Here is a 142128-nt window from a genome sequence, read left to right as displayed (position 1 = left end):
AATAATTTACAATCAGTTAAAAAGCCTATAGTTAAGCTTTGTGCTTAGTTCTATCACCATTCAACTGTATCCTCTTATTGTCCACTGAGATATAATTTTGCAATATTCTGAAATTTTTATTCGAATTAATATTTCACATTTTGAAAGTAAAATAGAAATATTCAAATGGGTTTTATAATTTAAAAATGAGTTAAGGGCTTTTTATGTCAAAAAATGGATGGTTTTATTTTTTTGGATACATGGACATAATTTGATGACTTTATTGTCCAAAAAAATTCAAAAGTTACTTTAGGAGAACTTTCCTACAAGTTCAATGACCATTTGTGGAATTGACTCTCTTTTAATGAACTAACTATTTTTTTCAAAGAAATAATCTCCATAACACTTGTCAATACATAGACATGCATGCATATTTAGATCTATTGAGATATTCATACAAATTTATTTCTATGTTTAGAGCCCGTTTGGATTGGCTTATAAGTTGTTTTCAGTTTTTTTGAGTGTGTGACTAGTCAACTTAAAGCTATTTTGTGCATAAAATAAGCCCAAAAAAATAATTTGTCCTGTTTGGCTTAGCTTATCTAAAGCAGCTTATAAGCCAAAAAAAAAAAAAAGTTAGCCTAGCCCCAATTTTTTTTTTTTGCTTATAAGCTGGAAACAGCTTATAAGCACCAGCTTATTTTAAGCCCATCCAAACAGACTCTTAGTGACGATAGTCCGGACTTTGTCCAGGCCCAACATAAATAAAGTTATATTATTTTATTAAATATTATATATAAATCTGTAAATGTTGTTTCAAACTTTTTTTTTCCCGCTAAAAACTGTATGTTATCATATAGCCATATTTTTTAGAATCTTATTTCTCATGTTCCACCATTTGTTGGATTATACTGGGTATGTTGTTTTTTGTTATTGTTATTATTTGATATTTAAATATGTTAATTATATATAATAATCATGCTATTAAATGCATATAAATTAATTATAAAGATGTGATTATATCTAAAGTGAACATTTTTACACCTGTATATATCTAATGATATGTGATGAAACCATATCTTATATTAAACACTCAGGAGATGAAACCATAAAATTAACTATAAAAAGAGCATATTTCTAGTACATGAAGCATCCTTAACGTTTATTTCCAAAAGAAGATTGAAGGAAAAGGAGGATTATATTAACTTGGTGATGAAATTGTTTCAATCATTCAATATTATCACATATTAATTAAAAAAAAAAAAGTTACATGGACTTAGTAATAGAAAACTAAAGGAAAAAATGTTTCCGTTGAGAGGTTCCAGCTTGTTATGAAAATTCCAATTTAAACCATTTTTGAATAATTTTTCTCAGTATATCGTACTATTTTATTTTAATTATATTTCTTGATTATAAAATATGCAACAAGTTGTTTTTAAGTGAAATCAAATCCTTACCAATAGTAAGTAGGCGTTTGGCCATCAATTTTGAAACCATGGTTTCAAACCAGCGTTTGACCATCAATTTTAAGTCATGGTTTGAAACCTGATTTGAAATCATGATTTGAACCCAAATCATCCAAAAAAGCATGGTTTTAACTTTTTTAAATACAAAATTTAACCCATAAGTTAATATTTTGTAAAAAAAACCCATATGTTGATAAATATTTTTAATAATTACCCCCATCAATCATTTACCAATCTTATTAACTTCCACTAACGTTTATTTATGTCTACCAATCTTTAATTTATGCGGGAAGATTATATTAAATAGTAGTTACATTACTATTCATGTTAAATTTTCGATTTTATTGAAGTAAAATTTAATTAATTGATGTTGCATTTTTTAGAAAAGCCTTCTAGTGTACTAATTTTGTTATAAACTATGATTTGCTCATTTGGTAAGATTGTATAAGAATTGAGAATGTTTTGATAGTTTTCACAATTTGTGGGATTTTTATGTTTATAAGAGAAAATACAACTTAAAATATTCAAATTGTATGTCCAAACATGATTTGAAACCATAGTTTCATGATTTCAAACCATGTCCAAACGGGGCCTAAGTATCCAGTATAAAAAATTGAGATATTATACACAGGTTACAAAATAGTTCAAAAAGCTATGCAGAGTGTGGCATATATAGGACTTGAGGCGGGACCCACATTTTGACAGAGCATAATAGTAACTAATACTTAAAATATTTGGGTGTGAACTTTTTAAAAAAAAAAGAGAGAGAGAAAGAAATGTTTAGAAATTAGTGTTTGGCCATGAAAATTCCAAGTTGTAATTGAAATTTGATTTCAAGTTCTTCACTTTTTCACAATCAAAACAAGTACATTTTAACAAAAAAAATACAATTTCAAAATTATGACCAAACACAACTCCAACTCCAACCCCAACTCCAAAATTCCCAAAAAAAAAATGAATTTGGGTTTCTATGACCAAACGCCTGCTAATATGCCTAGGAAGCTTGCTGCCTCCCCCTTCTCCTCCCAACAGAATGAGAGGAGAGATTTCACTGACGAGAACAAAATGTATTACTTTAAGATTTAAGGTTGAGCTTACATGTAATGTCCAAACATAATTTGAAACCAAGTTAGTAAGTGTGTTATATACTAGACTGTGATGCTTTGAACAAAGAGTGAATTCATCCTGAAGACAATGTTGCCATCTATCTATCCTGAAAGGTCCAAGTATCCTGATCTGTTTCAGCATTGTTTTACCTGGAAATGAGATATAAATGTTTCCCGTACTCATCAACACTTTACTTGCTCAGTTTGTAGATGCAATGGGCCTAAACCATGTCAACAGTTTTATACTAAAATGACCATAAAGCAAGATAGAAGAAGGAAGTGAAAATTTGTTAAGAAAGATGAACTGCAAAATGTCAAAATTAAGAAACTTAACGTAAATATCATCTGCACTTTAACTTATTCGAGACAAAGATAATACACCTCTACATGACAGTGGAAGGAAAAGGATACATAAACGCAGTACAAATGTACGTAACAATATTATGAAAATAAACTACTCACTGTTCAGCCACTACTTCGTCTTTTGCCTTCGGCTCTGCAACTTTGGGACTCTCAACCACTGCTGAGTTCTTATCCTCTGTTTCTTTTATTGTCTTCAGGATGTCCGCTTTTTTCTGCTGAAGAGCTTCCAGTTTGGCATTGATCTTCTCCAACTTGGATTTCAACTTACCAAGATCGTTGCTTTTATACTTGTCCTCGAGTTTTTTCTTCTTCTCAGCTTTATCCTTTTTTGAATCCTTTTGTTTCTCATCTTTACCTTCCTTTCCCTTCTCCTTCTTTTTACTTTTATCTTCTGCTTCACCATCGGATGCTTTCTTGGCTTCCTCAATTTTTATCTCTCTTGTGGTGACTACAGCCTCATCATTCACCTTGTCTTGCTTATCTTCATCATCTGATTCTTCTTTGCTCTTAACTTTCTTTTCTTTATCCTTCTTGTTTTTCTTCTCTTTATCCTTCTTCTTCCCTTCTTTAAAATCTTTCTCTTCCTTATCTTCTTCCTTTGGCACCTCTTTGCTCTTGTTTTTCTTTTCTTTATCCTTTTTCTTCCCTTTTCCATCATCCTTCTTTTCCTCTGTTTCTTCATCCGACTTCTCTTTGTCTTGTTTATCCTTTTTCTCTTTCTTTTCCTTCTTGGGTTTCTTCTCTTTACCCTTCTTCTCTTCTTTTTTATCATCTTTCTCTTCCTCCCTGTCTTCCTTATCTTCTTCCTCCGATTCCTCTTTGCTCTTCTCTTTCTTTCCTTTATCCTTTTGCCCTTTCTTTTCCTTCTTGTTTTTCTCCTCTTTATCCTTCTTCACACCTTTTTCATCATTCTCTTCTTCCTCTGCTTGGCTCTCGTTTTCTTCATCCGACACCTCTTCTTTCTTGTCTTTCTTCTCTTTATCCTTTTTCTTATTTTTATCCTTCTTGTGTTTCTTCCCTTCCTCAGTTTCTTCTTCCGACTCCTCTTTGCTCTTGTTTTTCTCTTTCTTTTCCTTCTTGTCTTTCTTCTCTTTCTTCTCCCCTTTCACATCATCCTTTTCTTCCTCTGATTCCTCTTGGATTTTCTCTTTTTCCTTTTTCACTTTCTTAACCTTCTTGAGTTTCTTCTCCCCTTCTTCTTCCTCTATTTCTTCCTCCGACTCCTCTTTGATCTTCTCTTTCTTACCCTTCTTGAGTTTCTTCTCTTTATCCTTCTTCTCCCCTTTTTCGTCATCCTTCTCTTCCTTTATTTCTCTGTTGTCTTCTTCTTCCGACTCCTGCTTGCTCTTGTCTTTCTTATCTTTATCCTTCTTCCCATTTTCATCATCCTTTTCTTTCTCCGATTCCTCTTTGCTCTTGTGTTTCTTTTCTTTATCTTTTTTTACCTTCTCGTGTTTCTTCTCTTTATCCTCCTCCGCTTTTACATTTTTTGTTTCACCTTCTTTCTCATCCTCTGACACCTCCTTGCTCTCCTTATGTTTTTCTTTATCCTTTTTGTCTTTCTTTTCTTTCTCCTTCAAATCATCGGACTTTTCTATCTCTTTCTCGACTTTGGATTGAAGTTCTTCCTTTTCCATCTTTTTTTCTTCTCCCCTAGCAACAACACCTGTTTCCCCTTCCTATCCAAAATTGTCCGCACAACGTGCCTTCAATTTCTCCGAGATATCTGAGAAGGAGATGCAAAATTAAGAAAACAATAAGGCTACAATTATCATGTTTCAATAAAAGCATTAGGTAGAAAGAAAAACGAACAGAATCACAAAAGACTATGGCAAGCACTGAAGATTTTCTCAAAACCATGAAGGACAAACAATGTTTTCAAAGGTTGCGGTGAACAAGGTATCGGGGGAAGTTGGATGACATAGCCAAATAAATCCTTAATGGTAACTTACACACGTCTACAGAAGAAAAGAACTATGGTGGAGGATAAGGTCTCTGTCTTTACATTCTGTTAGCCTAACTTGACTCAGAAGAAGATCTCGTCGGAACATATCCTCTATTCTTTTCCTGCACTTCTATATCCCATGCCACTTTATACTTTCAGCTTCTAACTAACTGCAGAGGTGGAGCCAGGATTTGAAGCTTATGGGTTATAAATCCTAATTTTTTTAAGTTACTGGGTTCTCAATTATTAATCCATTTATATTCAATGGATTTTTAAGACAAAATCTTATTTACTAGAGTCGGTTGCTACTAGTCAGGGTTACCTCAGAGTTACAGGGTGTAAATCAAAGCGAATGGGTTCAGCCGAACCTGTAGCCGACATTCTGGCTCCGCCAGTATCCATAAGCCCCATTCAACTGTAGTTTTTCTTCTTTTTTTTGTTCTTCCCATATCATACTAGATATAATCAATGAGCTTCATTACGTATAAAAAGACTATGATTTGATTCACTACATAAGACAGATTTTCGCCCAACTGAAATTAAGATGCAGTTTAAACCTAATGAACCACCAAATTGTCTCTCACAAGGATGTTCACCCTATTGAATGGCAATTTGGTCTAGTATAACCTATGAGTTTACAATCACATGGAAGGCAACTGAACTATTAACATTCGTCAAATCATATTAGAGCAAAAGCCAAATATCAACGGGATATCGACCAAAATGGGGGAAAAAAAAAGTAAATAGGCAGCAGTGCTTCATTAGCTGGAACTTACACATACTTATAAAAGAAAGAATAGTGGAGGGGAACACAAAAATATTACTTCAGCAAGTCATTTCCTCTATCCTTTTCCTGCACATCTATATTCCGTGCCACTTTACGTTTTCAGCTTCTATTTCATTCTCAGCATTTCTTGTGCCCCATCTAGCTATAGTTTTTCCACTATTATCATTCTTTCCATGTCATACTAGAGATAATCAGTGAACTTTACATGTAAAAAGACTATGATTTGATTCACTACATAATGCAGATTTTCCCCTAACTCCAAATTCAGATGCCGAAAAGTCATAATTCCAACTGTAACATTCTAAGTAATACTGTTAATAGATACATGGTAGCCATAACTTAGATTACTTCCAACTATAATCCACAGACCACAACAACAACAACAACAACGAAAACAAACTAGGCCAGTGCGAGCTTGCTAACATTGTCAGTTCCAAGCCCGTATAATGGAAAAGAGTTGTTGTAAGTTGACAGTCAACGTAAAACTAGTCAAACTTGGATCCATACAATACGTAATACGACCACAATTACCCCTTTTTTTCCCAATGCAGAAAAGAGAAAAGATGTGGGCTTTTCTTATTTTCCAATTTCTTTTTTCCTTTTTTTGGGGTGGGGGTACTTTGTTTATGATTGAGGGGCAGTTCTTGTTGTTGTTTATCAAATACATAATGCAAATAAATATCACAAGTGAATCATAAGCAATATTGATATAGAACATAGAGCATACAGATATTTACTGGATGATCACAAACAATCAAAATGGTACTAATTTTTACATAGAAAGAGGAAATTGACACTGAAATAACAAACATAAACAATAAAAAGATCTCACCTTTAATTGCAAGGGCACTAAAAATTATTAAGCCCAAATTAACATCACATAAACTATAAAACTAATCCTCAAAATTGATTGATAAATCCCCCATATACATTTGCATACAGCAATTTCAATCCATAACTATCAATAAATGAGAAAATAAGCAAGAAAACTGACAAAAAAAAGAAGATATAAATGGATCAAAAGGAATCAACTTTTACACAATATAAACAAAACCCAAGTGAGATGATTAAATATAAAACTTACACTTTTCAGTAAGAAGCAGAAAACTCCAAGAAAATCTGTGCCCAATATGAAGTATGAAGAAATAGATATGTTGTGGATATTAGAACAAATCAAGAAATAGAGAATCTATTTATAGAAAGGATAGAGTTTTATATAAACGCGTATTGAACGTAACACGGAGGCAATTGAATGTGGACTTTATAAGTCGGTAGATATGAAAAATGAATTGATTTTTAAAGCTGGCTTTTAATTTGGTTAAAAAAAGAGTAGTTTTTGGTTAAAGGAAACAAAAGGAAGAAAGAGGGAGGAAGAAGAAGCTGACAGAAGTGTCATCAAAGTGGAAGTGTACACGTGGCGCACTTGTATTAATTTGATGGAGGAATTTACGAGTCACCGCTAAAGTGGAGCTCCTTGCATTTTGCACTGAAAATTGAATAATAGGGTTGGTTTTAGGGATGTGAAAATCGGTTTAATCGATAAACCGAACCAATAAAAACGCTATTGATTTATTAATATTGGGTTATTGGGTTAACTGTTTGTAATTTTTTATTAGGTTATCAGTTTGGTTTTCGATTTTAAGAATTTAGTTAATGGTTAAATTGATAATTCAATAAGTCTAGATTAAAATTACATTTTTATCGCTAATTATATATTAGTGGTTGTAAATTATAATTTTTAAATACAAACCTTATTTCTAAATTGCTTATCGCAGGCACGTTTATTCTAATTATATTCTCTCAATTCTCGTACGAACTAGGGTTTGTGATGCCTCTCTACATCTCTCCCTCACTTCTCAATCGATACCAGGGCTTGTGATACCTTTTTGCAAGTTCTTTCAGTTTTAGATCTTTGAAGTTGTTGTCCTGGGTGCTATTGATGCTTATTGCTTTCTTTTGTATTTTATAATTTGTCTTGTTGCTGATGTCTTTTCTTAAAAACTTCACCTTGTTTATGAACAAATGAACCAAGATTTTTTGAAAAATTGTTACAGTGCATTTTATAGTTTTTTGTCTTATAACTTGTGTAGGCTTTATGCATAAAGGCAATGTATATAATTATATATGAACAAATGAAAACAAGAGAAAGCAAAAAAAAAATTAGCGAAGTATTTTCTTATTGGTTAAATCGAAACCGAACAGTTAAGAACCAAACACCGATATACCGAAAATCGATAACGAATATCTTATCCGTTAGTTTTGATTTAGAGTATTTACAAACCGAAAATCGATAAACCGACCAATAATTCACAAAAGCGAACCGACTGATAAGCACTCCGATTTTTAACTTGCAACTTGTAAGCAATTTATAACGAAACTAATATGTTACAGTAATTAATACGGAAGATATTTTAGTGATCGTTCTGTTTCAAATAAATGAGATTTCAAGGGATTGATAATTTCAAAGATTATAATCATGAAATTATTATCCCACGCCCAATATGAATAACTAATACTAGAATTATAGTATAAAATTTACACCTTTGAGAAAGTGTAAATGAACGATTCTGCATATTCAACCTTTGAGAATTGTCATTTGCCACTCTGTATCAGGTTTGCTACATCAGAATATACATATTGTGCACTTACAAAAACGAATGAGGTAGATTCAATATCAAGATAATTAAAATGTTTATCAAATCGTTAGATTAACTTTAAGGGGTCGTTTGGTTGCCCATTATGAAGTGAATTATTCATGCATTAAAACCAACATAACTAGTAGTACCATATTTAGTAACACTTCAATTGCTATGTATAAAATTAAGTACTTGAAGTACGGTGTTTGGTTACCAGCTTACAATTTCACATTAACTAATACAAGTACTTATAAGTTATGGGAAATCTACATACATTACTTTATGCAAGGTAAAGGATAAAATAACTAAATACAGTGCATAACTAATGTTTATATTACTAATATTTGCATAACTCTAACCAGCAAACCAAATGAACCCTATAAGCTAGCATTTGGCCATAGATTCCCAATTTTTTTTTGAAAAATTTGATTTGGGTGAAGTTTTCAAGTTTTGAAATGTAATTGGCCATAGTTTTTCAAAACATATTTCACTTTTTGTTTTGGAAAACATGAAGCATTACTTATGCTCATAAATTCTAAAAACTATCAAGACTACCCAGCCATACAAAACATACATTCTTGCTAATCCCAAATTATGCAAAACATGATAATTTAATAACAATTGCTAATAACACACTTACTAGCTACTACAATTCAAATTGCAATACAAGGATCCATCCGTTCAAGAAAAAAACAATAGTAACAAGTTTAGCTCGTTCACTTTATAGAAGAGATTGCTTTAATTTAAAAGTTTTGAAAAGGTCAAAACATAGATCTTGACTCAAAAACAGTTTTGAGCCAGAATTTGGGATTTGTTTTAAAAAACTCTCAAAATGTTATGGCCAAACAAAACTTTAAAAATAGATTTTCAAAATATGATCCCAGAACAGGGGCGGATGCAGTAAGAGGCCAGGGTGTTCACCCGAACACCCTGGACAAAAAATTACAGTGTATATTTAGGGTAAATTTTTTGTGTTCATGTACATATATTAACTTTTGAACACCCTGAACATATATTACAATGTATATTTAGGTCCAGTTATTTTTCCGAACACCCTGAATGAAAATCCTGGATCCGCCACTGTCACAGAATCCAAACGGAGCTCTAGCCATGTATCTGGCCTACATATTAAGACTTAAGAGCATTTTGAATGGAACATCAAACTTAAGGGGCTATTGTGAGAGATTTTCGTTTTCCCAAGTTCAACAAAGTGAGAATAGAAGTCTTTGATTGAAGTAAAGAAAGATAGGAATTTATTACTACAAAAAAATAGTAGTAACAGAAGAAGGTTTGAATAGATGAAAAGAAACCTCCCTTCACGCTCTTTCACTGAATATTCTCTCTCTCAAACAGCAAAGCGCACATTCTTTCAAATTGCTGTCTCTTTCTCTCTCTCCCTCTTTGCCTTTCTCTCTCTCTAAAAAAAAAAATCCTCAAAAGGGTCGAAGCAAAAACTTATAGAGAAAGAAAAACGAAGGAGAGAAGAGAGAGAGAGAGAGAGAGAGCCAAGAATTAAGAAGAAGATCTCTCATTCTTCTCCACAATGAATGACCTTTTAAATGTAAGTTTGGAATATTTCCTTAACACCCCTTTTTTCTGTTTTTTGGGTATCTACATTTTCTTGATCTGTCTGGTAGCTGAAAATACAAAGAATTTGGCAAAAAGGATAAAACTTGATGACCCCTTTTGGGTTTTTCCATGTTTCATTGCTCAAAGGGTCAAACTTTAGTTGTAATTGTGGCCATTTTACAATTTTCTTGATCTGTGTGGCAGCTGAAATATTTAAAGAAATAGGGAAAAGAATAAAACTTGCCCACCCCTTTTGGATTTTCCCATGTTTCATTGCCCAAAGGGTCAAATTTTAGTTGTAATTATAGCCATTTTACCTTTTTTTTATCTGGATGGCAGCTGAGAAATATAAAGAAATGGGAAAAAGAACAAAATTTGTCGACCCTTTTTGGATTTTTCCATGTTCATTGCTCAAAGGGTTAAATTTTAGTTGTTATGATGGCCACTTTAGCATTTTTGTATCTGGATGGCGGCTGAGATATTTAAGGAAATGGAAAAAAGAATAAAACTTGATGACCCCTTTTGGATTTTTCCATGTTTCACTGCTTTCATTGTTCAAAGGGTCAAATTTTAGTCGTAATGATGGCCACTTTAGCATTTTTTGATGTGTATGGTAGCTGAGAAATACAAAGAAATGGGAAAAAGAACAAAACTTGTTGGGCCATTTTTGGATTCCCATATTTCACTGCTTTCATATCTCAAAGGGTCAATTTTGTTTGTTATTTTACCCGATTTACCATTTGTTTTAATTTGTATGACAGCTGAGAATTACAAAGAAATGGAAAAAAAGACAAAAACTTGTTGACCCTTTTAGTGTTTTCCCTAGTTTCACTGCTGTCATAGCTCAAATCGTCAAGTATGCGTATGTCGTTGCCCAATTTACCATGTTTATCTTCTTGACTTGATCAAGGGAAAAAAGGTTTCTGTAGTAAATTAATTGTATATAATTGAGTACTTTTGACAAATTCTAGACTCTAGCTGATGGATAACTTAGGAATGAAAAAAGACAGCAGACAATGACATATGGATCATGACAATTGTTAGAAAAGTTGCATTCTTGGCCTAACTTTGCTACTATAATGAAGTTGATTTTAAACTTAAATACGTAAGTTGGCAGAAGAACTGAAGGAATACAAGTTCCTGGAATTTCCATGCTTATAAGGATTTTCAATGCATTTTTTTTTTTGTATAAATGTTGCTCCTTTATTACTTACCATTACAAAACAATACAGCAAGGAGGAGAAATGATTCTTTAGGGTTCACTATCAACATAGTGTCTGAGGGGGGATAAAGATTCAAAATTTTAGCAGGATCTTCTCCTTCAGGAATCACTACTCTAAATTGCTTCTTTGTTATGGAGGGAGGTGGGGGTGGGGGGGTGGGGGGGGGTTGGGGGGAGTGTCCATATTTTCTCCCTGCACATCTTTTAATACATTTTCTTGGAATGATTAACTATTAGGAGGCAAAGTTGCCTGATCCTCTGTGGAGTCCTCTCCATGGGATATTTTCCACCCAAGAGTTGTCACACTATAAGCTGTTTTTACACCTTTTAGCAAAACATTTAGCTTGGCATTTTTTCTCTTAAAAATTGATGCTTAGTCAAACATCTCGCTAGAGTAAACAAGAGCAAAACGCTAACATGGTATCATTATAACTATCTCAAGCTCCATCATAATAGATGAAAGAGTGCTGCGGGATCTTGTGCCGAATTGCTAAAATTTGTTGCAAGCACTACATAGATCCTCCTTTGTGCTGGAAATTTGAACCAAAGAGCTGATGTGGTTATGTGATTTATAGTTGAAATCATCACTTCAGAAATGGCATATTCTTCACAACTTTTTGGTCTGGCAACATGAAAATCCTTATCCTTCTCAATGTAGTATGTAAAACTCTATAGCTACACATATTGCTTGTCATGGGCCAACTGTCTTTGGACCTGTCTTTTCTTCGTGTAATATAAGATGTATGTAGAATTAATTGGCCTTTGTCTTGCCATTTATCTACTTGAAAAATGATTATCCTGGGAGTACTCCTTTTTGTTTCTTTACTAATGATTTTCAGAAGATATTCAATGTCTGTGTCGCTTGACTTCTCCAAGAGTTTAGCGTATCTTAGTGCTATTTTTAGTGTTACTAGGTTTTTAATTTCTTTGACTTATGTCTGTGCTGGTAAAATCCTTTAAACATGTTGTTGCACGTGTTGAAAAGTGTAAAATTTCATTTTTCATTTAATAACTACTTGGTTTATCTTGTAGGATGATTTTGATTCTTTCGACGCCCCAAGGCATCAAAATGATAGAAATGGAGATGTTGAAATGGGAACACAAAAACCAATGAATTCCGGGGAGCTAGGCCTCGACGATTTTTTTAAAAAGGTTTATGAATAATATTGTTACTTTTGTTAAAAGAATAATACCATGATTCTCCTTTCCCTCTCCTTCCCCTTCTTCAAATTACTTTCCCTGCACAATTTGAAGTTGATCTCATGAAGCTCTTTCACTTACTCCATATCTTGCTTTCTTTGTTTGCTAGGTTCAACAAATTGAGAAACAATATGAAAAACTGAACGAACTACTCCAGAAGCTTCAGGTATAAATATCTATCTCTTTTTCTTCTGGACAACCTTTTCTTAAGAAGGTTCAATAGCCTTTTGAAACCTGCAATGAAGTCATCTAATTTCCTTGAAAGTGTATTTGAGTACTTTAGATTGTCCTTGTCTTATTTTCCCGATCTTTACCTAGGTGATGGATATACAAGGACAAATAGAAAAAGTTTGTTCGCCCAGACTATTTTCCTTTCTTTTGCCAATGCTTGGGATGGGGGTCCCAAAATATGGGGAAATTTTCTTATTATGATGTTGGTATTTAGTCCAAGGCTCTAAATGGGAACTGTGTGAGGTTGATTCTTCTTTTTCTTTAGTGTCTAGAGATATGTTTCTATCTCTTACAACTTGCCCATTCTTTGAGCAGCACATGCCCCAATCTCTTTTATCATTTTGGTTTCTTGTTGTGTTTTATGAAATGTGTTCGAGATCTATGAATTCTAATGTAATTTATTTAATTGTCACTTGATTTACAAGCCTCTTGGTTTAACTGCACGCCTTTCTGCTCCAAGGTCCAACTTTCACATGCGGAGATTTTGTTTTAAAAATTCGCAGTCCTCGATGTGATGACCAAGCGCACAAAGGTGTCACATTCTAAAATTATTGTACTTTCCTTTTCAGTTTAGGGCTATCTTTATCAAAATCAGTGAAGTTCTAATTTGTTTAATTTGTAAACAACTAATTTAGGGGTTCATGTGGTAACTTTAAGAACTATAGCTCAATTTGTAGGCTACGTAGTGTCTTAGCACAATATACATAAGCCAAATGAGTTTAGACGATCTGCATAACGATTTGTTTCTTAAAGAACTTGTAATGTGTAAATACTTAAGATCTTTCCACATGCTTTTCACAGGATGCTCATGAGGAATCAAAGGCTGTTACAAAAGCTGCTGCTATGAAAGGTAATCCATCTTCTTGCAGTTATAATGCTTTAGCAAGTGATGTAGCCATTTGATTTGCATGATTATGGTATTCTGGACTCGTAGATACTCACTAACCATGTCATGGAACCTAGTTTTACTTAATTGGAGTAAGAAACTCCTAATGTGTTACCACAGCTGAATTAGAAATTTCCTTCATTGGGGTAGTTGAAATATCAAAAATAGTTTACTTTCGAGAAAGAGGCATCGTAGGAAAGTTCAAATTATGTAAGGGTATCCTGCAGGTAGACTTCCAGAATTTTGTAGAAATAGGTCAATTATTCTTAGTATATCAAATAATAGAAAGTAGGATGAATTAAGGCATAAGATAATTAGATAGTCTCCTCCAATTTATGTCTTATTTCCTTTAAGGGTGTATCCCAATTTATGTGACAGATAGGCCGTAGTGTAAAGTCTTCTGATACACTTCTACAAATAAAAGCATTTTTTACATTCCTCTCATCTTTAAATAATTAAAATGTATTAAGTTATTGAAATTTCAATCAAGATATGATGTTCTCTTTATCAAAATTATTTTCTTAAATGCTACATTATGTATCTTCTTTCACCCTTACCAATAGAATAACAAAGTAAAATTAACTTATTAAGCGACGTATCACTCAAACTATGTCATATGGCACAGGATAGGAGGAGTATCAGATGGGGTTCACTTTTTTCTTAGGGAAAGGGTAATAAGAAGTTCCTTTAATTATGCAGTGCTGTTAAAATTTTGTGTGTGCTTTATTTGAATATATTCCATTTACCGACTATCAGTATGTATTTCCCAAAAGTTGTTTAATCTTATTGATAGGAAATTGTCCAACTTAAAATATGAAATAACTTTATAACAGAAAACTGATTTTAAGCTTTACCATTTGTTCGGAGACAATCTGATTTGGCTTTAATAGAGAAGGAACAATTACCTCCTTTCATTAATTTTAGGGGAAAGCCGCCTATATATAGTCAAGTATGCTGAAAGGCAGAAGTTACTGATGTATTTCTCATCTTAAATTGGTGGCCACCTTTTCCTTTTTGTTCTTTTTTCTGGTTATGATATCACTTATATAAAAAGAACTTCTGGAACATATATAAGAAAATTAAACAAAGTCTACCTGTTGCACCTATAAATGCAACTTTGTCTTTTCTATTCTTAGCAAAACAGAAAGTAACTTGTATTCTCCGAATATTTGCCAATTAGTCTAAACAATACACTATTTAAACTCTTATCAAGAGTTCAAAATACCACGTGGACCTTCAACATGCAGTGGACAGATTATGAATAATCTGATAAGAGCATGTCCCAAAGTAAACTGAGAATGGATTAGTGCTCTATCCTTAAATTTAGAATATTGAAAGATGAAGCATGTAGAACGTTGACTTAGATTAATATCAAATACATTATTGTTGGTTTCTATTTGATTTTGCAAATGTAGCAAATAAAAGATAACTAGTGGAAAAGGAGCATGTTGCACTGAATAAGATTTTCTTTCCTTGGAAAAGTCCTTTTCCTTTGTTTCTTCTATACATTTTAATGTGTTTGTTAATGATAAAATTGTAACCTGCAGCAATTAAGCAGCGAATGGAAAAAGATGTCGATGAAGTCGGGAAAATAGCTCGATTAATCAAATCAAAAATTGAGGAACTTGATAAAGAAGTGAGTAATGCTTATGTCTCTTACTTTTGGTCTTCTGTTATAGAACTGTTTTTCATCTGTTGTTTGTTCTCTTGCAGAATCTAGCCAATAGAAACAAACCAGGATGTGGTAAAGGATCCGCTGTTGACAGATCAAGAACAGCAACAACAGTGTAATTTTGACTAATTTTTCTCTTCTGTTTGTTTGATAGTTATTTCTTTGCAACTTTGTCACACAGTTGTTATTTTGACGTTAAATTAAAAGCGTACCAACTTTTACTTCATAATTTTTATATGCCAATATGTGGAAAACTTAAGTTAGTAGCACGTCTGATTTGTCAATGCTTAATGTATCATAGAAGTTGATAAATTGAAGCGCTTATTGTTCTCTCCTAGGCTTCCCCTCTTGCATCCTTGCGCATTCTTAATACTTATCTTGATATACCTATGGTCCTCACTTGATTTGTTGTCTATGCTTGCAGTTCCTTGAAAAAGAAGTTCAAAGACAAGATGGCCGAGTTTCAGGTAAATCAGTTGTGCTAAGAATGACTTTTTCTCTAGGTTTTATTTGCTCTTAGGTTCAGTTGATTGAAATGTTTGCAGACTTTAAGGCAAAACATCCACCATGAATATCGCGAGGTTGTTGAAAGGCGAGTATTCACAGGTGCCAAAGCTTCTGAGTTTGAAATTTCTGCACGGAGTGTAAATGTTATAAAGCAGATTCTAATTGCTATTCCTTTTTTCTGGTATCTTTCTCTTTATGTTGTCGACAGTGACGGGTAATCGAGCTGATGAAGAGGTAAAGCTTGTGGTTCTTGTGAATTATTGGGAACTTAAGATTCTTTTCTCATATCTTCTTACTGTTCCTCCGGTTTTCTTGTTTCCCTCCATTTTCACCTTCAGACAATTGATAGGTTGATAGAGACTGGGGATAGTGAACAAATATTCCAGAAAGCTATTCAGCAACAAGGGCGAGGACAGGTATGGTCCTGCTGAACGATTTTCTAATCTCTTCCTTTACCTTATGTCCTAGTATTAGATTGTAACTTTTTCATATGGCTCCTAGGATCAAGATCTGAATACTTGAGTTATTTTCCCTAGGATTTAAAAATCCATGCCTGTAGACAGTTTAAGTTTCTGTTGGGAATTTGGCATTTCCCCTGGCTGTGTTAACATGAATTTGGGCCGCCATTGGCCATCCTATGCTGTTAACTACAATACGGAAGTAATAGCTATTGCATGACCTACTGATGTAAGTGAAATTTAGAATGAAAGTTATTTCCCATCACCTGATTTTTGTTTTTCTTTCACTCTTCATTTTCAGTTAAATCATATTACATGCAAACTTTTGTCCTTTTGTGTGATAATGCAACTAAGTTACGTTTATAATATTGACACTTGAAATATTAGTGATCGGTGATATGATATGCTGCTAGTTCTCAATGTTTGTGTCTTGCAGATAATGGGCACTCTAGCTGAAATCCAAGAGCGCCATGATGCAGTCAGAGAGTTAGAGAGGAAGCTTCTTGAGTTGCAACAGGTACTATACTTCTCTGACGCGAAGAGGAAGTAGCAACTTGAATTTCTTCGAAAAACCTTAATTTATATAAAGTGGAGCGAAGGGATTAAAAAATCAAAGACAGAGCAAAATAAAGAGTTCGTCCCTTATCTTATCTTATCTTATCTTCTAGACTAGACTTTGAGTTCTGAGTACTAAACATAATTTAGACTATTCTAGGTATGTTGATGAGTTTTGGCTTACTCACATCTAACTTGATGCCAACTGAAAATATGACAAACAAAGGGTCTCTCTCTATCTCTCTCTCTGTCTATATATGTGTGTGTATGTGTATTTGCATGCTCATGTGTGTGCACACAATGGCAGAGTCAGGATTTTTATTAAGGGAATCAAATATAAAAAAGTAAAACACACGAAAAAATAAAGGAGGTTCAACATCCTATCTACAGAGTGTAATCTGAAAAGGCGTCAATTGACAACCCTCTGAGGAAGGTGGCCCCGCCACTACATGCATATAATGTTCTTCTTTTTTGTGTGTGTGTGTGTGGGGGGGGGGGGGGGGGAGGTGGAATATGCATAAGTAATGATGCCATGATTGAATGAGTTCCCGACAGAAAAGAGGAAAAATGGACAGATTATGTGGTTAAATTTTTTGTTTCATTTTGCAATGCAGGTATTCTTGGACATAGCAGTGTTGGTTGATGCTCAAGGGGACATGCTTGATAATATAGAATCACAGGTACTGTTATTCTTAAGAAAGGAAACTGACATTTGGGTATATGATTATGCTTATGTTTCCTTATCGCCAACAACCCGAATTTTCAGGTTTCGACTGCTGTAGACCATGTGCAGTCAGGGACTACTGCTTTACAAAAGGCAAAGAAACTACAAAAGAATTCAAGAAAATGGATGTGCTTTGCCATCATCATCCTTCTCATAATTGTTGTGATCATCGTCGTCGGGGTGCTTAAGCCATGGCAGAGTAACAAGGGTGCTTAACTTATTAATCCCACATTAAGCAATATAGAGATACATATTGTATACTATGCATATGCTATTTATTATATTACATTTCTTGGTTTTGTACATGTGCACCTTGGGGCTTGCTTCTATAATATAGTTTGAAGTGATTGAAATATGTAATCTATTCTTTAAATCCTGATTTTTACCTGGTTAGAATTGGGAGAACACTACTCTGGACTGGGAAAATACTTTTGATTCAAATTTTATTAAATTTCTATGTCTTTGCTTGAATGAGTTTTGTGTAGGAAGAGTTTATTAACAAGTTGAATGGTTAGCCACAGATTATTGCAGCTAAACAAAAGAATGAGAATCAGTTAGCTAGAATTCAGCTCTTCTAATCTAGGAAGTCATTTTTTCGGTGTTTGGTTACCAGAACATAGTTTATAAAAAACATTTTACTTCATTGCTGGAAAATGACATCTCTCACTTTTAACTTCGTATTACTTGCTCCAACTAATACTTAGATATTATTATAAATCTTTCGCGCCGAAAATTTTTATAAGACACTTTTCAACCTTTACTGCTGGTCCAAAAATGAATTCTCCTCCTGATTTTCAAGGCATTCAACAAAATTTAAAACTTGCTTTCTCCGGATTAAAAAAAGTGTCCACTTATTAAATAAAAAAATAATTCACCTTATTCTTCCAAAATTGCTCTTATTTACATATTCCTAAAAGTCTTTTATTACTCCAATTTTCTACGATATCATTAGATAAGTTCAACATGTGGTTGTTCCAAGTTTGACTACTATTCAAATTTTTCCATTCGACGTTTTTTCACAGATTCCAAGTTTGGCTCACTTATGTTTTGGTCTAGGCATTTAAAATTTATTCAAGGCATGTGATGATCAAGAGTTTTATAATTTCATTTTTTATGCGGAAATCAAACTTTCTTTTATTTATAGGACAAATTTTGGTGGTAAATATTGAAAATTTGCTCCATTTGACGTTTTGAAATTTTACTAAAAATTTGCAATTTTATTTTGGATACTAACCATGTTAGATGACCATTTTGAGAAGAGAAGTTTAAAGGTTTATTCCTTCTTACTGCTTCGGTATGTGCTGTAAGTTGGAGCACTTTTAACTACCCCATTATACGACTTAAAGAAGAAATAATGGAGTGTTCTATTAATCATTGCAATATGTTCATACTAGTTAATGTTAAGTATTGAGTGATCAAGTCTCAATGTTTCAAGTTAATACTCATGGAAATCTTAATTAGAGGTAGTTTAGTCAATTTACATATTTTTTTTTTGGAGTGAATAGTTTAGGGGGTGTGCAAATAACTGAATGGACTCTTTTTTTTATCCGGAGGGAGTAATATGTTCCCCTAATTGGGTATTCAGAAAGGTTGATGCCCCTCGTGATTCTTAAGGCTTTAAACAAATTAAATTTAATAAATTACCTTTTTCGATTTTTCAATATAACACTTCTTAAGTCAAATTAAATCATTTAATTCGAGAAAAAGGAGTATGTATATGGGTAAAACCGAGGAAACGGATATCCTCGGTTTCCCGATGTGAAAGCTATGCTCGGTCGGTATGAGACCGATCCTATCAGGACCCGGTATCCAAGCTCGACTTAGAATGAGGCGTTAAAGCGAGATGAAAGGGTGGTTAGGCACCGTGACAAAAAGACTGAAATATCCGCCATCAGCCAGATATTTCGGCACCGATTGCGTTAACAGCTATCAGCAGATTCTGTTCCTTTTTTAGAATTGTACTAGGGTTAGAACTCCTCTACTATATAAAGAGGAGGCCCCCATTTATTTTCAGTCAGTTTTTTCCTAACACAGATATATACGGTGTACTAAGCAGGCAATATAATCATCAAAATTCATTCATCTTTTCTAAATTTCTCATTATTACTCATTCTTCAGTATCCGGTCATAGGGGATTGACCTCGGCTCTCAGTACCCGAGGCCGATCAGCACTCATCACGATCAGATCTATATATTTCATTCTACTTCTTTGTTTGTCGTATAATCTAATGTCGTGTTAAATTAAACCACATATCCTTAGCACCGCGTACAAATTCAATTGTTATCCATTTTAAGGGTAAATAGAGTAGTAGATAAATTTCCAATTGGCTCTGGACTAAGATTCATATAAATTGGCTCTGTTTCCAAATGGCTCTGGACTTTCTTCAAAACCTATTTTTTTCCGGTCAGATCTGTAGCAAAACGGAGAAGACAGAGAAGACGGAGAAGACGACTGACGTCGGTCAGATCTAGATGGAGAAGACGACAAATACTCAGAGAAGACGGCTGGGGTAGTGGCAGTGGTGTGGTTTGGCGATGGTGTGGAGTTATATAGTTCGCCGGAGAAGATGGCTGCTCCGGTTCACCAGAGCTGGAAGCTCCTCGCCGGAGCAGTGGGGGAAGAGGGGAGAGAGATGGGAGGGTTGGGTTGGAAGTGAATAATGTGATGATGGGTATTCTACCTTAAATATATATGTAGCAATTAATTGTATTTAACAAATTACTTTTAGTTATAGGATGTAATTAATCTAAACAATAGTTACTAAATCTAAATATGTACTAGAATTAGTTATGCCATGTAGTTATCCAAAAAGAATTGACACAAAAAGAGCAAAGGAGCAAAGTATCTTCAAATTTCAAGGAGGTTTAAGGGATTGTTTGTTTTGAAAACAAGTTATGCTAGGATTACTTATATTGGAGTGGTTATACTAGGATTAGTCGTCCTAGTATGATTTCTTATTGACTGCTTGGTCTGTTGTGTTAAAAATAACATGCATTGCATAATTATTTATTTATAAAATTGCCCTCCACCTTATATTTAGTAGAAAAAGTATTTAAGAGACCTCATGGTATTTTTGTTATTTTCATTGTTTTATTCAGGGATAACTAATCATGGTACTATTATTTCACCATTTGACATAAATAACTAATTCCAGTACTATTTTTTATCCTATTATAACTTATCCCAGGATTAGTAACCAAACAAGAGATAAAACAATACTAAATTTTTATCCCAGGATTATTTATGCTTGTACAACATACCAAACGATAAGAGGTCGTTTGGTTAGGATACAAGTTATGTTGAGATTTGTTATACTGAGATTAGTTATGTTGGGATTAGTATTCTAGTATTATTTCTTACTGATTGTTTGGTTTGTTATATTAAAAGTAACACACATCACATAATTTCTAAGAAAAAATTATTTGTTTAGCAAAATACCCTCTACCTTATTTAATAGAAAAGGGTTTGAGGGACCTCAGAGTTATTTTTGTCATTTTTATTATTTTATTATGGGATAACTAATCCTGATACTATTATTTCACCATTAGCAGGGATAACTTATCCCAGTACTATTTCTAATCCTAGTACTCACTCCGTTCCATATTATTTGGCCACATTACTAAAAATATATGTCCTAAATTACTTGTTCATTTACAAAATCAAGATAAAATTAATTAAATCTTTCCATCTTACCCTCAGTATTAAATATTCTTGAAAAATAATCAATATTGATTAGAATGTATTTATTCGAGAGAGATAGGAATAAGATAGTAAAATACATTTTTTATTTATGATTTCTTTAGGAAAGTGCAAAAGGGAAAGTGACCAACTAATATAGGACGGAGGGAGTATAACTTATCTCATAATTAGTAACCAAACAAGGGATAAAACAGTACTAAATTATTATCCAGGACTATTTATGCTTGTCCAGCACACCAAACGACGCCTTAGTATATACTAACCATTCTTTGAGGGGTTATATGTAATTTTCCTTTTCTTCTTAATTTCGAAACTGTAAGGAAGCTAGGGTTTATCAAAAATGGAGACAGCCAAAGACACCGTACAAAACGACGTCGTTTTGCGCTCCGACGACGATACTCCGACGCTAAGTTCTTACGCTTTAGAAGCACTAAAAGCGTTCCTCGCGGAACAGAACGGAGCACTAGTTGAAGATGACGTGGCGGAGCAGGCGGCGGAGGATGACGTGGCACTGGTGTCGGAGGATTGGCGGCTAAGCCAGTTCTGGTATGACAGAGAAACAGCTGAAACTGTTGCTAATGAAGTGCTGGAGCTTTGCCGGTCGATTGATTCGCCGGCCGTTGCTTGCATTGCTTGCCCCACGCTTTACGCTTATCTCAAGGTACTACTGTACGGTTATTTTAAAGCTAATTGTATTACTTATTGAAATATGGAAGGACTAAACTGTAAGAGTAGAAAAGTAATAACTAACTGGACCCCGCGTGTAACTAACTCATCTCTTCCTTGTATGTACAACCCTGCAAGCTAACCCACTGATTGGATGGTTGTTTCCCGTGGTTCATTAATGTACAGTATGATGTTGTATTGTATTATACTGTATTTATTAACACAATGTTTGGATAGACTGTATCGTTTGTTGTTGTGGTTTAATAACATTTGTATTGTTCGGTTTGACTGTATTATAGTGTATAATAACTTGTAAGTTCACTAAAATGCTCTTTAACTCTTAAATTAGAAATTAGTTTATATATCAATAATACTCAGGTAAAGGATAAAATAGGAACTTTTAAAAATAAGTTGGTGGTGGGTGTGGGTGAGTGGTTGTGGGGTGGGTTTGGGTGGTGATGAAGGATAGTGGGTGGGGGTGGTGGAGGGGTGGGTGGTGTGATGTGGGATGAGGGTGGGGATAGTGATTGGTAGGGTGGGGGTGAGTGGTTGTGGGGTGGGGTTGGGTGGTGATGAGGGGTAGTGGGTGGTGGTTGGGGGTGGTAGGGTGGGTGGGGTAGTTGGCGTGGTGAGTGGTAGGGTGGGGTGGGGTAGGGTAGGGTTAGTGGTTGGGCAGGGGTGGGGTGGGGTGGGGTGGGGTGGGGTAGGGTTAGTGGTGGGGTGGGGGTATAATGGAGAAATGAAATACGTAGCCATGCAAAAATCACCAAATCCGTGGTTACAAAATTGAACTTTTTCATGGCTATATAACCACGGAATTATAATGGATTTACAACACCATACCACATAATTTTAAGAACAATGGATACAAACATGGTTTCGTAGAAAACCATACATTAATGAACCACGGGAAACCACCATCCAAACAGGGTGTAAGAGTACCCAGAACACATCATGAAACCGATAAAAAGCACCGTGAATAACCTCAGGGTTATTGTTAATTTCATTTTGTATGGGATGAATATAATTCAGCCTGGTGAAAATTTACTAAAATGAGAACAGTAATTCTTGGCCTCGTGAGATTTGATTCAATGGCATGGTAGTACAGAGTAATGTGTGGTAGGGAGCAAGTCACAACTTCAAATCATACCGTGGCAAAGAGAAAGCACCGAGTGATTTCTTCCTATTTGCCCAAGTTTGGTGGACAGGGTTACCCTGGCTCGTACACTCGTGCTGGTGAATCAAGCTTGTTATTTAGCTGGAAACAACTGATTTCTCTGAAATAAGAAACAATAGTTCTTGAAATTCTAATTGAAGGACATTGTTCATTTTGATTTTGCGGTATGTGTACTAAGGTGATACTGAGTGTATTTTAGTTGTCAAACTTGTATACTTAGGCCGCTTTCGTCCTTTAAAGTCTAGACATAAAAAACAAATCACGTTAAGTCTAGACACTATAATTCTGTGTACACTATATTTCTAGCTCCATGTTATATCTGTATCGTATATCGTGTGTAAATTATTTGCATGCCCAATTTCAGATTATGTAAGAAATTTATAATTTATGTCATATTGTTTCAAGAGTGTTTGTACACAGTGCTTATGAAGCAATCCTGACGTTTTTCTTACATTTCCTTTTTCCCATCATAGTGTTGTGGTGTTCCTTATTTTCTTTTGTGTTCCTCTCTTCAATGGCTACTTTTAGTAACTTAAAATTGGAGATTTAGCTAGACTAAAGCATCGTAAAATGTCTACTTTGGCTGGAAAAAGTATAATTTATGATTAATGTGATATCTCCTTTCACACCCTCTCTCTCTCTCCCTCTCTCACTCGGTCTCTCACTGTGAGGGCATCAAAGAACAAGTCTTTTAATGAGGGGTTCAGTTTCAATGGAGTATTAGTGGTGCACAAGTTTCCAGAAGATCACACCTATAATCATATTCTTCCAAAAGTCTTCATGCTCTTCGGTTTCTTTTCCTTCATCTTGTTGATGAATGAGAGGGCCAATTTTCTCATATTATTCCGCATCTTGGGTCCATTTTCTTCATTTCTTGTAACTCTTCTCTTTTCCTCTAGATGAGTTTTCATATAAATCAACTTTACCAGTTTCAAAACAAAAGTTTTCTTATAAATGTTGAAAAAGGATATTAACCTTTGTTGAGTGAAGAACAAAGCAATGGCAAGCAAAGAATAGCACTTTCAAAGAAAAAAGTGTTTGAAGGTGATCCATCAGTTTGCAACCAATTATACTATAGCACTCGCAGACAATTTTGACCTGTATAATTTTAAAAGATAACTTGCTTTATGGAGTCATACGCATTGATGAGTCTTCATTCTTCCACGTACTCATATGCTGTGAACGTCTTTTTGGTCATGGAACTATGTGCAATATAATCTTATGATTCCTCATTCCTCGGCATAATTCGTTGCTTTTCTTTGATGTGAAGATTGCAGGATGTTTTCCCCTAAAGTAGCAAAAAGAGCTGCTCTTTTATTAGATTGTTTTGCTATTTTCCTGCCTCTCATTTTTATGCTGTTCTCCTACTTCAGTGTGAGCTAGTAGGTCTAGAGCTCATTGCCATGATGTTTTCCATAGCACAATTCATCATTTTTCTTTAATGTACCCCTCTCTCCAATTTTATGTTATTCTCCTTTCTCAAAGTTAGTCAGTAGGTCCGAAGCTCATTGCCAGGTTATCTCATTAGTTTGGACCTTGAGGGTACTCAATTGTTATCTGATCTTTTAGTTCTTCATGGTGAACTGCTATATGTTCCAACTTCTAATGCTTTGTTTTATGCACTTGGTCTCAGAAAATTGACCCTAATGTACCAGCACAACTTCTTGAGTATGACAAACGGTTTGAACAGTATGGAAGTGAGTTCACATTCTACGACTACAAACAACCAGAAGACCTTCCTTCATCATTGAAACATTCATATCCAATAATTGTTGCAGATCCTCCTTACCTGGTGAGAGCTTATATATGCTGTATACCGAAGCGGTTCTATGATTATTAAAAAATGTCTTATTTTCTACTTATTTCGTTTTTACTTGTGTCTGATTTGATTCTGAAGGTCCCTCTATACTTGAGAGATATCTCTAAATAAATTATCCTCCTTATATTCAGAATTTTACCTTTAGTTGAAGATCATTCATTGCTTAATTATGGGCTTCCTTCTCACCTTTGGTTGGGATGATATATGAAAAGAGTGCATAGTTTGCATGTAAGTATCCCAACCTTGACTGTTTCATAGTCTGGCATGCAAGTTTCTAAGTAAACCTTATTCTTGCCCATTTCTTTTCTTCTCTAAATTTGGTCATCTTAATTTCAAATGTTACTTTCTCTTCTAAGTTCTATCAGAAAATTCATGCTTCTTTCATTTTCTACTGGTCTCCACTAATTAGAGATTTTATGCTGCCTTGATTGTTCATTTTTCTGATTTGTTATTCTTCGATCAACGGGCATATCTTAGTATCTAGTTGACAATGCTCATAAACATAATTTTTATCTTTACCTCTGCTTCTTCTTTTTTATTTTTTTATTTTTTTTAATCTATATATTTATATAAAGCAGGGCACTAGACCCGCCACGTGGCATGCCTCTTTGGCCTCAAATGTTATTTATCTTTTGTCATTTTTTTGCCTTTTTCTTTCAAATTTTATATTAAAAAAATATTCTTTTCCGTTAAATGCAACACAAGCCGTTGCAATTGTTCCCAACAAAAACTAAACATTGCATCCCTTAAACAAATGGAAAACAAAACAGTGCATCCCTTGAACAAATGAAACGTATGGTTACAGCTGATTTAATTTAAACTTTTTAGTTAAAATTCCGCACTTAATTTCTCATTTTCTATGACGTTCTTACATAATATATATTAGTTACAAAATTATTCAATGCCCAACACATCTTTGTTTTTCCCTGTCCTCTCAGCTTTCTATATTACTCTTTGTTTTCCATCTCAGTCCACAATCCTGTCTCTTATGTCAAATTAATGTAATAATTACTCATATTACACACACAAAAAAAAAAAAAAAAAACGAAGACAAATTTAGGAAATTCAAAGTTTAAAAACTTTTTCAACAATTCATTTTTTTTATTTGACTGCTTTAATTTTATAGTTTTGAAGATTTTTGATATATGATGATTGAACTTATTTTTAGGAATGTGACTTCATTATGGAGAAATATAAGAATTTGATTGTTTGTTAGTAATTTTTTAGAAATTTGTTTTGATTTTGGAGCAAGGTGTTCTCATCCGTGTTATATTTTATCCACGACGGTTGCCAATCAGTATTGAATTTAAATTTACCAATATATATCTCATCGGTGTTGTAGTTTGTCCCTAACTTTTTGTCCAGTTATTATTGAACTTTTGAACATTCACCCATACATTATTCAACTGATACTCTTCAAGTTTATGCCTTGCTGCTTTTTACGAGAATGCCAAGTAACTTCCTCAAAACTACTTCATGGATTTAGGTATGAAGATTTCTATATTTTTCTTGATTTCTTATCTTTTGGCGTTTAGAAATATATCTTAACAACCTTTTGTTTAATTTTGTTTGTAATTGGACTATTTTGAGCGGAAAAGACATTAACTGCATTGGGCATTTTTGCTTTTATTTTTTTGTTGTGTCATCGTGACCTCTTCTTTTTATTTCGCTTAAAGTTATGTTTTGATTTAGAAATCTAAGTTTCTCAAAGTACTTATCTGTTGTGTTATGAATTTGTGTGCATCGTCAGAAAAAAAAAAAAGATATTCTATTTTTTACAAAAATATATTTTATGGTTAGTTTAAGATTAGAGTATTAGAAAAATATCATTTCATAAATTAAGTTTGTAAAATTCTTAAATTGGTGTCACCATGTTGTTATTTCTGATACTTTTTTGTTTTCCAATTAAAACTTGTGTAACATGACAAGCATTTTTGACAACAACAACAATTTTCTTTTTACTCGGACAATAGTTGAGGTAAAGGATTAACGATGTAGGAATTGCAAATATAGTGCTTGGTTCCAGCATCACTTTTGTAAAAATTAATAGACAAAGATGATTTTTTCAGCTAAGAACCTTTTGTAGTTTTTCTTTTTAATAAAGCAATTAACTATTATAGTTTCAATAGGGAAATAACACTTCTTCTTCTTCTTCTTCTTCTTCTTCTTCTTCTTCTTCTTCTTCTTCTTCTTCTTCTTTTTTTTTTTTTTTTTTGTATTGTCCGTGCCATCTTTTGTAAGATTTTTGAAAAAGTTACTTTTCCTTGGACAGTTTTATTTTTGTACATACTTGAGAAAATGCGCGCTATGTTGCCTTCTTGAGATATTCTGTATGTTAATAATTACTATGTGATTAATTCTGGTGAACACTTCATTGTGATATCAAAAGATTTTGGGTTTTACCTCTTAGGTTTCTGCTTTTTTCCTTTACGAAGTGAAAATAAAAAAGAAACTTGTGTTTAAATATACACTTTTAATTTGAAACTGTGTATTAGTTTTACTAATTGTCCGTCAATGCATTAATAATATCATTATCTTCTAAAGATATTAAGTAAAGAGAGTTTTACTGCTTTGTTTGCATAATCTAATTACTATACGATTGTTATTAACATTTCTGAATAGCATTTAAATAGGAATAAAGGGGCAGAAGACTGTAATTACATAATTTTTCCCTCTACGCAATAAGTTCCCTTCACAATAGGAAATTTTATTTATTTGATTTTTTTTATATTTGATTTTTTCATATATATTTTTTTTTTCCTTAAACACTTGATTTTTTATTTTATTTGTGTTTGTCTTAGATTAAAGTTTACTTTTTTATTAATTAAATTTACAAAATAACGTATCTAACTGTGCGAAGCGCGGGTCAATTAACTAGTTTTTATAATAAATCTGCTTTGTCTTTTACCTTTTATTAATCTGGATCCCAAGCATAATTACCTCTACCCTCAAGGTTTGTCTCTCTATAAATATGCAAGGATCCTGCTTAAAAATGAACCTGAAGAAAGGCTTGCTTAAATTAACCTGTAGCGCATCTTCAGCTATATTAGAAAGCTGTTCATAACCTAGAAAATGATAGATATTTCTAATCACTTAACCTCTTTTATCTCTGTTAGGAAACTAACTCTTTATGAACTGTCGTGACTGTGAAGATAATTAATCCCATTATTGACATTACTTGTCTAGTGCAAGTTTGACATTTATACGATGATTCATTCAATACTTTTTTTCTTTTCATTTTTTAGAGTCGGGAATGCTGTGAAAGTGAATTGATCACATTATTGTCAGTACTTGTCTTGTGCAATTTTGACATATATGCAATGATTTATTCAAATACCTTTTTTTCGTAAATTTTCAGAGTCAGGAATGCTTGGAGAAAACTGCTCAAACAATTTCTTTTCTCATGAGACCAGGACAACCTTACTTGCTTTTACTCACAGGTACGTACTGAATTTTATGCAATGTTTTACGACCTGGTCTCCCGTTGTTCATTGTGTTAATGGGTCATTGAATCTAGTTATTTTTTCCCAAGGATCATTAAACATTAAATCCTGTTATCTCTGCCTGTCTTCATTCTTTATGGTTGTCATGAAACTGCTTACTAATTTTATTATAGCAAATATTATGACCTTATCAAAAAAAAAAAAAAACTAGTAGAAAATATATAAAAAAGTCGAAACTATTGCTCCCTCCGTCCATTTTTACTTGTCCTGTATTGACTTGTCACTCCCCTTAAAGAGTCATAAATAGAATGACAATTTTACTATATCATCCCTATTATTACTAATGATTGAAATCAATCAAACATACTCGATCACCCCTATTATTACTAATGATTGAAATCGATCAAACATACTTTAAAAACAATCAAACATACTTTAAAATTTGTGTAAAAATGGACGGAGGGAGTAAATGATTTAGAGACAAGATTTATCGACTTTCAGTTGCCTCCAAAGCAAAAAAAAAAAAAAGAGGAGGAACAAAATTACAAGAACAGAGAGTGAGAATTCTACTGAAGAAAAGAGAAAAGATAAAATGACAGGAGAAAGTGAAGAAGGATATCCCATCTTGAAAATAACCAGAGTGAATATCTTGAATGTTATTTCACTTCTCTTTCTTTTTTGGTCACGTAGGTGAAGTGCAAAGGGATAGGGCTTCAGAGCTCTTGGGTTTACGTCCATGCGCTTTTAGGCCACATCACTCCAGCAAACTAGGCAATGAGTTTCGACTGTTTACAAACTATGACCCAGGGACAAGGCTAGGTGGCTGGGAACAGACGTAGCAAACACTTCTCCAATTGGAAATCTTTAGGTTGACATTGGTTTGTTGTGATAGAAGCTTTTTCGAACATACTTCAAGTTTCGCATCTTTTCATGAAATATTATCTCTAAACCTTCTTCAGTTACCTAAACATACCTAAAAGAGCAAAAATATCAGAATGATATAGTTGTATTCTGGTTTCTCGTTCAGTTTTTTGTTTCCTTATATGGGGGCCATTTTGAGGTGCCGGAAAACCTATTGTCTGTGCAACTTGTGAAATTTTGTCAGTTTTTACCTCTGTTCTGCCTTCCATCTTACCTAGTGTTCATTTATAAGTTTTCCATATATTTTACCTTGTTATCTTCATGTTGTACCTAATAAGAAAGATAGATTATGTACCTCCAATCTTTTTCCTCCTCCTCCTATAAATTACTCATGTATTTGCAGTGCCCATGCTCAATTTGTTGCACAGTATAGTTACATTCGAGTTGGTTTCTTAGTAGGCGTTTGGCCCTAGATTCCAAATATTTTTCACCTTATTTGGAATTTATGGAGTTGGAGCTGAAGGTGGAATTGTGTTTGGTTGTACTTTTTGCAAAGAATATTCGGGATAATGTTTTTGCTCGAATGTATTTAAATACAACTTCAAAAGTGAAAAGTGAGTTGGAAAACATGTTACGTATAAGTTGTTTTCCAAATTTGAAATTTCATGGCCAACATTGGTTTTCAAATAAAGTGAAAAATTGTTCCAAAAAAACTGAATATTTATATGGCCAAACGTGTCCTAATCTGAACCCTAACATAATTATCTAAGACAATAATGTTCAATATGGATCCCAAGTTCTACTGAACTACTCTGCAATCAGGCTCTTCCTTTCTCGAGTCAAATCTTGCGTGTTCAAGCTTTGTTAGCTCACTATTACCACTGAGTACTGACACGAGGACGTATATATGCAATCGTTTCCAGTTTTCAACTTACTTAAACTCACGTCACGTGTTAATTTTCCTTCTAAATAGTTAGAATATGTTATTAAGGGCATCTCTTATATAGTCAACCTATTTTAAGCAAGTGGGGTAAAAAATTGGGTCGGGTTTAGGATGGATTGGATCCTAAATAAATTTAGTTGTCATGTCATTAAGTAGGTATCGGATTATGGAAGCTAACTAAGTTAAGTTGGATGACTTTTGAAAAACAAAACAAAATTAAGTGATTTTGATGGCCAATTCCTATAAATTGAGTGATCATTCAAACATTCAACTTTCAAAACAAACATTAATATGTAATAAAGTGAAAAAGGAGGTCTTCAGGTCAACAACATTTCAGTTATGGTACACAAAATAGAGAAAAAATTAAAATAACATATGAGGGGAAACTTTATCTCTTTCAAAATATAATATAATTTTGACTAAATAAGAAAAATAACTATTATCAGCCAAAATCCCGAAGGTCCGTAAAATTATACTCCTACTAATAATTTTCAAACACACGCTGCTAATAGTTCTTTAAGTAATGCCACTTGGTAAACAGTTTGAGAATACAGCAAAAAACAAAAAGAAAAGAAAGAAAATTGTTCTGTTACTTCCACGAAAGAATATCAAAACCTGGTGGAGGAAACCCTAATGGAGTCTCATGCAAAACGATGCAAACCAAGATGCCACGGTCAATTTTCGATGCAAAATTCAGGCTTTAAAATTCCTATTCTGCCGGTAGAACTCATCATTGCCAAGACCCATCTTACGATTCAGGTGTGTTTCAAGACCATGGCGTTGTTTAATCTCTAGCCGTAAATTTGCCAAGACCCATCTAAACATATCTGTTAATAACAAGGACTGCACCCACCATAGACTCATCATGAGATTTGTTCAAACTCACCACAATCTTATGGACTGCTCCGTTAGCTCTTTGCTTTATGACTCGGTTGCTAGGACATTTCGCTTGGATTATCCTATGAAAAATCCCCGTAAACCTGTTTTGATTTTGGGTTCTGTTAATGGGTTGATTTGTTTTTCCATTCATAAAGACTTCATTATCTGGAATCCATCAATTAAGAAGTTCAAGAAATTTCGTGATCCTAAATCTGGTTACCATTTCTTGTATGGTTTTGGATATGATCAGCTTTATGATGATTATAAGGTTGTGCGTATTTGCATCACTCCTCATCATGATGAGGTCAGAATGTATAGTTCTAATACCGATTCATGGAGAACTATAGTAGATGATCGTCAATATCAGGGGCTATTTAGAAAGTCGGAGGGTATCTTTTGTGAATGGAAAGCTTCATTGGGCTAATTCTCCTTCTAAGAATTATCATTCATATAATGGTTGGGACATCACTTCTGCTGATGTGACTGATGGAAAACGGGGAAAAGTGGAGAAACCCTCTTATGGAGAAGGAGATTGTGATTTAACGCCATGCGTGGGAGTGTTGGGAAGCGATCTTTCTGTTTTGTGTAATAATTAGAGCATTCAAACAAATGTGTGGATTATGAAGGAGTATGGAGTTAAAAGATCTTGGACAAAGATGTATACCATCAATCGTCTTCGTGATCATCAACCTAAGGGATATCAGCTTTTTCCACTCTTTTGCATGTCAAATAAAGGTGAAATCTTGTTTGAGGGTAATCAATCAACTTTCATGATTTACAATCCAAAAAATGACTCCATCAGATGTCAAAAGGTTACCAACAATTATTTCTTTTGGGACGCAAACATCTATATTGAAAGCCTAGTTTGGCCCACCTGCTAGAAGGAAAGGATGCAAACACAAGGTGCAACAAATATGAAGGCTAAAATAGCAACTAAGGATGCAACAACTACAAAGGTTGAAAAAGCTCAGATGAAATCGGCCTAAAGCTAAATTATAATAATATATCTTAAATCTGTTTAATATAACTAGTCACTATATTGCACTCATCATAAGATAAAACTTAAATATAAGACAAGTTATAAATTAGAAATTGAGCATGCAAAAAGTTAGTGTCGCCTTTCATGTTTTCGTAATTGTAATTTATGACTATATTATTCTTATGACATAAAATCTCTAGCTTCACAACGAACATTTGTTTTAATAATATTTATTTATATTATGAAGGGCTTTGAAGAACAAGCTAAATTACCTTATTTTGATGATATTGGTATATTCACTCGACATGTGAGAATCTAACACATTATATTGTATAAACAAGGTGTTGGGTTTTGAGCATTTTAAGTGCTACCATTAAAAGCGTCTAATGGGGCTTCATTTCCCACGTTCTTTGGCTGAATGTAGCCATAAGTTTCTTTGTACTCTTCTCACCTTTATCTCATTATTCTCCCACATTCTTATAAATCTAATACCCCACTAATTCATTCTTTCATCCAATAGTCATCCTTGCTTTGTGGTGTGTAGAGAATTATAGAGTGCATGAAAAAGTGAGTTAAAACAGAGTTTTATTTAGTTGAAGGAAGGTATTCTTATGGTGAAGCTTTAGATTCTTCAACTAGTGTGGAGTTGTTTGAGTCGTACGACGTTGACGGGCTGTTGTATCTTGGAGGGGATAAGTCAGAGTTATAAAACCTGGACCAGTGAAGATTATGTCGCAGTAGGCTTGTGTCTCTTTAAATAGAGCGGATATCCGCGCCTCAGCCGGAAGAATATTTATTTATTTATTCATTTTTGTTCATTTTATTTTTCAACTGTAATATATTGTTATTTGTGGTATATTCACCGACAAAATGGTACTCTTTTATATATATATATATATATATATATATATATATATATATTATTTTCTTTTGGGCTAAAACCAAGCTTTATTGGTCCTAAGTAACGTTTATATATATATATATATATATATATATATATATATATATATATATATATATATATATATATATATATATATATATATATATATATATATATTATTTTCTTTTGGGCTAAAACCAAGCTTTATTGGTCATAAGTAACGTTACATAGTAGAAGTTGAACACAAGTGTGCAGCTCCCATAGTAGTACAAGACAACATAGGGAAAGTAAAAGACGGAGGGTTAGTAGGTAGTAGTAAGGCGAAATCATCATTAAAGCCAGAGATTTTCTATGTTTTGCCAGTGCATCGGCCACTCCATTGCCGTCCCTTGGGATGTGGCTGAAGCTTGCAATTTGTAGATCATCCATGAGCAACCTGTCAGGAGGAAAGCATTTGTGAGTATTTTGTAGTGGGATTCTTAAGAAGATGGAGAAGTACTTGTGAGTCTGTTTCGATTAGTATCGAAGTCAATTTGTTTTCAGTAGCAATTTGTAACCCAAGCGGCAAAGCTTGGAGTTCAGCATAGATTACAGTGGTATGATACAGGGGTTTCATATAGCCAACAATCCAATGTCCGTTGTGGTCTCAAATGACACCGGTCGCGCCCACTTTATTTGGATTTTTGTCAAGAGCGCCATCCGTATTGAGCTTGTAAGAACCAGGTGGCGGAGGGTGCCATGTTGTTGGGGGTCGTGGAGAAGGTGGCGATTGAGGAGTGGAATCAATAAGGTAGTAGAATTCTAAAACTTCAAAGATAAGGGTAGAAATGGGCCTCGTTTCAGCGGGTTTATGGTGGAGGATTTTATTACAGTCGCGCCATAAATGCCAAAAGGCAAAGGGAAGAAGATGCAATTCGGTGCTGAGATGGTAGAAGTTAGGTGAGTCTTTGTTGGAGAATTGCAGGTGACATGGAACCATTTCATATAGTGGTTTAGTGGAGGAGAAATAGAGAAGTGATGCCAAAATTAAGATAGAGCAACAAAATTCCGCAAGTTATTGGCAAAGAATTGATTAAGCTTAAGGGTTGGTTCATGTCGTAACAGGGATCCTGCAATAAGCTGTCGCAACAAAAGAGCCGGATAAATCCAATTATCTGTCCAAAGAATGATAGATTCACCTGTGGCTATGTGCCATGCTATTCCTTGTTGACAAATGGGGTTGGCACGAATAATGGATTTTCATATGTAGGAATGATGGGAATTTTTATGAAGAGGTTGAGAATTAGCAGAGTTGGAGCAGTATTTAACATGGAAGAGTTGCGATCAAGGAGTAGTTGGATTGTGCTTGAAAAGCCACGTGAGGCTGGCTAGTAAGGAGAGGTTTTTGTGGTACATTTTAGGAATGCCAAGACCACCCTCTTTTTTTTTTTTTTTTTCGGGAGGAGACAGTGTCCCAACGAACAAGGTGTAGTTTACGGTGGTGAGAAGTAGAGCCCCACAGAAAGTTACGTTGCAATTGTTCATGGCTGTGAATTATTTTTGAAGGAAGAAGATTGAGTTGCATTGCATAGGCAAGGATTACGTTGAGACTTGAGAGTAGAGCGCACAAGAGTAGTACGTCCAGCAAGGTTAAGAATCTTGGTTTTCCATCCCTGCAGACGAGTGTTGACACGACCTAGTAAGTATTGATAGTCAGCCGTGTTGGGTTGAAGATTAGTCATGGGAAAACCAAGGTATTTCTCAAAATGAGTTGCTGTCGTCATATTGAGGATGAAGCTTATTTGATCACGTTGATGTAGGCAAGTGTTATATAATTAGTATTTCATGTTGAATCTTATTCCAGCAACTTAATTAAAAAAATTATCCTTTTCTTCCATACATTTGTCTAAATCAAATTGAAATCATTGCTAAAAGAAAATTTGAGGGAAAAGGCTAAATGTCGCTGAAGTATGGAAGTGTTGAGTGAACTTGCGAACAACATAGGCAATAATTGCCATCAAGTAACACCGTTGAACAATTTAACATCAAAGGCAGAATGAAATGACACCAAAAATACGAGTGAATAATTGAAAACACACATGGTCACCTATCTGGTAAAACTTGTGAAGTGAACAATTTAATTTAATAAGATAGGTGGACTAATAAAATTTTGCCCGACAAAACTTGAGGACAATTGAACAACACAAGTATGATTTTTTCATTTGACAAAATTTATGAACAATTTAACTGTATCAAGTTTTGACTGTTTGACAAAATTGGTGAACAGTTGAACAAACATGATTTTTCAGCTTTTCCGATTGTGTAACACCAAGTCTATGTTTTCAAAACTTCCTTAAACGAGGACAAGATATAAACAATTGCCTCAAATCATATTTGTGCAAGTCTCCCCGTATGTATATAAATTTATTCCCAAAATTTAAGTAAAATTGGAGTTCGACAATAGAAAAGTAAAATGGAAGATGATTTACTTTATTTTCTCAAGACAAAACATAGTTAAGAAATTAGTACATAATAGAGTACAACATATACGAGTTTTCATATCCAAATTTTTGCAAAAATTAATGGAACAAGCTTCAGTAGATGAAAGTCATATTTGACTTTATTAAATATTACTGTAAACATAATATTTACTATTATATATAAGAGCAAATGTGGGGACTTTTGTAGTCCTCATAATAATTTCCCAATTTTTTAAAAACATTTTAATTAATTACTTTTAGGTCCTAATTTTATTTATTTAAGTCAATTTTTTTTATTTTTTGTTTTTAGGGTCTACTTTTCAAAAGCTATCGAACCTAGGGACTTTTGTAGTCCTCACAATAATTTCCAAATTTTTTTAAAACTTTTTAATTAATTACTTTTAGGTCCTAATCTTATTTATTTAAGTCAATTTTTTTGTTTTTTATTTTTAAGGTCTACTTTTGAAAAGCTATCGAACTTCCTACCTCATTTTTCATGTTCTTTGGTTTTCTGGTTGGTGCTCGATATCCGCATTTGAGCCCAATTAATCCAGATAATTCGCACTGTATCGCGCCTATTCGAGGGGGGGAGCGCTTCCTCCAAAGATTTTTTCCATATCCATGTTCGAACCCCTAATCCCTAATTAAGAGAGGAGCAGCTCCATCCGCTGCACAAGTTAAATTATGTATTTGTCTTAAAAGTTCATTAACTATGTATAGATTATTTATTTAGAACTAAATAACTTCAGAAAATTAGGATACATAAGTTATAAATGTCAAATTCTGCCTCCAAATTTGATTTGAAGTAAATAATTTCATCAAAATGGAAGTTAAAATATTAAAGGAGTGGAATGAAAATTTTGCTTTCATATAACTACCACTTGTGGGACTACAATGGGTATATGGTTGTTGTTGTTGTTGTACACTTGTACTAACACAAATTATATTTCTTTAGTTAAAATATCTACTTTTATATCTTGAGTTTGGGTCCGGGCTTAGCACGGACCTCACATAACTAGTTCAATATAGATAGATAATGAACAACTAATACACTATTCCAGCCTCCTCGCAAAAAGATGCAGTAGCAAACAGGTCATAATTTAATTGACTTAATTTATAAAATAATTTTCAGCAAATAAGTCATTTCTTATGTCTGATTATCAAAAAATATTTTTCACCAAGGAGGGAAACAGGTTCCTTTATTTTTGGCATAATTCATATCATTGTTCCAACCAACGCTTTAACATCATCATTATCCTATACTAATAATTTTTTTTAGTCTGTCACAAAACGTGAATTTTTATTTAGAATATATATTTTTTAAATAAATTATTTTTCAAAAAATATTTTCTGCACGCACATGGTTAGTGGCTAATAAATGGATTCGGGTCGGAAATATATGAAAGACCCGACCCGAAACCAGGAGTATATATAAATGTTAGTATTGAGTTCTACACTCTACCTGAAAAAAAAAAAAAGAAACGTTCGAATTGGAAATCTCCAAAGAAGGAAAAAAGGCAGTGAAAATGAGACCAAACATTGTTTCTGAGGTACTTTTTTAAATCACTGTTACCAAAAATTAGATCTACAAGTTGTATCGAAATGCAAATGTTAGGGTTCTGATTGAACTTTTAAAAAGTAGTGGAGGGTTTTAAAGAACAAAGAAATTGCTTGAATTTTGATATTTGAATATCTGATCATGTCATTTATGGAGAAATAGAGTAAATTGAGGTTATTTTTTAGTATTATTTGACAATTATGTTAGTTTGTTTTGGTCATGTAAATTGCAATTTATTGAGGTAGTTTTTTTTTGTTTTGGTCATGTAATTTATTGAGGAGCTATTTTTAGGAAATGGGGTATTCTGTTGACTGTAAAAATGCTTGATTTTTGAATCTCTGATCATGACATTTATGGAGAAATAGAGTAACTTGGGGTTATTTTTTTAGCTTTATTTGAAAATTATATGGGATTTTCGTGATGGGAAAGTTCGTTTTTTTTTTTTTTTTTTTGGTTATGTCATTTATTAAGGGACTATTTTTGGGAAATAGGGTATTCTGTTGACTGTAAAAATGCTTGATTTTTGAATTTTGAATCGCTGATCATGTCATTTATGGAGAAATAGAGTAATTGAGGTTATTTTTTTAGCTTTACTTTAGAATTATATGGAATTTTCATGATGGGGTGTTTTTTTTTTTTGTTTTTTTTTTGGGTTATGTTATTATGAGGGGCTGTTTTTGCGAAATGGTGTATTCTGTTGACTGTATGTAACTATGGCACGTGCTATATAGTTTGATGATACAGTTGGAAGTTATTGTGATTTATGAATGAGTATGTATTGATTTCCAGTAGAGAAGATCTGTAATGATGGTGGCAAGTGATGTCTGCAATTGCATAGAGTTCTCTCCTTTCATTGCATGAATCTTTTGACTTTATGCTTCAGCTAGTACGGTCGATTTCAGATGTTCTTACAAAAGTTCTCCTGGAAACTTTATTCAATAACTGTGTTCTTTATATTAATAACTGTGTTCTTTATATTAATAACTGTGTTCTTTATATTCTTGTAGTCATACTGTAAGGCTGTTGTGAGAACAATAAGCTTTATATCGCTTTTGGAGAATGATTATTCCTCTTGTATTAGTTAACATTTATTCCTTAAGTGATGCATTATAGTAATTGATTTTCCAGTGATATTTCTTGTTCAATCTGTTCTTTTTATTACGACTCTTATATCTAGCTTTTCCTTTGTTCAAAAAAATTCTATTAGCTCTCTATTTTTAAGTTTAATTCTGAAGCAAAAAGTGATATTAAGATCTAGGACTACTCGAGTTATCAGAGCCACTATTTTACTTTTATATTCTATTGATAAGAACAGTATGTGGGATAGGGCGGCCGGCTGCATTAGAGAAGCGGCTGGAGAGGTGTTGGGGGCCTTGCGAGGTAGCCGGGGTGGGCATCGAGGGGACTGGTGGTGGAATGGAGAAGTCCAAGGGAAGGTGGAAGCTAAGACAGTGGCACATGCGAAGTTGGTAGAAAGCAAGGATGGGGAGAGGCGGACAAATAGGGAAAGATATAAGATTGCGAGGAAGAAGGCAAAGCTTGCAGTTACGGCGGCAAAATGGCAGCTTTTGAACAGTTGTATGCAGAACTAGAGGACAAAGGCGGGGACAAAAAGTTGTACAGGCTAGCCAAGGCAAGGGAGAGGAGGGCACGTGACCTGGATCAAGTGAAGTGCATCAAGGACGAAGACGGCAAAGTACTGGTGGAGGATGATCTCATTAGACGGAGATGGCAGTCATACTTCCATAAACTCTTGAATGAAGAAGGGGACAGAGACATTGTGTTGGGAGATTTGGAACACTCCGAGAGGTCTTGCAATTTTGGGTATTGTAGGAGTATAAGGTCGATGAGGTGAAGGGGGCTATTAGCAGGATGCGCAGGGGACAAGCAACTGGGCCTGATGAGATCCCGATTGAATTTATTGGAAGTACGCAGGCAGGGTTGGTTTGGGTGGCTGATTGGGTTGTTTAATGTGCAGGGCTGGTTTGGAGTGGCTGACTGGGTTGTTTAATGTCATTTTTAAGACGGCGAAAATGCCCGAGGAATGGAGGGGGAGTACAATGATTTCTTTGTACAAGAATAAGGGTGACATTCAGAGCTATAACAAATATAGGGGTATCAAACTGCTAAGCCACACCACGAAGGTTTGGGAGAGAGTGGTGGAGATAAGGGTGAGGAGATGCGTGTCTATCTCCGAGAACCAGTTCGTTTTCATGTCGGGGCATTCGACTACAGAAGCCATTCATCTGGTTAGGAGATTGGTGGATCAGTATAGGGAGAGAATAAGGGACCTGCATATGGTATTCATCGATCTTGAGAAGGCATACGACAAAGTTCCAAGGGAGGTTCTTTGGAGATGCTTGGAGGCTAGAGGGGTACCACTGGCATACACCCGGGCGATCAAGGACATGTATGAGGGAGTCAAGACCGGGATAAGGATAGTGGGAGGAGACTCGGAGCATTTCCCAGTGGTGATGGGGTTGCACCAGGGATCAGCATAGCCCATTTTTATTTGCCTTGGTGATGGATGGACTGACGCGACAAATCCAAGGTGAGGTGCCATGGTGTATGTTATTTGCGTATGACATAGTTCTGGTTGACGAGACTAGGGTTCGGACATGTGCAGAGGAGAAGTACGGATGACCCAGTGCGGAGGTGTGAGAGGTTGGCTAGGGTTGGTTTTAGTAGAGGCAGAGGTATGTCGAAGAAATATTGGAGAGAGGTGATTAGACAGGATATGGCATAAGTCTAGCTTACCGAGGACATGGCCTTAGATAGGAGGTTATGGAGGTCACAGATTAGGGTAGAAGGCTAGCAAGTAGTTTAGCGTTGTCCTACTTAGTCTTAGTATTATTCTTGTATTTTTTATTTTTTTTATTTTTTTGGCCTTCGATTTCTACTACTTATCTGTTGTTTCTTGTACTTCAATTATCGTACTACTATATGGTAGTTACTGCTTCTTTGTCTTTTTTCCGGACGGCTTCTTCATGCTTTTTACAGTATTTTTTTCATGTCTTTTATATACTGCTTTGAACTGCTTGTCCTTGTGCCGAGGGTCTACCGGAAACAATCTTTCTACCTCCCAAGGTAGAGGTAAGGTCTTTGTACATTCTACCCTCCCCCGACCCCACTATGTGGGATTTCACTAGGTATGTTGTTGTTGTTGTTGTTGTATTCTATTGATAAGAAGCAATTAGAGAGAATACCTCCTTAGCTTAGCCATTTGAAGGGTCTTTCCATCAATGAAGGGAAGAAAAAGAGAACTTGTACTCCACATATTCCTACATCAAACAATTAAAATGGCTCATATTTCTTATACTGCATAATGTCTAGCTTGGACATTGAAAGCAAGATGAGTATCGGTGGAAAAATAGCTTTCATCTGGACTCTCACCTGTTTCAATTTGTTTGTAGGCGGGATTGCAAACAAGGATGGGACAGTGGTGGGAAGGAATTCCTATACTTACATCTGCAGTGGTTGCTGTTTGTGGGGTAATTTACTTGGTTTGCCTTTTGGTTGGGTATGACTCATTTGCTGAAGTATGCTTCTGGCCGTCTGCTGTAATTTCTCGATTTCAAGGTACACAGTTATCTATAGTGCTACTCATACATCAATTTTGCTTGTTAAGAAGAAAAATTTGATGAGTCTTTTTTTTTTTTTTTGGGGGGGGGGGGGGGGGGGGGGGGCTCTCATGATCAATTATTTTAGTCGTTCGCTTTCTGTAAGATTTTGGCACCTTACTCTTTCATGTAATTATACTCATCTCTTCTCGTGCATTTGCCACACGGATACTTAAATTTCAGAAAGACACTATTAAACCTTTGCAAACTACTTTTGAGGCAAAAACTGATTGAGGAGTTAGAGAATTAAGGCTAATTGCACCTATTTTTAACTGGCATCCTTCTAGGTTACCGTAACTCGTAAATTTGCTGGGTGCTATATATGCTAGTTTATGACTAAGACAAAGGTAAAGACCTAGTATGTTCCCTAGGATGAGGCACAAAAATGGCAATCAAATATTTACTATGGATATAGCAGAGGAACTTGGGTTTCATATGAGGATTTGGAATGTATCTATTTATGCTCGTCACTAAAGTTAAATAGGAGCTAAAGTTTGTTTCTAGTTCTAACGCTTAGGTCTCCTCAGTTATGTTTGAGAACACTGATGTTCTCGAAGTCCATTAAACCATGATGTTTGAAATTATTTAGCAGTCTAGGCACAAATTATATACTACTACTACATAAACCACAAAAAAGGACAGCCCGGTGCACTAAGCTCCCGCTATGCGCGGGATCCGGGGAAGGGCCGGACCACAAGGGTCTTTTGTACTACATAAACCATGTATAGTAATTTAAGAAACATTATTAAGTTTGTAAAGAACAGCTATATTTGAACAACTGATGAGAAGGGATTATGATGTGAGGTTTGCTTACTTTATTCGTTTGGGATGAACAGTAATAATCTTTGACTTACTATACATAGTTTAAGACTCACTTATAGCATCTCAATGATATGTTTCAATACACATAGCTTGCATTGCCTTGATATGATTAGCATCCGACGGAAAAGCTTGGCTTATGGAATGAGTTAAATTTTTTTCTTACTTAGTTTCCAATTCAGATACATAATCATTGTAATAACTCTCGTATTTGTCAACCATTATTGATGAATCACGTAATTCAACTTTGATTTGCTTGCTCTGTAGTGCATGAAAGTCTTTTTTGTGGAGCTATAATTTTGATATCCTGTCTTTCCTTATCATTTTTAGCATAACTTTGTATCTTAGTTGTGTTGATACTGATTTTGTTTTTGTGTTTCTGTTGCAGTTTACAGGATTTTCACCTCAATTTTGTTTCATGGTTCTCTACTGCATGTTCTGTTTAATATGTTAGCTTTGGTCCCTTTGGGTTCTGAGCTGGAGAGGATTATGGGATCTGTGCGCCTGTTATATATAATTGTTCTGTTGGCTGTTAGCAATGCCTTAGCCCATCTTCTTATTGCATTGTTGGTTGCGCATAATCCCTTTCGTCCTTATCCATACTTTATGGACGAGTGTGCTATAGGTTTCTCAGGGATCTTATTTTCAATGATTGTGATGGAGACAAGTCTAAGTGGGGCCCAAACTAGAAGGTTTGTTTGCTTTCCTGAATTTGCATCCCGTTTCCTCTTTTTAAATCATTAAATTATGATTTTTCTTCGCTTCCTTCCCTCTGTACAAGTTTGGAATTTCTTGTATAAATCAAATGATCTTGTATATGTACGTCATATATGAGCACAGATAATTTGCAAAAAACTGTTTGACATTAGATGTGTTGTCTGGTCACATTAGATCAATAATGAGTTGTTGAAATCATGTGTTTATTAATGTGAGTTTTCCTTTCTTTTGCAGTGTGTTTGGGCTCTTTAATGTACCTGCTAAATGGTAACTATTTACTTTCTGATAATTGTACGTTTGTTTTATGTTTTGTATTATGCGCATCTTATGCTATAATGTTTTGTTATTTTTTCACTAGGTATGCATTGATCTTACTGGTGGTGTTTCAGCTTGTTATGACTAATGTCTCCTTGCTTGGACATCTTTGTGGTATTTTGTCTGGATTTGCATGTAAGTGACTTCCACCCTGCTGGACCCTCTTCAAGTTCTCTAAATTCTATCCCGTGTCATTTCTGGTATCATGAATATTATGTGCACAATCTTTACATATTAAATTTTGTTTACCTATCATATAATTTTTTTTTCTTTTTTCCTTCTGTTTTCTTGATGGTACCAGATACATATGGATTGTTCAATGTTTTAATACCTGGGACTTCTTTCTTCTCGGCTATTGAATCTTCCACTTGGCTAGTAAGTTCTCCAAAGAAATGATAGTAAGATATTCTGATATTTCTCATTTTTTTGGACCACTTGTGTGCTCAACTTTGAGGTGCAAAGATATGTGAGTGCCACCCTTCTGATTGACCTGGCTTGCTTGTTTGCTACTTTACGTTGATGCTTCACTTCCCACATTGGTTTGTGGGCATCTTGTAGACAATTAATTCTTAAAGAGGACAAAGAATAAGTTAAGCCTATGATCAGGGTATTTGCATGGTAAATGGTCACAAACAGAGACATCACTAATAGCATGACAGGGAATGGATGATTTAATCCAAACTGGTCCTGTGGTGTTAACCAAGCACCGGGTGTAGTGTTTGCACCTACAAGAAATCATAGCCTCTCTTTTCTGCTGCTCCCTCGGGTAGTCCGTCCTAGGCGACGACAATGTCGTTAAGTATATTCTGCTTCCTTAAGTCCTTGTGCTGATGCTATGTGTCCTCTTCTCTGAAATCCAAAACTAAGTGTTTAGTAGGCCGTATTATTTCTTTGGTTCATTTTTTTCTCAATTGGTAAATGTAAAATTTTACTGGAATAGCACTCAAGAGAGTGTACAAGAAGCCGAAGAGTTGATAATAGAAGACCCAAAAGATAACCAACTCCTCGAGAGATAAATTTATAGATGTCGAAAAGAATCCAAATTTTTAGGCATTCTCATGTGCCCATGTACAAGTAAGGTAAGTGATGTATCTTTTCTCCCTCTTGGTTGTCAAACCGGTTACGTTCCTTTGGGATATGTGCATTCAACTTGAACAAGAGAGAAATTGTGCTGTTCATTATATCATTATATTGGAAGTTCGGATCATTGTAAACCATTTTTAGTGGTTGAGCCATGCTTTTATAAGGCACAAAAAAACCCTCGGCCACCTCTCAATTTCATTTATTTGATCTGATGCACTTCAATAACAAAGTGAATTTTGCCAAAATACTTATATATCTATCTTTTGGGCAGTCAACTTGTGTGAGGAGACCAAAGTTTATAATGTGCACTGGTGGTAATGGTGCAGGATACCTACCCACACATTCAAATCAAAATGTGACCTCCAGGTGGATCCTGTTCTTAGCTTAGTAGAATATTACTGATTTAATCTGAGCATGTGCAATAATAGTGATGTTTCTTCCTTTCAGAAGTGGAGTGCTTTCTGGAAATATTTGGGAGAACCTTTCTTCGTGGATGCCACAGAGAGAGAGCTCTGCTCAGGTATCTCAGATTATCAGACTTACTTATCTGACTAGAAGATAAACATATAGGTGTTGGATTAATCTGTCCTTCCTACTCTTTGGAAATATAGTACATGCATGAAACTGTGTTTGGAGATTTTTGGGGAAGAAATATATGAATGGCAGTGAGAAAGATGGTAGATAAACGACAGAAAATACACAAATAAAATTTGACAGAATGGAACACTATACTTGTTTGATTTCAATGCTGGTGATGAGAAGCTTAATGGGGAAGAATAATCTGTCTAGTTATCTTTGTGACTGTTACCTTTGTACTCCATATTGCAACCCTGTAACTTATGAGAATAATTGCACAACCTGCTCAAAGTTTCATGTTATCACATTTATAGGTAATTACCGGAGTAGTGATTGAAATTAACAAAGGTGGGGTTGGGGTGTAGCTCAGGTGGTGTGAGCCCCTCATCCTTCACCATGTGGTGATAGATCGAATCCCATGGATGTATTATTCCACCTATGGGCTGTGAACGAGGGGAATTTAATGCCATTTTCTATCTTATGTATTGATGAGTTCCAGTTATGTATTTAACTAACCCTTCTCTTGCAAATCTCTACTACATAACTGCTTAATAATCACTACGTACTTAGCTCTCTTGTCTGTGTGCCCTAATATATAAATAAGAAAAAAAGTCTATTGAAGTCTGTCAAGATATTAACTTGTTCAAGATGCAGCCGGCGGCGGATGATAGCAGGTTTCCTGGGAGAGGAAGAACTCTTAGTTCTCAGACCACCGCTGGAAATCATGATTCAACGTTACAGGCGAGGCTTCTGAGTGGTAGCAACAGCCCTGAGCGTGTTTCACCTACAGCGACAGTAGGTGGAGAGCGGAGCTTAGCTGGAAGGTGCTAGACAGACTCTTGTTACATGCTAAATTGTTAATAATCATATCGATTTTGTATTTGTCTAAGTCGTCTGGTGGTGCACCAATGTATTTAATTGCATTTTCACGTGCTGCTGCCTTACATATACTGCTCTCGGATTGAATGATTAGCTTGGACTACAAGGTGTTTAAATTGGCCGATCCAGTAACCAAGTCTAAGTTAAATCGCTACTGATAGGAAAAGCTGGAGTTTCTTCAATGCGTTCAGAAAACTACAATTCTCTTACACTGTATAGTTTCTTCTGGATTTTCTGATTTCTATCTAGATCAAAGTAGAGCCTCCAATTACCATAGTTTCCTGGCATTCTTATTGCGGGTCGAGTTTGATAGCTCAACTTTTATTGTTAAAACCTAAGAGCTTGGTGTCTGTGATTTGCTCTAAACACAGTTATACTTTGATTCTTTGTGACATCTCAGACAATCAGCAGTAGATACTACCGCCGCAGCTACCAGACCGCTAGTACAGCAGGTATATGACCTTGACTTGGACACTTGCTAACTGTTTATCCTTACCATCATTAATGCTAAAAATTATCTTTATCTTTGACTATAGGACTCCATTCCCTCAGATGAAGCGATTCAGAAACTTGTTGCAATGGGTTTCGAGAAGGTACAGTTAGTTCGAATGCATCATTTCCTTATCATTCAGGGAACAAAATTCTTATCACAGCTTTCTGGGATTAAATTAACTTCTGGCTCATGAATGCGCTAACAATCTTGATTTCTCAGACACAAGTGGAAGTTGCACTAGCAGCAGCTGAAGGGGACTTGAATGTTGCTGTGGAAATTCTGAGCCAACAGGTACTTCTATTCGGGTATTATTATCCCAGGCATAAAGGGGCTAATTCTTAACGATTCTTTCTAACGTCTCATATGCAGGGTTAATATAAAATGAAATCTTCGGATAAACATCAACATTTGACTCACAAAGCCGGGGCTCCGCAAAAACTAGTGATCTGATTGCTTGAGCCCTGGCCATTTTCCTCTTTGTTGTATATATTTGACAGAAGTTACACAATTTTTACAGAGATGGCCTTATGTGTGACTCTCACCTGACCCACTAAAACAGAGATTAATTGTATACCTTTGTGATTTTAGATGCTGTAATATCAATGAATCATTTATCTCTTTTCTTATCCCTCCATCCAATGTGGGATGGATTTTTTTATTTTATTTTATTTGCATTTCTGTCTAAATGTCCTTCTTTTCCTCCGAGTCATAGGTTCCTGCTAGTTGTACTGTACATTACAGGAGCAATTTTATCTTGTCAGTAAGAATAATGTGCTTTAATGTTGTCACTGACTACGAGTCTAGTAGACTAAAAGGTAAATACTTACCCATATCGGGATGTCTACACCAAACCAGTAAATACATGACATGTCTTCATAAACATGGTTATAACAAAATCATACTATACCTTTTCACCTTAAATTGCTATTTAATCATGGTAAATTAGTATGGTTTCATATAAACATTCGTGCGGATAAGTTTTACCAAGCGAAACTGTTAAATAAGCCCCAGGGTTTTCGTTCCATGCGGAAAAAGATAGTGCAGATGGCAGTGTATGATCAAATCACACATCATGAGTTTGAATCTCCACAGTGAACCAAGCTTGCTATTTAAGTAGAAAAAGTTAGAAACAGGTATACTATTCACTGAGTTTTGAATATGACAGATTCATTAATAAGTGAATAACTACATAATGAAATGATTTTTTCCACGTGAAGATATTTGGCATCTCAATCATTAATGGATGATGTAGCCTTTATATTAATCCTTGTAGCAATAGATTGTTAGTTTTAACATTACTTCATGAAGTCTCTTGGCGTGAAAACTTTCCAGTATGGGTGTTCATGGTTCGGTTTGGGTCAGTTATTGATTAAAATCATAACCAAATCAATTTAATCGGTTTTTAAATGTCTAAAATCATAATTAAACCAAATAAAATAATAACCACCGGTTTGGTTATTGTCGGTTTGGTTCGATTTTAGGTTTATGTCTTTTTTTTTTATTCAAACGATAACTTTTATTTATAGTTTAAGGTGGAACATACATCATAGAAACATTCACTAATAGTGATAGTGTAGTACTCAAGTTACCCAAAGTTACTAAACTATTACATATAGAGCTAAAAACTAACTTAGTAGTGGCTGCACCATTTTTGTCATCTTAATACACATACCTGGAAATAAAGTAGAGCATAGGAGTTTTTAGTTGTTGTTACAAACATACATATTAATTAAACATAAAGACTACCTAAAATTAAAATTAAAATATATGAAATAAAAAAACTTTGTGTAATGATCCCAAACTTTGGGGCAGTACTTGCATTTTGCCCTCAATTCTCCCATTTTATTAAAAAAACTGTGTAATGATCCCAAACTTCATATGTTTTTCTATCGTTATTCCCAAGGCTAGGGTCTCGACTACAAGGAGTTGTTCTTTTCTCCTTAAACAATCATGTGAAATAAGTAGGCCAAAAATTAAATTAATGATTAAAAGGTATAAAATATTTATAATTATTTATGAAAAACTAATATTATACATATAAATAATTATAAAATTTATCGGTTTGGTTCGGTTATTTATTCGGTTATTTTTTAATAGAACCATAACCAAACCAAATATTATCGGTTTTTAAAATGTAAAACCAAATCAAATGAAATGTCGGTTTTTTTATTCAATTTGGTTTTGGTTTTAACCAAAACTGTGAACAACCCTACTTTCCCGTTTGGATTGTCAATGAGGCTTCCTACTGCTTTGTACAATTGATAGTGTTTGATTTATGCAGTATCGGTTTTGTTGGGGAGAAAAAAACAATATTCAAACTAAACGCAACCTTAAAAGATTTTTCCTTTAAAAATAAAAAAGGAAGCAACTCCCAAATCAGTTGGCCAAATATTTTGTTGCTCCTAATATGTAAGGTTCAACGTTGACTTATCAACTGGTCCACATGATGACGTGAATGGGCCATAAGTTAAGGCCCAGGAAAGTCCCCGGGCCATAATCCGCAGAGATGCGGGCTCAGTAATGGGTTATGCTTCATGGGCCTTGGAGTCCAATCTTATATTTGAGGTTGGGCTGAGACGAGGTGGAGCCTTATGACTCCGGCCCAGAAAGCCCACTTGGCCATTATATAGTTATTCACGTGGTCTAGTGTAATTACCTACCTAGACTAACTGAACGGGGCTTACGATCATGTGGTCATCTCTTTTTGTTTTTTAACATTTCAATTTATTGAATAATTATTGGGTAATTGGCATTTATGTCCCTATTTAACCTTTTTTGCAGGACTTATATTTTCGCTTCACAATATCCCAGAAGTTATGCCCCTCGCCCTTAAAGAACTTATGTCCCCACTAGACATAAGTCATTAAGGACAAAAATTAAAGACCAACCAATTTGAAGGACAAACCGTGCAATTTCTTCATTATTATTGCTTATTGATAATTATTTTGATAAACTATATATCGTAAATATATTAATTAGTTGTTATATAAGATACTCATGTTTAACATATTTGGAGAAAAAACATAATTATGAGATTTGAAATTTCTAATAGGGATCTTTTTCTTCATTAATCTTTAGGTTGTTTTTCCTATTCTATTTCTTCTTTTCCCTTTTTGTAATTTTGATGTTTTTTAAATATATGAATTACTATAAGCTGAAGTTTTAAGAAAACCATGCTGTTTGGCATGTACATCGTGTCAAAATGCCGACGCTCATTTTCACATGTTAGCAATTTGGCTTTTAGGTGAGTAGCATTTTTTGAGAAATTAAACATATAGTTCAGTGATTTAGTAACACTGATTAGCTTTGTGACTTTGCTGATACAACGTGTAAAGTTTAGTGTGTTTAATAAGGATGTATTATAAAATGAAATTTAGAAACAAGGTTTAGAGAGAGAAGTTCGGTTAAATAGGATATCGACACCAAACTATGTTTAGAAAACAGAACAAGAACAGAATATGCAAAATCTCATGAGAAATGAAATGTCAACCAGATCTGCTATTTGCAATGGCTCGGCTATGTAACAGGTTGCTAGTCTATCTATCAGTCTATGCTGGTGTAAGGTTTTTACTCCCCATCGAAGACGGGCTTAATCTAACGGTACTAGCTAAGAATGTTATTACATGAATCCTAGTCATGACTCCAAAGACCTAAAAACAGAACTACTTTAGGCAGGTCCTTTTTTTTTTTGGTCCTTGGGTTTAAGCATCACATGTTGGGAACCAGCTGGCCCCACAAATCCAATTCACATCGCGTGGGGCCCATTTAAGACTAAAGGCTCTTACTTTAGAGTTTAGATAGGTCGCCAAACCACAACCAAGTGTTTCCTCTTATGAAGCACTAGTCGCGTAAGATAGACCAAGCCAGATAGCATACCTGTGACCTCTAGCTGAGGGTGGAAGAAGATATCGTGCATCTCACCACATCCCTTGATGATCTTTAAGCAGGTCCCCTACTCCACCTATGTAGGCCCACTAGCTCTGACAACTCTAATTTGCACCACTTAGGAAGCACGACCACTACTTCAATCAAAAGACTAACAATCTCTACTGAAGTTAGGTTGTCAAATTACGACCGAGAGTTACGCCTCTTGAAGCGCCAGTCGCGTAAGTCAACGAAGCCACTCGCAACTTTCAGTTAAGGATGAAAAGACCTTGCATTTCACCACATCCCTTGCTGATCTTTAGGCAGATCCTCCTAATCTCCTTCTGGCTTCCCGATCCAAACTAATGAGTGCATGTCATGGAGTGACCCCCTATGCAGACCAATACCTGGGAGCTATTATGTATGGTGCCAAGATATGTAGCACCTTCGAAATCCTTAGGCATACTGAAGAATGGATCTGTTGGGTGTGGAATTGGCCAAACAAGTCAATTCTTTTGTTCACATAGTCGTGATGTAAGCGCTTACCTCATGATAGTCGTGATGTAAGCGCCTACCTCATCATAGGAAATTCATTCCTATAAATAGGTAGCTTATGGTTCATTTGTAAAATACACCAAATTGAAGAAGACAACACATCCCAAAGAGAGAGAAAAATCTAAGAGAAATACTCTTAGTGAAAGGCCTAAGTAAGAGAAGGTCTTTGAGAGAATTTTCTGTGATAAAATTCTTGAGTGTAATTGGGATTGGGGTTGTGAGGTTGAGTGTTGTAAACACTTGTAATATTTCTTCTTTAATAAGATCTGCAGCAGCAACGTGGACGTAGCTCTCACATTGAGGGTGAACCACTATAAATCTGTGTGTGTTATTTATTCTTCGCTTACATCACGGCGTAAGTAGGTTCTGTCTAAGGAGGTTGGTATTTAAGTGGTCCAGCTGTGACCCTCCAATCTTTCCTGGGAACCTGCTTACAAAGGTCGGATTTGGGATTCAAATCCTAACAGGATCATCATCTAAGTTCTTTGTAGAGGTTACTGTGGCCATCCAAGATTGACCCAAGAAACAAGTGCGGCAATATTTACTAATTAACACACTCACATTTTCGAAAAAATTTCAAGAAAAAAGCACTATACCTTGATAGGCTAATATATGCATAGAATAAAATATGCATCATTCATAAATAGCTTAGGAAAAGATAATATTCCCTTCGGATGTTTTCACTTGACTATTGTTCTTCCAACTCTGGGCTTTCATTAACAAAAGAAACGAAAAGTAGCCAATAAATAAATTATTCACATGCTCAACTGCGTGTAGGTTTGTCATTTCGGCCAAAGTAAACCTACAGTAAAAACAACAAAGACAGAAATGAAGGAGTAACATATACCAATACTATAAAGAAATTTTACAGATCCATCGCCCACTCGTATGACATTTAAATACAACCCAAAGAGGAATGGGAAAATGGAAAAGAAGTAACAGAGAGTATAAGTCCAGAATGCACCCGACGACTATATCAACTATACATTCCCTTCAACCAAAATCTTATATGCAGAATAAATCATGCAGAAGACAATGTCAAAAAGACCAGACCCTCAGCAGAGTAATAGCTGAAGGCGAGGGCAGAAACTACAGCGCGCATCCTAACTAAACTAAAGGGATAAAACCTTCCCTTCCCAAACCACACCGAAGGGAAAACTTATAGCCTGCAAAACCTAACCAAATCACCAGGAGGAAACAAAGGTGGTAAAATCCCCTATATGAAAACAATAATCATGCTAATCTCCTCTCCGTCTTCTACTTATCATCATGCCATACTACAAACTCTTTTACATGTCTCCCTTCTAGCTCATGAGGGGTGAACGCTACAACCAAAGCCCAGCTGGAATATCACAAACCTCTTTCAGTTGTATATCTTGACTGGCTTTTCAAATGCGTGGCGGTTCTGCAATTTTGAGTGTAAACTATTAAAGCATAATAAAGGTTCTTTCAACACAAAATGACAACATTATCAGGCAATAGGGTAAGGTCCAGCGCACAAATGTAGTAGTTGTATACATGTAACTAGCACACCCCCAGAAGAGAAGGTCCAGAGAAATTAAACCATATCCTCAACTATTAACGGATTTTTTTTAAAAATTTTAGTAAGCAATCTACTAACTGAATACCTTGTCACATAGCAAGATCTAGTTCACAATCTAGACACTAGAACAAGTAAAGACAAAGCAAATTTTAACTTGACCATAAAAGCTCCTGAAGTAATAAAAAGCATGCAGCGACAGAAGTGAAAGTAATACACACCAGGTTTTGTAGATTATAAGAGCATAATACAAGTCCCGGACAGATCGAATATTATAAAAACTAACAGCCTTTAAGAGGAGCCAAATTAATATACTGCGATTGAACCACTTTGTTTAAACTGATATATAAAAAGGTGACTTCTTGTATATTGAGGTCAGGCAGAAACCATAAAATCTGGAGAATCTACCTGATTAACATATGGCCTCTTAGTTGTATTATCTGCATGCTCCAATCCAAGGTACTGCTCCCAAGCACCATAAACATCTCTCCTCTGCAACAGGATACAAGCATCTTCAGCTTGGGCAGAATTTAGAAACAAGAAGACGCAACTAAAGCTGACCCACAAACTTAAAAGGAAGTTCACGATGAACTTCAAGGAGAGGAAGAAAGTACAAGATAACATCAATGCACTACCTGAAAACGGCTGGATACAATGTCCGAGTCCTGAAGGTATTCTGGGCGCCCCAATGATAAAAATGCAAATTTCCACTAGCCATCAAAAAAGTAGAGAGTCAAACCCCAATCCAATCATAGGGCTTTAATTAAACCATAATGCTAAAAGCATGCGAGCACATTCCATTTGCTGCAAAAGCTTTCTGCTCAAGCACTATACCTTAGAAAACTCCTCATCTGGAACCTGCAATTTCTTTTGAATGCGCACTTTAATTTCCGCTAAAGTTTCACCTTCACGAATGACCAGAAAGAAAGGTTCTCCAAAATTCTGCACTTGCTGTTGAAAAAAGATCCAATTACTAACTTTAATAATTAAAGAGACGCGGCAGTATATCAGTAACAACCAATCAAGCCTATTTGTAATACCATTTGATTTTGTGGAGTCTCTTTTGTGAAATGGTAAACATGAATTAGACGATCATGGGGACCAAGGTTTTTCTCCTCCTCCGGTATCTACAAAAATTAAAATAAAATAAACATAGTAGTAAGCAAGTAGGCAAGACTAACACATACCACAGAATATCATCATTAATTTTCCAGAATCAAATGTCTAAAGCAGAGAGGTCAGTGAAACAGAAGACACCTATCTCTGCTTAAACTTTCAAAACCTCGGCAAATATTTTTAGAGGAGAAGAAGAAATCAGCCATACAACACCTAGAGAACTTAAGAAGAAATCAGCCATACAACACCTAGAGAACTTAAGAAGAAATCAGCCATACAACACCTAGAGAACTTACTTCCTCTGCCCGCAATGTCCAATATTGGTCATTTATATTCTCAATCTTTTCATTGAGCGGAAAGATCTGCAGATTAGCAATGGCAACGAAAAGATGAATTAGATACAGGCAGACAAAAAGAACACATAAGCTAGCAGAACAAGTCTTGAAAGGTCATTTAGCTGTCACACTACAATGTCAGCATAAATATAATAAAGGACAAAAGTATTTTTTGAGGAAGGTAATAATTGTATGAATCAAGAGCATAAAGGCTGTGCTAGAAGCTATATTTACATATTCCCATAAAGGACAAAAGTATCAGACTTATATTAGGGCTGCTCACCTTATAAATCTTGTGATAGAAGACCTCGAGTAATCTAAGCTCTGCATTTGGATGGGACAACTCTACCTGTTGCAGCACACCAAATGCCACTAGTTATATTCTCATACCATAAATGGAAGCCACCATTGAGCAGAAAACATTAGAGAAATAACATTGGTGCACAATATACATGACAGGTCTAAAACTCATATTTCCATACCAACTCCGCGTCCTTTTTTTCCTTTTTCTTTTGTAGATAGGAAGCAGGGTTCAGAAGATGGGGAGGCAAATAACCTTAAAAACGCATGTAGAATGATTTTCTTCATAACATATACACCACAGAGAAACATATATTACGGTAAATTAGGGTGCAGATTCATCATCCTTTGTTAATGGTTCTAAATAAGATAATCTGATAGGAAAGAGAGTACTCCCCTCGCCAAAAAAATGGAAGATTGCCATTTCCTTAGTCAAAAAAGTTCACAAAAAGGTTGTCAACTCCCGATGTCAACAAGTGATTTTTATATATTCAAGTATGTTCAGAAAAATTGAAAAGCAAAATTTGCTAACTTGAACTTCTCATGTCACTTCCAAATCTCTAAATTTTATTTTCTCAAGACAATTTTGCACTGGAAAAATGGCCAATTTGACACTTGAGAAGCAAAATATGAATATCTGATTGGGGGTTAAAAAAATAAAAAAAGTATTATCTGAAGTAGCACAAAAGCACACACTGCAACATTGTAGGCAACGAATGCAAATACCAACTCTTCAATTATTAAGGTACATAATACAAGTTAAACAAGATTGTACCCTTCCCCTATATGTTATCCACAGAACCTGAATCCATCTAATGACATTTACAGTAATGAGGCATAAATCAACTAAAGAACATATAATCATTCTAGACATCAGGAATCTACCACATGAGGAAGCTGCTTATCTTATTCTGATGGGTGTGGAAATTGCTTTCATCCTTTCAGAGACTCAAAACTGCAATTAAAGTTGATAAACACCTATGCATACCTTTGATTTAATTTCTTTAAGAACATCCCCCACGGTACTCTGCTTAGGCAATCTTACATTCAGAATTTCAATCTGAAAGCGATGGAAAAAAATGTAATGAGGAAAGGTAATAATTTGACGGGATAAAAAAAAAATCAATTTTAGACAAACCTCATCCTTCGTAGAATGATGGAAGGCAACTTTGAGCGTCTTCAGACATTGTAACTCTGGCAGAGGTATGTCCAAAACTTCATAATACAGAATATCGGAGATCTACCAGCACCAAAAAAATAAAGAAAAAAATGAGATGTCGCTAGTCTAGACACATCACATCCTACCAAAATACTATGCTACTGTTATGATGAGTAAAGCATTAGAAGTACCATGTACTTCCAAGATAAAGTCAATTCATGTTAACAAACCTGATTGTAATGGATAAGCATGTCTACCAAATGATCAACAGACCGATATTTGATGGGGTTGGGCTTGGGTTGCTGCGAGTAGCAGTTGTGAGGAGTAAGCCTAATTTTGGAGGGATCATCCACACCAAGCCGCTGAGCCACTCTCTCCACTACTTCATCATATGTATCACTTTTTGCTCTGTAATATTACCAACAAAAGATGGTCATAGCTGTACCAGGAGCAAATGCTCTGCACCAAAGTGAAGGATAAAGGTACCAAATAAACTCACAACTCCAAACAGAAATCATCGTCCTTCGGTTTCTCCAGCGCTCTGAAATGTACAATCTGTATATAATAAACTCAGATATGAGGAATCCTAAATGGAGAAAATAAAAAATAAAACGCCAGTTGTATGGTGTGCACACGCATAACGCATATATTAAAGGAGAGGAGGTGAAAAAGATGTTGCAGATACAGTAACGACAATGATGCAACTCCTCAAGGCAAAGACCAAAGGAAGTTTCGAAAGTTATTTCCCTTGCACCACCATAGAGGACCATAAGCCCGAAAAATAAAGGATAAGAGAACATCAAATAAATAGCATCAACAGCCTTGCAAAAACTGGAGCTCTATCGGGATTCACCTGGCGATTTTTTACATACTCCAGATATGAAGGAACGTCTGGAAATCGGACTTGTTCTTCAACTTCAGGAGAAGCTTTCTTCTGAAAGCATATTATATCCCCATCTTCAATCTGTAAGAAATAAGTCAGCAAAGCAAATCTAAATATGAGAAGATAAAAGCTTTCAGCCACCGAGCAGGGAAAACAGAAAGGACAAAAACCTGGCTAAATCGAAATGAAGCCTTTTTGTCTAGTCTTTCACACATGACAGAAGGTTCAAATTTTATTTCCTGTAAAGAAAAAAGACCAAATTCCCATGTCATCTCGATCAACAACATCAATAAGAACAATAAGTGCATCGATAACAGAGAGAAGGCGACAATAACACACCTCAAAAAGTTCAATTTCTTGGTCAGGAGCAAATCCAGCCAACTCGTTAAGTTTTGGAAGTATTTCAACAGGCTTGCTAGTATTCTTCACGAAAAGCCTACCAACATAACTGGAAATACAAAAGGGAATAAATTTTGTTGTTAGACCTTGCCACAGAAATATATCTGCCATGTGGGCTCCATTAAGAGCAAACAACTTACCGGAGCTCTTCTTTCTCAGGATCATAAAGCTTAAAGAAAAGGAGTATATCATCTTTACTTTTGTCAGGTGGAGGACCAGGAATGAGATCCTGAAATATTAAACGAGTTAAAGTATAGTAGAATATAAGGCAAAAAAGCACCTGTCAAAAAAGGAAAGTAATCCATGACAATTTATGATCTATAAGATAGTTAAGGAAGGTACCAGGCCAAAGTCCACTTCCAAAAATAATTTTAACTCGGCATTGTTGGTCTTGGTAGAAACTTCCCTTAACTGACCAACCTGCACTTGCAGATGGTTGCCTTAGACAACAGTATACATCGTTCAAGAAAAGTTAAAAGGGAGGAATCAATTACTGTAAAGAATCATAGGGGCAAATAAAGCACAAGTGTTTTTGTTGGACGGCAGAAGAGAATGTATGAACTAGAACATCATGCGTTCTACAAATCATCAATTTAAAACATTAAAGATATCAAAAGGTGATATACCAGGATAAAGTGAAATGTTTCAAGCACCAGAACTGAAAATCAAATTCACATACTCAAGCAGTATCCAAGATGACCAAAATATGAATGAAGCATCACTTTAATTGTTTAACACAGTGTACGCCCAGGAGCTATGCGGTCAATCTATTGGATAAGTATACCTACATTAAGACTATAGTGATACTTATTAATCCACGGGCCTCATATTTCTAATTTTTAACATGAATTAATACAACAAAAACAGCAAATAATACTACCCTCAATCAAAACTAGTTTGGTTTGCTAATAAGAAGCTGTTTCGCTCGATTTACACCCACTTGATTCCAACACATTTCTACTTATTTTTTTGAGATGGTAAACAAGCTTGTATTTTTATTTATTTTTAACCGTGGTGTCCGGGCCAGCTTGCGCGCACCTCGACGACTAATTCCACGGGAAACCTGCCACCTCCAACAGCAACAAGTACCAAGTAACGCTGTCCACAAGGCTAGGATAGAAGAAGAAATCACCTAGTGCTTTGGTCTCACCTAGGAAAAAAGTACCGCGGTAACAAGCTTGTATTAAATAACAAAAAAGTTGTTAGGCCAAATTTACAGGGAGTATGTAGCATAAAATCTAGACTATACTATATCTACTGATCTATAGAGACTCTAGGACTTGTAGTAGACTCAGTATCTTCTATGTCCTCTCGTTCACACCAAAAATGAAAAAGAAAAATACAAATAACAAAGTTGCTTTTGCCTTCAAAGCGTCTTGAGTTCCTTTCTCTCCAGATAATCCACCATACTGGATTAAACTCCATCTTCTCTTTTGTAGGAACCTGGGCTATATTCTTTTCAACAGACAAATTTTCCAGGAAGTTTGAAGGTTCAAAATCAAGATAAACGCTGCATCACCTAAGAAGTGATATTAGATTATCCTCAAATTAATTCTAATTACCAATCTTTTCCAAAGAACATAACACAAGACCTCAACAAATTATCTCCTCCTTGTGGCGCACACTGATTCTACAAAAGAAAAAGAAAAACCTGCTAGCTAGATGAAGTAAATTTACAAAAAAAATCCCTATGCCTTCAACAGCAGAGAATAAATCCAACAGACTCAGAAATTAAGCAGTCATTATTAATGCAAAAATGTGATGGAACTATGACAAGTATTATTTCCCAAAACAGGCAAACGGCCAATTTGGCCATGTTTATGAACGAAAACACATTTAATTGATCGAAAAAAAGTATTACTGCGTATATCCCAAAACTGGGAAACACCGTCATAACAAATACCAAAAAGACTCAGAATGGAATGAGAAAGATACAAGGACTCACAGTTTGCAGTTCCTCCTGCGGAGTTAATGGGCGATTGGGCCGATAAGTGTGATTTTGCCGCTTTGCCCAAATCCAAAAACGCTGGAACTGAACTGGGATACCCAATTCTTTTGCAACCTCCTCCTGCAGCAACGGATATTTTGGTCAAACACAAGGCGAGACTATCCAAGAAATTAGAAGACCACTTAAACATACCAAAGATATGTACAGACACCGCATATAGAAATTAGTAACTCATTGATTGTATATACCAGAAGGAAGGTCATCCTTAGAAAATATAACTCCGCTTCCTGATTAAATTCCACAGATCACATTTACATCTTGTTTTTTTGAAGAAAGGTTATTAACAAGGAATTAAATGATAGAAACAACGGATCCACATGGTGATTAAATTTGTTGGGAAGTGGTATATAATGTTAAAAAAAAAAAAGGAAGAGAAAAAAAAGAGAAAAGGGAAGAGGAATTGTCATCGAAATGAGACTCTTAAAGCAGTCAAAAAGAACCAAAATCAAGCATGTGAGAGATCTAAAATACTGGACGACATGCACCTGAGGCCCCTAATCTCTTGCATTTTGGCAATCATCCCGTGCTCAGCTTTTTTTTTTTTTTTTTTTTTTGAGAAGGTAACAGTATATTATTAAAGTTTCCAGCACAAAGGCTGTGCTGAAGCCATAATTACAAAGAGGTACAGCCAAAAAACAAAAACAAAAAAAATATGTGGTGTATGACTGTGCATATCCACCATCCACTAGGATTTTAGCCCAGGTGTGATTGATTAACTTCATTCAACGTGGCTACTCCCTTTGCTACTCTCTCTCACATTCTCATCTCTCCTTTGACTCCCTCCTCCAAATGAATCTACACAAGTCTTTTATTAATGCTAAAAGTGAGAAGATCATTTACTTATCTACACATTTAAATCAGGAATGACAACAACAACATACCCAGTAAAATCCCACAATGTGGGGTCTTGGGAGGGTAAAGTGTACGCAGACCTTGCCCCTACCTTGGAAGGTAGGGAGGCTGTTACCGAAAGACCCTCGGCTCTAAATCAGGAATGACATAAGGGTTAAATTCAATTCAATCACTGGATGTGCTACTTGAGTCCAAACTAAGCAACAAAAATTATAGAAAGTAAATAGTACCTTGAAAAGTTTAAAGGGCATCTGTTTCTGGATCCGAAAGCTACGAACTTTGTCATGATCAACAAGATCAAAATATATCTCCTTACCAATCTGTTCTCTAAGATCCTCATCACGTGCAACCTACATACACAAGTAGATTAACACAGCATATTCAAGGAGAGAAACCTATTATCGGACACTGAACCGTTTGAAAATGACCTTGATGATTGTATAAAGGTGGGCTTGTGCTTTGTATCTTCTCTTGTCCTCCTTCTCTTCTTGTTCTTTCTTCAACCTTATCTAAAATGAAAGAAAAAGGCTTTATCACGGCGAACTGAATAACAGGTGCAGAAAATCTTATTCTTGCGTGCAAAATCTTTGAGAACATACCCTTAGGTGTTCCGCAATGTCCTTCTCACCGACATCACAGACTATTTTATCCTTGTCACTCTCACGTATATAAACAAGCATGTAAGCATTGGAGTATTTTGTAAACTTAAAGGGAGTGTTATTGAAGCCAGGATTTGTCTGTGGCAACTGTAAAAAGCAAAAGTTAGTCAGAATCAAAGCATGACACGGCAAGACACAAGATATGCTGTTAGAGACATATACCTCCTCCTCTCCACCATATTGTTCCTCTAGAGCCCTCTTAATGTCTTCTTTTGTCACCCGTTCATCATCAAACTTATACCTAACATAGAACCAAATAATCACATTCAACCAGAGCTCAAATTACATCGTCACATCAATTAACTTATCTGTATGACAATACGATAGGATGCAGAATTTTTCCCTACTGCTCTGTGATCCTGCAGGAAATGTTTAGAAGAAAGGGACAGAGACGAAGAAAATGTCCTATAGAGTGCATACCATTGATCTGACAGTGTTGGCCTGATGAAAGCATAATAATGTCCACCATGCACACCACCACTATGAACCAACACACTGCCATTAAGAAGAGCAAGGTGATACTCTTAGTATAAAGATAAAAGACAATGCCACACATCTAGTTTAGCCAATGCTTGAAACTATCATACCACTAACAAACAAAAGGAAAACAGGACATGATGTGAAATCATGAGATGAAATCATGTTTGGACATACAATTTAGATTTCTTAAGTTGTATTTTTTCTTATAGACATAAAAAACCCACAAGTTGTGAAAACCATTAAAACTTTTCCAATTCTTATACAATCTTACCAAATGAGCAAGTCATAGTTCATAACAAAATTAATACGCTACTAGAAGGCCTTTCTAAAAAAATACAACATCAATTGATCAAATTTTAGTTCAACTACTCTTTAATATAATCCTCCAACATGGTTGGTAAGAGTAGCTTTGTTATAAATATACTACCAACTTGTAGATCTTTTGATTTTTTATATTAATTGTTGGTAAACATGATTGGTAAATATATCTACCAACTTATGGATCTTTTTTTTTACAAAATACAAACTTATGGGTCAACTTTTACATTTAGAAATTTTGAAATTGTGACTTAAATCCCAAATCATGCCTTCTTGGATGATTTGGTTCATCTCATGAGATGAAATCGCATGTCCAAACGCCTACTAGGAATCTCATAACCGTATATCCCAACATATCAGAACATGAACAATGCCCTAAAAGGCCAATCTTATCAGATTCAATGACAGTTTGTCGTTTCATTGTTTCAATCTATCCAATATAATTTTGAAATAAAAACTGCTGAGCTCTACACAATCTAACCAACAGCAGTCAGAGAATGAAAGCAAGTAACTTCATTGAGGGGAAAAAAAAAGAGAGAGAGAGAGAGAGAGAGAGAGAATATAAGATATAAAACTAAAAGATGAAAAAGAAATGAATCTTAGCAACTACAAACAGGTTTGGTGGTACATTGGCTTATAAAAAGCAACAAAACACAAAATAGATGTTTGTGTTTTTTTTTTTTTTTTGGAACAGTTAACATAAAAAAAAAATAGATGTTTGTGTTTGAAGCATAGTTGAGTTACGCCAAAGGCTTCGCACCATAGTCCTACCTAACTACTCCTAGCCAACTAGCTAATGGGACAACCATAGCGAAGGCATAGTTGGGATTTTGAGGACTGGGAATTACCATTTGTAAGTCGGCTGGGTCCACGTCAAATAAGTATTTTGGGCCAGAATACAGAGTAGGGGAAACCACAGCAGCTTCATAGTAACGATTTCTACACCTTGCTTATGTCAAGTCATGGGATTGAGGAACGCAATAAATGCTTTAAGAATGAAAAATGTAAAAACTTGGTGAATGACTTTGTGTATTGAGAGGTAGAAAAAGAGGTGTGAAATGTATTTCTTGTTCTTTTTGGAATAGAATGATTAAGACCGAGATCAATAGTAAATGTTTATCTCCATTAAGAGGATGAAAATTCGTAAAGAGGGAAGTTTTGGGATACAGCTCACCTATGCATTATATGGCATATATAAGCAGAAAGAAATAGTACACTTCGGCGCCCCAGGGATTTCTCTAGTGGCAAGAGGAGTGGTATTTAAGTGGAGAAAGGGAGAGGGCAAGCGCGTCATCCACCAAGTTTCGAACCATACACAACTTGTCAGAGATTTCTTGGTATCAAAAAAGAGGAGATATTTTGAGGGAGGTAAGAACAGTGTATAGCTTAAAGCACAGATGTTCGACAAACAACTATTTTCACTTAATTATTAAAAGGACGCAGATTAATCAGAAGATGCAACAATTTGTCCTGTGTCTCAGAGATGTGATTGAAAAGCTTACATAGCACCAACTTAGCTTTTGACTTGATGTGAATATTATAACTTTGGTTATCAAAGACGCGAGACAACTTATTTCATACAAAAATGAGTAGACAAAGAAGTCCAAACAAAAAGAGCCTTTGAGATTGCATGCTAGTGTGCTTATCCGCACATACACATAGAAAAGATCTAAATTTACCTGTGAAGTGTATAGAGATTCCGAACACTCCTATCTGCATCAGGAGACAAATATTTTCCGTTCTCCCTATCAAGGTCAAGCTCTAGAGGAAATTCATAGCGGTCATTTATCTGCAACATTGGAGCAAAGATTGTCACATTTGAGAACTTGGACATTACAATATGGGATTGAATACTATCATTAATACATTTGAAGACCATTTAAACTACATTTCAAGGGAAAATTTCATGGTAGAGAATGCTTTAACAATTAAAACTACAGTTAATCATTTTCTGATGTCCAAGATTTAGATAGACTGACATTGGCAGCAGCTGATAGTAGCAGGACAGGAGATTTGGGGTCATGGTGGTTGTTGATCGGTAACAAAGTTAATAGTCAATAACAAGACAATTTGACGTGAATTTTATCAAATAGATGCAGAGCAGTCGCAGAGAAGAATAAATCATGTCCCGTGGTTTCCTTTCATTGATGGAAAAGCTTTTATTAAAAAGGACTAAAACTGTGCCCACACTTCGACAAATAAAAAGTTGGAAAAACTTCCACTGAAAATATTCCAACTACCAAATAGCGCCTTCTTAAAGGAAATACTATATGGTTCTACACTTCTAGAATATCATGACCACAATTTTCCCACCTTGGTTTTTTCCTTTATATCTAGTTCTTTTTAACAGGTTTCACTTTCACGTTTCTTTTCTTTGCTCCATCATTTCAGACAAGGTAGTAGAATATCGAAGTAGTATACTTCTCTAGTTGAACATAAATGTTTGGACCAGCAAACAGGGAACAACACTCACTCTAGTAAGGCCACGAAACAACCCAAAAGCGAAGTGAACCAGCAGTGCCAAAAGGTATACTCTAGTTCGTTCGCCAAAGGTAAATGCTTGAACAAAATATAGGAAATAATGCCATTTTAGAAAGGGAATTTGCAACAACACAAAATCTAATACTGCGAATCAATCATATGGCAAGCTGAGAAAGAAGAAACTGGTACTAACCTTAACCATAGTATCTCGCATGAAATCATATTCAAACCTTTTTAACTGAAGCTGGAGAACTGGAGGGAAGTCGATAAATAGTACACCCTTTTTGGCATCCTGAAATCAACACGGCAATCCAAATTAATTTTTTTAAGATGAATTCTCCTTATTTTTTAGATGGTCAGCAATCCAATTTCATAACAAAAGAAAGAAGGCGACAAATAAGAGGCAGTTGCTGGCTTAAGGATGTACTTCGTGACATCTCTACTTTTTAGCTTTATGAGTTCAAGTATCTTAAAATTCAACATGCTGGAAGGGCATCTTCTTGCTTCCTTCATAATGGCTTAGCACCAACCTAGTCCCGCCCCCCACAAAACAATTACAGATAAGATGTTTGATGCTCCCATTAATAATACTTCATTATTCCTCAAACAAGATGTCTCCCTTAGTTTTAAACACACTAACCCTCATCCATTAGGAATCTTTAATCTAGATTAGGGGAACTACCAACACACTCTGCCCCCAAAAAGATGGGAAACAAAAAACAGAAGGAAGAGTTAGGCTCCAAATTATATGTCTATTCAGTCAAGATGGTTAATATTCTTGTTGCATTTTCACAAGAATATAGATGGTTTAATGTTTTATAGAGCTGCTAGTGAATAACAATCTCAGAATCTGATCTATTTGGATTCACACTAAGATTCTACTTTCCATTGTTTTGTGGGACCATTACAAATTATCATCGTAAGTAGATCCTTCTCAATTTCTATAAGGACCATAAAAAATAATTGATTTTTTTTAAACTGTTAACTTTAAAAAAAAAAAATACACACACACACTTTTGATTTTTTTTATTCGTACTGTTATAAATGAGGACATGCAACCGCAACAAAGGCCCGCCCGTCAATTTATTGTTAATTGATAGAATACTGAACCTGCAAACCATGTTCTTCGGCATGGTACTTATTATCGCCTTCTAGACGTTCGACTTCAACATATTTGTCAAAAGAGGCATAAACATCGAGGCAGCCTTTAACATCGAGCTGAAGATCTGCAGAATTTTATACAAAATATAAGTCCATGAGCAGGCATTAAGGATCCAAGGGGAAAACCTGAGGATAACTAGATACCATAAAACGACTCTTTTCTCGTTGATTTGAAGTCCACATTAATACACTCTATGTAGTTCATATGGTGCCCCTCAAATAACTTCTGAATTGTCCCTTCCACAACCGTACCCTGGACAAAAGCAATCATTAGAAGATCCAATAAGATCTTCAGAATTTGCAATTAGTCATTTCATAAACATACCTTCATCTTGTCTTCAAGCTTTTCACACAACACTCTGTTTAGTTCTTGCACATCATGCTGCATGAATGAATCATAAGTATCCCATCCAAAAGATTTTGTCAATTCTTTTGTCGCCACACTGGTATCACTATATTGGAGCTTATAAAATAAACTTTGCAGAGCCAATGGAATGCTCCCCGATGGCATGTCATTCTCTGTGGTTGGCATATGATACACAGCCTGTGGGAGACCGAAACCAAAATTGAGGATATCATGTTCTAGAACCAATACTAAAGATATACTTACTAAAAACTTGCATCATAAAAACTTAGAACGTACGCTAACCTTTCGAAAGTAGGGGATATGGTACAAGGTTTGTAGGAGAGAGTTCATGTAACAAGTAGCTCCCTGATTCTTAAGCCCAACATATCCCGTCTCTTTCTTTGAGTCATACGTCCAGTAATCAATGACCTTCCGTACAGCAACATCAGCTTCAATAACAACTTTATCATTTACAAGATATCCCTTATTGGGGTCATAAAGATCACTTAGAAGCATGAATGATGTGAAGCCCCAATCACTTTCTCTTTGGTTAAACTGGTGCTGCGTCTCTGCAAAAAGAAAAAAATATTAAAATCTATGCCAGGATGAAAAAAACCAAGCTCCCTGGCCATTCAGTTACCCAATCTCGCATTCAAGACAATTTTCTAGCAAATTTGTAGATCACTAATCCAATATAAGTTTCACAGGCCAAAGCAATTACTTAGATATTGTTAAAAGCTTAAAAACCTTTCATTTGCAATTTTCTTGCCATTTTTAGTTGAAGGAGCCTCATTCTTTCTTTCTTTTTTATGATTTTTTTTGGGGGGTTAAGTCTCCCAGACTATTAACAGCAAGCTTAAAATAGTCTAGGAAGCCTCATTCAGGAATTTGGAGCAGCCTGGAGTAACAAAGTTGCAAATTTGTCTAATTCAATAGGTCCAAATATATTTTCCACGTGTTTATTGCAAGAAATAGGTAAAGATTCACCATATGTTTGTCCCGGGCTGGACAGTGAAACATGTAATTGATGTCTCTTTCATCTTATCTCGATGTCTGATTCTTGTGCTAGGCTGCTTGACCAGTCTTTTTTTGAATAAATTAAACTTCATTTATTAGGTATTAAACCAAGATGGTGTCAAATATACAAAAACCTTTTGCAATTATAGTTAAGCGTTTATCAAATGAAGATGATGCATGTCAACTCTATAGACAGAAACATATGGTTGTACTCTTATCCTTGTGTTGCAGGAAAAGGTTCTAATAAACTGCCATTTCTTTTTACTTGTTGCATACTTTATTAATCTGAAGTTTTTTCACCGTTTCAATTATTACAGGTAGGGCATTCATCCACTCTACACAAAGGAGCAAGGTAACAGAAGAAGAAAACCAACATTCACGAAAGGGAGGGCTTCACATTATGGTCCAAATGGTTTTCTTTGTGAACTGCTTTTGACAAGAAAATAAACCAAACTCATTTTCAAAAAGAAAATAAACCAAACTCCAAAAGATAAGATAGTCTGGTTAGATTTAATGATTTGATTACCAATTCTACAAAACATCATAATTTAGTTGTGCAGCTTTTGGATGAGATAATTCGCGTGACTGATTGGCTGTTTCTGATTTTGCTGATTTTTGTCTCGTAGGTTAATAGATTAAAACAAAGGTAGATACACCCTTGGTATGACAATAAATAACGTCTCTAACTTCACTTATTCAATCAAACTCCGCTCAATTCCAAGTTAGTTGTGGTCAGCGATATGAATTATCTATATCCATTCAGCAGTAACATTGAGCCAAGGTGCAACCACAGTATATGCATTCTTAAAATAGCACACTTCTAGAAGAAATAGTTAGTACCGTATTGTAGAATTAAAATGTGAAAGCTGTTCTCTAAGAAATACAAGAGGGCAAAATAAATAATCACATAAATGACTGGAATGAAATCCTTAACAAACAGAAAAGCTGGTGAAGCGCTGTTATGCACCATAAATCTGCAAGTTCTTGAGCAAAAAGTCTAAAATAAAAAAGATGTTGGTTTTTATGACAATTAGAAAGGGAAGATAATTCAAAAGAGGCATACAACTTACAAACATAAAGAAACTTAGAGAATGAGTCAAGTTCAGGAAAGGTAAGACACTGGTTTTTCTTTTCTTTTTTGCCTAACCAGAGTTCCAATAAGTGTACTTCAACCGAGGGAGAAATGGAGAATATTCCTAGACACGGCAATGAAGGAAAAAACAAAAACTGACATCCCAATAATCATACAGATGAAATTTAGAATCAAGCTTAAGCTGCACCGATACAGGACAGGAAAATTACCTTTTTTCACTGAATATTTGGGGTTTATTTGATTTACAACCGTTAAGCTGAACTGGGCATATCTGTTCCACCCATATGGCAATGTAGCTGAATCTGCCACATCTAAATACATTGACAAACACTCCACGTTGTTTCCTTTCGGAAATATAAGCACTCGCCTACAAAACAATGCCAGCCATAGGCCAATTACAATCCGATCTTTAAAAAAATTATTAAATTTAACCACCAATGTAAGTGATAAATGCCAGTTACCATTTATAACTACCAACAACAAAAGGCTCAGAATATAGCTTCTTCACAGATAACCGAGAGAAATCGTCAATTGTCCAAGTAAACCGGGAAGCCTGTGGTTCGTCCACGGCTTGGTTCTCCCCCGTAGTAGAATTCTCAGCAGGTGTCACTATAAATCAAAATTCACCATACGATCACATCAAAACGTTACAACAATATCCAAGAAAGGCATAAGACTTATCAATTGCCAACCTAAACTCCTCTTAAACAGAAAAGAGACAGAAATAGTAAACAATTAAAAGAGGAACAACCTTCCATTGGCTGAGGACCTTCAACTAACGGCTGAGGACCTTCAACTAAGTCAGAATGTGGCACAAGCATCTCCTCTTCTTCCTGCTGCTGAATTGTAGCAAAATAAAAATAAAAAACAAGGGATTTCAGAGATTTCTAAAATAAAGGCACTTGCACAAGTGCGAACTCATTCATCCCAACCTTGCCGGACAGGTTTACCCGACACATATGCTTGTAGGCTCTATCAGGTTGCTAGTTTATTATCCAAAATCCAGAAAAACTTGCCTCAACACCAATGTTGTCAAATAAACTAAATAAAAGACAAATACCCAATCTGAGCTCATCTGCCCCAATCTAAGTCGGCAGGTTTACCAGGGACCTATACTTGTGGGCTATAGCAGGTTGCCAAGTGATTAGTTGAGGGGCACGCAAGCGTCACTGGGCACCATTAAAAAAAAAAAAAAAAAAAAAAAAAAGAAGTCCGATGCACTAAGCTCCCGCTATGCGCGGGATCCGAGATAGGGCTGGACCACAAGGGTCTTTTGTCTGCAACCTTACCCTGCATTTCTGCAAGAGGCTGTTTCTACGGCTCGAACCCGTGACCTCCCGGTCACATGGGAGCAACTTTACCCGTTACGCCAAGGCTCCCCTTCAAGGACACCATCATTGACAAAAAACAGAAGAGTTAATGGTCAAAACGCACCTAAACTATCACCCTTTCGCGAGTTCCATATCTCAACTATCCATTGTTCTCTTTACCTACCTCAACTATCACTCTTTTTCTATTTAAAACACACCTCGATGCTGATTTGGCCTTCAAGCGCCTGTTGTCGATTGATTTTAAATATTTGGCCAACTCAGCTTCGAGGTGTGTTTTAATACAAAGAGAGTGCTAGTTTAGGTAGATAAAGAGAACAATGGATAATTGAGGTATGAAACTCGCGAAAAAGTGATAGTTTAGGTGTGCTTTTGACCATTAACTCGAAACAAAATAAAGGAGACATGCACCAGTGTGAGCCTATCTGTATCCCATATTACTTGTCCACTTTCCCCTTTACACGGTCCTTAAGAAATCATAAATAGGAGGTGTATTTTTACTAACTTACCCTTATCACTCTGATCAATATTGATTACATTCAAGAACACTTAATATTAAGGGTAAATGGTCAAGATTTAATTAATTCTATCTTGGTTTCGTAAATTGACAAGTAATTCGGGAAGGATATTTTTAGTAATGTTGACAAGTAACGTGGGACGGAGGGAGTAGCAATTAGTCAATGTCCCTGGACAATACATGCATCATCATACAACAACAACATACCCAGTGTAATCCACAAGTGGGGTCTGGGAAGGGTAAAATGTACGCAGACCTTACCTCTACCTTTATGGAATAGAGAGGTTGTTTCCGATAGACCCTCGGCTCAAAAGAAATACATGCATCATCATAAATTGCAAACATATATACTCCACATAGAAGCAAAGCAAGTCAGAAACATGATCTAGTGACTAGTTAAACCCTAACCCTATCCCATCAATCAATCAAAAAACCCTAACTTTTTCACATCCACAATATAAAACAACTCAATTTACCAAACAATCAGCACAATTTAGTCCCAAAACCCTAACTTAACTCTCCACAAATACAAACCCTATCCGATCACAATTCACAAACCTAATAAATGCAAGCATCAATTTCAACATACAAGCGATTAACAAATTTCACAAAAAAACTAAACCTAAAATTACACATATACCGAATAGTAAAAAAAGTGAAATTCAGCGAAACTTACATCCAACGGTTGAGGATTCAGCATGGTCATACTTTAGATTAAACAGTGACCGTCCGATCAACTAGATAAGGGCGATAGGTGAGTAGGGGGTGCGTGGGTGGGTATATGAAGAACTGAGTTTAGAGAGAAAAGATGGGTTTTCGGAAGTTTTAAGTGTTGTTTGGTTGGGTTTTCGATGATGGAAAAGGATACGTTTGGAAATAATGGAAAAGATAAGGGTAAATTAGGGGAAGGGGAAATACTTACTCCCTCCTTGTTCACGTAATACCCACTTAATAATAAAAACACTAACCCCCAAAAAACAATAAATATTTTGATTAAGTTATCATTAATTAAATACTATCTAATAATTATTCTATCTGTCCCAAAGTAAACAGTATTATTTGACTAGACACAAAATTTATAAATTAAAAAAAACCTTTTGAGTCATATGATCTAAAATAAGCCAAATAAATTCTTGTAACTAAAAATTATTTCGTTAAAAGTAAAATGAGAATTTTATAAATAAGTTATTGCTAATATAAAAATATGTCATTTTTTCTTAACGGATTAAAAAGAAAAAAGTGTCTGTATAACTTGAAACGGAGATAATATTAATTAATAATGTAAATGAAAAAGGATGAAATAGGGGAAGGGGGAATAGTTATTATTATGCTGTTTATATATAGGAATTTTTGCTAATGTTACTTGTCTGTGAAAGAAGTAGCATATAAGATGACATGAAAAGCTGACACGTTATAGGTTAGGCATGACCGACAATTCATTATTTTTGTTGATTTTCGTGAAAAATAAGGTGGCGTTTTGAATAAATTAATAGAAGTGTGTGGATAATTCTTTATGCTTTAGTTTCCAAAAGTTTCTCTTTTTTTTTTTTTTTAAAGATAAATAATAACAAGAAACTAGCTCGAAACTAGGTGAGGGAATGAGAACCCAACTACATCTCCTGCAGCACGCGAAGAAATGCTAGAAGGCACGTGTGAATATCATTCAAAGCGAGACTCGTGACTAACAATAGGCAACCTAGACCATCCAGTTCCTAGCCAAGAGATGACGAATGTGGTTAACAATATCACCATTCCGATGAGGCACAGTTCTTCCAGCCTGCAGCACTTGAACTACACTAGCATTATCAATTTGCAAGACAACTCGGCGCCAACTCCTGTCCCAGACTTCTTGAAGGCCAGTGAGGCCTCCCCATAGCTCTGCTCTAATTGATGTACAAACTCCAATTTTGATTGAAAATCCTCCAAGCCATCTGCTATCAGATAAAGTGTCTCGATTGTGTTGCTGAGAAAATAGGAAATTTTTAAAAATATACAATTTTTGAAATATTTACACCGCATAACTCGATATATAGTATTATACGACATTATACTTGGGGAAAAGCATTATACATAATGTATCAATCTTGTATAAAGTGTTTATACACAAATATGAGCTGAATCAGGTGCTTATACACAAAGTATGAGTTACACGGCGTAAATATTTTCAAAAATAGACATAGAGCATAATTTTCTCAATAAAAAACTTCTAAAAATAGTTGTTCATGGATTAAAACAGTTTGCTAAATGTTTGAATTTAGTTTAGTTAGATTATTATAAGAGGTTTTTGTGATGCAGACTCTTAATGAAGTATTTAAGTGACTATTTATCAAAAACTGAATAGTCTCATTTCCTTTATAATGTAGTCATCACATCACGGGTTTGAAATGTAAGGATTTTGCGACTAATAAAATAAAGGTCGAAAGCTTAAATATGTCATCAAACTATCAGAAATGACTTACTCACACCATTCGTTAATAGTTGGGCATAAAAATGCCCCAGTCGTGATGCTTTGGCATGTTGGTGTCATTAACCAATGACGGTCCACACATCCGATATTATAAGTCAATTTTTTAGTTTTTAAATACCAGATTTGTCATGTGTCATCAAATCTCCCGCATCATTTAACTCATTCCCTCTATTTGAACTCATTTTTTATTTTTCCATATTATAACCCGATCTAAAGCCCACATCAGATCTCTCTTTAAGGATTTGTTCAAAAGAGCCTTGATTAAAACAAGAATTCCAATCACACTCACCTCAATACTTCACTTAAACAACACAAAACCTCAATTTTTTCAGGCGAACATCTTAACTAGTGATCAATAAAGTTACCTTCACCATTTAATACCCAAACTTCAACAACAAATTTTACATAAAGTGTTCATTAATTACCTAAACACACTTAAATTACATCAGTAAAGCACTAAAGAATGAAAAATCTCACAGGAGTCTTAACGACGATTCCAATTAGGGGTTCTTGAGAAGAATAATGAAGTGAATCGGTGAAAATCGGTTACAATCACCAAAAATAGGTTTAATCGACGTGAACTGAAGCTAGCACTTCAAAGATTGTTGTTGATGTTGGGATTGTATAATATGATAAATCTTCTTTCTTGAACAACCCCAGTTGAGAAAAAAATTCAAAAACTCGATCTTTTTAAATTCTACGGCGGAACAAGAGAAAAAATCGATGGAATTAAAAAATTCTCTTCGGTTCTTGAGGTTTTTGGGATATGAATGTTGAGAAAAGAGAAAATTGAAGGAAAATGAACTGGAAAAAAGAAAATTGAAGGGAAAAGATAAACAAGATGTGATCTGAAATTGGGAAAAGGAAAAAAACGTTAGAGAGAGAAAAGGAAGAAGATTAGGAGTTGGGTTAAAATCTGATTTGGGTCGTACTATAACATGAAAAAGGTTAAAAATAAGAATTTGGTTAAAATGGAGGGAATGAGTTAAATGATGTGGGGATTTAGTTTGATGACAAGTGATAAACTTGATATTGAAAAACTAAAAAATGACTTATTAAATCGGATGTGTAGGCCATTAGTCGTTAATGGCGCAAATGTGCCACGGTGTAGGGAGGTGGGGGTATGAGATAAAAAGACTAGTGAAAGACTTCAAGGTTCGTGACAACCTCTAAGTAAAAACACTCTACATGAAAAAGTGCAAATTAGAGAAAAATAAAATTTTAAAGCTATAACTTAATTCCGGGGATTTGACAGTTAACAACAATTTACTTTTGTCTTTGATGTCATTTTATTCCTGTATTAGTTTAACTTTTAGAGAAAACAAAAGAAAAAATAGTATTTAAGTGACAACAATTATCTCCTTTGACTTTCTTCTTTAGCTTCTCTTTTTCTACTTCTTTATATGATGAAAAATTCTATAAGCTAAGTTTGTAACATTTCTCTAAGTTTGTTCTTAACTATTAAAATGTTGTTGATTTGTATATGAAATAAAAAATATGGTCTGAACATTTTCATAATAAAGTTTTTTTTTTTTCTAAATATAACTAGGGGAGAATGGGCAGTGCCAACATTGTCAAAGTAGGATCGACTATTTATAGTTACATTTGTAGAAGATGAAATACATGACAATTTTTTGTTCATACACCAAATACGTAAAGCCAGATTAGTCAACATTTATTTCTTTCGATGCAATAACAAGATCTTATTTGTAACAAGCGGTTTTCTTGGTTGGTTAAATAGTAGTTATTATTCCTCAATTTCACATGTTTGAGCGGAAGCTTTTTATTTAACTATCTGCTTTATAGTTAGATGTTATTTTATTTGTTAGCGTCTATCAAATTTATGCTACAATTTAACTTTTTACTAATTCTGTAAACGAAAGAGGCGGAAGAAGTAACGTAAGTTAATTGTCGCATTGACAGATGTTAAACGTTTATTTTGTAACATCTATCTCTTTTATGTTATAATTAATTTTACACTTATTTGTAATCGAGAGAGGCGGATAGTGTAATAATTAGTTGTGGCAAGTAAGGTAACCGAAAGAGACTTACTATAAAGAGCAAGTTTCAGTTCAAGCATATATTTATGGTTCTTCAATATTACTGTTTTGATAATTAATTTGTATAACCGAGAGGAGTGCAATTAATTGTTCAACTTAAGTAATAATATATAAATGTAATCCCGAGAGGCATTTATACATTATTGAGAAATAGAAATTGGAGAATAAATAAATCTACTATATAATAGACATATTAAGTGAAGTCTAAATCCCAACACTTTTTATTATATTTGTGAAAAATTAAAATACTTCTCCATTGCTTTATTTACACATTTTTAGTTAATTAACTCACCAATCAACTCTCTTCTGACATTCTCAAGTAGTAATTAAAATAAGAAACGTCTGTAGAATAGACAATTCAATCTCTGTGGTTTCGACATCTTTCTATACTATAATTTGACAAAGTACGAGTTAAAATTTCATATAAGCTAGACATTCGTCAAATTTTAAACCTACAATATACAACTTGTACAAGTAGCTCCACAACTTTGTACAACTAAGATATACAACTAAGATACAACTTTCTACAACTAACATACAACTTGCAAGTTGTATTTATCACTTAATGTGTAAGTGGTATAATTTACATTTAATAATACATCCAAATATCAACTTGTAAAATAATTCATAACAATATTCCAATTTTATGTTCTAGTTTGAACTTTCTTCTTGCGGGCACACAAGTCATTTTTTATAATCTTTTTCTCCTCATTTTTATATTTGTATTAGATCTTATTTTTCCCATGAGAGAGCTTTGTCATCGTTTATTTTCTTCATAATTTCCTACACGATATATATAAATGCTCCAGTAATTTCCATACAGCTCAAGATTCAAGATTAGACACATGTTCTTTAAAATGCTATATGACATGTGTCTTGAATCTAGAGCTGCATTGGAAATTATCAGAGCATTTATAGCTGGAGGGGTTCCAAACCCAAATTTGTAATACCTCATCAATGGGAAACAAAATAAAAATTAGCATCCATACCTTTCTGCAGACTACATAATCCAAATTTCAGACTTTTTCTTTTTTTACATAAATTTCAGTCTAATCAGTCAAACATTATTAATGATTCAGCCAAACTTTTTTCGAACATTAACGATATTTATATATATTATATAACACCCCTATAGGGGTTACAAAAGGTTACAACATTGTTCAGTGTCATGTAAGACACTTTGGTTGCCAAGACTAGCTAAGGTATTATAGTTAGCTTCCATAACTGTCCTAGTAGCAAAAGTATTACCACATACATCTATGTCTAACTGCATCATAATAAAAGTAGGTGGGGTAACATAGTTAATCCTAAAAGTAGTACTAGACTTAGTTATAGCTTCCTTTGCTAAAAGATGAGCAGCCACGTTGCATTCTTTGAAGCTATGCCTAACCAGAACTTTCTGCAGCTTGTGCATCAACCATCTGCAAGAAGAAAGAAGGATTTTATCATGAAAAAAGTCTTTTAATAAAGCCTGAATTGCTTCGGTACTGTCCATCTCAATTTCAAGTGGTTCCAACTGCAGCTTAATTAGTGGCAATGTGCAGTCCATTTAATAAAGCCAACAGTTCTGTATGTAGTGGAGAAAGGGCATAACATGAAGCTGAAAAACCAGTGACCCAGTCACCCCTATGATCCCGCGGGATTAGTCCCCCTACCCCACTAATACTAGAAAGACTTTTAAAAGCCCCATCTATATTCAATTTAAACCAATTCTTAGCTAGTCTTTGCCAATGAACCCTGATGGTTTTTTGTGGAGGACTTGTGATGATATTGTTCGCAAGGAAATGGTACTCGAGTGTGTATGACTTAGAATTCTCTTTGCCCATATCCTGTTCGTAGTATTATTCTGATTATTATGGTTTCGATTAACCCATATATTCCACACAATAAATGGAAAGAGATCATACCAGGATTCAATATAATTAGGAAGAGGGGGGGGGGGGGGGGGGGGTCACACATACGAATATAATCTAACCAATAGGTGGGAGGATTAGGTGGAGGAGTTATCTTGAATTCTTGCCAGATGTTCTTTGTAATAGGGCACCCTATAAAAATATGGGATATGGTTTCTTCCTCTATTCTGCAGACAGAATAGTCTTTGTTAATATTGATCCCTATATGACTAAGATAAGCTCTAGTAGGCTATTTCTGGTGATAACACAGCCAGAGAAAAAACTTCATCTTATTGGGACAATGTAGCTTCCAAATCCAATTAAAATTCCGATCATTTTGGAAAGCTTCTTGAAGGTATTCATAACAACTGCGAGTCGAGAACTTTGAAACATTGCCTTTGGGTGTCCAAAAGGGAAGTCTACATTATTTATTGGGATAAGTGAAGGTATCTTATGTAGCATATCGATGATACTTTGTAGTAAGGTAAAGGATATTTTAGAAAGGTCCCATACTCCATTGGATAGAATATTACCTATTGTTAATTTATCACTTGTTTTTTGAAAAAGAGCCTTCTATACAAGTCCTGAAGGGTCGATTAATTGGGGTCCACTTACTATGCCATAAATTTATAGGCGAGTTCTGACCAGGAATCCATGTAATATTTGGAGCACATATGTCCCATGCTCTAAGAATAGCTTTCCAGATAGGAGAGGTAGTGATACCACTATTTGTACCAGCATATTTTGTAATAAGAGTAGAAGCCCATAAAGATGTAGGATTATGGTACAGTCTCCATGCAAGGTTACAAATGGATGCTATATTCTTATGTTTTGCTTTCTTAAGGCCAAGACCTCCCTCATGTTTACCTTTGGTCACTGTATTCTAACTAATGAGATGCAGCTTCTTCATATTATCAGGAACTTCTTGCTCACTTTAGGAAAATGAAAGGCAAAGCAGCTGGCATGATCTTAAAACTAGATTTAGAAAAAGCCTTTGACCGCTTAGAATGGTCATTTGTTTTCCGTGCTCTTCGCTATTTTAAATTTCCTCCAAATATTATCAAGCTTATTATGAGCTGCCTTACAACTAGTAGTATAGAAATTATTGTTAATGGTACCACTACTAATTATTTTAGTCCTAGTAGAGGAATTAGGCAAGGCGATCCTCTTTCACCATATATTTTCATTCTATGCCTTGAATTTTTTTCTAAATTAATACATTACCAGGGAGATATTAGGAATGGATCCCATAAAAATTCATCCTAGAGGACCTTCTATTTCTCATTTATTTTTTGCAGATGACCTTACTCTGATCTTCAAAGTGAATGATAAGAGTTGTTCTACTATACTTAGTTGTCTAAATTATTTTTGTGAACTCTCTGGGCAAAAGGTTAATTTAGCTAAATCAAAAATCCGTTTCTAAAAAAATTTGCCGTCTCATACAGCAAAAAATTCTGCTCAATCCTTTGGAATTAAGATCAGCCAAGCCTTTGGTAGATACTTAGGCTTTCCTATGCCTACTCAGAACCCTCGGGCAGCAGATCACCATTTCATTCTAGACAACATAAGATCTAGGCTAGCCAATTGGAAAATACACTTCTTGAATATTGTAGGAAGAGCAACACTTATACAATCTAGATACTGTTTGGATGGGCTTAAAAAAAAAGCAGCTTATAAGTTAGAAATAGCTTATAAGCTGCTTTAGATAGGCTAAGCCAAACAAGCCTAGTTATTTTAAGCACAAAATGACTTTAAGCTGGCCAACTAAACACTCAAAAAAGCTAAAAATAACTTATAAGCAACTTATAAGCCAATCCAAACGGGCTCCTACTTTGAATGGTATACCTAGCCATTGCATGCAGTTTTCATTATTACCTGTGGCAGTACTCATCTCGATATCTGGTGGTTTCGGCGGTAGTTGGTTTTCCAATGTCGGCGGATTCAGCCAAACTAATTACAGGATATTCTTCGGTTTCTTTAGCCAAAGTACTTTATTAATTTAACACTAAAAATGGAATGGATAAAAAAAAAGAACACCTTAACGAAAACATGGCCCTCACTATTCTATCGATCAAGATCTTTCCAGCAAGATATGAAAAACTCATTAGGTAAAGAAATAGTCAAATGCCTTTTGAGGATTTATTTTGTTTCATATAAAAACAACCACTTGGTTTTAAATGGAATTTTGTAGTCAAGACTCAAGAGTATCTTTAAACTAATACGTAATAAATTTTATCCCAATCATTTGGATCTGTCAAGTCATAACATTATGATTAAAAAACACATGAAGAAAATTAAAATTAAAGTATATAGATAAAAATGAATTAAGGGAAATTACTAAATGAAGTTGGGAGACTGAAACTACAGGTAACTGCTAAATGAAGAATTAGTTAATTGCCTTCAAACTCTTATAAATAAGTAGAATATTCTGGTTAGAAAACCAAAAAAAAATAAAAAAAATCCAAGAAGAAGAAGAAAAAGACATCCATCGTTGAAAAATATACTAGTATTAAATTGTGACAAATTAGTGATTGTCCAAAATATAACCAGTAGTTACTACTTATTTCATAAATCCTATAGCAAATAATAATAATAAAAAAAAGGGACGTCTGGTTTTATTAATCAGAATATTTGTTGAGTGGCTCATATTTATCTTTCAGATGAAGATGACAACGAAAGATTAATATAAATGCAAAAGAGAAATACTTAATACCAAAACACAAAATTATTCTTTATTAATATTCAAGTAGATGAAGTAATTCAGAGCAATATGTTCAAAATTTCCAAAATAATTTATTAAACACTTAGATTATATTAACACGTAGGCGTTATTACTCTGATCTCTATATCGTTTTAATTTTATCAGATAATCAAATATCTAATGACAAAATACTACTCCATTCAAACATTAGGACACGGTTTCAGTTACTACTCTCCGAAGAAAACTCTCAACCAAAATATCCCTTAGCGAAATTCCAAAAATCACCCCTTTTCTTTTCCTCTCTAAATCATCCCACATTTTCCTCTCCTTAAAGAACTTAGAGAGAAAAGAAAAAAAAAAAAAATCTGAAAACAACAGTCATAATATCATATACAAAATCCACAAACTGAAAATAAAAAAAAAAAAAGACAAGGGTTTTCAATTTTCCCTTCTTTTCTCTCTCCCACGTTTTTTTTTTTCCTCTCCTCTTTTTGTATTTTTCTCTAGATTTTATTTTTTTCATTTTTCCCTCGCTTTACGTCGATATATCTTTCAATAATTCTCCGGGAAGCTGGAAGAAATTATAATTTCCATTTTCCCGTGAGAAATTCACCTCCATTTCTCAGCTACAGCTATTATCTCGTTTTGTTTTTCAGGTATACCTTATGATCGCCTTTTATCAGGTAGCTTAATGTTGTATAAACTGAAAAAATATGGCTACCTGGCGTAATATTTTATGTTGGGTTGTATATTTTTGAAAATTTCCCTTTTATATATGCATGTTTTATTATGCATATGGATATATTGTTCGTATATGTGCATGGATGTCATGTTAAGAAAAATTAACCTTGACAATTAGGCGATGCATTAGGTATAAAACTCTGCTTAATTTATGTAAAAAAATGTAGTTTTTTGTTCCCTTTTTTGGATATAGAATTACATTTTACAGAATAGATTGTGGAAAAAGATACAGGAGGATAAAGCTAATATTGACATTGTTATTGCACACAGCAATACATGTATTAAAATATTAATTATAGTTCATCTCTATTTATTTTTGTTTTTGGAGTACAACAATGTAAACCTAATTTAGCTGGATATTTGTGATTGGACTTGGAATTTGAAAAAAAAATGTGGTTGTTTTTGCAGGAATTTGTAGAAGTATATTGTTATTGCATTTGATAAAGAATTACATTTTACAGGATAAATTGTGGAAAGATATATGGGAGGATAAAGCTAATATTGACATTGTTATTGCACATAAGCAATTCATGTGTTTTTGTTTTTGGTACTAGTACTACAACAATGTAAACCTAGCTTTAAGGTATTTGTGCCTGGGCTTGGAATTGAAAACAATGTGGTTGTTTTTGCAGGAGTTTGTATTGTGTGTTGCAATTGAGGGAAGGGGGAATTCATCCTATGTGAAGCCGAGGGGATACATACATTAAACATTTTATCGAAGAGGGAGGGATTGAGAGCTTGTTGTACAGGATTAATCGTCTTTCGGTTTGTGAAATTTTCTGTTTTTTGCAGTTTCTTTTGTATTTGTATTTGAGGTTCGACGATTGATTGGATGTGCATTAGAATATGGATTCTCAAAATTCGGCCCCGACAACCAGCCAGGTCAACTGTTGTGATTGCGGGTGTAGCAGTTGTTCTGGGATGAACAGGTCCTATTCAGGGACTTGGCTCCGATCTGTGAAGCGAAAATTCGATGAATATAATGAGAATAAGTTTATGATCCCAGGCTTTGTCTTACCTCTAAATGCTCGTATTGAAATCGAAAATGAATGCACAGCACTTAGGGAAATGGTAAGTAAGCAACAACGCTCAATTCAGGATTTAAGTGCTGAGTTGGAGGAAGAAAGAAATGCATCGTCCTCGGCGGCCAACGAGGCAATGTCAATGATTTTGAGGTTGCAAGGAGAAAAGGCAGAGGTTCAGATGGAATTTAAACAATTCAAGAGGTACACTGAGGAGAAAACGGCGCATGATCAGCAGGAGATTATGGCGTTGGAGGATTTATTATACAAGAGGGAGCAAACAATTCAATCATTGACTTGTGAGGTGCAAATGTATAAGCATAGAATGATGAGTTATGGGCTAACAGAATCTGAGGCTGATGGTGATTGTGAGACGGAAAAGGGCCGTTTTAGTCGGAACAATAGTATGTCCGAGACTATCAATGGGCAATTCGAAGTTCCTCCATTTGATTACCCTCCGTTGAAATGCACTATTAATGAGAATCAAGTATACACAGAGTTTGATAATGAGACTGTTGATGTTGAGAAATATGCATTTGAAGAGACCCCACGTTCATGCGACCAATTGCGCGATTTGGAGCACAGGATCAATCAGTTGGAGAGGACGCCAAGAAGCACTGATGGGGATCTTTTCAAGAACAACATACTTGAAAAAGTGATAGTTGGTCATTCCCCAAGGAGGAATAGACATCTTAGAAAATTTTCAACTGATAGTGTAGGATCTCCCTTTATTACAAATAAAGAAATTAACTCAGATTGCATCTCAGATTCTCCAAGGTTTGGTGGAAGTATTAGAAAAGCAGAGTATTCACAAACAGAAGAGCGTTCAAACTTGAGGAAAGTGGATAATTCATCAGAAATTGGAGATGACATGAGTGACCGAGTTTACACAATAGATTCTGTACATCAGGGGGCTGGATATAACGGTGTGTCAGAACTCAAGGCTTCAGCCGCAATGGCTGACGACTATACCCCGAGGGATTCATTGAATCATACAGATTTTGGAGATCCAGAGGTCACAAAGTTGTATTTTAGGCTTCAGGCACTTGAGGCTGATCGGGAATCAATGAGACAGGCTATGATTGCTATGCGGACTGATAAAGCACAGGTGATATTGCTCAAGGAGATTGCTCAGCAATTATGCAAAGAGATGTCCCCAGCCGTGAGAAAACCTGCAAAGAAGCCATCCCTAATTGGGAGCGTTTCATTCTTGTCTGTATTCAAGGTATGGTATTCATTTGTGTTAACTTCATGGTTTGCAGTAACTTCATTTTCTCAGTTATGATGATATCTATGATCTTTGTCCAACGTGAAAGCATAGTTCTGGGTTATTGGCTCGTTGCTAGGACATTTAGTAGCAATTTTGTGACTGTAAACATATACTTGATTCGATTTGATTGAGTCTGGAAATTTATTGGCTCACTCATGTCAATGACTAGTAACATATATAGGGCTTAATTCAGCTTGATTGGAATCAATTCTATGATAGAATAGCAGAAATACTAATTACTTTGATACTAATCTTAGCAAAGATTATTTTCTGTGCCAGAACCAAACCGTTTAGAAATGTGCTGGACCTGCCTTCTTTAGCCTTACTCATTTTCTTAACCCTTAACTGCGCTGTCACAAATTTTGGTTACAGTCCCTTAGGTAATGACATTTTTCCACATTCCAACCGATATCTGATTTTGCTTTTTTTACAACTACACGATCCTAAGTAAGTATTTCTGCATTTGACGTTTAAGATCCTTTTGGGTTATGTATAAATACTAAAGTTACGTAATTATATGATGTATTAGGACAGATAATCCATAGAACACTCTTTTGTCATTGTGGTACTTATTTTATGTGCTTGAGTTCTTGTTGCAATTATCCAAAAACAAAAAGGCTTGAGTTCTTGTTCAAGTGCGTTATTTCATGCAAGTTGGTGATTTATTTGCTGCACTGAGAATATAGCGCTGTGAGAACCTTTCTTCCCATTTCTTAGCTTTCTGCTTGGTGAGACTTTGGAGGCAATCTTTGTAGCAAGCTGCTGTATGAATTAAGATAAACCATTTCGAATTTAGGATGATGAAATAGAATATTTTCTGCTCAGGATGGAACGAGAGAAACCTTCTGTCACCTAGAAGGAAAAAGTGAGAATGAATTGGATTGCGTCTCTTTCTGAGACCTCTACTAGACCTATAGTTAGCCTTTGTGGTCATTGTTTTTTATCTTGAATCAATTATGGGTGAGGTCTGGTGCGGCTCAGAGCTGGTGTTTGGAGGAATTTATGGTTAAGTCGTTTCAATAAGTTATATCCGTGTACACTTAATCTTCAATCAAGTTATCAGATGGATTAGTGTCTTAGGCTTATGTCTAATCAAGAAGTCCATTCTCAAAATGGGAAGAGCTGTTGCTAACCCATGTAATCCCAAAGTTTTAGGAGCATCACATTTCAAATGGTAAGTAGACAAAGGTTATTTAGTTAATGTCATTATGACATCACTTAGATCTTGATGCAATTTCACAGGCATCTTCGTTTATAGCTATGTTTGTCCATATTGACATAGACAGTTGATGCCTCTCTCTTCTTTAGTTACTTTCGATAGCCACTTGGACTCTAAACAAATGTGCTTGAACTATTTCCATTTTTTGTTGGATTTATGTTCATATTTCCTGTGGGAGAAGGGGCTCTAGGGACAAAAAATCAGAAGTACCATTTGAATTTTCTTCTATTATAGTGATGACACTAAAAGTGAACAAGGTAGACCTAAAATCATGTAGTTAAGTTGTCCCAAAAGACCTAAAATCTCTAGAACCAATGCGGATCTAGCTCAGAATAGACAGCATATAGTAATATATGGGGTAATAAATAGCAAACCAATTTGTTTTATTCTGACATCAAAGTTTCTCACTCTTGTCTTACTCCCACCTTCTCCTCCCCCCATTTCTTATTTGGCCCTTCCGTTTCTGTGTTGTCTTCTGATTTATACGTAAGCTGAATTATTTTATATTCTTTTTATTCAGTGGATCACATGCTTTGTTTTGTGGAGAAGAAAAGCCCGCAGATGCAAGTGAGTTGATCATTGCAATTTGGTTTCTTATCATTAAATTGTTTCTATAGTGCTTCAACTTCTTACGATTCTCTTCAACTTCTTACGATTCTCTTACCTTACAAAAGAAAGCAACAACCTATTTTGCATTCTGTCTGCTTGAGTTTAGTTGTTTGTTTGAGCAAGTTCTAACATTCAATTAAATCTTGGTACTTGTTTAGGTACACGTTTGGAACATCCACCAACAATGCAGGCTTGCTAATGCTTTTAGACAAGGGACCTCGCGTGGGGCAGTGGAGATGTCTGATGAGTACGCAGGTGTAAAACCAGCTCCTGCTCTCCTAGTATTCCACCTCGATTACTGAAGACTGTATCATAAACGTCAGTGCGAAATGAATTGTAGTCAGATTGATTGCTTTTTCTTATTACTTTCTTTCTCCCCCTGAATTCTTGCTGCTCCAAATTGTGGGTTCACTCTGCGCTGTGTTCTTCCGCTTGATTCTTGGAATTGTGACATTTGGCTGAACCAGTGTCATCGAAAATATAGATGTTCCACTGCCAGTTTGGAACCTGTGAATAATTGTGATCATATATGGTTTGTTTTGATTCTGCTCAAGGTTTCCTTTTTTCTTCTCCTGTATATTACAATTTGTGAATGAATTTTTTCTTTTTGCCAATCAGATGTTAGTGCTATTGCACTTTTGTAATCATTGTCGAAGAGCTTCATTCTTATTCATCTAGACTTTTAGTCCAAGACTGACTAATGTTGATAAAGCCTAGCCAAGTGAATGTAAATTCTTGGAACTTCACTTTGTGAAATGTACTCATGTATCATTGTATCTTACTTTCAAGTGAATTTCTATTTGCTTTTTCTTTCCCTAGATACTATAGTACAAATTACAGCTATAAATTAGTATTAGTAGGCTTTACTCTTTACCACCAACTGTGTCTCATGCCAATTAGTCAATCATGACAGGTACCCTCTTCCAATGACTTGGAACAAATAGAATCTAAGACGGCCTCAATGTAATAAGTCTATCACTAAGTTAACCTTTTGAATTCTCACTTTTGAGCACAAAACTATCTGTTTCTATACTCGACAACCAACAAGTGTGATGAGTGATGACTATAACTAAAACTAAGTATCTGTTAATGAATTGCTACTGCTAAAGCAAAAACTCATAAGCAAAAGGGTAGTGACGATCTCAAATTTACCCCTTTTAATACGAAAAGAATTAGGATTTGCCATATCCAAACTTAAAATTGCCAAGATGAATTTACCCGGGGTTAGAGAATAGCTCACATAGTGTGAGCCTGGGATCCCACCTATCACATTTCTTCTCCTAAAAACACTTATATGTATCAGGTGTTTACATCAAATCAATAAATGCATGACATGTGTTTGCACTTACACTTCTATCACTTAACCATAGTAAATTAAATTACTTTGACGTAAACGCTCCGACCGAGTAAGTATTTATCTTTCTCCCCCCTCTCCCTAATAGTAGTAATTTTCTTTTAAAATAAGATAAAATTCCCACTACATTTTTCCATGGCGTTAATAAACATGAGTGTTAAAAAAAAAAAAAAAGGCCAGGTTTGGCTGCATTTAAGTGTTGTACATTCTGGTGAAAGAACAAAAGTGTTGTACGTTCTTATTTCTTGCAGAACTACAAGTAATACTCAAAACCTTGGCGGCTCAAACCCCATTTCCTCAAAACAATGCTGAGTTCCAAGACCTTGATATTCAAGAAGCAAAAAAGAAAGACAAAAAATGGAAAGAATAAGAAATCAAAGAAAATTTCAGTTTCCACAAAACAAGAAACAGTTGCCAAACAATACCAAATAGCACCACAAGAACAACAACAAGAAGAAGGAGATGGGAGTTTTAGCTTAAAAGCGTCAGTACAATCAGATAACCATGGAGTACAACCACTTGGGAATTTTTATATCAACCCATCATCTCATAATTCAAGAAACACTGGTTTAGGTAATCTTCAGACTTTAACTGATGAGCTTGTTCTTGATATTTTAGCCCTTTTAGAAGGTACTAATTTGGGTATTTTGTCAACTGTAAGCAAAGGTTTTTATATCTTTTGTAATCATGAACCCCTTTGGAGGAATCTTGTATTAGAGAATTGTAAAGGTGGGTTCTTTTTTAAAGGTTCTTGGAAGTCTACTTTTGTTAGTGCTAATAAGCCTTTGTTTTCAGTTTTGAGTTGTGGTTTTAAAGTTAGAGACTTTTATTCTGATTACTTGTTTCAGAGTTGGTTATGTGCTAATCTTGAAATGAAAGCTGAATGGTTAGAAAGGGATAATATAGTAAGGAGGAAAGGGATTTCTGTTGATGAGTTTGCGTTGAATTTCGAGGAACCGAATAAGCCGGTTTTGTTAGAAGGGTGTTTGGAGAATAATTGGCCTGCATTGGAGAAATGGAATAGGGGTTATCTGATTGAAAAATGTGGGGATGTGAAGTTTTCGGTAGGGCCGGTGGAAATGAAGCTTGAGGACTACTTTAGGTATTCTGATCAAGTGAGGGAAGAAAGGCCGTTGTATTTGTTTGATCCAAAGTTTGCGGAGAAAATTCCTCAATTAGAAAAGGATTATGATATCCCGATGTACTTCAATGAGGATTTGTTTAGTGTTTTGGGTAATGACAGGCCAGACTATAGGTGGATTATAATTGGACCTGCAGGGTCTGGCTCGTCATTCCACATTGATCCAAATTCTACCTCCGCTTGGAATGCGGTAATCAAAGGATCAAAGAAATGGGTGTTGTTCCCGCCTGATGTGGTCCCACCAGGGGTTCATCCGAGTCCTGATGGTGCAGAAGTGGCAAGTCCTGTTTCAATTATAGAATGGTTCATGAACTTTTATAATGCAACGAAGAATTGGAAAAAGAGACCTATTGAGTGTGTCTGCAAGGCGGGTGAAGTAATCTTTGTGCCTAACGGATGGTGGCATTTGGTCATCAATTTAGAGGATTCGATTGCCATTACCCAGAACTTTGTTAGCAGGTATGCTACTTTTGTCTCTTATATTTCTGGCACTTGATATTGTTTTCATGCTTGATAAAAAAATCACTATTTTACAAAGTGTTCATCTATTGACTGTTATTATTTGTAGTTGTAGTATTTCTTCTGTAGTTTCTTGTTCTTCGAGTTCTGTTATTATTTACTGTCTCTTGTTTTTCGCTTAGCATGCTGTTTTGTTGTAACTACTGTTCCTTTTTCCTATTTGACCTGCTTTGTTTTTGCTGCATTCTGAGCCGAGATTCTACCGGAGACAGCCTGTCTACCTCCCAAGGTAGGGGTAAGGTCTGCTTACACTCCAAACCTCACTTGTGAGATTTCACTGGGTATGTTGTTGTTGTACATAGTGTTCATAAGGAGGCGGACACCAGTGGTAAATAAATGCAAAAGTTCACTATTGATTAAATAGCTGCAACTCAAAATCGCATGTATTCTCAGGTTAATGTGCCCTATGTTCTGTTCAGTCCCTTGAGTCATTGTTCTCCATAGTCTTCATGTTAATAAAGCTATCATATCAGAGGAAAGGTTTATCCTTTATAGTACTTTTATATCTTGCAGGAGGGCGTTATTGGAGAATTTAGCATTAAGGTCTTTTTCGAATAAATTTAGTAGTACCCTTTTATTTTATGACCGCACTCTCTTTTCAAGCGTAAAAAGTGACCGAGAAAGAAAAACCCTGATACAGTGGAAATGATGGTCATGCTACTTATTACCATGAAACTCTGTAAACACTAAACAGGGAACATATATGCCAATAGTTGGAAGCATGCAGACTAGAGAATGTCTAAAAGAATGAGATAACTGCCTTGATCTGTTTGTTTGGAATAGTTATTTAAAGCATATTTATTTTCTCTCCTACAATCATGGCTTCAAAAGATTTTATGGTGACTCTATATGATGATAAAAGTTCTTTAAGATACAAGGAAATTATGGTGTCTTTGCGTTACATCTAATCCTCGCAACATCTAATCCTCGCATGTAATATTGAGCTTTAAGGTTTAGGATAAACCACCTTAAAGCTTGACATTTTTCTTAGTGATAAAATAAAATATATTGAGCTTTAAGGTGGTTTATACTAAGACCTAAATAAGCGAACTTTTGTGAGATAATGAGCTATGCTGACACATTCTTGTAGTTAGAACTATGGGATTGAATGTTTGTTGCGGGCTTCTTCTAAATGAGTTCTTTTTTGGGGTTAGTCTGACTGTCTTCATTCTAGTTCTTTTTTCTTACTGATAAAATAAAATATATTGAGCTTTAAGGTGGTTTATACTAAGACCTAAATAAGCGAACTTTTGTGAGATAATGAGCTATGCTGACACATTCTTGTAGTTAGAACTATGGGATTGAATGTTTGTTGCGGGACTATGGGATTGAATGTTTGTTGCAGGCTTCTTCTTAATAAAAGATACATCTTCGATGTTATATTCTTTTTCCCCTTTCTTCTAATCCCTTACACACTAACCAGGATTAATTCCGTTAAACCACAATAGCCTTGTTAGTTGAAGCTTTTTACTCAAACACAGATATGCATAGTTATGCTTAATTGAATTCTGCTTTGCTTCATATTTAAAAAGTTTTGACATTGATGCCTATTTGGGATAGGAAGTTGTATGCCTTACTTATGCCTTACTTAGGAAGTTATTAGCTCTATGGATAATAAGATATCTTCCGTAGACATGTATTAATCGAGTGCACTTAGCTCGAACTTAGCATGAGATTTTTATGATGGTTATTTTCCAACTGTCATTTCGCCTTGCAGGAGGAATTTACTGAATGTTTTGGAGTTTCTAGAAAGGCCAAATGCTTGCACTCTTGTGTCTGGAACAAGCGACAGAGTCAATTTGCATGACAAATTTAAGAATGCTATTGAAACATATCTTCCAGGTACTATTGATGAGTTGACTCTGAAAGCCGAGGAGAAAAAAGCCCAGCAGAATAAACCTTCCTTCTGGGATACGGTCACTGATTCAAAAGCAGGCGCTTTCAAATTTTCTTTTTGATGAAAGGCCAGTGATGAAATCTTCATCAGTTGGTCCCCAGGCAGTGGACTTTGATGAATCTTCTGCACAAACAGATGAAGCTGCAAGAATGAAATTTACTCAATGAAATTTGCTCATTCTTTACATGACAAGAGGGCTTATTGACATTTTATTCATTGATCTTGTATGTTTCAAGATGGATCAAAAGTCTAGATAGTGTTTAGGAAAACAAAATGAGGTATCAACAAAGTCTTAGACAATTTTTGGCGTCATTTATTCATCTTTCAGTGTTGTAATATCTCTTCCATTTGCTGTATCAACAACATTGGCCCTTAAATCAGAACGTAGCTTGGAATCTCTCTCTCTTCCTCTGTAATAACGTGGTGCCCGTGCTCCTCAACTATTTCATAAAATCATCGGACACCTACCATCTCCCATCTTCACAGGTACCAGATAATTATGTTCACTAAGACTTTGGTAGATGGAAAGAAATCACTTAGCTTTTTCTTTTTTCTCTTCTGCGATTTGACCCTGGTCTCACATAATTTTCATGCATTTCATTCATCGCTATACCCCTGGGGATGTTGGCCAGCAGACTACTTTAGAATGACACCACCTTAGCTCAGAAAGTGTGATTGCTTAATAAAGGTCTCATACGTGGAACTAACCTCACATGGTTTGGTAATAGAAATTTCTTCAGTTTGTTTTCACTACTTGTAGAAATTCGTATTTTGTACAATCTGCTTGTGTGATGTTCTCTTAGGGGTGAAAGTTCAGCTGTAGGCAAGGCTCTGATTCAATCACATGAACAATCTTTGTCGAATCCTTCGTAGCCTGTGCTTGAAATAGTCCTCTATAGAGAAAGGACGGGAAGAAGGGTTATTTATTACTCATTACTACTATTTTTCCTCTCTCCTACTTTATCCACTGAATTGTCAGAGACAAGTTTAGACTAGTCTTTTCAGGTAGTTACAGACTTGCCAAAGCTAAAAACGGAACTTAGCTTCTCGCTAATACAAGAGAACGGAGTTTGGATACGTGGAGCTCGTCGATAATGAGAATGAGAATCAAATCGGTTGAATTACAAATATCTATTCACTTATATAGAAGAAGAATCGAAAAAAGGAGCGGATGTTTCATATATGTACAAGTGGTAAGAATGCTATAGTTTCTGATGCAAATCAAGCTGTTCAGATTTGCAGGCACAAGAGGAAAGCAAAACCAATGGACTTTTACCCATTCTAGAGTATCGAAAAGCAAAATGAAACTAGAAAAACTAAAGAATTTCCTTATTGACTTTTAGTTCCTGAATCTCAAATATTTATAATTTAAGTAACAAATGATCCCATATTAACAAAATATCATACCAACAAGCGTTTTGGCGGAGTGACAAATACTCCTTCATTCTTCATCAGAGATCTCGGGTTTGAGTCTTCTTGGGTGCAGAGTAGCCTTTGTTAGGGAGTGCTTTGCTCCCCAATGTCAGACTCCTCGGCGCTAATTCAAATTAATCGGACCCAAATGCGGGGTTATCGAACACCTGACTAGAACCCCCTCCCCCCCTCCCCCCACGCCCACACACAAAAACAGAATATCAATGACACATCTCCTAAAATGTTATGTCTAACACAAAATCTAATACTACTAAAATTTGAGTGTGTTTTTTTCCTTCAATTACTTCATTAATACTTAAAATGTCTAATTCAAATGGAAACGTTAAATACTAAAGCCAAAAAGCATTATTCCACAAATCTACTGATATTAACTTTGCTCCTTTTGTTATGTTTTTATGCTAGAAGAAAACAGAGGCAGTTCGCTTTGTAACATTCACTAGTCCCACATCGGAAGAATGTAGGAAGCAGACAATAGAGAGTTGCTATAAAACCCAAGGCCTGTTTGTTTGAAAAAGCATACCTTTCTCGGCCTTTTGGCTAAGATCAAGTGTAGTATCTGTTCTTATCAGTTTAATATTTGATATGTGGGTCATCGATCTACACGATATTAACTCAATTTTTTAAGGGGGAAGGTCCATCAAAGTAGCTTGCTACTTGGGCTTTCACGTGTCGCCTGAGCGTTGCACTACAGCTTGGGCCTGGCGCACCCCACCAAGTCTAGTTCAATGTTTTGGTGCATTATCTGTGTTATTTTGGCCCAATATTAATGGTTTTGAAGGCAATAATTTTGTTTGTCCTTCACATTATTTTTTTATAGAACAGAGAATATTGTAATCAAAAACATTTGGGGCTGAAGTATAATTACGTGGAATCCAGCATGACTGGCTAGTAACAGAAATGTTAACATAGTAGAAAGGAAGATTCATTAACTAAGAAATTGTGAACGCAAGTGAAAACTAGCACAGGTGATTTTCTTGACACGAGGGATTATTGAGGCAGTTGTTGACATTTTATTAATTGATCTTTGTATTTTTCCTAGAGGAATAAAAAAGGCCAGATACTGTTCAGACCAAAAAAAAGAAGAGGAATCAACAGTCTAGACAAATTTTAGGTGTTATTCATCTTTCACTGTTGTAACTAAGAAATTGTGAACGCAAGTGAAAACTAGCACAGGTGATTTTCTTGACACGAGGGATTATTGAGGCAGTTGTTGACATTTTATTAATTGATCTTTGTATTTTTCCTAGAGGAATAAAAAAGGCCAGATACTGTTCAGACCAAAAAAAAGAAGAGGAATCAACAGTCTAGACAAATTTTAGGCATCGGTTATTCATCTTTCACTGTTGTAATCTCTATTCCATTTGACTTATCAACAACAACATTTGGTCCATAAATGATCCATCTCCAATAGAGAATATATAGGGAAAGTGGCTTGGAATCAAACTATCTAGTAAGCATTTCTCTCCCACAAATGTGCTAATCTCCAATAGAATATATAGGGTAAGTGGCTTGGAATCTAAGTAGCTTGTAAACATTTCTCAAGTATCGGATAACAGCGTCCACCAATACTTTGGCAAATTAAAAAAAAAAAAACACCCAACTTTTTTTTGTCTATGCCGGGTTTTGAACCTTGGTCTCGGTCTCACATGATTTTTACCTATTTCATTGATCGCTAGACACCTCTGGATGCTAGCTAGCAGCCTACTTTAGAATGTGCACCTTAGCTAAATGTTTCATGTGTGGAAGTAACCTCACATGGTGTGCTAATAGAAACTTCTTCAGTTTGTTTTCACTACTTGTAGAAATGTGTATCTTGGTCTATCTGCTTGTAAGTTGTGTGGTGTTCTCAAGTGGTGAAAGATGGTTCAGCTGTAATTGCAAGGCTCTGATAAGTGGTATCAATCACATCAACCATCTTTCCCTAATCCTCCATAGCCCGTGCTTGAAATAGGCCACCTATAGAGGAAAAGTAAAAATAGAATGCCAAAATAAAAAAAATTGAAAAATTTATCTCTTATTGCCTTTTAGTTGGTAAATCGCAATTCTCAAATACTCCTATATTAACAGAATATCAGTTGACACATCTCCTTCATTGTTAATTTCAAACAATATCTGACAGCTAACATTTGAGATCTTATGTTACTCTTCAATTATTTCCTTGGTAAATTCAAATGGAAACTGTAAATACTAAAGCAACTATTGAATGTCTATAACACCTAAACAAAAAACATTATTCCACAAATCTACCGATTATGAAATATCTTTTGTTGGTTTATTTTTATTTATTATATAAGTATACTACACTACTAGTTATATATAAACAACCGAATCCCTAGTTTGATATAAAGAATATTCTGGTGAAGTCATAAAGGGGTTCAAAAGTTGCTTTAAGTCACAAGTTCAAATCTCAACTTTGACATTATAGTATTTTCTTGAATCCTCTTGTTTGAATTTCTGGCTTTGCCCCAAGATATTTCTATTCGTTTGCTTAGAATGAATTGCTTTACTACAAAATATCTGTTGAATTATATGGGAGGACTACATATTGCCTTTGCTCCTTTTGTTAGTATGTTTTTAGTTTTACGCTTTGATAAAGCAAGAAGAAGTTTCATTTGTCCACATCGAAAGAAAGTAGGAAGCAGACAATAGAGAGTTGTATAAAACCCAAGGCCTGTGATATTGAAATGGCATACTGTTCTCGGCATTTTGGCTAATCAAGTGTAGTATTTATTTTTATAAGTTTAATATTTGACATGTGGGTCATTGATTTACACGATATTAGTTTCACAATATTAATTTAATTTGTAAAGGGGAAACAAGATATTAATATAATTTTTAAAGGGGAAAGGTCCATCAAGTAGCTTGTTATTTGGGCCTTCGCGTGTCGCCCTAGCGTTGCACTACTGCTTGGGCCTGGCGCACCCCCCCAAATTTTGTCCAATATTTTGACAGTCCGTTATTTGGGTATTTATGGTTTGCTCCCGACTTTATACTTGCAAGAAGCTAAGAGGTTTTTCGAGCCCTTTAGAACATTATTTACTAATTTATCAATCCGACTTACATTTTTACTTGAATAGGAAATGTACATAATACAATTGGAAAAAAAAAAAGAAGAGCATGTGGAATTTTTGTCCGGAAAGTACAAACTCCATTAAAGTCTATTAGTAATTTCATACTTAAAATTAAGTAAAGCAGCATGAGACAGAATAAGATCACTATATAGTAAAAAATATTCAATAGAAATATTGTGACATGTAGAAAAAGCAAATTCATCATTAACAATAGGTTGAAGTAAAGTTTAACTAAAATTTTGTGAATAATATGCAAAGTACGCAGGAGATGCAAACAGGGGCGGAGCCACCTGAGGGGTATCAAGCGACACCCCTTCGCCGGAAAATTGCATTGTATATATAGGTGAAATTTTGATTTTATAGGTATGTATGCTAGTATTGACACCCCTTAACACAAGTTGAAGGCTTAGCGTAGCGGTTAAGGGGTTGCAAATCTAGGTCACGACATTTCTATATTTTTTGACACCCCTTAATATGAATCCTGGCTCCGCCACTGGATGCAAATGCAAACTAGGAAGAGATTTTCTGTCCTTATATTTCTCTATTAACCTTTCTTTCGGTTGTAATTTCTAGATAATTATTTCTATCACAATTAAACATTTGAATCTACTTATTATCTAATACTTTGAGGTATTGTATTATAGTGGTACGATGTAACTACATTTCCCCTTTATTTACTTGGCCTATATAAACTTACATTTTAAATAATACTCCCTACGGATCAAAAAGAGTTCACTTAACCTTTTTTTTCTTGAATAAAAAAGAGTGTTCACTTATCAAATCAAGAAAAAATTAATCTTATTTTTTTATATTTGCCCCTATTAAGTGCATGTAATCAAATTCCAATACCTATTTAATTAGGGGCAATTTAGTCAAATTGCCTTTTTTTTCAAAGAGTTAGTATTTTCTTACGGGATGTGCAAATAGCTAAGTGAACACTCTTTTTGATCCGGAGGTAGTATAATATTAGCATTCACATAGGTAAAAGCTAGCATTCACATAGGCTAAGCCATCGTTATAGGTATGAGTTCAGCAAGGAGTTAATAGTTTTGCTCAAACCATGTAGTTGTGTTTAAATTATTTAATATATATGAGTATAGGATTCAGTATGCAAAAAGAATTATGGTTCAGAATCCTAAACGACTAAAGATTTTAGTTCCGTCTCTACTTGCAACTGAACTCATAACTCGTTTTTGTTAATAGGTTCGCAATATAATATTGAGGTAAATTTTGGGTAAATATACCCTTCAGCCGACTAGTTTACCAAACATGACCAAAGTATGCACTACCTATACACTTTGGTTGTATATGTTGTGTATAGGAATGTATATTATATGTATAGGTATGTATATTATATGTATAAGTAGATGTATTATATGTATATTTAGTATAAATTATACATTACCTATACACTGTGTACATATTTTGTAAATTAGATTGCCGAATAATACTTGACTATAACTTTTACTAATATTTACGCGTATTTAATGAATTTTCCAATACGAATAAAAGGTCGAAGTAAAAGCTATTGGATTCGTCCGAACTCATACCTAATAGTGTAGCTCCGCCCCTTGTTCACATGCTAAGAATTATTTATTATTACCTTCACAATATAAAGCCAGAAATAGTACGTAGCAATAGGTTGCGAAAAATGTCATTGCATGCTACACATAACACATGCATGCATGAAAGAACACTTTCTCCAATCATCAACAGAATTAACGGAATAATAAAAATATTTCGATTTCCAAACTTACCCAACCGATCCATTCATCTTTGTTATTTCCTCATCATCTCCAACAATTTCTCCAAAATTTCTTCTAAATCTGTAACATATTTCATTTTGGGACATCATCTGTTGTTCGATTCTTGAATTTTCACGGAAATTTCAGTTTTTTTTTTTTGGTGCAATCGTGTGATTTAGTGAGTATTAGAATTTTGGGATAAAAATTTAGGGCTTCATTAAGTGTTCTGTTGAATGTTGATGATCAAACAATAGTTTGAGCATTAATTATTCTGGTTATTATAGTATATGATGATATTGGAAATTGAGAAAGGTTGAGATTTTGATCATTTGAGCTAAATGGGGAATAATTGTGTAGGACCCAAATTGGCTAACAATGGGTTCTTACAATCTGTTACTGCAGCTGTATGGAAAACTAATCACTCTGAAAATTTACCACTCCCTAATGAAGGGGTGGACACGAATTCAGAGAAAAGCAAAGATGCTGATTCATCGAAAACAGATGGATCTGGTAATGTACAAGGTAATCCACCTCCACACCTTATGATAAATGGAGATAATACACAAATGGATAGTAATAATAATAACAAGAATGTAGTTGCTAATGAGACTGTTCCTGATAAGCCTGTGGAGGGCGCTAAAACCAAGCCTACTCATGTTAGGAGAACGTCGAGTTTAGGGGTTCAGATTGAATCAGTTTTAGGAAGAAAAACGGGTAATATAAAAGAAATTTATAGTTTAGGGCGGAAGTTAGGACAAGGGCAGTTTGGGACGACGTTTTTATGTATATCGAAGTCAAGTAATAAGGAATACGCGTGTAAGTCCATTGCTAAAAGGCGTTTGACAACTGAGGAAGATGTTGAGGATGTAAGGAGGGAGATTCAGATAATGCATCACTTGGCAGGACAACCAAGTGTGGTACAAATTGTTGGAGCGTACGAGGATGCTGTTGCAGTTCATGTTGTAATGGAACTTTGTGCAGGTGGTGAGCTTTTCGATAGGATTTTACAACGAGGGCATTATTCAGAGAAGAAGGCAGCTGAACTTGCAAGAGTAATAGTAGGTGTTGTAGAAGCATGTCATTCTTTGGGTGTTATGCATAGGGACCTGAAACCCGAGAACTTTCTTTTCGTCAATGAACAAGAGGAATCACCTCTGAAGACAATCGACTTTGGATTATCAGTGTTCTTCAAGCCAGGTATTCTTTTGAAAAAACAATATCCTTAAGGGTCATTTGGTAGCTGATTAGAGTTAATCAGAGATTAGTTATGCAGGATTTTGTTATGCAAGGTTTGCTAATTCATGTATTAGTTATTCCATCTTGGGATTATTTAGTATTATAAAACAATCATTAAAAATATTCTGAGAATAATAGTTAAAATTTTACAAAATTGTTGATAGTTTGCTTGACTTTCAAGCATAACATAATCATTAAAGTATCCTATACAATATTCATGTTGATTCTTTTAACTTTCAACTAATCTAATCCTGATATAACAGTAACAAAGAGCATGTATGTATGTACAAGGACATCTTTGAAGTAGTCATACTGTCCTAGACAGAGAAAATGATATTGCTCTATGAGGCATCTACGCGCTGGATCTTTGATTTGTTAGTATGGGCAGTACTATGTTGTTCTATAACTTAATTGCTTAGAGTCTCTGCCTGCCGTTACTATTTTCATACCTATGTTTACATTAAGCTTATTAAGGAAGAGTGTTTAATGTTCATATCGACAGGCTACATTAATTATTTTCATTTGATCTTTGCTTTTTCTATGGATACTTTAGTTTTTGTTTCAGATAAATGAATTTTTAAGAATCAGCTGCTGTTCTTACTGTTTCCTCTAGCTGTTTTATGTGTTCTGTTTCTTTCACCTTATCAAGAATACAAATCTGGCGCACCCAGGTGAAACCTTCAGTGATGTTGTTGGAAGCCCTTACTATGTGGCCCCAGAAGTGTTGCGGAAGCATTATGGTCTAGAATGTGATATTTGGAGTGCAGGAGTCATTATTTATATACTGCTTAGCGGTGTTCCCCCATTTTGGGATGGTAAGGTTTTTTAATTTTCTTCCTTTGAGCAGGGAGCGGAGCCAGAAATTTCATTAAGGGAATTCAACTTTTTATAAACATAGGTTAAATCAAGCTTTTGTTTCGAGTCAAGGGGATTCAACCGTTGTATTTATCATGCATTTTATTATTTTTGGCTAATGTACACGTATAATAATTAAAGATTTTGAGCAAGGGGTATCATATGAACCCCCTTGCTTGGATGTGGCTCCACCACTGCCTTTGATATTTGATCCCATAGACATTGAAGCAAACATGAATGCTATTCTGCCAACGAATTTTGTTGTTTTGAATCAGAGTCGGAGCAAGGAATATTTGAACAGGTTTTAAAAGGGGAACTTGACTTTGCATCAGAACCCTGGCCTGCTATATCAGAAAGTGCAAAAGATTTAGTCAGAAAAATGCTGGTGAGAGATCCCAAAAAGCGGTTGACTGCCCATGAAGTTCTTTGTAAGATGCAGTATTCACCAGTCTGATCCTTTATGCTCTTCTCATGTTGTGTATGTTTTCAATATTTGATGATACTGCTCATCCTTCCTTCTGGATCATTTGTTTGCTGAGATAGATTATCAACTGTCTTGATATGCATCTGAAGTCGTTTTTATTAAAGAACTTACTTAAATGATTTTGTATATTCGTTGAAAAAATATCCTTAATTCTTTTTGTTGTAAAGGTCTTGTTTTACTGTTATTGCCCATGTTAGTTGAAGAAAGATGGAACAAAACTTAGTTTTAATGTAGCTGGAGATGCTCAAAAGTTAAGATCTTAGAATTGGTTGCTGATAACACTCATAACAGCATCTGCGTATATTAAGGAACCAGACGTATTTAAGTTCTTGCAAAACATCAGTTCACGTCCATGCTATACTTTAGGATGTGTAAACATCAAAAAAAAAAAAAAAAAAAAAAGGATCTACCTCTTGAAATCAGATAATTTTAAGGGAAATACTGAATTAAGCCAGTGGTATCTTAAACTCAGGTTTTGTGCAGCTTAAATTTTATAGATTTGGAGTTTGGCCAAATTGTTGAAATTTGAAACACATGTAATCAGAGGACCTGTATTCCTAAGAGTAATAGCGTCTAGCTAGAATTTCTTGCTTTACTTTTTGGCCTCGTATTATATGTTAAATAAGGGTAGCATATGTGTATGATTTCAGATCTTATATATGAGCATCCCAAGGTAGGGGTAAGGTCTGCGTACACTCTACCCTTCCCAGACCCCACTTGTGGGATTACACTGGGTATGTTCTTCTTGTTGTTGTAGTATATATGAGCTTCTTTTAGTGATGGATTAACAGAGATAACGTGGAAGGGAGAGGTGATGGATGAAGCAGTTGTAAATATGTATAAACCTGACATTCTAAATTTTCTATATGGTAGGAAGAACAATGTGATGTCGTCTGTATAGTTGCTTAAGAAATACATTAGAATGCTTTGTAACTTGAATGACGAATGTGCTTATTATATTCTTCTATCTAATTTCAGGTCATCCATGGGTCCGTGTTGGTGGGGTTGCTCCAGATAAGCCTCTTGATTGTGCTGTTCTCAGTCGTCTCAATCAGTTTTCTGCAATGAATAAATTAAAGAAGATAGCAGTCAGAGTAAGTTATCTTATTGATCGCTGAGTTTACCTGAATGCTGTCATTCGTGGAATGTCTCTGTAAAAACAACTGCGAGGATCATTTCAAGAAAGAAAATTACATGGGTATCTTATTATAATTTGTCCATTTTATTTCCTAAGTGGCCTGTATTTGGTTATTTCCTATATATACACAGCTGTGCCAGGCTTATATACGTTTCTCGCTAATTTTTAAATCAGGAACAGGAGAAGGATATTAAAACATGTTACTATATCAAGTAATGCTGACTTTTAATTGTTATTACTAAGCAATCCCTGTTTGCTTTTTAGGTAATTGCTGAAAGTCTGTCTGGAGAGGAAATTGCAGGACTGAAGGAAATGTTCAAAATGATAGACGCAGATAATAGTGGACATATTACGCTCGAAGAACTGAAAACGGGTTTGGAAAAAGTGGGTGCCAATCTGAAGGATTCAGAAATAGTTAGTTTGATGCAAGCGGTAAGTGATACTGTTTGTTATGTTCAAGAGCATTTTTATGTACATCATAGACAGCATTAAATAGCATTTAGAACTAAGTCGGCTTTATATATCACACGAGTCTTTTCTTATTGGATGCATAGATTATTAAATTGTATCACATGTAGAACTATTCTTGACTAAAGGTATTTAGGTGAAATCGAAATTATTTACTTCTATATTCATCTCAACACCAAAAAGACTGGATTAGTTGGGGTGTATACACTTGGATGCTGGAGATGGTTTGACCAAAGGGGTCAAGGAAGGAGCAGGACTGCTTCTTCTTTGATTCAAAGTTGAAATATGTTGGATGAGAATTAGATCAGTTAAATGGAGATTTCAAAGAGGGAATTGAGTCTATAGACTCAAACATCGACTTGTAATCCTTTGTGAATTAACAAAATCCTACATATCAACACTGAGTCTATAGCACTAACTTTTCACTGGAGGGAAACCGCATTATACTGCCTCCGAAAATGATCCATGGAGTGCAAAGGCCAAAAGAAGAAGGGTTCATTGAGTAGAATTTTGTCTCAGACTGTTTAGAGAAGACACATTTGTGAAAAACAAATGGCTCTACCATGAATTGTAAGGAGAAAGACAAAGAATAATGCCAGAGACATTCCTGCAGGTTTACTATCTTAAAAGAAAAAGAGTATATAAAACCTTTTTTTGCTGAGTCCTTTTGGAATATTTGAGCCTTTCAGGGTATTCATGTAATATGCTCTTAGCCTTTTAGGATAGTCATGTAATATGCTCTTACTTTTCATGCTTCCTTTCTGAAGTTTTGGAAACTTGTGCTCTCTCCCTCTATGGAAATAGTTAAAGTCTTCGTGTGTCAAAAAATATCGTGTCTTTTCCCCTTTGCCCTTAGTTTGATGTGCATGTGCTTTTTACGTGATAACACTCATTTCTCTCCAAAAAACTCTGTATGATGCACCAAGTTCCTCCTGTCCCTACGTAAAATCAATGTAATGCACTAATACTGTAAACTTAATATTTATTCTTCACTCTATGAGAAATGAGAAACAAGTTCCTCCTGTCCATCCTTTGCTTTCTTCAACCTGCAAAAATATCACTAGCAAGAACATAATTATAGGACCATAAGTTATCTGAACCGGAAAAACAGTAATGTTGCATAACTGAGTTTGCATTGACAATCTACTGGAGATCACAATCATTTTCCTCCGCATCTGAAAATGTTCCTCAATGTTATTAATACTTACCAACTGTTGAATACTTCTGCTTCTGCTTGATTTTGTTGGCATTCATATCTTCTTAACAATAAATTGTCCAAAATGATCCTTACAAGAAAAACCTTTCTGTGTGGAAAATACAGGCAGATATTGATAATAGCGGTACAATTGACTATGGCGAGTTTATAGCTGCTATGCTCCATCTAAACAAAATTCAGAAGGAAGATCACATGTATGCTGCGTTTTCATATTTTGATGAAGATGGTAGTGGATATATCACAAAGGATGAGCTCCAAAATGCTTGTGATAAGTTTGGTTTGAGCAATATTCCCATCGACGAGCTTATGCGTGAAGTTGATCAAGATAATGTAAACCATAATTTTCTCATCTTCAGAGTTCTATTTCTTATATCTTGCAGATGCGTAATGCGCGTCGTTAACTATAGGAACATAGATAAGATCATAATGTTCATGGATTAAGTAATCTTTAAGGAGAAAGGTCATACCAATTAGTTCTCTACCTATTTTTCTTTTTCAGGATGGACGCATCGATTACAGTGAATTTGTAGCAATGATGCAAGACACTGGCTTTGGTGAGAAGGGAAGCAAAAGAGTGCCTTAAAGCTCGGTAAACTTGATGTTAGTGATAAACCATAAACTACTTGTCTATTATCATCCACGTAAGTGCATGAAACAAAAACTTGGATTGACTCTGTAGGATTAACAACCATAGCTGCACGGAGTACGGTATGGCCATTCAGGAAGTCCCTCCGAGGGCGACATCGATACAATTCTTGTGAGAGCTGGACAAGCGTCTACGGGTAAAGCACCGTATCCATATAACTGCTTGCCACCTAAGCTACGCCATCCAGTCCAAGTTTAGAAACCTAGGTAATATCGCACCTCGCACCTAAAGGAGTCGCCGTCCTTGTGAGGAGAAGGATCCTTCTCTTGCTGTCGAAAATGCTTACTCATGGTCTATTGTGCAGTAGATGATATCATTCTGGATTAGTTTCTAGGCATAAGCCAACCATACATACCGCTTTCTCGTTTAGGAATTTCCTTAGTATAGTGTAAAGATTAGTCAGGCATTGTTATTACATTTAAACAAGATTTGATCAAAAAGTTAGATTGCAGTATGATGTAAAGATTAGTCAGGCATCGGAGAGGAAAGACAAATTTTGTTATCCTTCTTAGCATTCCATTTTGTATCTTTTATATATTTGTCTATTTCTTTCTGTTGAGGAAACCGATGTTCGTAATGCCACCCTTTATGCTTGCTCACTAGTTGATCACCTTCTTAGTGTGGATTCAGCGGAAGCAGATTAAAACTGTATACAGGTGTTCCATTGAACCTGTAGCCTGAATGGTTTGGATGGAAGTTGCTCCTGCAGGAAAATCCAGGGTTTATTAGTGGTTTAATGTCTCACCATTTCTTGTGAGCACCTCATTTTAGGGATCTTCTTGAGATTTTTAGACTTATTTGCTAAGGTAACTTGCTGGCATGGTGATTCAATGCTCCTTTGGGAAGATAACTTTTTGATAATGGACCAGAATAGTTGCAAGTGTGCTGAAGGGAATATTGTTATTGCTTACACCTCAGTAGGGGACTAGTGTATCTATTATGTTTCATAAGTGATTTTCATAGAAGAATAACGTTTGCATCAGTGTCATAGACAACATGTGTTGATCTGATTGTTACCAGATGGTAATCCATTTAGCAGAAAGTGACTTCCTACGTCCATTTAATCCATTCGTCTGGGTTTTTTGGTGTTATACAATCTTATTTGTCACTTACATATGTAAAGCGATTAGTTATGGTAGTTAGATTTTAATATCTTCCTTTCGAATATAGAACACTTAAATTGTATATATGTAAGTTTCTCAAATTTTATATGTTTATTGAGTCGATATTGCGCTTGAATTTGAGTTTAGACTATAGAGCTAGCCCATTACATTAAATCGAGTTCAAGTTTTGCCAGACAGCTCTGAGTGTCTTCAATATTTAGCTTTTGACTGAAGCTGGTGCCACATATGTATGATATTTACACTAGGAATATAATGGGTGCATTATCTATTGTTTTTTAACTTAAAATTGTACATATTATCTACTTTAAAGTACGGATGTATTATGTTTGTTTGATGGGCATGAAGGGGTGGATTATATGTAAAACACATCTCTACATGTAAAGATTGAGATCAAATTTATGCTAATTTCCTTTGGCAGAAAATGCTCCAGAATAGACACTGAATAGATTTGCAAAATTAAACCAGAGCTTTCTATAACAGAGGACCTCAATTGGATCTCATTTCCAGTTTGTTGATGCAAAGTGAAAAGAGGCAAATAAGCTCTCTGCAGTAAGATATCAAGCACTAGCCAACAAATAAAATTGTGCTATACTTTGAGATGTTTTTAGCAGAAGCCACTCACTTGCCTGCCAATCATATGTTCTTTCTTTTGTTTCTTTTTTCCTTTTTCGGGTAAAATGTCTCATGCTAGTGTCCTTAACCAAGCAAGTAGCCTAAGAAGACCACTGTCAAGCACATCTGATTTTTTCTCGAAACCTGTTTCAGAAAAAAAAGTATCTCAAATCAAAAACAAAGTTACTTAAAATAATCATTAAAAGGGCAGCTATCTACGAAGCATCCTGCATTCAAGCAGGATGCGCGGAAGGGCCGCACCCTAAAGGGGTGGGATGTAGGCAGCCTACCTTCACACAAGCATCAGTGGCTGATTCTCAACTCTAACGTTGCTCCAAGGTTAAAACATATAAATCCCATATTGTTGAGCATATTAGATTATAGTGTAGGAGATCAAACAAAACTTTTCATGATAATTCGAAGTAATAAGATCCACTTATCACCAATTGGCATACAGTCAAATTGATAACTCACTCATATGAACTTATGAAGGTCAGATCATAGCTTTTTGGTAGAACTAATGATATGTGTCGAAAGATATTGCCACAAATGCTATTAGGACTTTCAAGCTATGAATATGAAATATCTGGACTACCATGTTTACCTAAGTCAGTAGCAACACGATGAGCGCACATTACTCCTGAAAAGGCTACAGCTATAACACCTTGTCCTGGAAAGCAACTATCGCCAACACAATATAGACCATCTATAGCCTGTAAGCTCAGAAACAATACACAACAATTTATTCTCTGCATTTTTATTTACCAGTAGAACAACAAAGCAACTACACACTGAAAGGACGATTAACTTACAGTGGTATTGAAAGGCATTCCTAGTAATCCCTTTGGTGTTCCACGTGGCATTGGTCCATAGGTACCACTATCACGAGCAAGGTATCGCCTGTGGGTCTTTGGTGTTCCGACCTACAAGAATTCAATTATAAAAATAAATGGATGAAGCCCCATGGGTAGAACTATTTCAGCTGGCATAATAAGTGTGTGGATTTGGTACCGACGAAAGCTAATTATTGCTCATGATGACCAAGTATCAAGTTCAAAAAATCATGACTTTACCTCCTTAAAGACAATAGATGACTTAAGCCCTGGGAAGAGTGTCTTTTCAAGTCTGCTTATAATTCTTTCGGTGACAAGCTCTTTTTTTGCTTCATAGTCTTTTCGAGAGAGTCCCTAGTATGGAAAATGGGCCCTACTTTAATTTCCATAAAAAAGAAAAAGGGACATAGATGTGGAAGAGGTTACTACCAATACTGAGGACATATACTAATCTTACCTCCCAATCTTCTATGCTCGATGTTGTAAATATGTGAAGAATATGTTGTCCTTCTGGGGCCAATGATGAATCAAGAACAGTTGGAATACTCAAGAATATACTTCCATATGGTTTCTCCAAATTTGTCCAATTATCCTCAAGGATAAAATGGTGGCAATCAGTGTCTGGTGGGAGAACATCTGCTTTAACCCCCATATGAATAGAAAGAAAGGAAGGTGCTTTTACATAAGCTTTCTGGAAATTTTCTTCTTCTTTTGGCAGATTCTCAGCTTTTAACAGCTTTCCTACAATATAAGACATTTTGACATGAGAAGACGAGATTTGAAGAGAACCGAATATGTGCAGGAAAAGCTCAGTACTGGTTCTAAGACAAAAGAATCTTAAGAGAACATTTAAATTATGCTGGCTTCCTGGAAAACTAACCAAAAGTATCCCATCTGGTGGCATTCGATACTATGGTTTTAGCATAAAACTTCCTTCCGTCAGAAAGCTTAACTCCAACCTAAAAGAAAAGAAGAGTTAGAGAAAATGGCCTAACACGGACACTGGCAAAGATAAAATTGAAAAATACAACACGAGGCACGATTCGGACATGCACGGTAAAATACACCGTCATAATATTGTTAGGTGCAATTTAGTCATGTATGCAAAATATAGACATATCAGTAAAATAACTTCAGGGGAGTAACTAAAATCAATTTAAAGGGGATGTAGAACCTACACAATATTGTGATAAGTAAAATACCACACTGTATCAACTACAACATCAACATACCCAGTGAAATTCCACAATGTGGGGTCTGGGGAGGGTAAAGTAACGCAGACCTTACCCCTATCTCGGAAGATAGAGAGGCTGTTTTCGAAAGACTCTCGGCTCAAGAGAAAACACAACGAGAAAGGTTAGATAAGCACAAGCAGTTCAAAGCAAAATGCAAGAGCAGTCTGAAAAAGGAAGCACTAGCTACCACAGATAAACAAGATAATCGAAGTACAAGAAACAACATATAGTAGCAAGAATCAAAGGACAATAGACTATGGATCGAAACAGCGACTACCTACTAGCCTTCTACCCTAATCTGAGTCCTCCATAATCTCCTATCTAAGGTCATATCCTTGGTAAGCTGAAACTGCGCCATGTCCTGTCTCAGCACCTCTCCCCAATATTTTTTCGGCCTACCCCTACCTCTTCTGAAACCATCCATAGCTAACCTCTCACACCTCCGCACTGGGGCATCTGTGCCTCTCCTCCTCACATGCCCAAACCATCTCAGCCTCGCTTCCCTCATCTTGTCCTCCACTGATGCTACTCCAACCTTATCCCGGATATCTTCATTCCTAATCCTATCTCGCCTGGTGTGCCCACACGTCCATCGCAACATTCTCATTTCCGCAACTTTCATCTTTTGGACGTGAGAGCTCTTGACTGCCCAGCATTCTGCCCCGTACAACAAAGTCAGTCTCACAACCACTTTGTAGAACCTGCTTTTAAGTTTTGGTGGCAACTACAATCAACTATATATAGTAAATGTATAACATTTTAACAGCAGATGTTTGGTCTTCCCTCTTCCTTCCTTGTCTCGTTCTTTTCTTCTTCTTCTTCTTCTGTATACTAATATCCAAATTTTTAAAAAATTTGAACACCCTAACACGCTAATAATACCTTAAATCTTAAAACGCCTCGTCAGATGCAGTTAGGGACACCAAAGACATATCACATATATAGGACAAGTGTGACTGATGGCCAAACAATGAAAAGAAGATTTGACTACTGTTAGAAAATGTGTGAAACACGAGTTCTTGTATGTCTAAAGAGCGTCAGCTAAGACATTCCAATGTGAACACCAAACTACTAAAAGAATAGGAATTAGCGACAGACAAATTCTGTAGCTGAACAACAAAATCCGTAGCTGAACAACAAAATCCGCTGCTAATCCTATTTAGCGATGGATTATCAAAAAAAAATTTGTTAGCTACGAGCAATTTAGCGAGGGATTAACGACGAAATTTGTAGCTATTCCAGTTTTTTAGGTAGTGATATAAACAATAGCATTTTATCCATACTGGAAATAATCACTCTTAAAAAAATAAAATAAAAAATGAAAATGGTCCTATGACAGAACACTCACAGCTTTGCCATTGTCCAAAATGATACTTGTGACATTTGCTCTATAAAGTATCTGACTTCCCTGATCAACCAAGCCTTTTGCTAAGGATTTGGCAATCTTGCCAACTCCACCAACAGGGTAGTTGATTCCTCCAAAATGTCTGTCACATAAAACCTGCAGAAAGCAAACTCATTAGGAAGTGGATATCAAGAAACACAACAGTCCAAGGTTGATACGCAGAATTACCATGCTTGCATTGATCATTGGTGTTTGTAATGCATTAACTGTACTCACAATAAAACACTGCAAAAGAGAAAATAAAGTTGAATTCTTTGAAAGGTAAAGAAATCATCAAAAGTGATAATCAGTTAAACAGATTATTTGGTTCACCTCTGCATCTATGAAGGACAGCAACCCGGGATCTCTTATATACTTCCGAGCAATGTCACCAGCATTCTGGGGCAAATAGTAGGCTGTAATGAATAACGATGGCATAAATTAAGATTCAACAGCAGGAAATTCAACCACGTTGCGCGCTGCACTAATCAGCATGAAAAATGACTCCGTAATTCTTTTTTGATGACCGAGAAATTCGTCTGGGGCCAACACTTAGGACCAAAAGCAGTGTTCAAAAATCGGGGATAATGGGCCCGCCTCTCTACCTTTCTCCACTTAAATAATAGGCTTCGTTCGCATGGTGCAGGACTCGAACCGGTGACCAAAGTCACATGTCCCACAACCTTTGCCAGTTGAACTAAGCCCTGGGGGCTAAAAATGACTCCATAATTGAGGACTTATTCTTAAATGAGTCCAACCAATGGATATGCGCAAATGCCAAGAATTAGAGGAAGAATATATCATACGTCGAATACTTTTGTGTTAGCACATCTATGCAAATTTTCCAAGAATTTTGAGCCATCGGCTAGACTACAATATTAAGTATTAACTAATTGCAAATATAACAAATTGAAAGCATGTAAAGCAGAATCTTAAGCAGATTTAAGGGTGAATTGATATCATAAGATTTCATTATTGCTATGCAAAAGGAGCAGTAATATACCAAGTTAATAGAAGTTACACGGTGAAGGAGGTCTGTGTTTGAGCAGCACAAAAGACAAAAGGCACCTTAAGACAGTAAACTTTACAATTTTTGGTTATGAATTTCTTGATTGAGAAAAAAGTCAGTGAGTATTTGCATTATTGGGTCTTTGCGTTGATCCTTCAGATGACCTAAAAATTAGCAACTTGATGTACCCGTACCAGATACTTACACACACCCATATTCGTACCTGATACGTATGCATAAACGAATCTGAGTAACATAACTATAGATAGCATGTGAGTTACAGCCTTTTTCTGGACTTTCCTATTAGTTTTTTTGAATTTGATAAAGCTCTGCATTTTCCTATTAGTGTAAATTTTTCTAACCAATATAATGAAAAGGACATGAAACAAAGTTAGCGTTGTGGGAGAATAGTGCACTAGGCTGCCCTTTTTACCCATTTCCGGCATTAGGACTGAAGGCACAGATAAATAAATACTATATTTGAAGTTAAAGGCAAAAGAAAAAAAAGTTACCGAGAGTCAAGCATTCAAGGGGCTTCTTGAAAAACTGGCCAAAAAGGTAGATGGGTTCCTCCAAAGACTTCAGTTCCAATGAATTCAGAGAATTAAAGATCTGTGTCCATATTAAACAAATGACTTGAGTCTAAATCAAGAAGTCCAAAATAAAGCAAAGATGCAGTCACCTTAATGAAGACAAACCTTCCAGCATTCACTGTAGAATTTGTTAATCCCTTCTTTTTCATGTGGAAATTTACTCACAAGCTCTTCAATGAAGTCATCATATTCTCTGTGTATACGGACAGAAAGGTCATTTGGCAGGTGGAAATGTACAGTTGTTGGGTCAGGTATAACTTCTAGTTTACATCCTACTGCTGCCAATGCTTGAGTAATCAAATTGAGGTTTCCCTGTCATAAGACGTGAGACATTATTTTAAAACTAACGAGGATCAACTATGGATAGTACACGACGTAGATAGCTCAGTGCTGAAGCAAATCAAGGAATCAAACAGCAGCAAACAACATGTGAGGGTAATATAGAGGTACTATTCAGTATAAAGGATTATAATAATGACAGAAAATCTGCACACTAAAGAAGCAACAAATACAACTCTTTTCAGACAAACTAAATCATTGTACATTCCTATCAACTAGTCTTTCTAATCTTTCTATTTCAGTGCACTGACCTCATATCAAGTCTTACTATTGCTTTCAAATTCTTCAAAACTTCTACTTTTTAGATATCGAAATAACAGCAATCAAGTATTCACACAACTAACCTTATCACTGAATCCAAACATCACCGATGAACCAACATCGAACGTATAACCATCCTTCTGATAAAAGCCAGAGCTTCCACCAGGAATAACATACTTCTCCAACACTAAAACCTTAGCTCCCTTAACTGCCAGCTGCGTCGCCGCCACTAATCCACCTATTCCTGAACCTATAACAATAGCATCATAGCTATCACTCTCATTTCCTTCTACATCACTACTTCCATAACTCTCCACCCTTTTTTCTACATCTACAACTGCTTTCAACTTTAAAACACTACCCCCTTTTCTTCCCTTAGCCTGGTGATCAGTACAATTCCCAATTCTCAAAGGGTCAAAACAAGAACTTCTCTTTTTATTGTATCTGAGTTTGTTATCACCCAAAGCTACAATCTTGCAAGTACCATCAAGAAGTGAATTGGGAAACATAAAATTCAAGGTACCCATTTTTGTATTTCACAAAAATTTTGACCTTCCTAGAAAGTAAACCAAACAAGACTTGAACTTTTGCCTTGTGGGGTTTCAAGCTATCCAATTCTTTACTTCTTCAACTACAAAAACACTCAGAATTTTAAAAAAAGCTTGAATCTTTTTTCCTTTAAATTGTTCACAGACCAAGATTACAGGCACCAACAACTAAAAAAATGGAATCTTGATAATTGTTAGGACCCAGCCTAACTGAATGTTTGGCTGAATAAAGTATATGAGCAAAGTGAGAGAAGTATTTAGGTAGATATGAGCAAAGTGAAGGGTTCTTCCTTTGTTTGTAGTGTTTGAAAATGAAAGAGAAGTCGATTGGCATTTTTCCACTTTTGTGATTCCAAGTGGAGATGAGACAATATGGTATATATTTTTGCTGGCCAAATTTTTATTTAAAATGTTTTGGTGCTTGCTGGCTTTGGTTAATTGTTAGTTATCTGTTTGGTATTTGGCTATTTGCTATTGGTGGGGGGCTGAACTGTGAATATGCAAAAATGTTTGGAGTTTGTTAAAATCCTAAATGGTCACTAAAACTATACGCCAGCTGCTTTAATGACCCCAAAATTCCTACACCTAGTCCTGTAGCTGCAAAATCTGGTTAATTTATCGGTGTCATATGACAACATTAAGGGCTGAAATCAAAATTTTATTTTCTAAAATAACATCTGCGGTGCAACATAATTACTTCAGTGGCAAAAGGCAAACTCAATAGTCAAGAAGTAACAATTGCACCATATTGTTACGAGTTGAAATTCTCGTAATCTCTCGTTGGGGTGCTTATCGGCCGGTTTGGTTCGATTTGTAAATTATCAGTTCGGTTTATCAGTTTTCGACTTGTTTCGGTTTATCGATTTTTAATCCTTAACGGTTTGATTTTTTATTTAACCAATAAGAAAATGCACCGCTTGATTTTTTTTTATTTTTTTTTGGCTTTCTCTTATTTTCATATGTTTATATATACACTGTCTTCATACTTAGGTGCCGTTTGGCCATAAAAATTATTCACTTTTTTCCGATTTTTTTTTTCACTTTTGGGCGTTTGGCCATAAATATTTCAAATACAACTTGAAGTTGTATTCCGAAATATCAAAAACTCAAAAAAATTGTTTTAAAAAAAAAATCACTTTTTTCACTTTTTTACAATTACATTTCACCAAAAATTACAATTTCAAAAACTATGGCCAAACACAACTCCAACTCCAACTTCAAAAATTCTAAAAAAAGTGAATTTGTCTTTGGTATCTATGGCCAAACGCCTATTTAAAGTCTACACAAATTACAAGACAAACTATAAAATGCACTGTAACAATCCTTCAAAAACAAAACAAGGCCAGTTCGCAGTTCATAAACAAGGCCAATCCCATTTGTTCATTTAAGTAGTGAGGGAGAGAGGCAGAAACAGAGAGGCATCGTAAGCCCTAGTTTCGTATGAGAATTGAGACTTTGAGAGAATAAGCGTGTCTACGGTATGTAATTAGAAATAAGTTTGTATTTAAAAATTAAAACTTAAAGCCACTAAGATATAATTAGGGATAAAAAGATAATTTTTAATATAAGCTTATTGGGTTATCGATTTAACCATTAACTAAATCCTTAAAACCGAAAACTGAATCGATAACCCAATAAAAAAAATTACAAAACCGTTTACAAACCGTTAACCCAATAACCCGATATCGATAAACCAATAGCGGTTTATCGGTTAAACCGATTTTTGCACACCCCTAATCTCTTGATTGGTACATTCAAGTTAGGTTTTCTTACTTTTCAGTTAATTGTAAGCGAAATAAAAGAAATACATAATCATTCTCTTCGCTAGTATTATTTAATGGTAACACCATTTTGTCTTTTCTTTTTCTCTAAAATATGATTTCCAAACACCTTTTAATATCTTTTGACATTATAATTACTTGATTAGTAGTGGTTTTGATGTGTTTTTTTATTTTTTTTTTATATATATATATATGTAATTTATGGAAACTCATCTACCATTTACCTTTCTTTCTTACATACTCATCCAAAGGGACAAATGCTATATTCCACTAGAATATGCTTCTTTTCTCTTAAGCTAGCAAAAGATTATAACCAAAATGGACGGTTCAGATATGGTCATTAAAGTAGTGATGGATGGATTATAGATCATTGTAATTATCTTTTTCTCTCTTATACTCCGTAATTAAGAGATTCACAATTCAAACTGTAATATCACATGTTACTCCTTTAGCGTATATAAAAGGAATATAAAACCTTCATCTATTTACATGTTTTTTCTTGTAATTATTTAAATAATATTAGCAGATACATAAAGAAATTGAAAAAGAAGAAGAAAGAAATGACTGTGAAATTCACGTGAACTCAATATATATATATATATATATATATATATCCGTAAAGGGAAAGTTACGCTCTATGTCTATATTTTAAACTATTTATGCCACGTAATCCATAATTTATGTATAAACACCCGATTTAGCCCATATTTAAATATAAATACCTTTTATACACTATTATGCACTTTCTACAAGATTGATACATTATGTATAATGTTTTCTCCTCCGGTATAATGTTATATAATTCGTATTGTATAAAATATTGTATATTGGGCTACGTGGCGTAAATATTTTCAAAAACTGTATATTTTTGAAAATTTCTCATCTGTAAATTCAATTATTATTATAATATTAATTTGAAGTCACCATAGAAACTTATAAATTTAAAATTTTGAATCCGTCTAGACCATAAACATTATGTATTGTTAAAGAGCATATTCCCATTCTTTTTTCCTTTTTTCTTTTATCTGAGATCAATTTTTTTTTTTCAAAAAATAATAATAATGTTTGGCCAGGAATAAAAATAATATGATCCCAATCCCATATTGGGTTGCTTTTTCTACTTACAAAAGAAGCGCCAAACAAATTGGATCCACATGGTGATACGCAATTAACTGTCTCTTTGCCTTTTTTGCTCTCATTCTCATAACCTCATTTTTCTTACTCTCCAATTCAGTTACCCAAATCCCATTCAGGTAATAATCTCTATTTCTACATCTCTGTACAATTATTTTACTTTCAGTTTGTGTGTACCTCGACTATTCTATCAAATACTTGCTACCTCGTATCAGTGGTCTAGCGTTCAATTGAAAAAATTATATTGTGGGAAAAAAAAGTAGTTTTTTTTTTTTGTTTGTTATATATAAGTTGTTGAATTTACATAAAGGGTGTGTTATAGGTAAGTGGCAAAAGGGTGTTCAAGATTATTTTGGGTGATAGGTTGAAATCTTAGGTGTGACTGTATAAATTCTTGAGCATCGAGAATCCAACTTTATCTGTTGAATCTTGATTGGGTTTTGTGGGATTTCTAGTAAGAATTCGATTCTGAGTAGAATCTGATTCTGTCTGTATAAATTTTGTGTATATATGAACATGATTGATTTGGAACATTTTATCAAGAACTTGAATTTTGGTGTTGGGACAGTTGGATTTAGTTGATTAGCATTTTCTTTGGGTAAAAATTCATAATTTGATTGATTCAAGACTCTAAATTCAGATCCCTTTTCGTGGGACTTCAATGATTCATAAAGACTTGATGAGTTGCTATTGAATTTACTCATATTTTGCTTAGGGGTAGTAATCCAAGAAATGGCTTCGCAATGAGAAATTGTAGTTTTGGAGTTTCCATTTATTTCTTGATCATGTATTTGGGTTTCAAAATTTAGGGGTATGTATACCAAACTTTAGCCTTAAATTTTTTGTAAGTACTCATATTTTCAAGTTTTGGGTAAAAAATCCAAACTTGATTCAAGTAATATTTATCTTGAATTGATTTGAGTTATGGATGTCGAAATGGAATTATCCATTCGCCCCCAATTTTTTAGGTTTTTATGGTTAGAAATGGATAGTTGATCACCTATTGTAGTTTCAAGTTAGACGTAGAAAGTTTGAACTTTTTTTGCTCATTGCCTACTTTGTGGGGTTAAAAAAGTTTTAAAGTTGGGAACTGAAGATGCCAGATGGGAAATAGAAGAGAAGGCTGGAATTACTGAGTTATTTTTGTTCAAACTAATGATAAGTGAACAAGACAAGTGTAAAAGAGATTTTTTTTTTTTTTTTTTGCTATATGAGTTCTCATGAAGCTGGTCTAAAACCTTTAATATATCAAATTCAGCAGAGATAGTTGTTTCTCTCTAACTCTCGTTTTCTAATTGGTGGCCATCTTTGTGTGTGGAATATGTTGAGTTAAAACTTGATGGATAGAGTTCATGCATTTGCTAGATATACTAGGGACTATTACTGGCTCCAGGAAACTTTTCACTCTCTAAGTTCTTTTGTTTTATGGATAATTCATTGGCAAGCTCTTGATTCTTGCTTTCGTCAATGCTATCTGAAATATGATAAAACTAGAATCCATTAAGAAAATGTGTCTCTATTATCCTGGAGGATATTATTTAATCTTATATTGCTTCCATTTTTATTGTTCTATGTTTTACATATCGTTGCAGGCCAGTATTGCTGCCATATTTAATCTTCATCTTTCTTTCATTTGTTTTTTCATCTTGTTTCAGGTTGAAGCCAATTTACATCAACAATGGATCGGCTAACCAGTCCTGCACGTCTCATGATAGTCTCAGATCTTGACCATACAATGGTGGGTTTGTCATAGTTTTCGTTTTTCCTGCATACGCTGCTGTAACTTACATAAGACCTTGCTTTACAGGTAGATCATCATGATTCCGAGAACCTTTCTCTGCTTAGGTTCAATGCTTTATGGGAGGCCAATTATCGCGATAACTCTTTGTTAGTGTTCTCAACTGGGAGATCACCTACACTTTACAAGGAGTTGAGGAAAGAAAAGCCCATGCTAACCCCAGATATTACTATTATGTCTGTGGGAACTGAAATAACATACGGTAACTCTATGGTGCCTGATGATGGTTGGGAAACTTTTCTAAATAACAAGTGGGATAGAAAGATAGTAACAGAGGAGACAAGCAAGTTTCCTGAACTCAGTCTACAGGTACATTTCTGAGTTGGCATCAGATCATTTGTTACTTCAGTTTCATTTACCAAGCTTAAATTGAATTCTAGAACTTGAAATTCAGGTATGGTTTTAAACATAGTTTGTAAGCTGAAACATAACTTGAACAATTGATGTCTATAAAAGCAACTTCTTTTGATCCATGTAGTCAGAAACAGAGCAGCGACCACACAAGGTCAGTTTCTATGTTCAGAAAGAGAAAGCACAAGATATAATGAAAACTCTTTCCAAGCGCTTTGAAGAACGTGGGGTATGATACAACTTTTGTACTTCAGGTTTTGGCATCAATATGTTTTTGTTTATATAGCAAGATGAAGGCATTTCCTTTTTATCTCATTTTCTCTGTCTGTTGTGATTATCAGCTGGATGTCAAAATAATTTACAGTGGAGGGATGGATCTAGATATATTACCACAAGGTGCGGGCAAAGGACAAGCACTTGCATATCTGCTTAAGAAATTGAAGAGTGAGGGCAAATTACCAAACAACACCCTTGCTTGCGGTGACTCTGGGAATGACGCTGAGCTATTCAGTATCCCAGATGTGTATGGTGTAATGGTTGGTGGTTCAGCTATTCTCCAACATGTCTTTTTCATAATCTGGTAATATGTTCTCAGCACTCTGAAAATGTACAGTCACTTTGCAGGTAGCTAATGCACAGGAGGAATTATTGCAGTGGCATGCTGCAAATGCAAAAAATAATCCCAAAGTAATTCATGCATCAGAGAGGTGTGCCGCCGGTATCATTCAAGCCATTGGTCATTTCAACCTCGGTCCAAGTACTTCCCCAAGAGATGTTATGGATTTGTCAGATTGCAAGATGGACAACTTTGTTCCCGCCTATGAAGTTGTAAAATTTTACCTGTTTTTCGAGAAATGGAGGCGTGGAGAAATTGAGCATTCTGAGCATTACCTGTCCAACCTGAAAGCAGTCTGTGTATGTTTATTACTATACCTACTCTAATTTCATTGTCTTGTCAGTAATGATGTGTATTTTGTTTATGAATTTGACCGTGGATTCTAAAGTTCTTTCCGCCAAGTCTGGACAGAACATAGGCACTTTTTTGTGCTTCTTAAGTAAAGCTTCTAATTGAGCTAACTTCCTTGTGTCGCGGAATTCTCTCCACCACCATAAAGAGAAGCCTGTATAATTTCATTTGTGGTATCTATAAAGAGAAGCCTGTATAATTTTATTTGTCATATCTACATGTATGAATTTTGAAGTAACAAACTAAAGTAGTATCATATGATCAATTAAAAAGAATTGATCTCCTATACGCTCCATGCACTCTCTCTCTCCCGCTCCCTTGATCCTCCTGTTTCTCGTTGTGGCTGGAGATCCTTATTTGCTAACTCTTCTGTTGCTGCAGAGACCATCTGGTACTTTTGTCCACCCATCTGGTGTTGAGAAATCCCTTCAGGAATGTGTAACTTCATTCAGAACATGTCATGGTGACAAACAGGGGAAACAATATCGTATTTGGGTCGATCAAGTTTTACCTGCACAGGTTGGTTCAGACTCATGGTTAGTGAGTTTCAAGAAATGGGAGCTCTCTGGTGAGTATCTTTTACTCGAGCTGGTTTTTCATTTTGCTCTCAACTGTATTTCTCTTCACTTTTAATGGTCTATCACATGCTTTTCCCAGACTGGGCCTTTCACATAATAATTCCAACCTCATTACTAAATTCTGTCCCTACAAGACCACTCCAAGCTTCGGCTCTGAACATTGGTGGTTGGACAAAGAGAGTGGAGTATAGTAATGAGTCAATAGCTCTTTTCATGAGCCTGTCTGAGGTTTAGGTGCTACATTCGTGATATTTGGGCCCTTAATCATTGGATTACAGTGCCTATACAGCTTTGGTCTGCTAAGAAAGTTTAAACAGGTAGGTTCAATCCTAATAGAGACAAAAACACTGGGTTATTTATACCCGGTACCTGTGCTGGTGGGAGGCGGCAACCTAGCAGGTGCCCGTAGAATTAGTCGAGGTGTGCACAAACTGGCTCGGACACCATGGTTATTTTTTTCAAAAAGTCTGAACAGAATAGTATTACCACTGAACAGGCTCCCCATTTTCCTTCTGCTTGGTAGGTAGTCAAGTTTAGGTGAAATATCATGTGACTTCCCGCTTCAGAGGGGAAATGAGAGGAGTTCTTGTAGTGTGATGTTGATCCAGATTTCATGTCATTATACTCCTTTCATAAGGCTGTTAATGGTCAGTATTGGATAAGCATAGTAGCTTAACAGCCCCATTTGTTATCTGCTTGCCTATACCTACAATCAATGGACTTAAATGTTAATCTCTGATGGAAATTTGGGGCTATCATAAGTAACCAATTTGCTGCAAGCAGGACATGTCATGTACACCTGCATTTTCGTTCTCATAACTCTTATCGTTTTCACTTTTCATCTGACAAGTTGCTGATCCCTGCAGGTGAAGACAGGCGATGTTGCATAACTACAGTCCTATTAAGTTCAAAGGTAATAGTTCAACACTGCAGACAGAAAAGATTTTTCCATGTAAAAATCACACTTCAAACCTGTTATAATCTCCCCTTTGTTCGCAGAATAAGACTGTTGCAGATGGGCTCACTTGGACTCACGTACATCAGACATGGCTGCACAGTGCTGCAGCAAGTGACTCTGCAACCTGGTTCTTTTAGATTGTCGTCTCAGTTTAACTCTGAAAAACCAGTACTCCTTTTTCCAGTTCATCCAGAATAAACACAAAATACAAACTATAGCAAATATGAATCAATCCCCGCGGGTGGCTTCTGCGTCTCCCTAGCCCGTTCTTTGTCTCTTTCTTCTTCATTGATAATCGATGTATAACCATCTAAACCCGTGAAGATGGCTTTATCCTTTGTAGTATAAAGATTTACATTAGTTACAATAGTTGTACTCTTTGACAGTTGTTGCTGTCATTTCTTGTATGTTTCCGAATTCACAATGAGATTGTAGCAAATTACTGCATGGTAGTCTTTGTAGTTTGCGGTATCATCTTTAAGTTGATTCTTGAATAATCCACATCATTTCTGCTTCTACTGGAATACCAGATTTCTCTTTTCTGTGAAAAAGGATTGTATCAATAATTTTGATTTTACGTTTCGACAATTCCTCCGAATTACATGTATGTTTACTACGTAAGTTAAGAGTAGTAGCTTATAACTTACTTTACCTCCCAAACTTGCATGGAAATCCCATTTTGGCACACTTTTATCTACCATTTTTGTAGCCAAAAAAAAAAAAAATCCCACCAAAAAGCCACGTCGCATGCGCATCAGCCACTGACAGAAGAAGTGTGAGCAAACGTTGAGTAGAAGTAAAGTCACAGTATTATCTTGAGTTAATACCTCAAATCTCCCTAAATTAACAACTTTTTTTTTTTTTAGTTTTATGACCCTTTTATAAGAAATTTTTATTTTTTATACATAAAAGATTTGAAAAAAAACACATAAGAAATTTGAAAAAGATATTTTCTTCTATTCAAATTGTAAGAAGCCAAGGGAGGTATTATTGTTATCCCATGAACTATTACATTTTCTATCTAAAATACTCGTGCCATGTGACATGGAAAGTCACTGACTTTAGAGTGTGTGGGAGCTCGAAAATAGACTAAAAAAGCAATCACGTGGCATTTTACATTTTTTTATTTGTTATTTTTTCTTCTTTCTTTCTTCTATTCTTCTTCATCTTTTTCTTCTTCAAATCTTTATTTTTTGTTGTTGTTAATAACAGTAAGCTAATTGAAATTCATAACCTTAAAATAATAGTAGTAACATAACATTAAAAAAAAAATTAAAATTAAGGTTGAATTTCACCGTAACAGTAAAATCAATGAAAAGATAAAACTCTAAATAATAGTTATACTTAAAACTTAACCAAAAAAATTAGAAGTCGTACATTAAAGCGTAAAACAATTTTTTCTTATTTATTATTTCTTCTTGGCTTATCGAAATTTATTGATTTCTTTTTCTTCTTCCAATCCAACATTTCTTTTATAACAGCAAATTCTGTTGAGAGCTCACATTGTTAAAGTAAAAATATTAATCAATAATAGTAAACTGAATTGAAAATTGAAACAAAATTTACTCAATAGTAATAAATTCAATTGATAAGTCTTAATATTAAAGTATACTTAAAATAAATGTTGTGCACGTTATCTGTTATGTCTTTTTAATAGAATTTGCCAGAAGAAAGAAAAAATAAAAAGTTAATTTAAAAATAAAATAAAATGCACACATATATAGATGCTTTTTTGACCTATTTTTTTAACTCTCACACACTATAAAGAAAGTGAAACCAGTATTCATGCAGCTTAGCACTGCAGGATTATCTAGATAGGAAATACTGTAGTTTAGGGAAGTAACAATAACACTCCATAATTTTAATATTGAACTGACAATACATAGATAATTAAGGGGTTCTGAGATATTAACTCTATTATTACTCCTATCTTTTATAGCAATAAAATAACTGAAGTATGTCGAGTGTTCATCTCATGATGACAAACATTAACACGTGCAATTTCATTTATTTTTTGGGGAAATTCTGGTTATTTTTCACAGGGAAAATGAATTTTTCGCAAACACGATTGATATCAAAGCATGTGGAAATTCGTTTTGCTCGAGAAAAGCGCAAAAAAGGAGGAGAAAAAAAAAAACACGGATTGAAAATAGCACATTAAAAGATCAAACACTATTAAGTAGTGTTCCTTCATTCCAAATGTGTAGGTTACATGATTTCATCACCAAATCTTTCCATGATTACAACCCATACAACAATGTATAGAACTTGTTACCCATTAATAAAGTTAATTGATAACAAGCTCTTGAAATATTTATGTCAATTACCAATTTAATTGCTTTGGCTAGTGATCTTATCAAGGCAATCACTATAAACCCCTTGTGCCCAATTGTCAAATTTCTTGAACTCACTGTCTTCTCCATATATAGTAGCAGCACATTCATTGCAAGTATCAATATCTGTTGACATTGCACTAACATCCACATTGGCTTTGTAATAATTTTTTGCTTTGACATCTTCTTCAGTCCTCTTCATGGCATCAACTGCATCTTGGTACACAGATTTGCATGTCTCGAGACAATCTTTCGCGTAGACATCCGTTTTTGTATCTTTCAAACGCTTTTCAATGACATTGGCGATGAATGATTCCGTCTTGGACATCGTTGCATCCATGATGGCTTTGACATATACGGAAACATCCCCAGTTGAGACACTAGGAATGTTTTTCGTACTCTCAAAGGTTTTCTTAGAGCCTACAGAGCCAGATAGGGACGACGATAATAAGGCTGAGGCTGACGATGAGAATGAGGATGAGGATGATGACGAGGACGAGGGCGAGGGAGGGGATGGCTGATGTGGTGGAGAAAGGGCAGGTCCATGGGATTTTAATGGTTTAGGGTAATTATTGTATGCATTAGAGGGAAGGGTTGTGAGGAATAAAGAAATGATAAAGACAAGTAAAATTTGGTTATAAATGGCCATTGTCTTTCTTTTTTATTTAGTAATAAAAGAAGATTAAAGAAAAGACAATGGGGAAAAGAAATATGTGAAGTAATGAATATTCATAGGGGGTGTATTTATACGTAAAATGAGCAATTAGAGGTTTATTGGCTATGCGTAAATATAGATTTTCAGGTGTATATTAACATTCATTTAATTAGAGGTATATTGGCTGTGCGTAAATATAGAATTCCAGGTGCGTATTAACATTCATTTAACAACGGTCGTTTATTATGGGATAATAGAGTTTCTTGGCCCCATAAACACCCAGCCACCCGCACAACGTTGAAGCAAATTAATTAATTATGTTTCATTCTATGTGATGTAAGTTTCGATGTGTCTAATAAACGTTAAAACAAACACCTCATGAAGTGTTAATTACTTCGACCAAAAAAAATAAATGAAAATAGTCTCTCAACTTTGGGGATAGGCTTAAAGTAGTTCCTAAAATATGTTTGAGCAGTTTTGGTCCTTTAAGTTTGTCAAAAGTGAGCATTTTTCGACTCCGTCTAATATTTGATAAATTCTGTCCTTTAGATTTGAGGAAAAATATGAAAAAAAAGAAAAAATTTAACAGGAAGTCACATTTGAAACTGCGAGTTGTGCTGTTTTTCCTATTATTGGTGAAATTTTAGACAATTTAAAAGGACAACTTAGGTTTAAACTTATAAACTAATTAGTACTTTAATCTTCAAAGACATTAATTAGATCATCTTATTGGAATTCTATTTATCATCTCCATATTCAAAGATATAGAAAAGAAGAATTAAATGTCAACGCAATAGGTCCTTTACAACGAAAAAAAGAGAATATTGACTAAACTTTTCATCCAGATGGAAAATTCACATAAGATTAAATTAAGGCAAACTTACTCAAATGACTACCTTATTATAGCTTCCTACCATTTGTAGCTACCCTTTTAAATATTACCATTTGTAGCTACATTTTAGCAAAATAATATATGTTTTCGCGTGTATTTGTTGCCAACAAATACATGAGAACATGGTAAAAAAAAAAAACAGGATCCTTGATTTTAGCCTTTAACGGTGAAGCGATTAAATTAGATATTAATATATTTTTTTGATGTATTTTAGTGATTTTTTTTTATTTTTTGCTTTGATGTATTTCAGTGATTTTTTTGTTTTTTGCTATAATGTATTTTCGTGTCTTTTTTTTTTTTTAATGTATTTCAGTGATTATTTTTTTTATGTATTTTACTGATTATTTTTTTTTGATGTATTTCAGTGGTTTGTTTTGATGTATTTCAAATACATTGTGTACATTCCAACCGCATGAAGCCAAATATATTCAAATTTTCGTGTATTTGAATGGATTTCAACAAATACATTCAGATACAAGAGAAAAAAATTCAAATGCATGAAAAATACATTTAAAAACAGTGTGTTTGGCTATTAACAAAATACACTAAAAAAATACAAAGACAAATACATTCAAACATAGTGTATTTGTGAGATGTAGATTTTTGAGTGTATTTGTATTTAGCTTTTAACAAATACACACGGCCAGATCTAAGACACTATCACCACCAAAAACCCTAATCTCTCCACCACCACCAAAATCCTAATCTGAGACACCACCACCACCAAAAACCCAAATCTGAGACACCACCACCACCAAAAAATCCCTAATCTTTCCACCACCAGTAAAAACCCTAATCTCTCCACCTCCACGTCATCTTCTTCATCGCTATCTCAAAACCAGTGCCATTGCCGCCGCCACCAACAATACAAACGGCCAGATCTATGCCCTCGTCTCACCGGATAGAGTGAAAAGAGAGAGAGGGGGGGGGGGGGTGAGCACAGAGGGAGAGGGAGAAGAGAGAGAGGGGCGGTGGAGAGAGAGAGGGAGAAGAGAGAGAGGCGCGACCATGGTGTGGTGGTTGAGAGAAGGGAAGAGAGATTTTTTAGGGTCTTGAGAAATAAAAAATCTGAAATGGGTAGTGATTGGGAAAAAAGAAAGATATATGTGTTTGGGTATGTATTTTTTATATAGCTACCATTTGTAATTTAGAAAAGTTAATTAGCTACTAAATATAATTAAATAAAAGGGTAGTTAATATTAATAATTAGGTCTTAAAAGAAGCTACAATGAGTAAAAATTCCTTAAATTAATCGGTGTCAGAACTTGGTTCTACTTGAGCAAAGGCGAAAAAAGAAGGTACTATAATATAAGTAGACTTGAACGATATATTAGAAAAATTTCACTTGTGGTAAGATTTATTTAGTTTCAGCACCTTAAATTAATAAATTCGCAACCGGTGGTTACAAAAGTCACATAAATTCACCATAGTTATGTGATAAATCAAATTGAAAATATAACAATTAATTAACATAAATGTATATGTAATAAAACAAAATGACTTTATCTTCTATAAATTGGTTGTCCATATCGGGTTGCTTAAACAATGTAAATAGATTACTATATATATAAAATACGATTAGTAACTTGAAAACAATATAGGCGCATATACGTTGAATCATTCTTTACATTATACATTGGCGTAATAAGATCCACTGTTTGAATGTTTGACGTGTAAATTGTGCTCTAGCTACCAGCAGTTTTTAAATTCAAAATGCTAAAAACATATATCTAAGAAATTTTATCAAAGAAGAAAAATTCTAAAACAAAACTGAAAAAGGAGCATATTGAGATAGAAGAAATAATGCAAAATCGTTGCCAATCTGTTATTAGCCCAAGAGTCATGACCAAATCTTTCCCCTTAATTACAAAATCCAACAGGTTACCAAAAAGAGAACATTAATTAAAATTACATTAGCCAGGTTATCATATTATAAATTGCATCCAAACCACCTGTTTAACTTTTATGCACCGACGATATAACTTTTACACTATCAGGTCACCAAAATGTAATTACAAATAATCATTCAAAAAAAGTGAATGTTACAACGAATCAAAACATACTAATAGTGTATACGTAATTTTGTTAATTCTGTCGATGCACATAAGTTAAATATGTATTTTTTTAACTGCTGAAGCCCACAATCTTTTCCATGGCATCATTAGTAACTTGTTCAGCCCACTTATCAAACTTGATGAACTCTTGATCTTCACCATAAATTTCCTTAACACAATCCATGCAAGTATCTAGGTCAGTAGACAAGGCACTAAGGTCCACATTGGCACTGTAATAGAATCCTCTGTCAACATCGTCAATTGTCTTTTTCATTGCATAGACAGCATTTTCATACACCTCTTTGCACACCAAAAGACAATCTTTACCGAATGCATCAGCTGCTGGATCAGACAAGCGCTTCTCAACAACGTTGTCGATAAATTGTTCAGTTTTAGAAACAGTGTTTTCCATAAGTTTGTCAACATAATGGTTGACAGAATCTTTGTTTCCTAATGAAACTTTTTCACCATTTGGAATTTCAAGATTTTGTGAGGATGATGGTGAAGGTGATGGTGATGATGATGGTGAGCCATTTGGTGATGAAGATATGTAGGAAATAGGGGTGGAGGTAGCAATGTTGAATTGAAAAACAAGAAATGAAAGGGAAATGAAGAGCAAGATTTGGTTGTGGAGAGCCATTTTTTTGGTTTTCTTTTTCTTTCTTTTTTTCCCTTTTTTTTTTTTAATTGATCACAAAGGATCAAGAAAAGGGAAAAATGATAATGGTGTTATTATTATGAGGGAAAGGTGAAATGCTTTAACAAGGGTTGAATTTATATGTAGGAGAAATGAGAAGTTTACTTGGTGATCCTAGAAAATAGATTGTCTAAAGGTGAATGGCCTTTTTGCAAGGCAAGTGTACGTTATAGGTCGAGGTGTTTGTTAAGAGTTTTCAACCTGTTGTTACTACATATGATACATGGCTAGTAATAAAGCTTTCTTCATTTAAACTAGGTTCAACAAGTTTATTACATGTGTCAAAACTTTACCTATTCATTTTCTTAATTGTCTAGAAATAGGTCGAAACTCTTATATCCATCTAGAAATATAAGTTCCTTATTGGGACGAAATCAGAAATTCTGATAAGAGAATTTTAAATATTCAAAAATACCACAAATGAACGTTAGAACTTATGTTTCTCTTATATTAGAGGGACGCAAAATTGAAGAAGGGGATTCAATTAACGGAAAAGGGCCAAAATTACCCCTGAACTTTGAAAAATAGTTTATACATATTCTTTGTTATACTTTAGGGCCATGCACTTGAAGGCTTGGTTGACACGAGCACAACAATCGGCGAAGCACGATGGGGCGGGGGATATGAGTATCCAAAATCATATTTCTTCTATACCCTTACAGTTATACTATGGGGTCAATTATACCCTTATGTCTAACTGCTGCCACGTGGCATCATCGTAACCCTTCAAAATTATTGTACCCTCAAATAATTTTTTACCCACTAAAATAACTCAATCCAACCCGAATTTTTTTTCCAGCAAAAATAATACGGAATTATTTTTATTTTATTTTGCTGGAAAAATTATCCGTATTATTTTTGCTGGAAAAAAAAATTTCGGGTCGAGTTGAGTTATTTTAGTGGGTAAAAAATTATTTGAGGGTAAAATAATTTTGAAGGGCTGGGATGATGTCACGTGACAGCAGTTAGACATAAGGGTATAATGACCTCATAGTATAACTGTAAGGGTATAATTGGCCCTAAAGTATAACGAAGGGTATGGATGAACTATTTTTCAAAATTCAGGGGTAATTTTGGCCCTTTACCGTTCAATTAATCCCCTTCAGGGCATGGTCCCGCCACTGGTTTCTTAAGCTACATGTATTTAAAATCAAGTTATATACTTTAAAAAGTATTGCAAGTAACATCCTATATTAAGCATTAAATGGTTACATGAGAAATGGTAAATAATTTACTATGATCATGATTCATGAAGTTATATATTCAATTGTGTAAAAAGAATTTAATATACCGTCTGTGTATATAAATCATGTAATACTGTAATTAGTTTAAATTTTATGTACTGACGACATATAAAGCACTTACATGATCAGATAACTTGTAAGAGTTACAAGCAAATTTTTCTTTGTGATAATTATTAATCAACACCCAAAGATGTGCCTAGCGCGGTCAATAACGTGGAAAGAGAACTATGAAAATTAAGAAGCAATTGATACTCAATAAAATAGTCAAAATACGTACGCACAACACCTAAACACCACACTCATAAAAGAAACATTGATCCATAACCAGATTAAAACGGTGAGCACGAAAATTGGTTTGGAAATGGGGATTAGAGTTGGCCATTGTGAGGCCACATCTGATAATTATTTAGTTCCTCATCGTCCAACCTAACTTATAATTAGCCTCGAATGTTTAAAAAGAATCCTAAGACTTAATTTTGCATGAGTTACTCTACTGCAATTACAAGGCCATGCAAATTTTGTTAGTAAAAGGTGGGAATTAATTCTAAACAAAATGTATAAAATGAATACCTGCAAAAGACCACCAGAGTTTCCCCAGAAAAATAAGAAAGAAAAAGATGTAAATATTAAAGGGCCCAACCGGTGAGCACGAAAATTGGTTTGGAAATGGGGATTAGAGTTGGCCATTGTGAGGCCACATCTGATAATTATTTAGTTCCTCATCGTCCAACCTAACTTATAATTAGCCTCGAATGTTTAAAAAGAATCCTAAGACTTAATTTTGCATGAGTTACTCTACTGCAATTACAAGGCCATGCAAATTTTGTTAGTAAAAGGTGGGAATTAATTCTAAACAAAATGTATAAAATGAATACCTGCAAAAGACCACCAGAGTTTCCCCAGAAAAATAAGAAAGAAAAAGATGTAAATATTAAAGGGCCCAACCGGTGAGCACGAAAATTGGTTTGGAAATGGGGATTAGAGTTGGCCATTGTGAGGCCACATCTGATAATTATTTAGTTCCTCATCGTCCAACCTAACTTATAATTAGCCTCGAATGTTTAAAAAGAATCCTAAGACTTAATTTTGCATGAGTTACTCTACTGCAATTACAAGGCCATGCAAATTTTGTTAGTAAAAGGTGGGAATTAATTCTAAACAAAATGTATAAAATGAATACCTGCAAAAGACCACCAGAGTTTCCCCAGAAAAATAAGAAAGAAAAAGATGTAAATATTAAAGGGCCCAACCGGTGAGCACGAAAATTGGTTTGGAAATGGGGATTAGAGTTGGCCATTGTGAGGCCACATCTGATAATTATTTAGTTCCTCATCGTCCAACCTAACTTATAATTAGCCTCGAATGTTTAAAAAGAATCCTAAGACTTAATTTTGCATGAGTTACTCTACTGCAATTACAAGGCCATGCAAATTTTGTTAGTAAAAGGTGGGAATTAATTCTAAACAAAATGTATAAAATGAATACCTGCAAAAGACCACCAGAGTTTCCCCAGAAAAATAAGAAAGAAAAAAAGATGTAAATATTAAAGGGCCCAACCGGGTTCGAACCGGTGACCTCTTGATCTGCAGTCAAATGCTCTACCACTGAGCTATAGACCCTTTGATGTTAGCAAGGTTACATAAAAATATAGTGTATTGGCATTTGGTATCACAGATGGGAGCCAAATGAGCAGTGAAAACTCATTCAGTTAGACTGCTAGCCTCTTGTTTATCTAATTTCTAGGAGTAATTGTTTTATGAATGAAACTATTTTCTCTTCAAATTCAACTCAAAAGCATTATTTATTAGCCTTAAATTCAAGTGTACCCTCAAATAAGCTAATCTTATTGATGGTTGGAAAAATTGACTAACTTTCGTCCACACCAAAAACAAAAACAAAAAATAGCTAAGACATCTACTGCTCCGTATTGCTAATTTCAGATGCTAGAGCAAAGGCGAAAGGACAAATTAGATAAGCTATTACTCACTCCGTCCATTTTTACTTGTTCTTTATATTACTACAAGTCTGCAACAACAACAACAACATTTTCATTGCAACAACAACAACATTTTCAGTGAAATCGCACAATGTGGGGCTTCTTTATACTCCATCCATTTTTTTAGTTCTTTATACTAAAAATAGTTATCCAATTTTACTTGTCTAATTCGGAAAACTAAGAGACAATTTACCATCTGATTCCTATTTTACTCTTATTATTAATTATTAGGTTAGAAACTTCAAGAAATTATTAGTGTTTGCACAACTTTTAAAATATGTTTGATTGATTTCATATAGTAAAATTACTATTCTATTGATGACTCTTTAAGGAGAGTGTCGAGGATAAATTAAAAAAAGTCAATATAGGACAAGTGAAAATGAACGGAGGGAGTAGTATATACGAAGTTATTTCTGTCCACCAATTCAAATCATATAGGAGTAATATCTTGAACTTCCAACTACTTCTCTACATAAGCAATATTCCTCATGAAAATTTGTGCTTATGGGACATTAAATTCATTTGCCGACCCACCAATTTCCCACTCCTCCAGGAATAATATTATCAACAGCCCAATTTTCTTGGCCACCATGCATCATCTATGACAATATCCACGCACGCATTGGAAGCTGGAGACTGACCCTTCTAGCTAAAGGCAGATCTAGTATTTTTTAAAGCAGAACATGAGTTAATATGTAAAAAATAAAAATAAAAAATTGGAACAAATGTTTAAAAGTACAAAGAATAAACTCTTAAAAGTGAACTCATCAAGTTTAAATCATGAATTCACCACGGCAGAGACTCTAGATTTGTGAAGTCACCTTCGACCACAACTATAGGGCAATACATTAGTCCATTCCTTTTAGTGGCGAATCCGATTACTGGTTCATCTTTCGGTAGAATTCAGTGTTTCCAAGTCGAACGATTTGATTCAGAATCTTCTCTTTCAGCTAAGACCATATACCATCAAGAAAAAATATTTCAATTCTTAAATGAAAGTAGTGGGACTATCGAGTGTCCTTTGACAGATCGATGATGTGCATAAAAGTGGGAAATTTTTATTTAAATAAGGGACCTTTAAATAATACTCACGCAACAATAAAGTGATGTTTAAATTTCTTCTCTTTTTTATCTAAAAGAAAACAATTAATTTTTGGGCCAAAGTATGCAATAGTTCAGAAATCAATTAAACTCTTAAAGGTAGAAGTTACATACTTAGAACTATAAATCACCTTTTTAATGATAAAAATTATTACTAAGTTGGTAACATCACAATCAAGAAAAATTGTTTTAATACTTTAAATCATATAAAGGAACAACCTACTAAAAAATATTTTTCACAAAAAAATTTGAGAAGGGGGTGGGATTGTGCACCCACGTCCTTGCTGTAGGCCTATGAGGGAAGCGAGGTTGAAATGGTTCGGACATTTGAAGAGGAGGAGCGCAGATGCCCAGTGATGAGGTGTGAGAGATTGAAGAGATTGACGATGATAAGACATTTAAGGAGAGGTAGAGGTAGGCTGAGAAATATATGAGGATTGGTGATTAGACAGGACATGACTGTTCAGCTCACCGAAAACAGGACACTAGATACGAGAGAGTGAATCGAGGATTATGGTAGAATAAGATTAGTAGATAGTTGACCGTTGTCTCTTTTCTGCGTGGGTAAGCTTGACTCTAGTTTGGAACACTTTATTTGCTTCCCCATCCCCTTATCAGTCTCACTGCTATTGTGTTAGTGTTGTTGTATTCCTCTATTTTCCTTATGAATTTCACTATTATTGTGTTAGTATTATTGTATACCTCTAATTTACTACTGTTGTTGTTCTTTTTTACTTTGGTTATCTCTAATGTTAATGCTTTATCCTTCTTTAAAAAAATAAAAAATAAAAAATCAACAGAGCTTTTCACTCTTGTTTTTTCTATACCTGTTTCTAAATTTTTTTCTTGAGCGAAGTGTCTTATCAAAAATCCTCTTTACTTTATCCAAAGAAAGGTACGGTATGCGTACGTCTCACTCTTTCCAGACCTATATATGAGATCGCGATCAAGGTATATGTTGTTTAGTAAATTCATAAATCCAAAGCCTATGTTCTTTGCCTCTGTCAGTCCACGCCACCCTTGTCCATTCATGTGATGTTAGGCATTTTAAATTCTAAAAAGCAATAAAAAGAAACACACGTAGAGACACGAACTTTGGGATAAAGATATTAGCACTTTAAATGTTATAATAATACCAAGAACACGGTGGTCCATAAAAGTAGCGTAGAAAATCAGCAACCAGACGGAGTATCACTAACACTTCCTTCATGTAGAGCCAAAAGCAAGAAGAGGAGGCTTAGAACAACTGCAAAATCATTTCCGTATAATTTATAAACTATATGTTTGAATTGTGGAAACAAATATTAATGTTTGCATTAGAATATTGTCTACATCAAATATTTTGGAGTATAGCCTTTGCTCGAATCCTGCTAATTTGAAACGCTTTGGACACGGGATTATCCCCCCGTTTAGAGACAAAAGCTAAAAAGAAAGAAAAGCCAAAAAAATTAGGAGCGAGTAATATCCAATTCTTAAGATGAAAAAAAAAAAAAAAGTGATATCCAATTCTTGCGGCCACTAAACTCCGTGCGTTATCCTCACGTTGACACGTGTGAAGTGACTACAAATTAGTCTCTTCCTTACTTTCGGTAGACGTGACGGTTGAGTCATGCTAACATACATGGATTCCTTTTAAAAAAAAAAAAAGGAGAATTAATAAATTTGGAATATTACTTACCAAAAACATGAATTCAAACGAACGATAAAGGTTAATTATAATTCTCAAACTGTTTGATAGGAAACCAAAAAATAAATGATTGTGATCGATTGATAACAACATCAAATTAGTTAATCTATGATAAATACTCAATTTGTTTGACATGGAATAACTTCAAGGGAATGTTTGAACTAAAGAATCGAATCATATCAAAAGTAAAAAAGCTAATAAAGGTAGTTGATATCTCTATTAGTAGGAAGCTTTACAACTAAATATATTTTTAAAACTAGGCTTAAATACATCAATAATTTTTTAAATTTGTCAGTAAAATTTTATTTAGACACTCGAATTGTAATTTGTTTCAATTCACTACGTAACACATGATAAAATATTCATATTAGACGCTTTCAATTTAATTGTTGGAAAATCTTCTGGCGTGTTCTTAAAATAGTCATCTCCTCTAATTATAGGCATTAACCTCAATTGGAACCTAAACCTGGAGTTTTACGGCTTATTGAGACTAATTCGTATAATTAAAGGAGGTAACATATTTGAAGTAGTTAACTATTTACGTAACAGACTCTTGAAATCACAGACAAAAGTTTTTTTAAAATTTGAACTAAAAATATCTAATAAAAACACTTTATCATGTGTCCAAATGCTCTATTAAAAAGATTATTAATTCGAGTATCTAAATTAAAATTTACTTCCCATGTACTGACCCCTTAAAATTTTTTTATCTTTATCAGCATGACATTGCCATTACTTTCTCTAATTAAAGCGCACCAGTTGATTTTAGCAACCCCATCATTATAAAATAACCTTTTTTTCAAATTATTATTGGCTATATCCTTATCCATTTTCCCCTATTTTATTGCTTTTCCATATTCAAATTTTCAAATGAGGAAACTTTTACAACAACTATTTAAGAAACTCATTAACTTCCCCACTCTTGTACTCTTACCTTCCAGATCTAATCCAAATCTCAAAATATCTCTCTCAGATCAAATCCACTTTCTTCTAGAATCTTCCATGGCGGGTCGAACTATATATGGATTGGTGTTCTTAGCAGCATCTAGCTCTTGCTTTATCTTTCTATACCTTCTTCTTCAACCAATTTTCTACTTCACGGGCTAATATGCCGGTTCGTTACTATGAACCGCCCGGTTTGGACCGGACCGGTCGCAGATGAGTCGATGAATTGGAACAAATTTTTTACACCTCCATCGCCACCTTCTGCTTCCAAGTATGTTGAATTAATGTATTATTTTTTTTTATATCTTTGAAGGAAAAAATTACTCGGATATTTGTTTTTTGTTTTTGATGGATCTGGATTTGATTTTGTGTAATCTCGATTGATTCAGTTGACTGGCTTGAAAAATTGCTTTAATTTTGTTATTAATGATAGAGTATCTCTAATTACAAACACTTTTGTTAGCTTTGTTTATAATTTGAAGGAAAAAATTACACGGATATTTTGTCTTTAATTTTTCGTTTGGTTTTGTTCTGATAGATCTGGATTTGATGTCGTTTGTTTCAGCTTGAAAGTAGCTTTAATTGCGTTATTATTTATTGATTATCCTCTCTATCTCTCATAGCTTTTGTAGACTTATAATTTTCAAATTTGAATTCATAAAAATTATGAATCATGTTGTAATAGCCAATATAATAAAGAACATTTAATATGCTTGCAATTTTTTGTCAAAATATTCTTGTACCTTTTATTCGCTCTATTGCAGTTTTTTTTTTTTTTTTTTTTTTTTTTTTTTTTTTTGATATGATTAGTAGGATAAGGATAAAAAATTGTATGCACTACGATCCGAATTCCGAAACGGTACTAGAACTTTTGAAATTTGAAACTTTCAAATTTGAACGTGATATTGGAATGGTAAAGGTGATCCATATAATAAGTTCATAAAACCAGTTCAAATTGAACCCGATAAATATCTAGGAAAACGCCATGGAAATTGTGAAATTTCAAAAATTAGTTTTTGTTTTCGTAGTAAAAAATGGTATTTGGAAATTGGAGTTGTTTTTTTTTTCCATTGATATAGATTGGAGTCGCTTTTGTATATATATGAGTGATTTGGAGTAAAAAAATATTCATGTTGAGTTATGAAATTTTATGACCAAACATGATTTTCGAAATTCAAACTCTCAAGAAAGTAAAAAATATTCACGACCAAACGGCCATTTACTATCATTCTATTCTAACATGAGTTGTGGATATGGTCTTCGCGTTACAATTTGAGTAAAAGAAAATTATCTTACAAGATCCGTCGTGTTTATATCTCGTGTTAAAGTGTTCTTTTATGATTTGATCAAATTATAATTTGGATGGAAGAAAATGGTTCGTCAATATTCTCCGAACATTGTAGCAAGTCATCAAATCGATCCCCAGTACGGCCTCCAAACTTGACTATATATCATATTGGACCTGGTAAGAAACACTAAGTCATGCCCAATTTTCTTTAACAAAGCCATTGTAAAAACGTTTGTGTATATGTATAACAGTAATAACATACTCAGTGTAATATTATAAGTGGGATCTGGGGAGGATAGAGCCGGGGGTGACCTAATAACATTGGAGGTCTAAAGCCAAATCTTTATAAGAGGTCTTATATGTAGTGAGCATTGTTGATTGAAATTAGGCAAGTGAATATGAGAAATAAAAATATAAGAACTTGGTTTTATATATTACAAAATAATTGAATAAATTAAATGTTGCAAACTTATGTTTGTTGCAACACTTGCATGCTTGATTGCATCACAACTGAAAGGAGATAACTTTCAATTTATGTGAGAAAAGTAAATGATAAGTTGGATCATTAGATAGAGTTAAGTGAGTAATTACTAAATAGCGAAAAAGAATTCAACTAAATTAATTAGTAGTCCCTCCGTCTCAATTTAAGTGTATTACTTTCTTTTTGATCTGTCTCAAAGAGAGTGTCTCTTTTTATATCTGGTAAGCTTTTCAATTCCAACATTCTACATGACAAGTTCAAGATAACAAAATTTAAAGGACTACACAGTACACACATCTTTAATTTAAGATTACAAGATTCAAAAGTATCTATTTATTTTTAAAAAAACTCTATGTCCAATCAAATTATAACATTTAAACTAAGACAGGGGGAGTATTATTTAGTGAGAGAGAAAAATTAAATCATTGAACAATAATATGAAAATAAAGAAATAAATTCATCAATGATGAGAAATATATAATTAGACAAATTGTACATTATACAGGGAGGTAGTAATTATTTTGGGGCCCTCAAATTCTTGAGATCTAAAACAAGTGCTTGGGTCTAGCCGGTCCTGGATAGAGTCTAAGCAGACCTTAGAGACATTTGTGTATGTGTATGACACTAAAGCTTCTTTGGGTTGAATCCATTCAAAATTTGTGCCAAGTAGGGCTGTTCACAGTTTTGGTTAAAACCAAAACCAAATCGAAAATTTAACCAAACCGAATAAAATAACCGACATTTGGTTTGGTTTGGTTTGGTTTGGTTTTAAATTTAAAAAACCGATAATATTTGGTTTGGTTATGGTTATAGTAAAAAATAACCGAACCAAACCGATAATTATATACATAAAATTTATAATTATTTATATGTATAATATTAACTTTTCATAAATAATTAAAGATATTTTATACCTTTTAATTATTAATTTAATTTTGGTCTACTTATTTTTAAGGCCCGTGTCTTAAAAGAATATGTCCAACAATCCAAGCCCAACTCTAATAAGTTGTAAGCATAAGGGTTGTTTGTATTTTGAAACCTCTGTTTGACTTGTTCTTTTGAATCTAAACTGCGTTGCAAGTTTGGTCCACCTGATTTGCCAACAGCGTGTCTTTCCCTCAATATGTAGCAAAGTTCACCCTTGTGGGCCGTGAGGAAAAAAGAGCTTCATAAGAAATTTGAAGAACGTAGAGAGAGAATATTTGAATTGTCACGGCTAGTCATAAACCGAAAAACCGAACCAAACCGACAATAACCAAACCGGTGGTTATTATTTTACTTGGTTTGGTTATGGTTTTAGATATTTAAAAACCGACTAAATTGGTTTGGTTATGGTTTTAACCAATAACCGACCCAAACCGAACCATGAACACCCCTAGTCCCAAGTATATTCAGAACATGTCCTAAATTAGAATTGTGGGTCAGTGAAACTGGGTTCAAGTAATACATGGACTTAAAGCTTAACTTTATTTGGATCAGGTAATTTAGTTGTTTTTCAAAAATTAAGTCTGCTTCACTGATCCTTTTTAATTTTTTTTTTTTCTATTACATTGAGGGATCAAGGAGGGGAAAGACGAATGGGACAATGAGAATTGAACTCACACTTGTTGTATGTGAAATTTCGACACCACTAAATCACAAGCTACAACTATTTCTTTGGGTTTCCATCTGGTTTTCAGTATATGCGTTGGGGTTTGAATTAAATCTGAATTCGCACCCAAAAAAGTCTTACATTGGGGGTAAAGCGCTCTCTTAACAAAGGCAATTCCACATTCAGGACTTAAAACTCATGACTTCTGGTTGGAGATGAAGGAACACTTATAATTCCACCACAAGTCCACGACTCTTTAGTGGTTCTTCTAAAATTATAATACTATTGGTTGTTCACAAAGATAAAATCATTCACAAGATTAAAAGGGTGTAAACTAAAAGGGCTTTAGCAATAGAGAACATATCACTACTAACCAACTTTTTTCCTTATTATCGAACTTAAGTTTTATAACTTTATTATACTCTTCTTTCCGTGAAGATCAATTATCACTAGACGCCTATTTTGATAATTTATTCGATGATATTTTAGCTTAGCCCTCAACTCAAAGAAGCCTAGAATTAAAGTATCTATAGGAAAGCTTAAAATAAGTCTAATGTATCGTCAAACTTTTGCCAATGATCGATAACATCACAATAAGACTTATTGGACTTTTTACGTCATAGAGACTTGAGGTATTGGACTCATTTATTTCATAGTGAGACTTACGTCATTCTTTATTGGAGAAATATGACTTTTGTAGTTAAATTGGCGATAAAACAATTAAGGGAAAATGACCTAATAATACCTATTTAAGACTCTATATTACGAAACATAAGAATACTTTTCCTTATTTACAAAACATACCGATAAAATTACAAAGTATATCAGATTTGGGCTTAATGAGATATACCCACGATTTTAGGCTTTTTTTAAGGAAGAAAATCTGATTATAAATGTGGACTTAATTATAGGATAGTTATCATTCAACTTCTTCTTCTTTTTAAAAATCTCTCTCTCTATCTCTCTCTCTCTCTCTCTCTCTCTCTCTCTCTTTCCCTTTATGATAGACACCATTTTCATACCTAAAATCCATCTTCTCCTCTAGTATAAATTTTCAAACCAATATTACAAAGTATTTTTGATTACTAACTTGTGTATTAATTGTATATAAAAATTGATTTGTATCGTTTTCAGATATATATGATCATTGTGTGTTTTGAAAATCTGTATGAACTATATAAACTATAGTTTTAGAAAATGTTGAAAACTAATATATGTATGAAATGTGTATGGAGTCTGCTATATGTCATTTTTAAATATATGCAGCACAATGTGTATGAAATGTGAACAAATTTGATATCATCATTAGTCTTAAAAATGTTGAAAACTGATATGTGTATGAAATGTGGATGGAATTTGGTTTGTATCAATCAGAAAACTTATTATACATATATACTTTCTCATAATCTATACATACTTTGATCAAATTTTATACAATTTATATGTACTTTATCATAATCACAATATACATACAACTTTTATACATATTTCATACGTAGAAATTATAATGAATTTATACATTTAGGCATATTGCATACAAAAATTAATACTATTTTCTGGTATATGAACTTTGTATGGAATCTGGTCTGTATCAATTACAATTTTATTATACATATTTTTCTCAAAATTTATACATACTTTGATTAGATTTTATACAATTTATATGTACTTTATAATAATCAAAATACACATACAATATTTATACATATTTCATATATAAAAATTATAAGAATATATACAGTTATACATATTGCATACCAAAATTATACATATATGTTTTTTGGTGTATGAACTTTGTACATAAAATTACCGATTATAATGGACTTTTTAAGTAAAAGTTTGAGAAAATTAGGTAACAATATCTCTTAATTTTGAATGGGAGAGAAAAGTGGATGAAATAAGGAAGCAAAAGTTGGAGAAAATAAGGGAACTATATGTCTAAATTTTGAATGGAGAGAGAAAACTGGATAAAATAAGTAAAAGTATTTCCTTACCTTATTTAATGTGTTTTATTTGCTTCTTTTTAATTTACCCAATTCGCATAAATTTTGTAACAAGTCTATTGATATATTTTGTAAACTGAAAAATATCGTCATGTTCTGTAAATATACCCTCTTACCATATACATATATGTTTTTTGCCCAAAAATTAATGAATACTCACAGGCAGAGTCATCATTATAGTTACGATTCCGTAGAATTTAGAAGCTTTGATCTAAACTATGTGTTTGTTAAAAAATATTTAATATGTTCCAAATCCAGTAAATAAAAAAATTTGATCCAAAACTCAAAACTAAAAATCATGAATATGCCTCTTAACAGTTTTATTCTCATATATCTAAGCAATATGTACTTATATTGTTCCATAAAGTTATGTGTATCTGTGTGAAAGTTGCTGCTAGGATAGTCCTTTGGAGTTCTATGACAAATCGACAGTATCGTAATGTGCAACAGTAATAAATTTGAGAGCGACAAGGAAGTAATAGACAAAAAAAATCTCCTTTCATTCCCCCAATCTATATTCAACCAAATATGTTACACGAATAAAAATGAAAATTTACTAAAGTCACAACAACGTGTCATTTCCTTTTGCAAATGTGACTACAAAAGTCACTATCACAATCACAAATACAAATATATTTTTACAAAGGAGTACAAATACAAAGGGGATATTACAACTAGTTAATTATAACCCCTAAGGGTCTTATTACTGAGGATTCCTTTATAAAGAACTTGCCAATTCAAAGGCATGGATTCCAAGCTCTCATCATCAGATGATTCTCCATGGTTCTTCCTGTGCTTCCTTGAACTATGATGATAATCATGAAACTTATCTTTGTTTTGAGAGCCCAATTCAACAATTTTGTTGGAGAACATAACCTTCTTCTTTGCTTGATCTTCATCTGGCCACACAATGTAATATCACCATATAAATTATTAGAGAAATTAACATAAATAGTCGTCGACCCCCAAAAGATAGCCAACACTACAAAATACATGTGTATTTTATGTATATATTATCCAGAGGTTGTAAATATATTTAGCCGAGCAGCCCAACTATTTTTTCATCTGAACACTTGGACGGTGGAAATAAGAAGAAGAAAAAAGAGACCATGAGTCTTTGCACCACCGAAAAGTCAACTTCTTTAGACATATTTAGATCCGTTCTCTCATTTGGGAAAAAGAAAATCATTTTTTGATGTTTATATATTTCATAAAAATCATCTACTAATATAGAGTTATATAAAGTACACAATAGTCCAAAATACAAGAAATTCGATACTGATAGTAGTAGGTTCTAGCGGTTTGGGCCGTTATATAAAGGAGGGAAAATAGAGACTTTTTTTCTTTTCGAATTACAAACCCATAGGGAAGAAGAAAAAAAAAACTAAAGTTGGCGATTTTGTGTAAAGAGAAAAGAGTCAAATTTGTCTTTGTAAAGAATACAATTGAGCAATTTTTTGAGTCTAATCTTAACCCGTTATAAGGAAAAAGTATGGGCTTTACCCTTATCTGCTTATGAAACTTTAATTTGAGGGTAACTTTAAATCATAATTAAATTTAGATTGATCAATTTTGGCTCTTTTTTCTCGAAGTATTTTGGAAAGCGAGTTCCATTTACTTCATGCTAGAACATTGTTAATGGCAAGGACAAGGATGAAACAATTTGCTAACAATAAAATTACTAATAGACCCAAAGTTTAGCCGACGGTGAAATTAAGCAATTTTTGAGAGCGAGATTGGACCTTCCCCATTCTTGAAGTATTCCGGGACGTGAATTCCATTTATTTCTCGCTAGAAAATTGTTAATGGCAAGGACAAAGATGAACCAATTTGCTAACAGTAAGATTATGAATAGACTCAAAAGTATAACGGGCGGTAAAATTAAGCAAGCTTCGGGAGCGAAGTTGGACCTTTCCCCCATTCTAAAAAACTTGAAAATAAAAATATCAAAAACTTCAAAAATGTAGAGAAAAAGAGAGATGTAAAATACCAATTTCAAGTTCGAGTTTGTTCATGAAATCAGAAAGAAGATGTTTATGCACTCTCATGGCAAGAAGGACAACACTTCCTGAAACTGCAAAAACAGCCACAAATGCAGATCCTAAAGAATTCTCCATTGACCCTTTTTTCTTCCTCTTGCAAATACAGCCACAAATGCAACGGTTGTTCTTTTTTTAATTGTGTATTCTGAGGGAAAAGATCAAAGGAAACTATCTTGAAAAACTACAAACAAAAACATTTTATTGATGAGGATATGTGAGAAGTTCATGGAATAAGATTGAACAAAGGGAGAGTAAACTTGATGCATTTAAAGGGAAATTTTTTGAAATAAGAAAGACAATGGATCTTTCAATGGGAAAATGAATTGTCAACTGTTTTTTTAAAAAAAATTATATATTATTTTTGTTCTTCCGTTTCTGTCAAATGCCATCAGCACATATATCTGTGGCATTTGACTATTATTCTCGCAAAACCAAACAATAAATAGCCATATTATGGATTCTGAATCTACTTGCATCCCCTAAAATTTAGTTTTATCCTAGAAAAATCTTGTGTTCTAAACGAAAATATAGTCCATCCAAAGATGTTTTTAAGTTAAAATATTTAATGCGTTTAACAAAATTAAAAAGTCAATTATTACTTTCTTTTAAATTCACCCTTACTGCTCCAACTATTTAACGTAATTGATTACTATATGTCTTTTTTAAGGAGCGTATAAGCTTAACATTAGTTATACCATAATATAACTAACTTTAAATTAAAAAACGGATACTACGAACAGGAGAGCGATAGTAACAAATAATTTTGCATAAATGTCACGCCCCAAAACCCACCCTAGATGTGACCGGCATCCGACGTCATGAACAACATCGGAAGAACCTAAACGACACAATAATAACACTTGAACCCGCCAGGTTCAACATTCGTCTCCAACAGTTTATAAAATAAATGTAACATCAAGTTCCTTTTTAATAATCCTTCCTTATTAAATTAAACAAAGTTATAAGTAACTGCATATATCAGGATCACAATTATGAAATAAGATCAGCGGAAGTCTAATATAAGTAAATAGTCATAAACGTGGCAAACACCTATTAAGTCGTACGAGACTTTGACAATCTACCCACAATTCTGACAACCATCTATGGAGCTTCTAAGAGACACAACAATCATCTAACTTCGGGACGCAGCCCGGAAATCCAGAATAATAAATGAAACAGAAAGTGTCCCACGAACAAGGATGTGGGCTCACCAAATCAACAGCAGCAGCAAGTTCTCCTAAGCGTCGAGAGTATCACGAACATGCACTTCTCCGTTACCTAACATACCATCAAAAACAACAATGGTATGCCTGAGTACTTTCGTACTCAGTGAGTGCCTCGGGAACAACAAGTAATATAAAAATAAAATATAATAATACATAAAGAAATCAGTTCTGAAAAGATAGTATAAAAACAGTCATTCAACTTTATGATTTTTAATATCATTTGTTAAACAGTTTACAAAGCCATTAATCAATATAAAAACAGGTATTCAGCTTGTGTATCTCAATAAGAATTATCAAAACCAGTTATAAAGCCTTTTGTCAAGTTATAACTTTCAATTATGCCTTTCAAATTTATCATGATTGTCAACAACAATTCCATGAGAGAATAAGAATATCACACATGCCAATACAGGACCAAGAATCAAGCATATCGCGCATAGCGCACCACACCGGAACATATAATTCTCGGTAGCTATCCTTCCTCCCGAATAGCTAGACATAAATCATACCCCGGGTAGTGAACCCAGCAGTGGCCACTCTTCCTCCCGAATGGCTAGGCATTAATCACACCCCGGGTAGCGAACCCAACGGTGGCCACTCTTCCTCCCGAATGGCTAAGCATAAATCACACTAGGATCCATAGTGGCTACCCTTCCTCCCGAGTAGCTAGGACAAACACAACAACAAAGTTCATAGCATAGAAGCCGATTCACAATTTATCTCAAAGTAGTCACACCATCAAATAACATTAAAGTTCATTATGCCATTACGAAAATCCATAGTTTCATAGACAATCCTGAAAACGTTTCCACTTCTTTAAACAAGATTCCTTTGTCTTAGTTTCTTGGTAAAATCATCAATACCAACAATTAACCATCATCATTGATCATCTTTTATAGAAGAAAACGATTATGATTTCATATACGTATATAGAAGATAATACAATAAAGGTTTAATGTGGGCTTGTCCCCTCACGCACACCAACCACAAGCAAAGACATGAATTAGGGTTTTGCATGAAAAGTTCACCTTTTTATTCAATAAATAACCTTTGGGAAGAAAACATATATCCATGATAAGGTTTTTAAAAAAGAGACATACAAATCATCTTTATAGTCAAAAATGATTTTGAAAAGAGACATACATCCCAAACCAGTTTTCAAGAGAGAGACATACCTTAAATCCCGTTAAAATATCCCAAACGTAAGCTCCATGCTTCAAAGAATCATTCTACATCTAATTGAGGTTTGTATAACCAATAAACTATAGATATTCACCAAATTCGCAGCTACTGTTCATAGCTGGAAACGCACAGCTACAGACCTTGAAATCCGATCGTCACCGTTCACATTTAAGACCTATATGTTGGGACCACTCAGTTAAAATTTGGGCTCGATCCAACGGTTAGATAAGCGGGAAACATCAATTTAATATGGCTGGTCGGAGAAAATTCTACAGCAAAGATACTAGGGTTTTGTTTTTAATAAAGTGCATCTAAACCAATCCTATTTCATGATTCTACCAATTTATTCCTCATTATTTGTGTGAGACGTATGTGTCTAAACTTATACCTTTAAATCTTTTGGTGTTATGACTTCTTTAGCGGTTTTTGTGTTCAATTTAAATCGTTATTTCTTTTTTTCCGAACTTCTCTTCTTTATATTTTCTCTAAGCGTACCTTTACCATTTTCTGAACTTATTATCATTATTTAAATATCCTATTTTTTTCTATTGCAATTGTCTCCTACATCTTCACATGGATCCACCTTAATTTTTTTTCCTAGCAATTGTCTCCTACTTCTTCACGCGGATCCCACCTTTATTTTTATTTTTTTGCAATTATCTCCTAATTCACCACGTCGACCTCGCCTTAATTTTTTTAATCTCTATTATTATAGAAGAGTGGGCCCCACCTTAAATTTGTTTTTTTTTTCATTCCTACTATTATAGAAGATTGGATCCTACCCCCCCCCCCCCCCCCTTTTTTTTTTTTTACAATTTTTCTATTATTAAAGAAGATTGAGGCCCACCTTATTTTTTTTAATTTTTTTAATGACAGACGACGAAAAAGTGAGCAACTCACTCTTCTATATAGTTAACTAGCCACGAATTATAAATTGATAAAAGATAGCTACTAATTATTAACAACCCTTAAAAGGTAATTATTTATGTAATTTGCCCTTTTAAAAATCTGGCACATAGCTTCATGGATTTCCCATAGTGAGCCCATATAGGCCGTGCATGATGTGTTTCCCATTAATGTTTGAATTCTCATATGGGCTTGAAAATTGGGCTTTACATGGTCCACATTTGCTTCAGCCCAAACCAACATTATTTTGTAAATAGAAGTGTTGGATTTTTCATTTCCAAGATATGGAACGGAAACCAAAATTAATAGTTTGACAAGACAAGTATCAAGATAGCAAAGCGATGGCGTCTTTGCGCATCTGTTAGTCAGTTTACTACTTTTATCCGTAGCTTTCGAAAAAAAAAGGAATTAGTTAGTGATCAGGAGGTGATGGGTTCGATAGAACTTAATTCAAGAGGGAGATTAAGGTGTACAGAAAAAGTCTCGCATTGATAGCTATAAAAAAAAATGGGTAAAGGGTCAAATTTATCCTCCAAGTATGGTTTATAGTTTAAATTTGTCCTCCTCCGTCAAAGTTTGGGATCAAATTTGCCCTCTTCGTTAGGATACTTGGTATACTTGCCCTTTTATGGATAGAAGTGTGACTTCGACTCCACAACACAAAAAAAATTAGCCACGTAGGATCCACGTAGACTTCCAACCCAATTATTTTAACGCGTGACCCGTTTACCCATCATATAAAATTATACAACCTAAGTCCCTTTTATTTTAGAAAGGAGAGGGAACGAAAGATGGTCTATGCCCGTGCTGCACACGGGCCCAACACTTTGAATTATAGTGTATGTATGTGTATGTAGTTGTGTTTGGATAGTGATTGTAACACCCCGTAAACTTGAACTAGGTGTGAATTTGTAAAAATCTAGTGTTAAGATGATATTATATCTATATGAAACCATTCATAATAAATTCGGGTGAAAGATGGTCGTTTTGAAGTCAAACCAACTAGTGAAGTTCTTAAGGCCTCTTAAATTCGCCTAAGTTTTGGTAGGTCTGTCTTCTGAGCGATTTTCATAAAAATGTGTTGGGAATTTGGAAACACTTCCTTGATGAAAGTTGTAGATCTTTGAAATAGCTTTCCAACGGTAGGTCGCCCATCCCAAGAAAAGCTACGTACAAGAGGTTATGTCCATTTTACCGAACATGATACAACTCGAATGGCATCAAGACCTTTTACAAGGAGCCAAGCGAGGGAACTTCAAGCTATGCAAGCATTGTTCATGAGGAGGGACATACTTGAATACACTCTAACACCTTCCCGGGGATTGCAAGTGTTCATGATAGCATGGGAGGATGGTTTGGAGAAGAGGTTGGAAGATGGTCATACTTTCAATGTGACTATTACTTGAAGATTTGCAAATTCAAGTTTTGTTCCCAAAAGAAGACACCCAAACAAGGCCCTTACTTCATTAAGGGTAAAAGTGTAATAGTGTAGTTGTCTTCTTTTGAACCTTAGTATAAGTAGTAGTCTATTTCATTTGGAAGACTTAGTCTATGTTGAATATTGATGTCTTGAAATTGTGAACTCTTTTGAGTGTTGAGAGCTTGCTAAGCTAGAGATTGTGAATCTTGTGAGAGGATTGGTTATTAGGGTATCAAATCCCTATTGGTCATCCTAAGAGTTTGGTGCTCTTTAGTTCCTAAATTAGAGGTCAAGTTAATTCAAGAACTTTGGTTGCTAATTTGGGTCTTTAGTTGTGTCAAATTATCTATCTTTTATGTTTCTTGTCCTTTTTTCTTCATTTTCGTATGGAATATTGTATCAATTGGTATCAGAGCTTAGTTTAGGTTTGTTCTACCAAATCTAATCTTGGGTTTTGATTCAACAAAAAAAAAAAAAAAATCTGAAATAAAAAAAAATAAAAAAAATCGAATTTTCTTGTTGATTTTGTTGAATCTAGTGTTAGATTAGAGTTTCCTAGTGTTCTAGAGTCTAAATCTTCCATTTCAAGTCAATTTGGAGTTAGGGTTTGTGTTCCACCATTGTTGAGCTTCAAAGCTTCAAGAACTTGAAAGTGGGTCTTGTTGAAGAAGGTGAAGTTGAAGGTTGAAACCTATTGGGCTTTATTCTCTACATTAAAGAGAACTTAAATCCAAAATTTGAGCCAATTTGGAGTTGATTTGAGGGTAGTTGAATTTTTGACTTGTTCTTGTGTTCTTGAACACCTTCAAATCTTCATAAGGAAGAAGACTCTCCAAAGGGCCATTTGATCCAAAAGTTGTCAAAGTTTTCTGATTTTTGCGAAAAAAAAAAAAAAGCATCGAATTGGCCCATATGCGACACTACATGCGAGCCGCATGTTGAACCTGCGAGTCGCAGGTTGTGTCGCACCTTGTGACAGAGAGTTGAACGTTTTGGGGTGCCTCATCTGCGAGTCGCGGAACACCATCGCGGGTTGCACCTGCGAGTCGCAGGTGGTGTCGCACCTTGTGACAGAGAGTTGGCATTTTGGCTGCATCATCCGCGAGCCGCGGATCACTATCGCAGGTTGAACCGCGAGTCGCAGGTGCTGCACAGGCGTCGCGGGTTGCACATTTCAGGTTTTTTCGACTTAAATTCTCTTTGATTTCATTTCTCAAAACAAAAATTTCTTGATCCTTAGTTGATGGTATTGTGTCCCTAATCCTTTGGTAGGGAACAAAAAAAAAAAGTATAGAAATTTAAAAAATTTCATTATTTCAAATTGATACCTTGGATCAATTGGGGCTTCCCGCTCGTGTTTTCAAGTTATCACCTACCCGGACCCGAAATTTTAGTTATTTTCCCGATTTTTGCAATTCCATTTTCTTGTGTCTCTTAACTAGTAGCCATTTAGTAGTTGTTCCTATTTGTGTTGCTAGTTCTTGTGTCCGCATTTCTTTCGTGCCAATTCTTTCGTGCTTTTCTTTTTTTTTTACTTTGTTGTCATTTCTTGGCTCAAGTGTGTTTGTTTTATTGAGTCGTCCTCGTTCTTTTTGATAACAAGAATCTATTCCGACCAAGAGTAGAATTTGAACCTTTGTGACTAGTCAACATTAACAAGCACACAATCTTTGGCGGAAGCAATTTGTGAGGCAATCAAAGGTGCGCATACTTGAGCGATTGTGAGTTGATTTTACTAATCTAACGTGTTTGCTTGCTTTGTTGAGTGTCTTAATAGGTACCATGGCCACGGGGAATGAAACTCGAGTTCCCACCGGGGAACTCACACTAGCTGATGTAATGAGAGCCTTACAAGCCTTGAACGATAAAGTGGATAGTATGGGTGGTCGAATGGAAAACTTGGGAAGTAGGGTGGAAGCAATTGAAGGAGGTAGTAGGGAGGTCTCGTATTCGCCCCAAGTGCAATACCAAGGTGGCACAAGTGGAGCTACTCGAAGCACTTCACCTACAGTGTCACCTGGCACCTTCCATCATCTATATAACCCCACTTCCCAAAACACTCCTCAAAACACGACTCTTACCCCACCAAACAACATTCCCATAGGCCAA

The 142128-nt window shown here is 34.8% G+C and overlaps 13 protein-coding genes, 2 non-coding genes and 2 pseudogenes across 20 annotated transcripts; 10 read left to right on the top strand and 7 right to left on the bottom strand.

Moving 5' to 3' along the window:
• Window positions 1–2863: 2863 nt before the first annotated feature.
• LOC132607262 (uncharacterized) lies at window positions 2864–6924 on the bottom strand. Of its 2 annotated transcripts, none has more exons than XM_060321160.1 (2): window positions 6731–6924; window positions 2864–4640 (listed from the first exon to the last, which is right to left on the bottom strand). In XM_060321160.1, exon 2 carries the CDS (start codon window positions 4549–4551, stop codon window positions 3010–3012), a length of 1542 nt encoding a protein of 513 aa, XP_060177143.1. In that variant the 5' UTR covers window positions 4552–4640; window positions 6731–6924; the 3' UTR covers window positions 2864–3009. The 2 variants fall into 2 exon arrangements, with proteins under 2 accessions (XP_060177143.1, XP_060177144.1); XM_060321161.1 differs by lacking the exon at window positions 6731–6924 and adding an exon at window positions 6479–6664.
• A 2594-nt stretch (window positions 6925–9518) lies between these two features.
• Window positions 9519–17777, top strand: LOC132607260 (syntaxin-132-like). The gene is made up of 13 exons (XM_060321159.1): window positions 9519–9843; window positions 12106–12225; window positions 12383–12439; window positions 13306–13354; window positions 14938–15026; window positions 15104–15177; window positions 15487–15529; window positions 15608–15668; window positions 15778–15803; window positions 15908–15985; window positions 16464–16544; window positions 17197–17262; window positions 17349–17777. Exons 1-13 carry the CDS (start codon window positions 9826–9828, stop codon window positions 17520–17522), a joined length of 936 nt encoding a protein of 311 aa, XP_060177142.1. The 5' UTR covers window positions 9519–9825; the 3' UTR covers window positions 17523–17777.
• A 3499-nt stretch (window positions 17778–21276) lies between these two features.
• LOC132607259 (uncharacterized) lies at window positions 21277–29240 on the top strand. The gene is made up of 4 exons (XM_060321158.1): window positions 21277–21667; window positions 24483–24641; window positions 28027–28108; window positions 28802–29240. The coding sequence occupies exons 1-4, from the start codon at window positions 21347–21349 to the stop codon at window positions 28948–28950; spliced, it is 711 nt and encodes a 236-aa protein (XP_060177141.1). The 5' UTR covers window positions 21277–21346; the 3' UTR covers window positions 28951–29240.
• Window positions 29241–30438: 1198 nt separating this feature from the next.
• On the top strand, window positions 30439–31828 carry LOC132608320 (F-box/kelch-repeat protein At3g23880-like; annotated as a pseudogene).
• Window positions 31829–36506: 4678 nt separating this feature from the next.
• On the top strand, window positions 36507–45801 carry LOC132607258 (rhomboid-like protein 15). Its single transcript, XM_060321157.1, has 13 exons — window positions 36507–36665; window positions 40087–40252; window positions 41501–41804; window positions 42064–42096; window positions 42188–42279; window positions 42446–42519; window positions 43499–43593; window positions 43675–43747; window positions 44458–44627; window positions 45083–45134; window positions 45219–45275; window positions 45395–45466; window positions 45545–45801. Exons 1-13 carry the CDS (start codon window positions 36642–36644, stop codon window positions 45548–45550), a joined length of 1218 nt encoding a protein of 405 aa, XP_060177140.1. The 5' UTR covers window positions 36507–36641; the 3' UTR covers window positions 45551–45801.
• Window positions 45802–50423: 4622 nt separating this feature from the next.
• Window positions 50424–68495, bottom strand: LOC132607257 (ubiquitin C-terminal hydrolase 12-like). 4 transcript variants are annotated; one of them, XM_060321154.1, is made up of 32 exons: window positions 68263–68493; window positions 66493–66580; window positions 66203–66350; window positions 65951–66108; window positions 63935–64200; window positions 63611–63829; window positions 63430–63538; window positions 63235–63350; window positions 62318–62416; window positions 61323–61432; window positions 59266–59340; window positions 59008–59086; window positions 58786–58932; window positions 58615–58695; window positions 58417–58536; window positions 57272–57394; window positions 55669–55746; window positions 55467–55555; window positions 55267–55375; window positions 55098–55166; window positions 54898–55008; window positions 54544–54599; window positions 54275–54452; window positions 54024–54125; window positions 53874–53945; window positions 52869–52934; window positions 52547–52612; window positions 52175–52261; window positions 51969–52085; window positions 51770–51844; window positions 51543–51626; window positions 50424–50999 (listed from the first exon to the last, which is right to left on the bottom strand). In XM_060321154.1, exons 1-32 carry the CDS (start codon window positions 68290–68292, stop codon window positions 50958–50960), a joined length of 3369 nt encoding a protein of 1122 aa, XP_060177137.1. In that variant the 5' UTR covers window positions 68293–68493; the 3' UTR covers window positions 50424–50957. The 4 variants fall into 4 exon arrangements, with proteins under 4 accessions (XP_060177137.1, XP_060177138.1, XP_060177136.1 ...); XM_060321155.1 differs by having other exon boundaries at window positions 66493–66577; XM_060321153.1 differs by having other exon boundaries at window positions 58786–59086; window positions 68263–68495.
• An 8443-nt stretch (window positions 68496–76938) lies between these two features.
• LOC132607256 (myosin-binding protein 7) lies at window positions 76939–82377 on the top strand. The gene is made up of 4 exons (XM_060321152.1): window positions 76939–77362; window positions 78080–79694; window positions 81479–81525; window positions 81726–82377. Exons 2-4 carry the CDS (start codon window positions 78294–78296, stop codon window positions 81826–81828), a joined length of 1551 nt encoding a protein of 516 aa, XP_060177135.1. The 5' UTR covers window positions 76939–77362; window positions 78080–78293; the 3' UTR covers window positions 81829–82377.
• A 772-nt stretch (window positions 82378–83149) lies between these two features.
• Window positions 83150–86875, top strand: LOC132607255 (arginine-specific demethylase JMJ22). The gene is made up of 2 exons (XM_060321151.1): window positions 83150–84521; window positions 86299–86875. The coding sequence occupies exons 1-2, from the start codon at window positions 83227–83229 to the stop codon at window positions 86537–86539; spliced, it is 1536 nt and encodes a 511-aa protein (XP_060177134.1). The 5' UTR covers window positions 83150–83226; the 3' UTR covers window positions 86540–86875.
• A 1553-nt stretch (window positions 86876–88428) lies between these two features.
• LOC132608591 (U2 spliceosomal RNA) lies at window positions 88429–88624 on the top strand. Its single transcript, XR_009570473.1, has one exon. It is a non-coding gene; the product is annotated as a U2 spliceosomal RNA (small nuclear RNA).
• Window positions 88625–90601: 1977 nt separating this feature from the next.
• On the top strand, window positions 90602–90839 carry LOC132608592 (U2 spliceosomal RNA; annotated as a pseudogene).
• A 986-nt stretch (window positions 90840–91825) lies between these two features.
• On the top strand, window positions 91826–100006 carry LOC132607254 (calcium-dependent protein kinase 20-like). Its single transcript, XM_060321150.1, has 8 exons — window positions 91826–93925; window positions 94636–94779; window positions 95095–95247; window positions 96282–96397; window positions 96706–96873; window positions 98231–98455; window positions 98625–98725; window positions 98805–100006. Exons 1-7 carry the CDS (start codon window positions 93067–93069, stop codon window positions 98706–98708), a joined length of 1749 nt encoding a protein of 582 aa, XP_060177133.1. The 5' UTR covers window positions 91826–93066; the 3' UTR covers window positions 98709–98725; window positions 98805–100006.
• A 334-nt stretch (window positions 100007–100340) lies between these two features.
• Window positions 100341–107061, bottom strand: LOC132607253 (prolycopene isomerase, chloroplastic). Its single transcript, XM_060321149.1, has 12 exons — window positions 106245–107061; window positions 105667–105873; window positions 105481–105580; window positions 104293–104375; window positions 104149–104205; window positions 103924–104076; window positions 102221–102299; window positions 101798–102081; window positions 101581–101694; window positions 101320–101430; window positions 101112–101220; window positions 100341–100651 (listed from the first exon to the last, which is right to left on the bottom strand). The coding sequence occupies exons 1-12, from the start codon at window positions 106686–106688 to the stop codon at window positions 100578–100580; spliced, it is 1815 nt and encodes a 604-aa protein (XP_060177132.1). The 5' UTR covers window positions 106689–107061; the 3' UTR covers window positions 100341–100577.
• Window positions 107062–109589: 2528 nt separating this feature from the next.
• On the top strand, window positions 109590–114794 carry LOC132607251 (sucrose-phosphatase 2). Of its 2 annotated transcripts, none has more exons than XM_060321147.1 (9): window positions 109590–109743; window positions 111280–111362; window positions 111432–111731; window positions 111901–112002; window positions 112115–112309; window positions 112398–112688; window positions 113122–113308; window positions 114185–114231; window positions 114318–114794. In XM_060321147.1, the coding sequence occupies exons 2-9, from the start codon at window positions 111303–111305 to the stop codon at window positions 114411–114413; spliced, it is 1278 nt and encodes a 425-aa protein (XP_060177130.1). In that variant the 5' UTR covers window positions 109590–109743; window positions 111280–111302; the 3' UTR covers window positions 114414–114794. The 2 variants fall into 2 exon arrangements, with proteins under 2 accessions (XP_060177130.1, XP_060177131.1); XM_060321148.1 differs by lacking the exon at window positions 109590–109743 and adding an exon at window positions 109941–110078.
• Window positions 114795–116433: 1639 nt separating this feature from the next.
• Window positions 116434–117329, bottom strand: LOC132605461 (uncharacterized). Its single transcript, XM_060318604.1, has one exon. It carries the CDS (start codon window positions 117256–117258, stop codon window positions 116608–116610), a length of 651 nt encoding a protein of 216 aa, XP_060174587.1. The 5' UTR covers window positions 117259–117329; the 3' UTR covers window positions 116434–116607.
• A 2951-nt stretch (window positions 117330–120280) lies between these two features.
• On the bottom strand, window positions 120281–120850 carry LOC132608319 (uncharacterized). Its single transcript, XM_060322356.1, has one exon. It carries the CDS (start codon window positions 120848–120850, stop codon window positions 120281–120283), a length of 570 nt encoding a protein of 189 aa, XP_060178339.1.
• A 2848-nt stretch (window positions 120851–123698) lies between these two features.
• On the bottom strand, window positions 123699–123770 carry TRNAC-GCA (transfer RNA cysteine (anticodon GCA)). The gene has a single exon. It is a non-coding gene; the product is annotated as a tRNA-Cys (tRNA).
• A 9842-nt stretch (window positions 123771–133612) lies between these two features.
• Window positions 133613–135674, bottom strand: LOC132605460 (uncharacterized). Its single transcript, XM_060318603.1, has 2 exons — window positions 135234–135674; window positions 133613–134142 (listed from the first exon to the last, which is right to left on the bottom strand). The coding sequence occupies exons 1-2, from the start codon at window positions 135358–135360 to the stop codon at window positions 133922–133924; spliced, it is 348 nt and encodes a 115-aa protein (XP_060174586.1). The 5' UTR covers window positions 135361–135674; the 3' UTR covers window positions 133613–133921.
• Between the last annotated feature and the right edge of the window lie 6454 nt (window positions 135675–142128).

The sequence above is a fragment of the Lycium barbarum genome, chromosome 8, assembly GCF_019175385.1.
Source record: "Lycium barbarum isolate Lr01 chromosome 8, ASM1917538v2, whole genome shotgun sequence".
NCBI lineage: Eukaryota > Viridiplantae > Streptophyta > Magnoliopsida > Solanales > Solanaceae > Lycium > Lycium barbarum.
Note: the sequence above shows the minus strand (reverse complement) of the source record. Positions and strands in the feature narration are given on the sequence as shown.

What these genes read in the sequence shown, in the direction of transcription:
- LOC132605461 (XM_060318604.1), bottom strand. Translation starts at nt 117,258, where the DNA reads ATGGCCATTTATAACCAAATTTTACTTGTCTTTATCATTTCTTTATTC.
- LOC132607260 (XM_060321159.1), top strand. An exon ending in ACAAGATGGCCGAGTTTCAG is followed by an intron (nt 15,530 to 15,607) that starts GTAAATCAGTTG and finishes AAATGTTTGCAG; the next exon opens with ACTTTAAGGCAAAACATCCA. An exon ending in AGCAACAAGGGCGAGGACAG is followed by an intron (nt 15,986 to 16,463) that starts GTATGGTCCTGC and finishes TGTGTCTTGCAG; the next exon opens with ATAATGGGCACTCTAGCTGA.
- LOC132608319 (XM_060322356.1), bottom strand. Translation starts at nt 120,850, where the DNA reads ATGGCTCTCCACAACCAAATCTTGCTCTTCATTTCCCTTTCATTTCTT.
- LOC132607253 (XM_060321149.1), bottom strand. Translation starts at nt 106,688, where the DNA reads ATGGGTACCTTGAATTTTATGTTTCCCAATTCACTTCTTGATGGTACT. An exon ending in TTTTGGACAATGGCAAAGCT is followed by an intron (nt 102,300 to 103,923) that starts GTGAGTGTTCTG and finishes CTTTTCTTTTAG; the next exon opens with GTTGGAGTTAAGCTTTCTGA. An exon ending in CATCTATTGTCTTTAAGGAG is followed by an intron (nt 101,431 to 101,580) that starts GTAAAGTCATGA and finishes GAATTCTTGTAG; the next exon opens with GTCGGAACACCAAAGACCCA.
- LOC132607262 (XM_060321160.1), bottom strand. Translation starts at nt 4,551, where the DNA reads ATGGAAAAGGAAGAACTTCAATCCAAAGTCGAGAAAGAGATAGAAAAG.
- LOC132607251 (XM_060321147.1), top strand. Translation starts at nt 111,303, where the DNA reads ATGGATCGGCTAACCAGTCCTGCACGTCTCATGATAGTCTCAGATCTT. An exon ending in TTCCTGAACTCAGTCTACAG is followed by an intron (nt 111,732 to 111,900) that starts GTACATTTCTGA and finishes TGATCCATGTAG; the next exon opens with TCAGAAACAGAGCAGCGACC. An exon ending in CAGATGTGTATGGTGTAATG is followed by an intron (nt 112,310 to 112,397) that starts GTTGGTGGTTCA and finishes GTCACTTTGCAG; the next exon opens with GTAGCTAATGCACAGGAGGA.
- LOC132607257 (XM_060321153.1), bottom strand. Translation starts at nt 68,292, where the DNA reads ATGACCATGCTGAATCCTCAACCGTTGGAT. An exon ending in ACATTGCGGAACACCTAAGG is followed by an intron (nt 58,696 to 58,785) that starts GTATGTTCTCAA and finishes CTTTCATTTTAG; the next exon opens with ATAAGGTTGAAGAAAGAACA. An exon ending in AGAGGCCATATGTTAATCAG is followed by an intron (nt 51,000 to 51,542) that starts GTAGATTCTCCA and finishes TCAAAATTGCAG; the next exon opens with AACCGCCACGCATTTGAAAA.
- LOC132607259 (XM_060321158.1), top strand. Translation starts at nt 21,347, where the DNA reads ATGGAGACAGCCAAAGACACCGTACAAAACGACGTCGTTTTGCGCTCC. An exon ending in TTGCAGATCCTCCTTACCTG is followed by an intron (nt 24,642 to 28,026) that starts GTGAGAGCTTAT and finishes GTAAATTTTCAG; the next exon opens with AGTCAGGAATGCTTGGAGAA. An exon ending in TTACTTGCTTTTACTCACAG is followed by an intron (nt 28,109 to 28,801) that starts GTACGTACTGAA and finishes TTGGTCACGTAG; the next exon opens with GTGAAGTGCAAAGGGATAGG.
- LOC132605460 (XM_060318603.1), bottom strand. Translation starts at nt 135,360, where the DNA reads ATGGAGAATTCTTTAGGATCTGCATTTGTGGCTGTTTTTGCAGTTTCA. An exon ending in CAAACTCGAACTTGAAATTG is followed by an intron (nt 134,143 to 135,233) that starts GTATTTTACATC and finishes TTGTGTGGCCAG; the next exon opens with ATGAAGATCAAGCAAAGAAG.
- LOC132607256 (XM_060321152.1), top strand. Translation starts at nt 78,294, where the DNA reads ATGGATTCTCAAAATTCGGCCCCGACAACCAGCCAGGTCAACTGTTGT. An exon ending in CATTCTTGTCTGTATTCAAG is followed by an intron (nt 79,695 to 81,478) that starts GTATGGTATTCA and finishes CTTTTTATTCAG; the next exon opens with TGGATCACATGCTTTGTTTT. An exon ending in AGAAAAGCCCGCAGATGCAA is followed by an intron (nt 81,526 to 81,725) that starts GTGAGTTGATCA and finishes GTACTTGTTTAG; the next exon opens with GTACACGTTTGGAACATCCA.
- LOC132607255 (XM_060321151.1), top strand. Translation starts at nt 83,227, where the DNA reads ATGCTGAGTTCCAAGACCTTGATATTCAAGAAGCAAAAAAGAAAGACA. An exon ending in ACCCAGAACTTTGTTAGCAG is followed by an intron (nt 84,522 to 86,298) that starts GTATGCTACTTT and finishes TTCGCCTTGCAG; the next exon opens with GAGGAATTTACTGAATGTTT.
- LOC132607254 (XM_060321150.1), top strand. Translation starts at nt 93,067, where the DNA reads ATGGGGAATAATTGTGTAGGACCCAAATTGGCTAACAATGGGTTCTTA. An exon ending in ATCAGTGTTCTTCAAGCCAG is followed by an intron (nt 93,926 to 94,635) that starts GTATTCTTTTGA and finishes TGGCGCACCCAG; the next exon opens with GTGAAACCTTCAGTGATGTT. An exon ending in GTGAAGTTGATCAAGATAAT is followed by an intron (nt 98,456 to 98,624) that starts GTAAACCATAAT and finishes TTTCTTTTTCAG; the next exon opens with GATGGACGCATCGATTACAG.
- LOC132607258 (XM_060321157.1), top strand. Translation starts at nt 36,642, where the DNA reads ATGAGACCAAACATTGTTTCTGAG. An exon ending in TATTTTGTCTGGATTTGCAT is followed by an intron (nt 42,280 to 42,445) that starts GTAAGTGACTTC and finishes TGATGGTACCAG; the next exon opens with ATACATATGGATTGTTCAAT. An exon ending in AATCAAAATGTGACCTCCAG is followed by an intron (nt 43,594 to 43,674) that starts GTGGATCCTGTT and finishes TCTTCCTTTCAG; the next exon opens with AAGTGGAGTGCTTTCTGGAA.